Source organism: Eptatretus burgeri, chromosome 17 (genome assembly GCF_056783735.1).
Source record: "Eptatretus burgeri isolate ZD-2024b chromosome 17, Ebu_testis_v1, whole genome shotgun sequence".
NCBI lineage: Eukaryota > Metazoa > Chordata > Myxini > Myxiniformes > Myxinidae > Eptatretus > Eptatretus burgeri.
Window position 1 is genome coordinate 57564767 of NC_140977.1, and position 124017 is coordinate 57688783.

The window sequence follows — 124017 nt, forward strand, 5'->3', positions numbered from 1 at the left end:
GAGGGCACTATGGTCTCAGGTGAAGGCACTATGGTCTCAGGTGAGGGCACTATGGTCTCAGGTGAAGGCACTATGGTCTCAGGTGAGGGCACTATGGTTTCAGGTGAGGGCACTATGGTTTCAGGTGAGGGCACTATGGTCTCAGGTGAAGGCACTATGGTCTCAGGTGAGGGCACTATGGTCTCAGGTGAAGGCACTATGGTCTCAGGTGAGGGCACTATGGTCTCAGGTGAAGGCACTACGGTCTCAGGTGAAGGCACTACGGTCTCAGGTGAGGGCACTATGGTCTGAGGTGAGGGCACTATTGTGTCAGGTGAGGGCAGTATTGTGTATCAATCAGTTGCACAAATTGGAGGACAATCAAAATTAAATAAAAAGTGAATGACAGAGGGTATAACCCGAATACAAGGTGTGGAGTGTGTGGTATACCAGGTGGTCCAAAAGTCCTACCCCATAGGGTACTGCTAGAAAATACTGTATATGTGTATATATAATTAATTAATTCCAGGTTTTCTGATTTGTTTTAGGCTTGACAGGAGTCCTACAAGGCACAAGTTTTTTTTTTTTAAATGACGGAACCAGAACATGTAGCAGTGTACACTCCTCAAGAAAAAGTGGAATTAGTTATCCTACATGTTCAGGACCTCAGCCAGGAGGTAGCAGTAGAGTTTCTGATTGTGGGGGAGAAAAGCAAGGAGTCCAGTTTGGAAATTTCCTTTAAATACACATTGTCCATTATATTGACATGTCATCATTTGTCACTGAAAGTGACAAAAAACAAATAATTAAACCCAAAAACGAATTATTTTAATCATAGAATCTCCTTTTATGTTATCTGATGGGGCAGGACTTTTGGACCACCCTGTATAAAGAGCCCGTACAGGACTTTTGGACCACCCTGTAAAAAGGGTCTTTTCAAGAATTTTGGACTAGCCTGTACATCGAGCCCATACATGACTTATGGACCACCCTGTAAAAAGAGTCTTTTCAGGACTTTTGGACCACCCTGGACATAGAGCCCATACAGGACTTTTGGACCACGCTGTAAAAAGAGTCTTTTCAGGACTTTTGGACCACCCTGGACAAAGAGCCCCTACACGACTTTTGGACCACCTTGTATAAAGAGCCCCCTACAGGACTTTTGGACCACCGTGTATAAAGAGTCTTTTCAGGACTTTAGGACCACCCTGGACATAGAGCCCATACAGGACTTTTGGACCACATTTTGCTGCATAACTTTGGTCTATCCATCTCTTTCCTTGCAGAATGGATCAGTCCTTAGGTAAACCTGCATTGTTTATATCAGGTATGTATTTTGCCAATCTGCATGTTGCCTGTTTGCATGTTCTACCAAAAGCTATCATTTATCAACTTGTTTCCTGGAGGCTCAGGTGATGTTTTCATGTGGATTTATCCCTACATTGACAGGTTGTTGAGATTGGTCACCTTATAAAACCACACAATTAAGGATTGTGGATATCATGAATGTGAAAATGCTCCTCACTCTTTGCTTGCTCTTCCTGGCAGACAAGGGGAAGGATCGTGGGCGCTATTCGTTGGGTGCTCGCCTCATCAGGGTTGAGGAGAAGGTAATTGACTGCATGAAATGATTGACGTCTTGGGCCAAAGTAGGAATTTAATTATTTGCTAATTTGACGTTCACAGATTTCTTCACAATTATAAAGCTTTTGTTTGTCATGGATTGCAGTGTGGGTGTTGATTTACGTAAACGTGCATGGCCGTTGCACACTGTCCTTTGGATGGAGGATTTGATAGTGATCCGTGTCAATGTCTCTCTGTTGTGTCTATTATTCTGTCTCGCTCTCGGTCCCTTTCTTTGAACCTCCCTATCTCTCTAGGTCTCACGGCTGGATGAAAAACTGGATGTCATTATGTCTGTTCTGGAGACGTTAAAATCAGAAAAAGCAATTCCAGCCACATCCAGAACGTCAGCACCAAACACCAAATATCTATGATATCCAATAAACTTTACCCAGCACAAAGTGGCGAGTACACAATACAAGATTCATACAACTCTTGGCTTCCATTGTTCATTTCTCAATTGACATTATTATCCACCTATTGAGATGTAAATTTTCATAGCACCTTGATTAATACCAACCGTCAGTAAAGGTTACCCCAAAAGCAATGCCTCTTCCTGAATTTCCCAGTGACTTATCTGGAGACACCAAGATTGGTTTGATAAAACAAGATTTGTAGAAGCCACATCTGGAGGAGGTAGCTGCAGGCTACTCCTCCGATTGGATTGGTCAGTCTAAAGATCAACCTCGACGATCGGTCATGGGATTTCATATTTGATCCGAAATTCCACACAAGAGCTTGACTCACTCCCAACAGGAAACAAGTGGTACTTCGGATAATTCTTACAAGCCAACCACCACGCCACCACCATCGGTGTTTCTGCACCAACAGTGACCCGATCTCAGCCAGGCCATCAGACGAGTTGCACACCAGGACAAACTCATCATCCTTGGTGATTTCAACGCCCGTGTTTGTGTTGAGTCCATAGTTAGACATAGACCATATCTGGAGGCCACCGTCCGTGTCTTGCCACCTTGAATCCATCATTGGCTGTGAAGCATTACATGCTTGTCATGGCCAATCGTGGGCTTGCATTGTTTCATTCATTTAAATGATGGTGACATTTTTTTCATGCAAGGCAAGGTATGCAAAGCGAAAAAATTGATAATGATCAGATTTTCCTTTTAAAAATTTATATTTATTTAATTCTCTATATGAATGAGTCTCGTGGAAAAGCTCGGTGACAGAGGATTTGAACTGATAGTAGGATAGTGGGGCATATCTTGAACACAATAAGCAGGTGGAATGAACAAACGAAACAAGAAGACGTCGTGCATAGCACAATACTTGTGAAATCCACAAAACAAATTTGATCTCAAAAATAATTGGAGGTTGAATTCAATGACAGAATACAGAGGAGACAGTGGAAGACAGAAAGACCACTGACCTGCCTGCAGTGAGAGTGTTGACTCAAAGACTCGGCTTCATCGCGGGAATTACCAATGATCTTAAATGCCTTGGTTTCCACTGCGTGAAGCCGAGAAAGGAGAGAGGCAGGAGCACCAGCCCAGAGGGGAGAGCAGTACTCCATAAGACTGTAGATGAAAGCTTTGGATGTGGTCAGGAGCACAGGTGTGCCAAATAAGAATTTTGCACAACAGAGGATGCCCAGACGGCTTTTAGGCCAGCTTGGAAATGTGGCTTTCCCAGGGAAGATCATGGCAGATAGTGACACCCAAAAGCTTGAATTAAGGGACTTCTTCAAGAGGATTGGTGAGAAAGTAGATGGGGGGTGGGGGGAGGGGCTTACACACGGTCCTTTCGGAGAGACAAAGTGAGAGTGTGAGATTTGTCAGGATTGAAAGACATGTTCCACATGTTGGACCAGTTTGTTATTTTATCCAGATCTGCAGGGAGTGAAGAGCCTGCTGCTTGCCGGTCTGAGGGATGACAGATGGTACGGCAGAGGGTGGAGTCATCAGCAAAGAGATAAAGAGGATTTCCCAGAGAGTCAGAGAGATCATTGATGAAAACCAGAACAAGAACAGGGCCCAGAACGCTGCCTTGAGGAACTCCAGTCTGGACAGGAAGAGAGGATGAGAGAATTTCATTAAGACCCACACGGTGACTGTGACAGGAGAGGAAGTTTGTGAGCCATGAGTGGAGATGGCCTTAAATACCATAGGAAGAGAGTTTGGTGAGCAGGGCAGGATGCCAGACCATGTCAAAAGCACGTGATATGTCCAGGGATACGGCTCTGATCTCATGTCTGGCATTGAGGACCTCCATCCATTGCTTGGAAAGCAGAAGCAGAAGTAGGAAAGCATAAAGCAGAAGAAAACAGAAGTCCAGGGTCGAGTAACCTGGTCTGAATCCAAATTGATGATCAGAAATCAAGCCATTGGAGAAGAGGAAGGATTTAATGTCTAAAGTGATGATGGATTCCATAACCTTGCTGATGATTGGGAGAAGGCTGATTGGTCTGTAGTTGCAGGGATCTGCTTTTGCACCTTTTTATGCAGGACAGTGATGTTTGCTGATTTTCAAGCAGCTGGCAGATGACCTTGAGTAAATGAGAGGGTGAATAGAACAGCGAGAGGGTGAGCAAGAGCAGCAGAGCAGGTTTTTAGGACATGTGGGCTGATGCCGTCTGGACCGGTTGCAAAATCTGAGTCGAGGTTTGTCAGCAAACTTTTCACTTTGTCAGGAGAAAAGGACACAGACTCCAGGAACAACTTAGTGTGACTGGGTAAGGTGGGTACACAAAGCGACGGGTTTGGGGCACACGATTTAGAAGCAAACACGGCGTTTAGGCATTCAGCGTTATCACGTGCAGTGCTAGCTGTGCATCCATTTGAGGTAAGGGAGGGATGGAGGGGGAACATACACCAGAAACAGATTTAACCAGATGCCACCATGATGTGGAAGAGGGAGACAGGTTTGACATTTCAGACTTGAGCTTAGAAAGATGTTTTCTGGCTCTCCTGAGGGTAGGCACACATTTGTTCTGAGCTTTAAGGAAGGAACTGAGACTGCCTTCAGTTCGATTAGCCTTCCATGAGGGGAAAGTAAGTTGTTTCAGGACAACTGCCTCGCCACAAGCTTCATTGTACCATGGGCGGAAGGAAGGATAGGACAACTAAAGACTAGAGGGGATAAGTCTGTGCATGAGGGAGAGCAAGTTTCTATGAAAGAATTCCCAGGATGAGTTGATGTTGGAGAAAGTCGAGATGGGAGACCAGTCTTGAAGTTTGATGGCTGCTTGAAGACCCTGTCATTTGGCCTGAGTGAAATGCCAGACTCAACGGGACTGAGTTGGTTCTCTGATAACAGCCAGAGAGATGTCCACTTTGACAAGCATGTGGTCAGATGAATCCATTGGAGTAGAGGAAGAACAGCATATTTTTTCTGGTTAATTTGGCAAAATCAGATGCAGAAGAGATGGAGTACCATTGGTTGAGGTCCGGGTTGAGAAATTGACAGATTGTGTCAGTGCCAATGAGTCGCAGAAGTCTTTTGCTGAAGTGCCATGACAGGTGGGAGAGGTACCCACACCTTGCTAACTGGCATGATGACAATTGAAGTCACCACATATGAGGAAGAAAGAGTTGGGATGAGAGGATAGAAGTTGGTCCATGTTTTTGGCGAGCGAGATGTAGATTGAGCCATCACTGTTGGTTGGACGGCACAACACACACATAAACATGACGTGGATGGGAAGCCGTAGCCAGAGGTATTCCCCAGGGTGTGGGGAGTGAGGGCAGTGCACGGAGAGTGAGGAATTGAGTCTGATGAAGAGAGCAACTCCTCCACGAGGACGAGGCTCAGGTCTGTCATACCGGAGGAGGGAGTAACCAGGGAGAGATACTTGGGAGTCAGAGACGTCTTGAAGGAGGAAAATTTATGTTAGGCAGATTATGTCTGGTTTGTCAGTGGTAACCTGCATGGAAAGATATGCCAGGTTAGAGCGAAGGCCCCAGATGTTTGAGGTCCACACTGTTAATGAAGGGGGAGGGGAATAGGCTGTGGGTGTATGGGGAGGGAAGGGGGGGGAGGAGGCGAGGATGAGGGAGGAGGAGGGGTGGGGGAGGTCGGGAGAGTTGTTGACAGTGTGTGGGAGATTGCAGAAGAGCTTGTGGAGAGGGTCAGATGAGGAAGAGAAAAGGCTCCATGGTGATGGGATGAGGCACAGTAGGGAGTAATAAGAGGGGGTAGAGGGAATGTGAAGATTGGACGAGTTGGAAGGATGACATGGAAGAGAGAGGGTGGTGAAAGAGTGGTGGGATTATGATGAGAAAAAACTGAAGGTAATAAAAAGGAAATACAATAACATGATCGTGCGCACAAAGGAAAGGGTAGGCCTCAAGGAAGCCTGGGATGAAAAGTCCGCCAAATACTCAACCAATTAGCACAATTTTCAAACAAAACCAAACTACGAGCACACAGTAAACACGGAGACAACAAAATAACAGCAAAAACATGACCGGGAAACTTATCTTTGAGAAGGTCGGCATAGACCCCGAGGGACACCACCGGAACTCAAGAACCAGAACCGGAAGTCGACTTTGGTTTCCATTTCAAGAACATGTCGCTTCTCTTTTTCTGTTTTTTTTTTCAATCCTTTTATCTATATCTGCAAGAGGGAAGGAAGCAAAGTTCCATTTGCCACCGGTTAATCCGCATCATACGTCTTGTTCAAGGAAGTTTGTGCTTTTTAACTCTGATCCCACAGTGAAAACTTCCACAAACATTACGTGACGATCAGCGTCGTCCGTTGGCAGTTGGCACAGTTCCTTGAGTTGCAAGGAAACGGTTCAGTGTTATTTTCCTCAGTCGTTTCACTGGTGGCTGCCATTTTTAAACTAATGCCTCGCTGCTGCCATCTTTCAGTATATGGATGAAGTAGCGGAGAAGAGGCGGGAAAGTTTCATTGGTCGCACTAACACCCTATTTACGAAACGTAAGGAAAGAATCGTTGCTTTTGGGATAACCTTCATTGCATTGCTTTAGTTGTTTTTGTGAGAGTGAAGTGGAATGTTATCTCAGGTTGCATATCGTATTTGTTCGACTTCCTCGATATCTTCCAAAGGTCTCGGTGGATTCAAATTGTCCATCGGAGAACGGCCCACAATGGTGCTTTCCTCGAGTGTTGAAAGCCAATGATCTGGTTCAGGTAAATGTGATTGTGCTGTGTGTAATATAGACACAGCAAGTGAATTATATCTAAAACTCACATCAGTTTGAGGCTCAAGTCGATTACTGGAGGACCTGTCGTGGTCTCGGTGGTGAGGAGGCCATCCGAGAGCTGTTCGGGTTACATGAGAGTACTACGCTGGATCAGAAGTCCTGAATCAGTCAGCAAGGTGCTTGTTATGCATTGTGGGTCAATGTAAAACTCATGGTATGTCTCGTGATTACTTGCCAGGAGACGAGTGTATATGGATCGGAATAACCATGACACACCCGTAGTGGTGCGTGCAAGTGCTGCTCTACTGACCCTTTTAACCCACTCCTCCGAATGAAAATGAGTGTGTTCCTATTTTCTACAACCAGGGACCCATTACATAAACGTGACCCTTACCCCCATCCTCTACGTCTCCATGTGAGGTGGTGAAAGCGTTATACAAGGTGCATATTGTGAAATGACAGATATTTATTCTTATGTTTTACTTCTACAATTAAGCAAAAAGGTGATACCTGTGCTGTGCTGCTTGCCGTTCACTAAAAACATGCATTGTTCCATTTACCTATCAATTGTTTGTAAACTACCTGTGGCCACTTAGGGAACACAGAAATATCAACATAGTACGTTCACCTCCCAACAATGGCCAGGGAGTGTAACTTCTGTTGTCGGACCACTCACCCGCTGCACAGGTCGTTACAGCTGATCTGCAATTGCTTCGGGATTAAAAAAAAAGTCTGTGTAAATCGTGGCAATGTTCAGTGTGACTGTGTGGGATAGCATTCTTTTCTTTTTTTTGTTTGACCTTTTTAAATAAAGATGAAAATAAGTGAGATTTTGTAATAAACCCCATCGGAAGGTCTTGGGGAGGGTGATGCCATCGCCGAAGCAGACTGAATGGCTGATGATGCCATATAGGGGGTGGTATTGCTGTGTTTTTATTGGACTAATCGGAGTGATGGTTGGTGTGATTTATTTGACCAACCGTGTGTGGTGGGTGGGGTAAATGCTGTCCAATAACAGTTCCCTGGTTTGGTATAAAAGAGAGGCTCTCGGAGAGTCGTCGTTCTGTTGTGGGGATTGAATGCTGTAGTTTATATCAAGTTGAGATCTGAACTGTGGGGTTATTTTCTCTGCATTTGATCTGTAATGAGGTGTTGTTTGAACTTGTTAATAAATTCCTTTTGTTTCAAGGCAATTGGTTCTCAAAGTAGTTACCCCACGTGCAATGTGCAAACTGGGGTGAAGCAATTGCTTCACTCTGTCCGTCTATCTGTCTGTGTTTACACACGTCAGTCTATGATCAAGGAACAACTGAATTAGGGGACCAAGCCATTCTCGCTGGTACCCTTTTGATTTTCTTCGGATTATTATTTTTCAGGGACCAAGCCAGCCCGCCTGGTATGTTATTGATTTTCTACGGATTATTATTCTTGTTTTTCCTCCCCCATTTTTACCTGTGACGTTTTGCAGGTCAACAAGAGCTCCACATGGTTGTTGTTGGTGTGGTTCTCGTTAGGGGGTCAATTTTTGAAATGTGCACCCATTAGTTGTACAGCTGCTGGACCCCGCTCACATTTGTCGCTTGGCTCCACTAACCATGGCACCCAAATAAAATTATATGGCCACCATCTTGGTTTTCTTGGGTCAAATGCTACTCACGATGAGGGTCCCCAGAAAAAAAAAATCGAATCAATGTTGGAAAAAAATGATCTCAGATCTCAGAAAAAATGGTTTAATCAAGCATGTCAGCCCGCACACATGGTACGTACCTCTCCAAACAAATAGCGTTACGGAATTTTTGAACAGTCCCTTCTGGGGGTTAAATATAATCCGTGGCCGTGTGACGAATCGGCTCGTTCTGATATCACTGTGGCGGAGGTTGACATGGATGAGAGGTGTCGGGTTAATCTTTTAATCGCGCATTGAATGTATGTTTTCCCAATCGCCCCGTTACTGGATTAATGAAGATAATGAAGAAAATGTCACAGGTTGTCATTGTTTTTTCTCTATTATTCGCTTTTAATTTTCTATGTCTCAGCGAACGCTTGTACGATTGACACAAAACTTTCAAAATAGAAGCGACTCCCCATGGAGAATTTTTTTAAATGACAATTATGACATCATACATCATATGGTATGGCAGCCATATTGTATGGAAAAAAAACACCACTTTGGCCATCTTCTTCAAAACTGCTCAACAATCTTTTTTTTTAATTTGGCACGTCATCAACTCCCAATATGGAATGAAGTTTGATCATGATGATGTCATCAGTGAAGTGGTATGCCAGCATTAATTGGTTGAATGGACATCCTCATCCAAAAAAAAATGAAAATTATTGAGGGTGATCGACAAAGAAATTTGTTGGGAGAATTAAATTTACTAGTAAGGGCCCGTAGGTGCAAAAAGAAAAAAAATTAATTGATAATTGTCACGTTAATTGTGACGTCATAGCACCGTGTCATGTCATTGGTTGAAAAATAAATGGTCATAACTTGGGAACCACTAGTCCGATTAATATCAAACTTTGAAAAGGCACATCCTCGGGTCCCCAGCAATATACCTAACATGAGGTGTTGGACATGTTGGGTGTGCGACAAGGACGAATTGATTCGATTTTGGTGAAGATCCGAATCCAGATCGGCATACGACAATTATTTAATATTTAAAGTGATTATGCACCACTGAGAGATAGGGCCAAAAACGATATAGTATTGTATAGGATGATATTTCAAACATGTAATGGGCCCAATATGTTCTCGTGGATTAGGCATTACGTGGAGGAGGTACGTACTCTACCGAGTACCCTTCTATTTATCTCTTTGCTCGTCACTCCACCCTCTGCTGTACCATCTGCTGTCATCCCTCAGACCGTCAAGTAGCAGCTTCTTCACTCTGCGGATCAGGATAAAATCACAAACTGGTCCAACACGTGGAACATGTCTTTCAATCCGGACAAATCTCGCACTCTCACTATGTCTCTCAGAAAGGACTATATGGAACCCCCCCCCACCCCATCTACTTTCTCAACAATACTCTTGAAGGAGTCCTTTCATTCAAGCTTCTGGGTCTCACTATGGGGGGTGTTTATGTGTGTGTGTGTGTGTGTGTGTGTGTGTGTGTGTGTGTGTGTGTGTGTGTGTGTGTGTGTGTGTGTGTGTGTATGTGTATGTGTATGTGTGTGTGCAGTAATTGGTCTATATTCTGATTTGTGTCTTCTTCCATCTCCTGTCCAGCCTCCCCCCCCCCCTACTCTGTCTGTGCTCTGTTCCCCCCCACTCTGTCTGTGCTCTGTCCCCCCCACTCTGTCTGTGCTCTGTCCCCCCCCCACTCTGTCTGTGCTCTGTCCTCCCCCACTCTGTCTGTGCTCTGTCCCCCCCACTCTGTCCCCCCCACTCTGTCTGTGCTCTGTCCCCCCTACTCTGTCTGTGCTCTGTCCCCCCCACTCTGTCTGTGCTCTGTCCCCCCCACTCATGTCCCCCCCCCTATCTTGTCTGTGCTGCTCTGATACCCCCCCTATCTGTCTGTGCTCTGTCCCCCTCACTCTGATCTGTTGCTCTGTCCCCCCACTCTGTCTGTGCTCTCTGTCCCCCCCCCACTCTGTTTGTGCTCTGTCCCCCCCACTCTGTCTGTGCTCTGTCCCCCCACTCTGTCTGTGCTCTGTCCCCCCCACTCTGTCTGTGCTCTGTCCCCCCCACTCTGTCTGTGCTCTGTCCCCCCACTCTGTCTGTGTTCTGTCCCCCCCCCCACACTCTGTCTGTGTTCTGTCCCCCCACTCTGTCTGTGCTCTGTCCCCCCCACACTCTGTCTGTGTTCTGTCCCCCCCACTCTGTCTGTGCTCTGTCCCCCCACTCTGTTTTGTTCTGTTCCCCATATTTCCGCAAGGCATTCAAGGTCTGCCAACAACCACCTTCTGGTGAAACTGTCAAAATCACGAATCTCTTCTCACCTTCACCTTTACATTCCTCTTTTTCCCGCCTCACGAACAAACTCCCACACTCTCTTCAATCCCATTCTTCCCTCTAAACCTTCAAAACATCTGTTCACCACCACCACCTCTTATCATCCCCCATCCAAATGCAAGATCTTTTCTACCCCCGTTAATCCACCCCAAACCCACCTCCTTCATATTCCTTGCTTTCCTTCCTGAAAGTCCCTGTGGTGTCCATCTTGTTTACCCTTTTTTCTTCACCCCATCCCTCTCCGTTCCACGGACACACACACACACACACACACACACACACACACACACACACACACACACACACACACACACACACACACACACACACACACACACACACACACACACACACACACACACACGGACAGACAGGGTGAGATATATCAGTCGTTGATGATAATGTATGCATACGTGGGTGCACCGGGGGCTTGGTTTATCAGAGTCATGTGACCCGCCCATGTCCTCGGGGGGCGTGGTTTATCAGAGTCATGTGACCCGCCCATGACCTCGGGGGGCGTGGTTTATCAGAGTCATGTGACCCGCCCATGTCCTCGGGGGGCGTGGTTTATCAGAGTCATGTGACCCGCCCATGTCCTTGGGGGGCGTGGTTTATCAGAGTCATGTGACCCGCCCATGTCCTCGGGGGGCGTGGTTTATCAGAGTCATGTGACCCGCCCATGTCCTCGGGGGGCGTGGTTTATCAGAGTCATGTGACCCGCCCATGTCCTCGGGGGGCGTGGTTTATCAGTCATGTGACCCGCCCATGTCCTCGGGGGGCGTGGTTTATCAGAGTCATGTGACCCGCCCATGTCCTCGGGGGGCGTGGTTTATCAGAGTCATGTGACCCGCCCATGTCCTCGGGGGGCGTGGTTTATCAGAGTCATGTGACCCGCCCATGTCCTCGGGGGGCGTGGTTTATCAGAGTCATGTGACCCGCCCATGTCCTCCGGGGGCGTGGTTTAACAGAGTCATGTGACCCGCCCATTTCCTGACGCGATGTTGTGACGTGTTGTTCTCGTGTCGAGATTAAACCTGTTGTTCCCACTTCAGAGCCTTCGTCCGTCCATTGAGTACATTACACAGGGAGAGGCATTGCAATCGTCAGGCCGAACAGTTTACTCTTTGTATCCACTCGAATATGCCGGATCTGGATCAGAACCTGAAGTAAAATCGAATCGGCTTCTTCTTCTTCCACCCCAAGCTGTCCATGTCCACCAAATTTCGTCCGAATCCGTCCTCAACTTTTTCAGATATCCTGCTCACAGACAAACAGACAGGAGTGAAAACCACTTCGCTGGTGGACGTGTTTAAATACAAGGAGAGTAAGTTTCCTTTCACATTTTATCCCAACCGATCATTTGGTACCGAAACGATTTTAATGTGCAGCGATTATAAGCCATGATGGAGTAAGCGACGGCGCTTGAAGCATTTTCGTGAATCTTTTTTTAGCTTTCCTATTCCGAGAATGTGTTTCACGATTTATTTAACCTTCGTGTTTGGTGAACAGAGTCCCTTCAAGTTCAATAAAAACGTTGGTCCAACTGGAAAAGAAGAAGAAGAAGAAAAAGAAGAAGAAGAAGAAGAAGAAGAAGAAGAAGAAGAAGAAGAAGAAGAAGAAGAAGAAGAAGAAGAAGAAGAAGAAGAAGAAGAAGAATCTCCTCCAGTTGGTCCAACTGGAGGAGAAGAAGAAGAAGATATTTACGTTTCGCAGCCATCATGTTCGCTTGGATCGGGCGCGGTAAGTTGTGACCGGGAGAGACGTACGAGAGAAGGTTTCATTCAAACGGGACTTTCGCCGACAATCGTGGAGTGGAGTTTTTAAACCATGAGACGCATGTTGTTGAGGTGATGTGACCGACTCTGTACGTCCCTTCTGTGACCCCCAGCGGTGCGAAGGACCCCGAGCGCTTCCCGCCTCGTGTCCACCGCTACCGAGAAACAACGTGAGGCACGCGGGAGTGTACGGGGAGAGGGAGGTGGCTGTGAGGTTCAGCACGGCCGTGGTTTGGGTTTTGGGGGTTTGGGTTTGTGTTTAAGGGATGGAACTATACTGGTGTTGGGAGGAAGGTTGATTGTCGATGTATTAGGGTGGGGGGGGGGTAACTCTGGTTGGTGTGTGTGTGAGGGGGGAGGGGAGAGGGAGAGGGAGAGGATGGTTGACACTGTGGTTGTACATGGTCCATGGTCGAGAGGGTTGTGTCGAGATTTGTTGGGGCTCACTATTGTACAGGGTGGTGAAATGAGAGCGAGAGAAGAACCTTCAGAGTTTAGGCTTTATTCCATTTGATTGGAGCCGCTTCTACGGGCACACCGGGGAATACAGGTTCAGCTAGGACTACATAAGCAGTAACGTATACATGTGCAATTAATCATCGCAGAATAAATTCGCGTAAGCACGGAGTTCGATATAATCTCCATTCTCACCAGTCAATGAGCACCTTCAGTTAACGAGCATCAAGTGAACAGCCGATGTAAATGGCAATGCCCCGGGGACAATCACCCCGCACCGCGGAGACCTCCCCTTATACGTGAGACGCACAACATGTGATCCCGCGTCATGTCCCTCAATTCACCTCAATTCACCACAGGTGGGGCATTTATATCTGACGGTTTATTATCCTGATAACTTTTTATGTTTCCGGGTTGCCCACCCGCCCGTCCGTCCATCCGGATTTTCGTTTACGCGATAACTCAAGAAGCAAATTGTATAATTTCATCAAACTTGGTAAAAAGGTAAAGTTAGACAGGACAATTAAGTGATTAGATTTTGGGCCAGATATGATAAAGGTCAAAGGGTCAAATATGTCAATACTCAAGTGTTTGTGCGGTACAGCGGAGGCATACCCATCGACTGCGCGCAGTCGAATTGCTCTAGTTTGTTTCTAAACAAAATAAAACTAGAGGGGGAGCACTCGGTAGAGTGCAAAACCTCCGCCGCCAATACTGCTGGGTCACTCAAGTGAACCTTATATCTTATTCATTAAATATGATGTCAACAGTGCTGACAGTGTTATAGTTCTTTTCTCCAACATTTTTTTTTGGGGGGGGGGGAGGTGTTGGAAATCACTTAAAACATGTAAAAATACAAAAGAAAAACAAAAAAAATCGAAATTTTGTTGAAAAAAAAAAAGTTGCAAAAATTTTTTTCTCTAACAATTTTTTTTTGGAGGGGGGGGGGGTTGGAAATCACTTAAAACATATAGGAATGCAAAAAAATGTTTTTTTCTCTTACAATTTTTTTGGGGGGGGGGCGACCAAGTCCAAAATTTAATGGCATGGTCCTTGGACCATACCTAACCCCCCCACCAAGTTTCGTCGAAATCAGTCAAGAGTTTTTCCGTAATACTGTTCACAAACGAACAAACAAACAAACAAACAAACAGAAAGGGGTGAAAACGGTAACCTCCATCCATCTTCGAAGATGGCGGAGGTTAACAAGAGTAATTCGACTGCACGCAGTCGACGGGTATGCCTCCGCTCTCCCGCACAAACACTTGAGTATTGACATATTTGACCCTTGACCTTTATCACATCTGGCCCAAAATCGAATCGCTTAATTTCCCCGTCTAACTTTACCTTTTTACCAAGCTTGATGAAATTATGTCCAATATTTCTTGAGTTAGGGGATAAACAGTAAAATTTCAGAGTTTGACCTTGACCTTTCACCTTTATCACATCTGGCCCAAAATCAAATCACTTAATTTCCCCGTCTTGCTTTACCTTTTTACCAAGCTTGATGAAATTCTGTCCAATATTTAAGTTAGGGCATAAACAGTAAAATTTCAGTTTGACTTTGACCTTTATCACATCTGGCCCAAAATCAAATCACTTGATTTCCCCGTCTTACTTTACCTTTTTACCAAGCTTGATGACATTCTGTCCAATATTTATTGAGTTAGGGTGTGAACAGTAAAATTTCAGAGTTTGACCTTTGACCCTTGACCTTTATGACATCTGGCCCAAAATCGAATCACTTAATTTCCCCGTCTTACTTTACCTTTTTACGAAGCTTGATGAAATTCTGTCCAATATTTCTTGAGTTAGGGTGTGAACATTAAAATTTCAGTTTGACCTTCACCTTTGACCCTTGACCTTTATCACATCTGGCCCAAAATCGAATCGCTTAATTTCCCCGTCTTGCTTTACCTTTTTACCAAGCTTGATGAAATTCTGTCCAATATTTCTTGAGTTAGGGCGTAAACAGTAAAATTTCAGTTTGACCTTGACCTTTGACCTTTATCACATCTGGCCCAAAGTCTAATCACTTAATTGCCGTGTCTTACTTTACCTTTTTACCAAGGTTGATGAAATTCTGTCCAATATTTCTTGAGTTAGGGTGTGAACAGTAAAATTTCAGAGTTTGACCTTGACCCTTGACCTTGACCTTTATCATATCTGGCCCAAAATCTAATCACTTAATTGCCCCTTCTTACTTTACCTTTTTACCAAGTTTGATGAAATTCTACAATTTGCTTCTTGAGTTATCGCGTAAACGAAAATCCGGACGGATGGACGGGCTGGCGGACAACCCGGAAACATAATGCCTCCGGCACCCTTGGTGCGGAAGCATAATAAAATTTCTACACAACACAGGCACATACTTCAAGTTTTTAAAATCAATTTTGATTCTTTATTTCTTAAAAATTACATCAGACAAATGGGCCCCTTTCGAATTCGTCCATTCACGACGGTGAATCATCATTGTTCATTACCGCAAGCAATGTCTCTTGATCAATGGAGCGGATGGTTACAGTGATGTTTGCCTTCAATTCATCGATCGATGTTGGATGTTCCTTATAAACTTTGCCCTTCAGAAATCCCCATAGGAAGAAATCTGGTGGAGTTAAATCTGCCAAATCAAAGTGTCCCTCATCTGTCATGATGACCTTGTTTGTGAAATTGACATGCTCATTGCATTTATAATTTTTTTTTTTTTAAATGCTCATTGCATAATTTAAAGTACTTCATCATTAAAAACTTTCAAATATCTGTAAAACAAAGAAAACAATAATTAGTTATGCCGAGACTGCTTCCGGCTAGAAAGATTTCAAATGTGTCAGATATAAATGCCCCACCCTGTACAAGGGTGGTTACTTTGGATGGTCTCAGTAGGTGGTGAAGAGGTTTAAACATTTTGATGAGATGTTTCATGACACCCTATCTGTTAAAGTTAACGTCCCATTAGGTTAAAAAGTTTGTTACCGTGCCAAATTGTGAACCAGTATTGTGATTTTGACCAAACTTGGTATGTATATATGTATTTTATGGTTCAATGAGCATTCCCTTTCCATTTTGGTGTTTTTCCTGTCTCCCATCGTAGCGGCTGTTCGTGGCCCGTCTGCACTGGACTGTGGACGCCTTTCACAGTTTGGCGAGTACATCGGTGCGGTGCTGCCGCGCTTTGTGCAGCATGTGGGGTTAACCCATGCTGGGGAGCTCGAGGTCTGCGTGCACCCCTCTGGCATTATTCCCACGTTGTTCTTCCTCCAAAACCACTCGAATTGCCAGTTTCATTCACTCATAGACATCACGGCTGTGGATGTGCCCACCCGCGCTTACCGCTTTGAGGTATGTTAACAAAGGAGTTGAAGGTGGGGGAACGAGTGGTTGAGTTTCATTATCCTGCACCCAGCCAAGTACTACCTTTCCACCAAGTTTGATGGCGTGAGGGTGGTCCGAGTAATGTTCACCGTGCACTTCATCTGCCGCCTTGATTGATAAACACTTCGGCATGACTAGACAATTTTGCTTTAGTTTTCCCAGGGAACAAGTGGTGTGATTTTGATGCTAATTTAGGTGATGTTATGTACACTCATCGTGATGCGGCAAATTCTTAACTTTCACTCTAAGCAGCACTTTTTTATTGGTGATCACCGATACATAAATAAAAGGTCATTGTTGAAGGGTTCGCCTCATGCTGTGCATGTCTTGAAGGGGTTAATAAAAATAGGACCGTCTGTCCTGAAGCTCACCTGGATCAGGAGCAACAGTCACTCAAACTACCCTGCCGACCCCCTTGGACCCTGAATTTTTTTTATGCTTTGAACGAACTTTGGTACATCACGGGTGATTAAGGTCGTGGTGAAGTTTTATTGAAACTGTAGTTTGGAGAAGAGAGAAAATACCGATATTTTTTTTTTTAAGGGGTCAACCAACCCCCCCTCCCCCACACCGGTTGACCTCCGTAATGAGCGTAGATTTTGATGTGGTTGATGAACTTTGGTCCAACATAGGTGATGAATTTTGTGGTCAAGTTTCATCTAAATTGTGTGTGTAGTTTCGGAGGAGACGACAAATACCTATTTTTGGGGGTCAAACCCACCACCGCCCTTTCCCCCTCCGTAGATGCCATTAATGAGCACAGATTTTGATGCGGTTGGTACATTACGGGTGACGAAAGTTGTCATCGTTTCATCGAACTCATGTATGTGTAGTTTTGGAGAAGAACAAATACCTATTTGGAGGAGGAGAGGGGGTGTCAAAAAACGACCTCGTAAACTCACTGGATCGGAGATTTTGATGCCGTTTGTTGGGCATCAGATATGAAGATCATCAATATTAATACACCTTCATTAGGCATTGGATATGAAGCTTGCTGCCAAGTTTCATCAAAATTGTGGTTTGTTCAAGTGATAATGACAAGTGTTTACTCGCTCACCTACGGACGCTGCTTAAAGTCGCTGACTAAAGTCCAGGTGAGCTTATAATACGGTTTGACTTTTTCTTCGTTTTTCTGTCACAGCTCGTGTACAACATCCTGTCTCTGAGGTACAACACCCGGCTCAGAGTGAAGTCATACACAGATGAGTTGACCCCGGTGGATTCGCTGAACTCTGTGTACCGTGCAGCAAATTGGTACGAGAGGGAGGTACGGATTTGTCCAAGGACTTTGTCTCCTCAAACCCAACTCTATGCCCTTTTTATTTATTTTGTTTTGTTTGTTTGTTTGTTTGTTTGTTTGTTTGTTTGTTTGTTTATTTATTTATTTATTTATTTATTTATTTAATTAATTAATTAATTAATTAATCAATCAATTAATTAATTAATTCATTCATTCCTAACGTGTTCCCAGTTTTTTGTTGTTTATTATTGTTTTTTAAATCTGTGAATGCACTCCTTATCTACCCTCCCATGTGTGAGTTGGTGTAATTTTCTACCATTTGGTAATCTCAAACATTTGGTTATGAACATAGCACTTGCCATGTTGATTCATCTTGCAGTAGACTTGAAGGTTCACTTTAAAATTATCTTTCAACAGATATGGGACATGTTTGGTGTATTCTTTGCAAATCACCCCGATCTTCGTCGTATCCTCACTGACTATGGGTTTGAGGGACATCCCTTTCGTAAGGACTTCCCACTGTCTGGCTATGTTGAGGTACTACGTCTTGGGCTGTCGCTTGTGTGAGAGCCAAAGGAAAAAGTTGCTCGAAGCAGTGAATGGTTGAAAGGACTGTTTGAGGGTTAAGGATCGATTCTTATGGGAATTGTATTTTTTTGTTGTTGGAAAGATTCCAGTTAACTGGCAAGGCACGGTGCATTGAAGAGTGTGGCGTGTCTGTCGAATTGGGGACCATTACCATGCAGGGAGTGTTACTACAGCTTTAATGCTCAGTCGATTCAACTTGGGAAAAGTTTATAATCATGTAAAGTTTATGTAGAACCACTTTCTCACCCCCCCTCACCCCACTCATTTCCGTAGGTGCGTTATGATGACGAAATGAAGCGAGTTGTGGCTGAACCTCTGGAACTAACTCAAGAATTCCGCAAATTCGACCTTCAGAGCCCCTGGGAAACCTTCCCACGACACCGCCTCCCTCATGCAGATCGGGCTGCAGAAAACGAGCGAGAAGAGGGGGGAAAGGTGTGAGTGAAGGTGGCTATTCGGCGGGATTGTGCGATACCAAGTGGGGATGGTATTGTTTCAGAGGGGGACGGACAAATGTGTGACTCGTCTTCCCTTTATGGTGAAAACGTTAGCATGTAACATCATTTCCATCAATGATGCGCAGTGTACAGGTTCAATTGTTTGCAGTTAAACTGCCATTAAACTATTCCATTGAGTGTGTGGTGTATCTTGGCCTTGGTTGATTTGTACGGCGAGTTGTGGTACTATTGAAAAAAATAGGGATATCCTTCCGTAGAATTCTTCAATTGTTACAAAAGGTCGAGGAGAACTTGCGTGCCAATGCGATTATGTAGTGGCGTCGTTTTCATGTTATAATCTATATATTAATACTGAAGGACCAATTTTGTGCTCCTAGCGGTCGTGTCACGTTTTTCTCCCTACGGTGACCTGGACTGACAAACTTCGTACCTGTAAGAGTGCATCGCACATAGTGGCAATAGTCAACTTTCAACTCTGAAACAATAAACACTTTTCGTTTTACATTCGTTTACATGGCGACATGTGACATCACCACTGAGAGGCGTCAGGACGTCATGACATCATCGGTCATTCGCTGACGTCATCATGTCTGTCGTCGACAGACCGTTACCACTGAGCGGTGTAATTCCACTCCTCGAAAATAGCGTCTGCAATGTAAAACCCTCTTCTGCACATGCTGACTACCTCAGAATGTGAATTTGACACAAAAAATGTAACAAACATTGTATCTTCTTTATATTAATACTGAAGGACCAATTTTGTGCTCCTCCTAGCGGTCGCGTCACGTTTTTCTCGGTACTGTGACCTGTGTGCTGTATCACGTGATTGGGTTTTCGTATATCATGACTTGCCCGCTAGGGGTGGCAGGACTGAAAAACTTCGTACCTGTAAGAGTGCATCGCACAGAGTGGCAATAGTCAACTTTCAACTCTGAAGCATCGATATATTAATACTGAAGGACCAATTTTTTGCTCCTCCTAGCAGCCACGGCACGTTTTTCTCGGTACTGTGACCTGAGAAGTTTTGGCACGGTGTACGTCAAAGTAGTTATGTGCACAAATCAGGGGACTTCTTCACAAGGAGTAGTGTACAAGGACATTTTGTAGGCCTCATTAGGTAAGGCCATGGAGTACATCGACTGGGATCCGGCTCTTACAAGAGCCGCCACTGGTTGTTATATTTGGCTCATGGAACGGAATCCGTCTATGACGAGGTTTCGGCTTGTATGTAAATATTCTCGAACTCAGGTTGATCGGGGGTTTTCCGGAACCAGGTGAAACCGGAAGAGAGACGAGCGGGTTGACTCGGATTCTGAATGCCTCGGACGTCAGTAGAGGATAAATGGGGTTTCTGAGGCAGCCATTCAAATGAATGGGGGGTGGGGGGGAAGGGAAAAACTTTCTGCCTCAAGCCCCAAAAGCCCAAAATAGGAGACTGATTTTTTTTCTCCCCCTCCCATACAAGCAAATGTAAAATTGAGTGATTTTCTCCCCCTCCCATACAAGCAAATGTAAAATAGGAGACTGCTTGTATGGGAGGAAAGGGGATAGGTGGGGAGAAAATCAAATTTAATATTGAGACTTACTGATTAAAGCACTTCTTCCATTTCATATTTTCATTCCACTCAGAGCGAACCAAGGAATATTGTCCATGTTCTACTTTAGGGAATAACTTAATTTTGTCCTATTACATTCATCACCATCGAGTATATTCACAAAGATTACTTGGAACTTTGTTCTTGGTTTAAATGTCTTTGTTGAGCAGAAATGAAATGATAAACTTCTCTTAATGGTCTTATTTGACCACCTCCTGAGCCACATATCATTTTGAGATTGTAGTAAATTATTTTTCCATTGTTCAATTGATAACCATCAAAGTTTTCAGTCCATTCAAGGATATTAATTTTTTTTTCTTTACATCCTCTAACTTATTTGTAATTAAATTTATCCGCTTATTTGTTTTATATACTTTTACCCTGGTTATTTCTTCAATAAGACTTATTTGATATTTCTCACATTCTTTATGTTTCCCATTTAAATAAGAAGGCTGATTACATCTCCACTGTTTGGTTTGGTTATTGCTTGGTTCTATCATTTATGAATTGGTAAAAAGACGGCGGTATTAAAAGTATTTTTTTATTTATTAATTAAAATTCCCAACCCAATATCTTAACACTTGTACTTATAACCATAAGGGACACAATTGATTCCATTCTCCAAAATATATCTTTTATCATCAAAAGCTCCTAATGCATTCTTATTTATCTCTTCTGTTTATTATTGATGTTTATAACTTCTTATTGTATTCATTTTTCTGTACTCTTCCTTCTTTAAGGTTAAACAGTTGTAATAATGTTTAAAGTTTATTGTTTCCTTGATTATGTTTTTATTTATTCCCTTTAGCTTCTTATCACACCTTTCAATGTTATTATCAATAATATACGTAAAAGCATAAGACTTTCATCTCAATCCTATAAATTCACTTATGGCCTTCCCACCCAATTCATCTTTAAACTTACCAATAACCTTTTTATTCTTTGATGAAAACAACACATCACCTGACATAATTACTTGTATCATATATATATATATATATATATATATATATATATATATATATATATATATATATATATATATATATATATATATATATATATATATATATATATCTATATATATATATATATATATATATATATATATATATATATATATATATATATATATATATATATATATATATATATATATATATATATATATCAAGATTATCAATCATATCCTCATATACATCACTTGTCTTAATTTCTAATATCAAACTATCTGTATCCATATACAGCAATGACACATTATCCTTATACTTTGATTTTAAATTATTATAGTAATAGTCAAACATGAAGACTGACAAGTCAAGAATTGATGTTCCGATATAAATAGGTTTATCCATTTCAATACTCTCTTTTTCAAATGAATAGCACAAAAGTTCTCTGAAAACACCTCCGCTCGTTCAAAACTTGGTCTATTAATTAATTTTGAAGCCTGTTTCCAAGATGTAGCAAATCTTATGTTTTGTCTATTCCTAACATTTTCCATAGTCTTTCCAAATACAGCATTATTCATGAATTTATAAAAGTCCTCAAAATCTGTTTTTGCTTTTGTTCTCCTTTTTGTATTAAAATCGATATACTGTACTTCTCTAACCAATGACTATTTAAATTTCAAAACCGGATGAATTTTCCTCACTCTCAACCCAGCAGATAAATATTCTCAAGTTCCTTTGATGCAAAACATAACTTTCTCTATGATTTAATGTAGTAAGTATTTTTTCTGGAGATTTCCTTTTTATATTGAATGACTGTTGGTAATCACTTAACCATCCTTTTCTTGGACTTTATCAGGGGTATAAGGTAGGTCTTTATGTTTGTGATTAAGTTCTTCTGGATATTTTAAATCAACCTCAAAATAATATCCAACTTCAGCTTCATACAATTATTTTTGAGAGGAGACAACAATGTCTTGTAAAACTTTTTCATATTTTTCTTTAACCCATTTAAGTTTTCCATAAGGTAAGGATTGAGACATAGCCCACCCATTCAAATTGTTAGCATCATTATACATCAGGTAAGAGTTGTCCTCATTCTTATTATAATCAGGAAGATATTTGTTATTTGCTTTAGCATATCGCTTGGAACATACTTGAGATATTCCTCCTCTTTTAGCCTTCTCTATCATTAAAAGCATATCTATATCACTGATTAATTCCAAATTTTGTTTTGTCATTTTTAACATCGCACTCCAAGCCAAACCCAGGGCTGTGTAATGGTGAACGGGGACTACTCCATAATTTTTTTTTTTATGACAGACTTCTAAAAGTTTCAAACACATCAGCCAATAGCAATACATCAGTTTAAAGATACAAATCATGATATTCTCCAAGATTCTTTATATTAAACTTCTCCCAAACCTTTTTATCTTGTGTATAATCTCTTTTGGAAATATGAGTTTTATCTAACTTACCATAGAAACATTCCCTTGAAGGAAGTTGTGTTTCTTTAAACTTCTCAAATGAATCCATATAGTCGTATGGATATATTCCCTTTTGTGATAAGAGATCAATCTCTTCTTGATTTGAGAAATGTGATTTAAGATTCGGACACACACACACACACACACACACACACACACACACACACACACACACACACACACACACACACACACACACACACACACACACACACACACACACACACACACACACACACACACACACACACACACACACACTGTGATATAGATAGGTAAGTTTTTAATATTTGATGCTAAGTTAGACAATGGACTTGCCATAAACTTGTATGTGTCAAGAAATCTGATATGGGTTATGGGGGTTGTATGAATCGTTTTTGTGAATGATGTATTTTTGATCTGTGTTCGGAATGGCAGAAATATCTCCAGATGTCTTTGAAAGTTCATTTTTAAGAGATGTGTGTCATAGTGAGCGTTGTTGTGAAGAAAGACAGGAATAAAGTTTGGGGGCTTGTAATTAAGATTACAACGGGAATGAGCTGGACCTCTATATTTACCAGTAAGATGACAGTGATCCCTAACCTTGACCTCTCCCTCAATTTTCTCCTCACAAATATGACAGATACTGTTCTTTCTAAATTCCTTTTTCTCTCCCTTTGTTAATGACATTGGTTTATAGGTTTTATCTATTATTTCTCATCGTCTCACAAACTCCTCTGAGGCATCTTCTCCTCTATAAAGTTCTAACTTGTTGTATTCATCACCAACAGATGATTTGATATAATAACAGAAACCACAAGGAGTATGTTTTTGATATTTATTTGTGTATGATTTATTTGGATTTTGAGAAACAGTATCTATCTTTTCAAGGATAATTTCAAAATCGGCATATATCACAAACTGATGTTTTATAGATTTGTTAAACTCTTTGAATGATATGTTTGAACCTGCTTTTGGAAAATTGATTAGAATATTTCGAATGATGATTTAATCATTCTTTTGTATGAAAAGAGTTGAGACATCTCTTCCAAGGATACGTTTTACATTTTCTCTTAAAGTTGTGATTTGGTTAATCTTGATAAATTTTTGATGAAAGCAGAATGTGATTTTTTTTTTTCCTTTGAAGTGAAGTAGAGAAGGTCAATGTGTGTTTCATCATTTTTATAGTTGTTTGAAATTTTTAATATCTGAACTTTGTTTGTATCCCTTAATCCATATACATTAATAGATAGATTATTCATTTTCTCAAATTTAGGAAAATCTCTCAATGACATTGGAAACTTTAAATCTTTAACATTTAATATATTCTCGTATTTCTTATAATGTTCAACCCTTTCAGGATTCCATTGTGGAGGATGTAAGTGAGCAAGAACAGACCAAAGAAAACATTTATTATCTTTGTTTTGAATATTAACTACCGCTTTCTTAAGTTTTATCTCTCTTGGTAAATCAATATTAGAAGAAGCTTGAAGAGGATCTGACTTTCAGATGTGTATATCTAAAAAGATTATTTTTCTAATAGCAAATCCACTACCTACTACAGTGTTAACATCTTGTTCTTGTCTCTGGAGTTCGTCGTAAACATCACATCTTACAAAATGCTGAAATGAGATAGAGTGAGGGTTTGTCCTCATTTATGGAGTAGTTTCATCACCTTCTATTACCATATTCAATTTTACTCCCATATAAAACTTAACTTTTCATTTCACTTAATGTGTTTTTAATTATCGTTTCAATACTTTGTTTAACCATATCAATAGCTTCAATGATTGAAGATGATCCAGGGTCTTGAAAGCGAAACGATCTTATTTTTATATGTCCATTAAATGCCCCATCAGTGTTTTCAATGGAGAATTTAGTGGCACCTTCCCTTTCTTCATTGTTCTTGTGTTTGCGTGATTGAAGGTGTTTATTATTACCTTCGCAAACTTTGTTGCGAAGGTTATGTTTTGATCGCTGTGTATTTATTTATTTATTTGTGAATGTGTGTTTGTTTGTTTGTTATTCGCATAACTCCAAAAGTATTGAACTGAATCGCAGCAAATTTGGTGGGATGATTGGATATTATCCGAGGACCATTTGATTTGATTTTGGGAGCGATCGGGTCAAAGGTCAAGGTCATGAAAAGGTCAAAATCGTCTTTTTACCATAGCGCGGTCAATTTGTATCCAATTTGCCTGCAACTAATGCCAAAATGTTCAGAATTCAATGCCCCATCTTTTGATATGTGACATGACACTGACGTAATAACCCTTATTAGCGGTTGGGAGTCAAAGGTCAGGGGGGGTCACGACATTGCAAAATGTGCGGTTTTAGTCATAACACGGTCAATTCTTATCCGATTTGCATGAAACCAACACCAAAATGTTGACTTCTGTTCCCCACACTGTAATACGAATTACAAAATTGAGAGTACAACGGTCAAGGTCAAGGTCAAGGTCATGAAAAGGTGAAAATCGTCATTTTGCCATAGTGCGGTCGATTTTTATCCAATTTGCATGCAACCAATGCCAAAATGTGAATTCAATGCCCAATCTTGTGATATACGATATGACACAGGAAATTTAATGTTTTTAAGCCATCATAACACATATGAGATGGCAGATGTGGTATGGGATTAAATACCCTCAGAATCAACGGTTTCTGGGGGGGGGGCAAAATGTAGCGTTGGCGAAGGTATGCGCTCTACTGAGTGCCCATTATAGTTTTTTTTTAATAATTATCACCTATTACAATATTTTGTTTCTTGGTTAAGTGGAGATATTTGTCTGAAAAGATTGAATGTGTGTTTGTTGGTTTGAAGGTTTTTTTTTTTTTATAACATTTATATTCATGATTACAAACATTGCAGTCTGTTGTATTCACCATATTTATATAACAAAACTTTGCTTGAAATAAAATTTTCTTGATGAAAATTTTGTTTAATTCATAGGTGAATCTGTGCTTAAAACCATTTTATCCTCCAACTTTTTTCGCTTCATAAGTACAATGAATCAAGACACAAAAGACAAGTTTCAATCAATCTTCATTTGTAAAAGATACTGATTAATATGTCGAGGATGTAGAATTGAATAAAGATAAATATAACAACTATTGGATAAAAACAATAATGGTGAATAATACGAGTTCTTCAATTTCCTTCAGTGGAAGGGCTTTTAGTACATCTTGAAGAACATCAATTAAAGTAGCTCTAACAAAAGTTTCTCCTTTCCTTCTGGCAATGTATTCAAAACTAGAAAAAGCAATGAAACAAGAAAAAGTATCAAAAAAGAAAAACCATATGGATGAAGATTTATAAAGAAAGGATAAGAGCATCTGTAATATGCAAGGAGAAATTTGTATTTTTTTTTCAACAACCCTAAAGATGTAAATCCTGATGAAATAAAGAATGTTAATATATCAGGTGAAATGACATTTCATTCAATAGTAGTTATGGATCATTTTAAAACTAACTTTAATATAAAAAAATATCGTAGTTGAATCTGTAAATGAAAAAAAAGTGTATAGATATAGATGGTAATGTTTTTTTTTTTTCTACTAATTAAATATGAGTCATTATTCAACTGAAGATTTTGAAGATTATGAGAGTGATGATAGTATCTCTGTTGGAACAGAAGACAGTAATGATACTGAGAGTTTGTGTTCAAACGATAGTTATGAAAGTAGTTTTGTAGATGATTGTGAAAGTACTGAAGATGAATTTTATTTGAAGTAAAGTTTTACTTTATAAATATGAATAGTATACTAGATCTTGTGCCCCTTGAATTCCCTGATTCTCCATATGACAAATTTGAGAATTGTCCTGCATGTGATAGAGTGGGATTAAACACAGTCAAAAGCCTAGAAACGCTGTATATTCTGTGATTATCTTCTAATTAATGATTATAAAAAATATAAAAAGGAAGATGATTCTTTTCGATTTACACCAAACATTAATTTTTATAAACAGCTGCATGTGACGGGTGGAAAAGAATTGGCTCGGTAATTTAGAAAACACGTTGATATGGCAAACATCTCAGAAATCTGGCGTTATCAAATATATTTTGCTTTGAAACTCACAAAGAGAAACGTATAACCTTTGTAAAGCAAATCCGATAACCAAATGCTTTAGAAACAGGTGTGAGAACAAAGGAAAACCCGACAGAACCTCCAGAAGATACAGGATGAAACTTTGCCACCACGGCACCCGTAACAGGCATGGCATGTCCACACACCCGTGGAGAGTCCATGCAGATCCAAATCTACCCATATGTACCACATCCATGTGTGCTGTATACGTACCTCTACCTTGTAGTCAATGTTGACTGTACATCCCGATCAGGCCACGAACTGTTCCGCGATCAACTGACACGAACTGTTCCGCGATCAACTGACACGAACTGTACAGCTTAGTAAGTGGATAAGTGGCTTAAGCACTCAAGCAAACACTCCCGCGGAATGCCAAGCTTGGCAAGCGATTATCAATTGCCGTCGATACAACTCTGCACCCGGAAACACCCATGTAATGTCCGAATTGGATAAATCAACACTTTTCAGGAGTCGGAACTGCTGATTCTTTCAAATCTGGAGCTTACATTTTGTAATTGTGGTTAGTTTAAGAGATTCTCTCGGTTATTCATATGCGCAAATGAAATAAAGCCACGAACGCTGGCGTCTCCAAGCGTTTATAAGACTTGCACTATACCCAGCGATTCGTTAGCTATGATGAACAGGCATTTGATAATATGAGTGAGGAAAAAAAAAAAACTTTACGTTAAGATATCATTGCAACCTGTTCCAAGTCTTTATGGTTGAGCAGGCCAAAAAACATGGCAGCTTCAGACCCAAGCGAGGTTATCCAGGAAACGAGTGAAGACCCCAAACAGCGAGGTGGCCGAGGATCATGAAGGATATAATTAAATAAGTCCATTAATTATCTTCAAAAGGGGTGTTTTAATTAACCCAAACACTCAATTTTCACTAGTACACTTCCTTAGAGTTATCTTAATATGCATGAAAAGTTTCAGGCTGCAAGGTTTTATGATTTTGGAAAAATGGAGGACACACACGCACACACAAACACACCCTTTTATTAGTATAGATAGCTCAGGTTTGCTTCCCCCTGCATCAACTGAATCAGGTCAGGTATGGGAGCATGCGCCAGAGCAGTGTGTCACTGCATCCACTTTCCGCCGGTACTCCAAGGGTCTCCGTCTGGCCATCCCCCAGGCAGATGACTGGCCCATCCCCATCTCCTTGAGATGCCGATCAACCTGCTGCAACCACGAGGCACGTGTTCTGCCCATTGGCCTCCTCCATTCATGAGGCTCTCTCGCTGAGAGAATCTGGTGAGCAGGATCAGCATCAGGAAAATGAGCCACATGTCCATACAGCCGCAGTCGATGCTCACGGACTATGTAGGTAACAAATCTCATTTGAGTCTCTTTCAGCAACCGCTCGGTGGACCCAAAGTCCGACCAGCAACAACCAAGGATTCTCCGAAGACACCTGGTACCAAAGGAATTAAGTCTCCGTCTCAGATCCTTGGTCAGAGTCGAAGTCTCACATCCATAGAGAAAGACTGGAAGCACCAAGGACCTGAAGACTCGGACTTTCATCCTCCCGCACAGGCACTGGCAGCGCCACACCCCATGATCCAGTGAATCCATGACTCCCAGGTCCGAGCGAGATGTCTGTTGACCTCTGACTCACAGCCAGCAGAGACATGAATATCACTGCCAAGGTACGTGAATCTCTCCATGACCTCAACATCCTCACCACAAACAGGCACAGACAGGACAGCAGCATCCAAGATGTCAGTGAAAGCCTGGATCTTAGTTTTGACCCAGGAATCCCGTAATCCCAGCAGCTCCCACTCCTCATTCAGAACCTCGAAGGCCCCCAAAAGAATATCTAAAGTCTCCGCAAAGATGACTGCATCATCTGCAAAATCAAGGTCAGAAATCTTGACATTCCCAAACGATGCACCGTAGTTTGATCTCTCCGATATCCTCCCCAGAATCCAGTCCATACAAGTGCTGAAAAGTGTGGGGGCCAGTACACACCCCTGACGAACTCCAGTAAAAACTGGAAATAAATCAGAGATGGTACCACCACATCTCACAGTACTCTCAGTACCAGAGTAGACTTCAGACATCAGATCGATCAGTTTTGATGGTACCCCCCGAAGACCAATAATCCTCCAGAGGGCATCCCGATTCACTGAATCAAATGCTTTACAGAGATCAACATAGGCTGCAAGCAGCCCCTGCCAAAACTGTCGTCTGTGTTCGGTGAGGACCCGAAGAGCAAGGATACGGTCAATCGTTGACCTCTTTGGTGTAAAGCCTGACTGCTCTGGACGCTGGTGCTCAAGCAGATGGAGGCGAACCCTATCAAGAATGATCAGAGCAAAGACCTTGCCCGGCACTGACAGCATCGTCACCCCTCGGTAGTTGTTGCAGTCTTGGCAATCACCCTTCCCTTTCCAGAGAGGGACAACAAGGGCCCTCTTCCAGTCAGTTGGGATGATGCCTGCGTTCCAGGCAGAGCACAAAACTGCATGCAACGACACGAGTGCAGCATTTCCACCAGCCTTGAGAAGTTCGGCATGGATGCCACAGATCCCTGGAGCTTTACCCCATTTCAACCAGTTCACCTCAGCCTGTTTTTCCACAAGCGAAGGTGGACCACAGTTGATTGGAGGGTCAGCAACAGGGATTGAAACACCCCTGACGTCAAACTCGACAGCTGGTGGATCAGCCTGGTACAACCGCTCAAAGTAACCGGCCCAGCAGGCCTTCACTTAGGACTCCTCTTTCAAGAGCCTACCACTCTCTGCTCTTACTGCAGTCCACCGAAGGATGGGCTTGGATGAACGCAATGCGCGAATTCCCCTGTAAGCAGGACGAGAATCACTTGACCACAGGTGATGCTCTACCCCTCACAGATTCCTTGCACATCGGCCACCCTTAGTGCACATACAGTTTTACGCCTCAGCTCCCGAAACAGCTCAGCTCTGCCATTCAGCCTGGCCCTGCGACTTTGTTCAATGGTATCCAGTGTCCCTTGAGAGACAAAATTCTTCTTTGCCCTATGGCGAGTTCTAAGACATCCACCGGCAACATCAAGGACGGTGGTCTTGACGGCACTGCACAACTCTTCATGACCCTCCAAATCACCCAGACCCCCCAAATCCCCACTCAGCTTGTTCGCAAATTCCTCAGCTGCCCTCTTATCCTTGAGCTTGCCAACATCCCACCTCAGCTGGGATGGTACCATTCTCCTGGATTTAAGGTGCAACTTCAGAGTTGCTACAAGTGGGTGGTCAGTATTGAGGAACTGAGCACTCTAGTGGACCCTGCAGTTCTGGATCATCCTCCAGTGACCATCGACATGGTCTATCTCCTTTGACACACCGCCATCGTTGGAATACCAAGTCCAGCGATGAGCTTGTGGGCGCTGAAACCATGAACCAGCCCCCCTCAGTCCATGACTTCTTGCAAAGTCAAGGAACTTAGTGCTATTCTGGTTCATAGTTCCTGACCCATGGGGACCAACACACGTCTCATAACCATCCCTATCAGTTCCAGTCGATTGCATTGAAATCCGCCAAGACTAGAAGTGTATCTCGTCTTGGGCACTGATGAACCACAGACTCGAGCGTGGCGCAGAATGCATCCTTCACGGTGAGATCACTCGCCTCAGTCGGAGCATAAACAGAGACCAGGGAAATGACACCTGAGGAGTGACGAATCCTTAGTCTCATAATACGCTCGTTCACCGGTGTTACCTCAATTATCATTGGAGTCAGCTTATTGGACACAACTAAAGCAACTCCTTGTGAAATCCATCACAACCATCTGAAAAGTGTTTTACAGTGGCCGGAGTGCAAATCCTGACACCAACCTCCTAATAAAAAAAGTAACCCAACTGCAGGAGGACGTCCGCAGACACAGTTGGGCACTAGATATGGATGGCTGTTGGCTCACAAGGAGCTCCTCCGTCCTTTGACAGGTTTTGTACTTCATCCTGCCCGGTGTCCATATCCAAACACCCTCCTAACCAGAAAACCTGGTGGGGGAGATGGTTTCCTTGCCAACAACCCAACGATGGATCAGGTTAGTGCAGGTTTACATGATACCTGCAGAAAGTCACAGATCTAATCTGACCTGACCTGACAATAGCTGAATCACGTGATGTATCGTAAGTCTGTGTGCTCCTTGCGATGTGGCACACAAAAGGTTTCCTAATTAGCCTTGACAGGAAGTCATGAATGTTTTGGGTATCGTTTTACCAAAAAAACAGCATGTTATTAGTGGGTTATTAAGCTCTCATCAGTGGATATTGTCATGGTGGTGAAAGCGATTGCCATTTCCGAATCAAAATTGACCGATGGATGTATTTTGGTGTGTACCGCCCACGGATGACCTCGTTGTTCTCCACAAATGCTAGTTTATGACAATGGAGCGGTTTACTGTGAGATGCCAGGTGGACGTCTTACCAAGGTTATCTCTACTCCCTTTACCGGTCCCCTATCCACTGCTATGTATATTCAGGTATGCTTGGTGTACACCATAATGGTACTTCTTGTCGACATGTCTTCAGCATTCAAGGAATGTTTACACACTTCGGCAGGAGACTTTCAATTGAAACCCTTTCTGTCATTCCAACAGCTGTGTGGCCAAACGTCACAAGTCGTGGATGTGCAGAGTACCAAGAACGATAAATCAAAGTAGTATTTGAAGAAGCCTTTAAAGGTACACTTGAGGTTTCCAAATGATAACGAAGGCTGGCTCTGGCACAGCTGAGCGAGCTCAACTCTGAGAAGTTTGAGATCTTGTTGATAGAGGAAGGTTCATGTATGAGGAGTCTCTCTCGAGTTTTGGTGCTTTACCTGTACCCATATTAACGGCTGTTCATTTCCAGTGACAACTTGCGCAGTTTGGTGAATCCATCAGTGGTTGTGCTATCGTTCAAACACTGTGCTCCAAAACGCCACGTTGAGATGAAAATCATTGCTTGCGTAAAAGCTGAAGCATCGGGCTTTGTCTCGCCTGTCACGGACATTATCAACCACTGTGACCACACGGTGTTGCATTTTTATTCGCACGGCTAATCATGGCGTGCAGGTAGGATACAACAATAACATGGACGAGCATGAAGCAGTTACAGGCATATTCAGTGGCTGATTGATTGGAAAGCTCAACAATGTAGTAAATATGTACATCACTATTAATATTGTACAATAGATTAAAAAATATATTTTGCTCACAAATATCATGAGGTGACACAACGATGAATGTGAAATGGAATATTCTCACAATTGAATCGTCAAATAATACATCTTCTATCGTAAGTCACCGATGATCATTTCATCTCCCCCATTATGGAGGATCCCCGTGTGATGGCACGCGAGTTCTCGGACGTGAAACTCGCCATCATGAATGCCATGTCATCAATTTGTGATGGTGTCCTGTGTCGGATCGATACTTTGGCCCGCTCTATGCAATATCTGCATCTCTCAATCTTTGTGCTACAATTCCTGAAAGACAAAGGAATGATGTGGTGTGTAATTATATATATATATATATATATATATATATATATATATATATATATATATATATATATATATATATATATATATATATATATATATATATATATATATATATATATATATATATATATATATATATATATATATATATATATATATATATATATATATATATATATATATATATATATATATATATATATATATATATATATATATATATATATATGGCATATTTACCTAACAAGAAAATTATTATGTACATAAGATTAATGAGAAAACGTTTAGATACAAGAAAGAAACGAGCGGAACAATTATCGTGACGATGCTCCATCTGCCGTACCGTGCGTCACGAGCCGCAGACAATGGAGACACCTGGTGGTGCGGTCAAAAGGGGGCAGAAGTGGCGAGGAGGGGAATGAGAGTGATGCGTGAAATCGTGGGACACGAATTGGTGCTTCCAGCCGGTCGTTATAGATTCCTCCAGGCAGTCAGCCGGCACGACCTACTCCCATCCCTTACGTCATCACCTCCCTTCCTTCCAGAGCCATAAGTACGTCGAGCAAATCACCTGTACGGTTTGACGAATGAAAACGTTCAAACCGAGGTACAAAGTTCAGACGACAGGTAGCTGAGAGGTCAGGTCGGCCTCAATAATATCTGGTAGTATCTTGGGATATAAAAATGGCAGTGGATGTGATGATTAAAACAAAGGGCAGATACCTCTGCTTGGCATACCTGTCAAAATAATATATTCTTACAGGATCACCTAAGCATGTTCCCATTGCTTCAGTCTATTGAACTCCCACAGTGCAATCCTCAGCAATGGTACACTGGGTCTGATGACCCTTAAACATTGCCCAATGATTCCTCCAACAGGAAGCAAAAGGTACAATGCACATTATTATTAAATTTTCTTGTGTAATCTATTTCTTTATTTCCTTTTCTTTAACAATCCTACATCTCTCGAGTGTTCGTAACATTGTGTCTAATTGTCCCTTACTCCCTTTCTTTTCAATTGGTTTCCAGTACAAGTGACCGGGCTTGGTGTTCGTGATAACTATGTGGATGTTTTTAAATGCCACTTTACATCCGGCTGAAGGAGAGATCGGATTGCATGGAAGCACTTGAAATATGGACCTGAGGAACGATCTTCATCCCACTAGCATTTGAAGGGTACACCTTTCGGCAGGTGATACAGGTAATCCGTTCGACCTGTGCGATTCTCTGAATGGTGTAAAAGAAATGGAGCGTTGGAGCAGACGAGGCAGTAAAAGCTGGAGTTGTCGAGACTTGCGTTCACACCGACAGATAATGCCATGATGGCTGTATGGGCATAATTATGGATGATGTATATGTTGGATGTTCAGATGATTGATTAAGAATATATATCTTTTTGGCAAAGATTTTTTTTTATTATTAATTAGAACTTTGTCAATATCTTTCTCTTCTGTTGACACTTCACATGACTGTTCAGTTCCTTGGACTTGATCTTAATTTAATTGTTCCAAACAAGCTCAGAATGAACATAATTTGAGAAGGAAAATGAACATCCCGGAAGTTCATCGTCGCTGAAATTGTTGAGCCGTTGCTGCCATGCTCTGATTTTGGGAGTTCTCGGTGGCCTCAATTTTGTGGTGCGACCCAGTGTTTGTGGCACAAAGACCATCACATTGAACACAATCAGCCATGGTGAGTGGTGTTTGTATCACCATCATGTCGAGAAGCCAAAATGTTCTGTACGAGCACACGGGTGTGCCGTGCCACCTTGCAGCGTGCCGTGCGCAGTTCGCTTCTGTGGTTGGTAACTTCCTCCAGAAACTTGGCTCAATACCTCCAGAAAAATCGAACTCGAGTTTCCAACACCATTGATTGAAGGAAGGTAAAGGTGTATCAGCAACCACCTGCACAATGATACAGATCTCGAATCGTTGGATATTATTGTACAAAATTGTTTGAATGTCATTCTGTCTGCAGGCACACCTCAAGTAGTGCAAAGATTATAAAAATAATCACTTTTTGTTCAGTGCATTGTGAAGTGCGATAATAAAGGAGGAACTCAGTTTTATGGCGTCGACAATGATGATGCAATAGGTTTAACAAAGTGACATGAAGGATACCAGCCTTCAACGCCCCGTAGCAAAGTTTCTATAATGGCATCTCAGCAACCTCTTGAATGTCCTTTTGAAGGCGGCATTGCAGAGAGCGTAGCATGCGGGATTTATGGTGCTGTTGATGTAGCAAAGCCAGTAGCCTGCCGTCCACACTCCACCGGGTACACAGCCGTGACACAGGGCATTTACAAGCACGGCTACGTTGTAAGGAGTCCACGTGATGATGAATGCCAGCAGAATGGCCAAGATTGTCCGCGTCACTTTTCTCTCTCGTGCGGCCACCGCTCGACGCCGTCGTTGGGCCTGTCGTGCCACCGAAGCGAAGCGACAGGCCGCCGTCATTTTCTGTCTGTAACCTGCTTCACGTGCCTCAGCCACACTGACGACTTCCACGGATGTTCTTACGGTCGTCTTTGTTGTAGCGTTTGTTACGATGCCAGCTTCACCCAGGTTTGTGCTTTCTTCTATCACCGGTCGAGTTACAATTCGAATTCTTGCCCATCGAGATGTTGCCGATGCCCGATTGGTCACCGATATTCCTGGGTGCAACTCCAGAGGCTTGATTTTGCCCTCGTGAGATGAGCTCTGACACTTTTCTGCACTTAAAAATGGGCTTTCACTCTCTTTGTTTCTTTCCATTATTTGTTCTTCTTTCTCTTCGTCATCTTTCTGTTCTTTCGTGTTTCCATGTGCTTTGTTCTCTTTATTTTCGACTTCAGTCTTAACGCTCAATGTGGCCAACGCCAGGTCAGCAACTGACTTGCCGAGTGAAGCTTGTTTAAAGTCTTTATCGTCAGAGGTGCTCTCTGCTTCAGATACCAAATCGACTGCCGACTGGGTTAAATGGGTCTTATTCAAGGCAGAAGGTTTATTCTTTCTATTTATTAATGAGGTCTTTATGGATAGGGACTCGTTTAATGAACCTTGAACTAGGCCTAACTTGTTGCAAAATGAATCGTTCACGAGATCCTTTTTTTCGATCATAGCTTGTTCAGATATGGTAAGCCCCAGCAATGCCTGTACGAAACCCGCGCCAGCGAGTGGAGCCGGAATAAAGCTTGTGTAGCACGATTCCTCTGGATCCATCTTCGTGATCGGGGCTGTGGAAGCCTGCGAAATGCTGCCGGCACGACTGTTCTCGGCACACACTGTTTCATAACTTTCCATTTGTTTGGCAGGCGACGGTAGTTCCTTTATGGAGTCTTTTTCGCCCAGAGAGATCTCGCTCGCGGCATGCCCTCTTACGGTTGGTGGTGTTAACGCCATTCGCAGCCGACAGTGCGCAGCTCTGGCTTGTTGCCAGACCAGGGAGAGAGTTCTGGCAAGGCATGAGACAAACGATGCAAAGCAATGTGGTCCAAAGCTGATGGCGGGGCTTGACGGGGAAGTCGCCGGTAATGTCCCGAGACCAGGCCTCATCACACGGCAGCGACTTGCATGTGACACTCTTATGTAAAGAAACGTCATTGTTATAACCGGTAGATAAAAGGCAATGATAGCTGTTCCAAAAGCTGCAGCGGTGTTGGAGAGAAACTGGATGTGGCACTGACCATTTGGGAGGGAGCGAACACCAGATGTCGATGGCCACAGCAAGATGGCTGGCGCCCAAAGTGCCAGTGAGAGCAACCATGCGGAGGCAATCATTATGCCGGCTGTACTAAGAGATCGACGCACTGGGTACGTCAGGGGTTTGGTGACGCAGAAGTAGCGATCAAAGCTGATGAGAAGAAGGTTCATAACGGAAGCATTGCTGACAACATAGTCGAGCGCGAGCCACAAGTCACAGAGGAGTGGACCCAGGAGCCAGCGGCCAGCCAACACGTATAATGTGTAAAGGTTCATGGAGAAGGCTCCAATGATGAGGTCAGCACAGGCCAGACTAAATAGAAAGGCATTGTTCACCGTTTGTAGTTGCCGGTTCACCTTGATTGAGAGCATCACCAAAACATTGCCCAAGATCGTCACCAAACTGAGAACAATAGAGAACGTTGCTATGGCAACAACCTCGAAGAGGCTGTAACTTTCCACAATCAGCGGTGCTGTTTTGTTTGTCCCCTCGGTGCTTCTGTTGTCCCAGGTACCATGTTCTGTTGAGTTCATGATGCTCATCGAATATGGTGGTGCTGGTGGTGGTGGTGGTGAGGCAGTTGAGTTCACCGGATCTCTAGAAGAATGAAGCACAATGGTGTAAAGGAAAGTAAAGGTCATTGAAGGTAAAAATGTGAGTTCGAGTATAAAGAGCTTCAAGGCAGAATGTGTATACAGGAATCTCTCATACCCTGAAATCTAACAACTACTTTGGCTTGATTACTCGGACACGTAGCGGTTAAACTGGAGGGAGACGCAAATGGCCAGGAATCGATTTCTCATCAGTCAATTGGTATCTTCCGTTTCGTGAAAAAAAATTATTATTATTTTTTGCTTCTGCTCGAGTCTTTCCCCTTGACGCAAATCTCACTTTCTACGTCTATCTCCATCTCTCAGAATAAATTTGTGATAAATCGCGGCTAAAGATACACTCAATTGGGTCCTAATTGCTATTTTAACAGTAAAGTGGCCATTTCGAACATGACCTATACAGTTCACAACTTGCCTTGCTTACAACGGAACACAAACTTGCAGGTTGTGAACCTTTTCCAGATTGGTACAAGAAAACCTGTAAGAAACTAAAACGTTCATCAGCACACAAACCTTCAAACGAATTGTAATTGGAGGGGTAAATGAGATAGCGAGAACTCGGCAGTGATCGAGTAGCTCGATAGACCTACAGTGTAGAGTTGTGTGGCTTTGCTGCTGCCATTATGCAATAGAAATGATTTGAAATACTAAAGACAACTCTATCCATACCGGCTAACTCGGCAAGACAAGGCATACTGATAAAGCACACTACCGGCAACCTATTCCAGCTGTCGTGGGCCATACTGCTGATCCAAGCTAAGACAAACTTCTTCCATTGTTGTGCATTTACTGCCAAATGTTGGATTGGTCACTCCTAGAGGGTGGACTCTGTGATCCGCGATATGGATCCACTCGGAAAACATGCAGATAGATTGTCTATCCTCCTTGAAAGAGCAACTCAAACCTGGTGGTTTGGTTCGATCTCCACCGTGCAGACGGCAGAAGATTCACAGAAAAGACCATTTGTTGATTCGATGTTGGGGACCAGGCCCAGTGCTCTTCCTCCTCAAGCCAGAGTGCAGAGCCATAATTTTGGGCAAGTTGTTGCCTCCCTATTTCCAATTTCGAAAATTAATTATCACCTCGTGGCCACGGCCCGGTCCGTGACTTTCATCAGGTGAAGTATGACCTGCAATCTTTCTCGGACTTGCGCATCTTTGAAGATCACACTCCGTTGATTAAGTGCACATCACTTGCTTGCTCGACTGCTGGTGGACCATCCTGATTGAGTGATCGTTGCCTTTGCAAGGCCAGGCTTGTGATCACGGTGGATTTATTGTCCTCAATACTTTCTCTTCAATTACAAAATGATCTTTTCAATGGTCGATCAAAATCTGTTGAACAAAATTCTAATGGAGAGATGATGTTCCACTGTGAGAAATTATCTCCAAGCTTTGTATCCCATAAGGCAACATCAATGAGTCACTGCTGGCTTCATGTCTTGATGAGATTAATTATCCTCCACTCTCCCACCACCCACCCTCCCACCCACCCATTCTCACCGCCGTGGTATCATTAGCCGTTGATCTTAATGGCTTTGTCTGAACGACAAGCAACAGAATGCAACCAAATTGGAACATAAAAAGGTTCTCATTTGCACCCACTCACTGGCTGTCCATGTCGTCGTCGCCCTGGCTTCAACACTCGCATCTTCCTTATGCCTTGTCCATGTTCCACTTTGAGGTCGACAAACATTCCGATACCTTTCACTGTGACACAATTTGTTCAGCAAGCTACGAGCATTTTTCTCTTGTCGCACAAACTGTGTCCCTTCCAAATTTGCCAATAGTCTCAGGAACCGGGGAACGTGTGACATTGTAACGACTCCATTAAAATAGGATTCTCACCACCTTCCATCCCACAATACCACAGCGCAATGGGTCCTACTGGCATTGATGTCTTCAAACCTCAGACTTTGCTTCCCAAAGTACTCAAGAACCCAGGACCTTTGCTTTCCAAAGGATACGTAAACCTTCATTGCCACAGTCACCCGGATCGACGGATTTTACATCAATTGTCGGATAAATACACATTGTACGAAGACAACGCAACAGGTGAAAGTGGTACCGTTAAGGTACGTTTCTACCCCACGAGAGACGAATGCAGACACTGACAGATATAAGCCTCAAATATGTTTTATCCTCATTACATCTACTCGTGTTAATTCTGATATTTTCTGATTTGAACACCAAGAAGAGAAAGGATAAAGGTGATTGAATGAGAGATTATATTGACAAGTATGGAATAACGAAGAGATGAAGCAGATCCCTTACCTGATCCCGATTTATCTTCCTTTTCCTCGCTGTCCCTCACTGAGCACCGCTTTGGCCACTCTCTTATTCCACCTCCTTGCAACCCCTCCCCCCTTCTTGCCCCTCCCCTGCGGCCCCTCCCCTCAATATCTCTCCCTCTTTTAAAGGGTTGAAATCTCGATGATGAAGAGAGCCCAGCTGATGATCCAGATGGTCGTTAAATGTGTCAGTTACTCAGTCAGTTATCCCAGTCCGATGTGATTATATTGGATTATTGGGATAAAAGCAAGTGTGATGCGAGTTTTATTTGTCTGTGTAGTACAAGCTAAAGGAGTTCTTATTCTTTAGATCTTTCCACCTTTACACCTCTCTACCTCTCGCTTCACCACGTCTATCTCTCTACAATCTCCACTTTTACTAGAGTTGCATTAAACTAGAGAAAACTGTGTGTACCGGAGCTGCCTCTTCATAAACCCAATGCTGTAATATTAATAATAATAATAATAATAATAATAATAATAATATATATAAATAATAGCCTTGTAATAAATAAATAGCGTTGTCCCACTTCTCCGATTATGACCCTTCCTGGTCTATAATAACCACAGCTGTTGAATCAAGATCTTCCGGTGAACATCCATAATGGGATAAGTCAATGTGCTTTCACTCATCGATCATTACCATCACTAACTGGAAGTGTTCGTTAACGTATCACTAAAATATTGGGTTTACCTTCAGCTAGCTTGGTGACGACCTGTGCAAATAGCTTTCTTATTTAATAATTTAAATTACACACTGATAGTGGTGCAGACCAATCCTATAATGTGGACGAGTCAGATATATATATATATATATATATATATATATATATATATATATATATATATATATATATATATATATATATATATATATATATATATATATATAAATAATTGAAACATCTGGAGTGTGACGAGCACTCCCCCGATCTCCATTGGACAAAGTCCTACACCAAAGAATCACCTCCAACCCAAAGGCCTCACCTGGTGATTCTGTCAAACAGACAAAGATTACATGGTCAACATCAGTTAAACGTCAAACGGAGCCGCCCCTGTCCAATGGAGATCGGGGGAATGCTCGTCACACTCCAGATGTTTTGATTTACCCGCTGATCACATCACGTGCCTCCTGGTTGAATGGTTTGCATTAGCGGGAACATTCGTTTGGGTGGCAGACGGACGGTTGTTCTTTGCGGATTATGTGGTTTTACCATGCGAGACATAATCCGCAGCGAAAACCGATACATAGCACGATATATCAAAAAGTTGTGGACGGATTCACACAAAACTTTGTGGACATGTTTGGTATATATATATATATATATATATATATATATATATATATATATATATATATATATATATATATATATATATATATATATATATATATATATATATATATATGACAAGGCAGAATTAATTTGATTTTGATGAAGATCAGAATACAGATATGAGAATTTAAAAAAGTTATTCCTCGCATTGTGAAATGGGGCCAAAAACAATATACAGCACGATATCTCAAAAAGTTGTGGATGGATTATGACAAAACGTGGTGAATCTCTCTATCGAGTGCAACCTGTGGCTGCTGGTTGCATCATTGGTTGGGACGCAGTTATGCCGCTGATGCAGTGTCCCCCTTACCAGTACACTGGTACTCATTTTGCCGACCTCGGAAGGATGACAGGCTGAGTGAACCTCCTGGTGTATTTTTTTTTAATTCAGCGGCCAACGGGGCTTGAACACAGGACCCTAGGAACCCAAGCTGCCACCCTAACTACTAAGCCAACACCAGGCTTAACGTGGTGAATGAGTTGGTCAGATGACAAGAACAAGCTGATTCGATGTTGGTTCAGGTCAGCAGATCCAGCCTATCAGTGGGATACAAAACGTGAACTGTTCAGCCTGGTGGAGGAATGCTCTTTCCCGAGTCTGCCATTCCAGTTATTTTTACAACACATTGCTTTTTTTGTTTAACATATTGTGGATTATATTAGACTTTTATTACTCCCTTCCCCACCCCCCAATCCTGTTACCCAGGATACAAGCACATTCTTCATGCTCAATGTCTGATCACTACATGTATAATTTGCTCTGAAAAAGCCGCTACCACTGACAGAATGTAATTTTCCTATGACGTCACAGCCATTCTATTAAAAGCTATTCAGTGCAAATGCTCAAAAACATTGCATGAACAATAACTGCTACATTTTGTGATCCTTCTCTTTGTTTACACCGTCCACGACTGCGTTGTACCTTATTTGCTCAACGTGCATGAAATGTAATCAAGAATCTGGTGTCCAACCATGGACAGGCATGTCCATCTACAGTCGATTCAAAACCGCAGCAAACAGTACACACCACGCTTAGTTCTTGTCATTACGTGTCGTCGAGTATCCTCTTAAAATGGAGAGGACTTTTACACCAGTCCCAAGACGTGGGGACTTGATAAATTCAACTCTGTCTTCTCCTGCCTCCTTTATGGTCTTGCATTGTCCCTCATCCCACCCCATCCCCCCAGCTTTCTGCAGGGCACACACGGTCCACCATGTCACCTTCTGGTGAAACTACATAAATCCTGCCTGTGGAAACAACTTCTACATTCTCTTCCATCCCATTCTTCCCTCCAGGTCTTCAACACAGCTGTTTACCACCATCGCATATTGTCCCGAATGTAAAACCATGATCCATTTTATCCCCGTTAACCCCCCTCCAAATCCCTCCATAAATTTTCCAATTTTCCCTCCTCATGCTTTCCTTCTGTAATCATCTTGTCCACACCATGCATCCTCTCCTGCCCCCCATTCCTCCCCATACCCATTGCTTGTCCAAATCTGCCTCTGTCTTGGCCTTCAACACCGCTGTTGGTGTTTCCGCTCTCTCTCTCTCTTCCTCTCTCCACTGTTCCTTTTTGTCTTGTTGTATCCTGATCTGTTCAGTGTATTAGTACGAGCTCTTCCACGAGCCGAGACTATGCACAGTATACAAAAAAATTTAAAACAATCTTGTATGTGCAGCAAGTGTACAGGTTGAGGATATATAGAGGATTCGGCTCGTAGAAGAGCTAGAAGACAAAGCATGTAGAAGTTGAACAAAAAACCCCCCCCAAAAAACCAAAGGGGTGAAGGTGAACAGTTTGATAAAGGATGTGTGGACAACATTCAAGCGAGTACACAAAGCTGCAGACAAAGAAGGCAAAGGTAGTGAGAATAAAACAAGGGATAGGTGTAAGTGAGCCAACATGAGATGGTAATGGGCATCTTGAAGGATGAGAGTGAAGGCCACAAATGAAATTGCCACCTCAAATCTACCCTCGGAGAGGAGAGAGAAGGCGGTCGAGTGAAAGCTCTGCCCCGCCTCGCTTCTGCTTCAGCGACAGGTCCAAATGGCCTGTGCTCCGAAATCCTGCTCTGCTGCTGTCGTTTCTCCCGTCTACTCCATTCAGCCTGTTTTCCATGGTCTGCTTTCCCCATCTGCTTGGAATTCTACAAACTTAGCTCCCGTCGACAAGAAGGGTGCAAAAACATATCATATCAATGACAGGCCACGAAGCCTACCTCCAATTAAAATATTCATCGAACCCATCATTGTTGCTGATGTCTTTCCTGTTTTCAAACAACCTGATCTCCGACCATAGTTTTGGATTCCGTCCCAGTCACTCAACTCCGGACTTGCTTCTGCTTCTCTCTCAGCAATGCTTGGAGGATCTCAATCTCAAACGAAAGGTCAAGACCATCTCCTCCCTGGACAAATCTCGGGAATTCGACACTGACACGCTGCTTTGCTTGCCAAGCTCTCTGCCTGCGGTGAACAAAACCATCTTCATTCTTGCATTTCATACTTCCTCCACTCAAGTAGTCAATGTGTTGCTATCGATGAAACCTTCTACTCACCTCTCCCAGTGGAGGCTGGAGTGCCACAAAAAAGTCTTGGTCCCAGTCTGGTTAATCCATTTACAAAAACTACCTCCCTGATACACTCTGTCACTCCTGAAGGATCATCTAATGAACCTGCCAATACATTTACATAAATGAAAAACACAAATGCAGGTGAGCGACCCGAGACAATGGGGAAGCACGGTTCGTTATTGCTTACAATGTGAAAGCATACCCTGCTATAGATAATATCCACAACATCAAAACACACCTGGGCCACAAATGGGCCTCGCTGACCGGGTCTTCAGTCCGTCCTCAGGATCATCCCGTTTCGGCCCTTCAACCTCGATACGGTTAGCTAAGGTGGGTCAGCAGGGGCCCATATGCCTCCACATACAGCAAGTACACTTATCAAGTATCAAGTACTTACAGCAAGTAGGGTATCCCTACCCCCAGTCAGCGAGAACACAAGTTACAACAACAACAACAACAACAACAACAACAACAGCTTCCACAGCACCAAAAATATCTACTGGGCAACCAACCAATCCCCGAACCTGACAACATGTACCACTCAACAACAAAACACGTGCAGAAAAGTGCGCGCGCGCACACACACTCCCCCTCCCCCTGCAATAACTGCACAGCAAACCCTCCCACCTAATTTCTCAATAACCCTCTCAAAGAAGTTCATTCACTCAAACTCTTGGCTCTGTCTCTCAGCCATGATTTTTCTTAGGAAAACCACATTTCAAAGTTGGCTTCCAAAGCCAGTTAACAACTGGCTATCCTGCCTAATCCTTCCTTGGCACACATGAACTCCTGTCCACCTACAAGGCTTCAATCTGCAGCTTGATGGAATACTGCTCTCCCCTCTGGGTTGGCTCCCCTGCCTCACACCTTGTTCAACTCAATGCTGTGAAAAGCAAGGCCTTAAAGATCATACGAACTCCCACAATAAAGTCGAGTCGATAGGCCTATCACTGTAACGTCAACTCGGTCCTGTGACTTTCAAATCACAGACACGTCGGTGGTCTTTGGCTTCTTCCTCCTGCTTTCCGGTCTTTAACCCTCCGTCTTCTCCATGCTTTGATCCACCACAAGTATCTGCAAGGCGCACACAGTCCACCAGCAACCCCCTTCTCGTGAAACTCAAAATCTAGAATTACTGCTTACCCCCCACTCATTCGTTCCTCTGTTTTTGTTTTTTTTTCATGTGTTGGAACCAACTTTCACATTCTCTACAATCTCATGCATTCTTCCCTTCAGGTCTTCAAGAAAGCCTTTTCACCACCGTCTCAGATCATCCCCCATCCAAAACCATGATATTTTTCTTCAGCCGTTAAACCACCTCTCCCCTCCAAATTTTGCTTCTCGATCCATTGTGTCCACCCCTTGTGTTGTCCCCGACTCCTCATCGTTTCCTGCATCCCTTGTTTGTCCGTGTCCATCTATTTTCTCCCTCGGCCCTGCTGTTGGCATTTCCCCCCATTCTCTTTCTGCTGTTCCTTTTGCGATGATGCGTTCTGTTCTGTGCTCTCACTCTTCCACAAACCTTGACTGTCGACATAAAAAAAAAAATCCTGTTGCCGTCGCATCGCGGACACGTCATTTGCCTGTATTTTACCACTTCTCTGGTCCAGCTCCCTCGGCTCTCTCAGCCCTCTGACTCTTCCCAGCAACTTCAGGAGCATGCATTCTTTCAGTAACCCTATCCTGGTTACACTTCTGTCTGCAACTCAACTCTTTTGTTCCCCTTTTCTCCCGTTTGTGGACCTGCCATCCTTAGGCTGTTCTATTCAACTTTTTCATCCAGGACTTCAAGTAGGGAGTGCACCACCGTCTCGCGTCATCCTCACTCACAACCTTCGCTATCCTAACCCTCTGACTTATAGGTTTACTGTGTTTCCTTCCGTTTTCCTGTTTGTTTATCCCCTTGCCCATGTCACTTCACCTCCCCCCCCAATTACCTTGCTCTTGCATGAGCCTCAATGTGCAAAGAGAAAAAACAATTTTTAAATGAGGTGAGCAGAACTTTTTGGGCTGTGGAAGTGTGGTGGGAGGGAGGAGGTTGTGCAAGCTGTTAGGGTTTCCAATTGAATACGAAACCCAGCGCAGTTGGGGGAGGGTTGGGGTAATGGAAGCCTGGAAAAATTGGTGTTTCATCGAGCCATTCCACAGCATTGTCCGACCGGAAACACAACAAGAGATGGAGTCTATGATTGTCATTGTCAAACAACCCCACAACCAGCATCCTTACCCACGACTGGTCCACTTTATCCATACGTGTAAACATCATCCCTTTGATCGTCTGTGGTAACGTCTCAAGGAGATCTCCCTGTTCACATCTTCGTTTCACTTTGTTCACAAATGTAAACGGTTTATCCTCGATGACGTACCTTGAGCAAAACTTCGCCGACAACTCGCCGGTACAGAAAGAAAAATTCACGACTTGCATTCAATCGGCCATTAGTAGAGCTTAAGCAAAACGCATTCAAAAATAGTTCACTTTTAATTGTGCATCACAAACAAATTTGTTTAAAATAATCACAATTTGCAATCACCATGAGCAGTCTCTGTGGGGTGTGTGAAACGCACACGTAAGTTGGTTCGTCATTTGGCAATGCAGAGCCAGCCGCTCATTCGGTGAGGTCTAGTATCCCCCCCCCCCCTGCAATTGTTGGCAAACCCAACCTTCATAACTACGGTCCATTCGGGCCAAGGTGCATAATCCCAGGACGAACTGCACGAGATTTGAAAAGAAATAACTCTGAAGTCAACTGACAGCACGAGGCACGGATTCTTTGATCCACAAGTCTTTACCGCTTGGAGGCAAATCTGCTCGTCTGTCAGTCTTAAAAGAGGATCGCAAAACCTCATCTTCTGTGGAGCATGCAAAGCCTCGAGGACACTTATGTTGACAGAACTGAACAACGGCACATCAGGAAGGATTTAAAAACTGTGACAAACAAAAGTAAAACCCACATAAATCGGTGCAAAACATTGCAAAATCAGGCTTTCACAAATAAATTTTTAAAAACCCTTTTAAAAACAGTGTCCCTTGAAAGTGCACATCGAGAGTTCATCTTGATAATTACCCATTGTCCCAGAGTGGTCTCATCGCTGTATCAAAAGATACGATGCTTAAAAAATTAAAAAAAAATAACGTAGCAATGCGACACACGAGCAATGACTCGTGTCCCTGAGTAGGCCTACCCCATGTGTGAACTTGAGAACTTCAGAAAAATCGATGAGGACTTCACGACTGAGTAGGTAAAAGTTCAGTTAACAAAGCAGACCAGGTGTTGCTCACTTTGGGCTGTCCAACCATTTATATTCTCGAGCAGGAGAAGAGGGCGCTCTCACCCATCCCGCCACGCTCTAAAGGAAAGACTGTCGTATCTTATTGGGGATATTCAAAATGTGGACCAAGAGGTCCAGGACATTAGCGGAGGGAGTTTGTTGTGCAAGCTCAATAATTCTGAAGAACGTCTCCGATGACGGACACGTTGTAAATGCAACCAAATTAACCGAGTTTAAAAAAGAAAAGAAAACGATAATACCACTTAAACCGGTTATACATACTGCATTGTTAACTCCAAGAGTGGCCTCGTCTCTCAGGGTCAGAAGGTGGTGGAAAGTTCGAATTTGCTCTGCAAGTTTTCACAACTCTTACGTATGTGGGGGTTTTGGCTTAAAGAAGCTCTCAGCTCCTCGTCTGTGGGTTCCTTAACCGCATGACTGCAAGAAGACAAAGGTGTGCAATGGGTTGAGGTGCATGGGAAAGGAAGAAAAAAAAATCCGGAAATAATAAAGTAATAAACGACCAGTTTGGCAAACAGTGATGCAAAGTCGACGGTGAAAATGCCAAGACTTCTTGCTCAAACAACCCAATGACAGAAGCATCGTCTCTCACCGGAACATGCCTTCAAAGGTGAACAGGTGATTCTCTTCTTGCAGTTGGGAAGACGGGGAACTATTAAGAAGATCGTACTTGCCGATAAAACTCTGAAAGGAAAGGAGGAAGAGGAGCCTTACAGAGTTGTAGTCCATGAGATCTTTCCAACATTCAACAGGAGGAGCCATTATCATGGTGCCTTGAGGGCGATACGTTGTAATCGGACAGCACCTTCGACGGCAGCAGTCCACAGTGGAGGGATAATAATTCGGATAAAGTTTCAACAAATGTACAATAGTACAAGTATTCGTGATAAGCACATAATCTACCTCAATGATGAAGACAATGAAGAGGTTGACACAGACGACAGAAGAGATAAACCACCAGCTCACAAAATACACCTCGCTCCATCTGCACATCAACACACGATCAGGTAATTGGCGGCAAGTAAGCATGTCAGCATAGATGAGCAAGCAGAGGAAGCACAAACGGCGGCACAGTGTGGGAATCTGAGTGTTTTGTATCAAATACAGGAACAAGGAAACCTGCAATACACTTCAAACAGACCAATGATGGTCCTCTAAAAGACAACAACGGCAATGCTCTATCTAGTATAGACAGCATTAAAGACAGATAGGTAGGACATTATCAAGACTTTTTGAATAGACTAGCACTCAAGTGAAGAATATAGACTTTGATCAAATTTCGAAAATGGAAGACATCAAACGGCTGAGATGCTTCACACATTTCAAAAGCTGATGGACAAAGCGGCAGTGGAGGACCGAACAGCACTGGGATTACTGAAAGCCAGAGGAGAATCAGATGTCGAAACTCTGCTACTGCTCTACAACCTGATATGAAACACCGAAAGGACACCCGAAGAGTGGAGGAAAGGGACGGTAGTAGTGTCCCAAGAAAGGAGACCTCCAGAACTGTAACTAAAGGGGAATTGCACTGTCCGTGCCGGGGAAAGTTTGTTTGATAAGGCGGCGGAGGCATCGTTATCTCCGAAGGTGGGTGGAGGTTATGTTTTCAGTCCTGTCTTTTTTATTAATTCTGTATACATTGTCGAGGCTCATCAAAGAGATAACACACAGAACGTTTAACAAAGGGAGCAGGAGACAAGAGGGGTGAAGAGAGCGAAGCACAAAACAGTGGGGAACAGAGACGTGAGGACATCTGTGGAAGGGAGAGGGATGGGGGTGGGGTACATGGGGGTATACAAGATGGACACTACAGGGACTTTTAGGTAGGAAAACAGGGAATTTGAAAGAGGTGGGTTTGGGGTGGATTAACGGGGGTAGAAAAGATTAAGGATTTGGATGTTGGAAGATAAGAGTTGGTGGTGAATGGCTGTTTTAAAGATCTGGAGGGAGGAATGTGATTGAAGAGAGTGTGGGAGTTTGTTCCAGAGGTGGGAAAAAAGAGTGAAGGTGAGCAGTGATTCTTTATTTTGGTAATTTTACCAGAAGGGGGTTGTTGGTAGACCTTGAGCACCCTGCAGAAATATGGGGGGGGGGGAGATCACACACAGAGCGGTGGGGGGGGGAGGCCAGAGAGGAGACAGGAGAAGACAAAGACCACCGACCTGCCTGCGGTAAGAGAGTGAGAGACCCAAAGACTCAGCCTCATCGTGGGAGATACCAATGATCCTAAATGCCTTAGTTTCCACAGCGTGAAGCTGAGAAAGGTGAGAGGTGGGAGTACCAGCCCAGAGGGGATAGCAGTACTCCATTATACTGCAGATGAAAGCTTTGTATGTCGTCAGGAGCTCAGGTGGGCCAAGGGAAGACTTTGCAAGATGGAGGATTTGCAGTCGGCGACTGGCTTTGGAGGCCAGCTTGGAAATGTGGCTTTCCCAGGAAAGATCATGGCAGATAGTGAGACACAAAAGATTGAATGGAGGGACTTCTTCCAGAGGATAGTTGAAAAAGTAGATGGGGGGGGGCTTCCAGACGGTTTTTTCAGAGAGACATCGTGAGAGTGTGAGAATTGTCAGGATTGAAAGACATGTTCCACGTGTTGGACCAGCTTGTGATTTTATCCAGATCTGCAGAGCGTGGAGAAGCTGCTGCTTGCCAATCTGAGGGATGACAGCTGGTATGGCAGATGTTGGAGTTATCAGCAAAGAGTGCGAAACTTTTTGTCTGTTTGTCTGTGAGCAGGACATCTCGAAGTTATGGACAGATTCGGATGAAATTTGGTGGGCAGGTTTGGTGTGTGACAAAGACAAATCGATTACATTTTGGTGAAGATGTGGATCTGGATGAGATTTTTTTTTTCCCAGTGATTCTTCACCATTAAGAAATAGGGCCAAACACGATATATAGGACGATATCTGAAAAATGTGGATGAGGTGGGTTGGTGACAAGAACAAGCGAATTCGAATTTTGTTCATGTCTGGATACAGATTCGGCCTCACAGTGGAACACAAAATGTAAACTGTTCAGCCAAGGGCGGCCGCACATACAACGGTAGGGGGCACGCGGCAGTGTAGAGCAGGAGGTTGGGGGGAGGCTGTGCTTAGAGCAGCAAGCGGTGCGCGTCGGTGGCCATGCGTAGAGCTTGACCAAGTTGTGTGGCAGAAGCTACACCACATGGTTTCAGGTTATTCTGTTGTGTTTTTTTTAATTTTTTTTCCTGTTTGATCCATTCTCCATAGTATCTTATGGATGCAGCAATTATTTAGGCTGCCATTTGTCCTTTTCTCTTTCCAGACAAGAATGTGTTTAAGTTATGACTGTGCGGTGATCATTCTTTCCAAAGCTACCATGGACAGAAGAAAGAGATCAAGCAAGTCACACCATCACATTATTCCACCCCTTTCAGGCTCAGCCAAATTTTTTCCGAGTCATTGTTTGTCGTGGACAGAGTATATATATATATATATATATATATATATATATATATATATATATATATATATATATATATATATATATATATATATATATATATATATATATTGCTTTTGTGATTATAGTTCTCTCTTTCCATTCTTCCATTTTGAGAAATACAGGTCGATGGCTGTTAATCAGCCATAAATTAGTTTGTTTTGTTTGACGTGAGACCAGCACAGGAATGTTTCATTCAAAAACACTGTCAGGATCCTGCCTGTTTGGTCTCCCAATTTAGGCAACAATCTTCTGATATTCACGAGGACGCCTCGGAGTGAGTTGTTCTCACAATTTGTATCGGAACTGGCACCACCTGTAAGGTAGAACCAAAGGGATAGACATCATCAACTCCTGCTTGAAGGTCATTAACGAGTCAGCTGTCTTGTTTGGATATAGGTTCACGAAAAAATAAGTGACCACTATATTCGTTATTGGTGTCTGTCTGTCTGTTGGGTAGTCGATCTAGTCGAAATTTTTTTTTTTTGAAATTTGTTCTACCCTTATTATCACTTTTTTTCCGTCAAAATGTTTGTTTGTCTGTCTGTCTGTCTGTCTGTCTGTCTGTCTGTCTGTCTGTCTGTCCCTCTGTTAGGTCCAGTGCTCTGTTAATACAATGGCGATTTCGATGAAACTTGGTTGGTAGGTTCATACCATGGCCTAGTAGTGTGTAAATGAGAACCGTTGCTATGGACACCACCGTTGCCTAGCAACAGGACTTTGAAATTTTTGAAAAATCATAAAAAATTTATTTTTTCGAAAATCAAAAATCGGGCCACGAGCGACTGTGGGCAGTACATCCAGCCATATTGTCAAAAATTTCCAGCCGGATCGTATGAAAACTGTCGGAAAAGATAGACTTTGAATGAACCCTGGTCGAAAACAATAAAAAAACGAAGTTCGTTATATCTCAGAGACTGTGAGTCAGATATACATGAAACTGGTATAGTAGGTTCATGGTATGTCCTAGTTATGTGTGAGAAAGAACCATTTCCAAGCAACGGCCGGAAAACCTCTAAATGTGGGGGTATTTTAACGAAAAAAAACAATCTGCAGCATTATTAATGCCATTAACCCTTGAAGCTAGAATCATGAATTTTCTTGTGCTTAATCCTCAGGTCATTCCCCATTGAACGGGCCCATCGTGTCAGGTTCTATTGGGAAGTCGACTACCCATGTCCACCTACCGGCTTGTCTGTCTGTCTGTCCCGAGCATAGCTCCGTGGGTTTTGATCCGATCCTGATAAAATTTTGGTGGGAGGTTTATATCATGATCTAGTTGTGTTTTCCTGAGAATGGGTGTGGTGCGCCAATTATGGGCGGAGCCACGCCCAAAAAACGTGTTTTTAGAGGGTAGCCGATTTCAATTTGCATCTTCTCCGAGGGGGTTGGTCGAATATGGCAGGAGTTTCGGTATTTGGTTAGCCTAATGGCACCTGCATAGCCCCGCGGAACTCGATTTTTCATTTTTGTCCCAAGGTGAAGGTCACAAGGTCACAAACTCAGGAAATTGCGAATTTTGACATAAAAAATCAGACAACCGCCCAAACTTTGAGAGCTCGGATGACAATATTTTTTTGCATAATCTTGAGGTCATTTCCCACCTAAAGTCAGGTCAGGTCAGGTATGGGAGCATGTGCCAGAACAGCACGTCGCTGCGTCCACTTTCCGCCGGTACTCCAGGGGCCTCCGTCGGGCCATCCCCCAGGCAGATGCCAGGCCCATCCCCATCTCCTTGAGATGATGGTCAACCTGTTGCAACCATGAGGCACGTGGTCGACCCACTGGCCTCCTCCACTCATGAGACTCCCTCGCTGAGAGAATCTGGTGAGCAGGATCAGAGTCAGGAAAACGAGCCACATGTCCATACAGCCACAACTGACGCTCACGGACTATGCAGGTAACAAATCTCATCCGAGTCTCTCTCAGCAACCGCTCGTTGGACACAAAATCCGACCAGCGATAGCCAAGGATTCTCCGAAGAGACCTGGTACCAAAGGAATTAAGTCTCCGTCTCAGATCCTTGGTCAGAGTCTAAGTCTCGCACCCATAGAGCAAGACTGGAAGTACCAAGGACCTGAAGACTCAGACTTTCGTCCTCCCGCACAGGTACCGGCAGCGCCACACCCCATGATCCAGTGAATCCATGACTCCCCAGGCCCGACCCAGATGTCTATTGACCTCTGACTCGCAGCCAGCAGAGACATGAATATCACTGCCAAGGTAAGTGAATCTCTCCACGACCTCAACATCCTCACCACAAACAGACACAGACAGGACAGCAGCATCCAAGATGTCACCGAAAGCCTGGATCTTAGTTTTGACCCTAGAAACCCGTAATCCCAACGGCTCCGATTCCTCATTCAGCACCTCGAGGGCCAAGAGGATGTCTAAAGTCTCCGCAAAGATGACTGCATCATCTGCAAAGTCAAGGTCCGAGATCTTGACATTCCCGAATGACGCACTGCAACTTGATCTCTCCGACATCCTCCCTAGAATCCAGTCCATACAAGTGCTGAAAAGTGTGGGGGAAAGTACACATCCCTGACGAACTCCAGTAACAACTGGAAATAAGTCAGAGATGGTACCACCACACTTCACAGCACTCTCAGTACCAGAGTAGAGTTCAGACATCAGATCGATCAGTTTTGGTGGCACCCCACGAAGACCAAGAATCCTCCAGAGGACATCCCGATTCACTGAATCGAACGCTTTACAGAGATCAACATAGGCTGCAAGCAGCCCCTGCCGAAACTCTCGTCTGCGTTCGGTGAGGACACAAAGTGCAAGGATACGGTCAATCGTTGTCCTCTTTGGTGTAAAGCCTGACTGCTCTGGACGCTGGTGCTCAAGCAGATGGTGGCGAACCCCATCGAGAATTATCCGAGCAAAGACCTTGCCCGGCACTGAGAGCAGCGTCACCCCTCGGTAGTTGTTGCAGTCTTGGCGATCACCCTTCCCTTTCCAGAGAGGGACAACAAGGGCCCTCTTCCAGTCAGTTGGGATGATGCCTGTGTTCCAGGCAGAGCACAAAACTGCATGCAACGACACGAGTGCAGCATTTCCACCAGCCTTGAGAAGTTCGGCATGGATGCCACAGATCCCTGGAGCTTTGCCCCGTTTCAACTGGTTCACCGCAGCCCGTGTTTCCACAAGCGTAGGTGGACCACAGTTGATTCGAGGGTCAGCAACAGGGATTGTAACACCCTTGACGTCCAACTCGACAGTTGGGGAATCAGCCTGGTACAACCGCTCAAAGTAACCGGCCCAGCGGGCCTTCACTTCATACTCCTCTGTCAAGAGCCTACCACTCTCTGCTCGAACTGTAGTGCTCCGAGGGATGGGCTTGGATGAACGTAATGCGCGAATTCCCCTGTAAGCGGGACGAGAATCACCTGTCCACAGGTGATGCTCTACCCCCTCACAGATTCCTCGCACATAGGCCTCCTTGTACACCCTCAGTGCACGTACAGTTTTACGCCTCAGCTCCCTGAACAGCTCAGCTCTGCCATTCAGCCTGGCCCTGCAACTCTGGTCAATGGTATCCAGTGTCCCTTGAGAGACAAAATTCTTCTTTGCCCTGCGGTGAGCTCCAAGGCATCCACCGGCAACATCAAGGACGGTGGTCTTGAAGGCGCTCCACAACTCTTCAGGACCCCCCAAAGCACCCAGACCCCCAAGTGTCCACTCAGCCTGTTCGCAAACTCCTCAGCTACTCTCTCATCCCTGAGCTTGGCAACATCCAGCCTAGGCTGGGATGGTACCATTCTCCAGGATTTAAGGTGCAGCTTTAGAGTTGCTACAACAAGCCTGTGGTCAGTATTGAGGAACTGAGCACTCCGGTAGACCCTGCAGTTCTGGATCATCCTCCAACGACCGTCAATGAGGACATGGTCAATCTCCTTTGCCACACCGCCAGCGTTGGAATACCAAGTCCAGCGATGAGCTTGTGGGCGCTGAAACCATGAACCAGCCACCCTAAGTCCATGACTTCTTGCGAAGTCAAGGAACTTAGTGCCATTCTGGTTCATAGTTCCTGACCCATGGGGACCAACACACACCTCATAACCATCCCTATCAGTTCCAGTCGATGCATTGAAATCCCCCAAGACTAGAAGTGTATCTCGTCTGGGGCACTGATCAACCACAGACTCGAGTGTGGCGTAGAATGTGTCCTTCACGGTGAGATCACTCGCCTCAGTCGGAGCATAAACAGAGACCAGGGAAATGACACCTAAGGAGTGACGAATCCTTAATCTCATAATACGCTCGTTGACCGGTGTTACCTCAATTATCATTGGGGTCAGCTTATTGGACACAGCTACAGCAACTCCTTGGGTATGGTAACCATCAGAGCGACCAGACCAATAGTAGGTGTAACCACCCACCATTATCTCGCCGCAATCCGGTCTCCGAACCTCAGAGAGAGCTGCAATCCCGATGTCCAAACGCTTGAGCTCAGATGATAACAGAGACAGGTGATCATCCTCTCTTAGGGATAGGACATTCCAGGCACCCACCCGAAGGGACCGCCTCAGGTTAACCCAAGGAGACCGCCGTCTGGTGGACGACACCTCAGCACCACTCCGACACACTCTCCCGCAATCTGACCCAGGGATGTTACCCCGTGGTTTCCCTCCTATCAAAGATTGGGGGTCCCGAAGGCTTTGCCCCAATCCCGTCATCCGGTGAGCTGCCCTGCGAAGGGAAGCTGCACAGGAGGTACTCCCACGGAGTGGGAGTCTTGAAACCTAAAGTCTTGAGACCATTTTGCTCTATCTCGAACACCTTGCCCGTGGCGCCCCCTTCAAGTTTGTTTTTACACTGATTTCATCAAAGTATGGATAATCCGAGGAGTGCAAAATGCCATATAGCCTAAATGACGTTATATTGTTCCTGGAATGTTCCAGAGGAAGTTTTGCACCAAAGGTCATAATCCTTGATCTTTGACCTTTAAAGTTCACAAAGGTCAAATTTTGAAAGTTGTGGGAATCGAACCGGGTTTTCGACCTTCTTCGACGAACTAACTCCAATAAGCTATAGCACGTATCCTGTTTCCTTATTTTAATGTCCACAACATTGTTTTGTGACCTGAAAAGGTTATGCAAAGGTCAAATTTTGAAAGTTGTTGAACGAAACCGGGTTTTCGACATTTTGCAGCGAATAACCTGTCACCCGTACCACATCATGTTGATCATTTTTATAACTTCGCCAAAAATTATCACATTGACTCATCCTTGACTTCTGAAACAATCTACATCATCAAATACCGCTCGTGAATCATCGTCGTCTTCAGACTTGTTTACTTTAAACTGAAAATCCAAAAGTGACCCAGTAATTCTCTCTAGCTCAGTTTCCAGAAATTTAGAGGACCACTTGGCCAGCGCACAATCCTGTGACGCTTGTTCCTATCCTCTGGACAGTTTTCATCTTTCGATACATTGCCTACGTGTGGGACAAGGTGGTGGGTAGGAAAGGGAGGCGAATGGTCGTGAGACACAATACTTGGAAACGTGGCGAGAGTATGCTTCCATGAACACGTGCCAGTTATTCACCATCATGATACTCCACAAGGTCACCAACGCTCCCTGTGCACACAGACACACGTTTGGATTGAAACAAATATCAATCAACGATTTAAAAACTGCAAAACGAATTTACTCTGCACTCTTGTTTCAAGGATAAGCAGAAGGTATTAATTTTATATAAAGTAATGGAACTGTTATCAGACTGGTATGATTGTAGGAGTAAACAGAGGTTAGTAAAGGAAATAACAGGGTAAGCCAAAACAGAATACGAGAGATATATGGCCTCGAAGAATATTAAACATAATAACTAGAAGCATGCTTTATAACTGCGAGCAGTTATGGCCGGATACCAAGCCACCCCACTTTGATCAGTCACTTGACCCATGACGTCATCTTTATTAAATTGGATTCAGAATGGGTCGTCCACGGCATCTTTCGCATTGATCGGATAAGGTTTTCTTTGTCCAATGTGGTTGCGAGACCATGTGACCAACGATAATGAAATTTTCAAACAATGTTCCTCATACCTAGTCAATCTTATTAAAAATATATATTTGTCTGAAACCACTTTACCTATCCATGCGATACTTTACAAATATGATCCACTTCCCTTGGTGCATATATTTTGATAACAATGATGTCATCAGTGATGTGGTGTGGCAGCCACATTGGGTTTATTTTTTGGTATACCTTGTCGAGGCTCGTATGAGAGCTTACATACAACACACAGCAAGGGGGGCGTGAGACAAGAAGGGCGGAGTGGGAAGGACAAAACAGTGGGGAACAGAGACATTAGGAGATCGGTGGAAGGGAGAGGGATGGGGCGGGGAACACGGGGTATACAAGATGGACATTACAGGGACTTTCAGGAAGGAAAGCAGGGAATTTGAAGGAGGTGGGTTTGGGGTGGATTAACGGGCGTAGAACCGATCGAGGATTTGGATAGAAAATAAAATTTCTCTGAACCGCTAAAGCTACATCGATGCGTTACTTGACAGTAATGATTCACTCACCTTGCTGCGTATATTGTGATACGTTTCCATCAATCAGTAAAACAGTTTCAGAGAAGAAGGTTTTTAAAGGATCAAACTAATGTGGCTGCCCGACCACGTGACCGATGACATCATAAATTTACACTCCGCCTCTTATTGGGCAGGGGGTTACGTTTCTGAAGGTATTTTTTTGTTGATCGGATAAGGTTCGTTTTTCTATCCAATTTGGCTGCCATACCACATGAATTTATGACGTCACTATTTTCACACTGTATGCAGCAATGGTATTGGATGATATTTGTAACGTTTCATATCGATAGGTTATGCAGTTTCAGAGAAATCATTTTTTGAATATCTTCCTTCAATCCAGTATGGCTGCCACACCATATGACCGGTGAAGTTTTAGTGATCAAGCTTTAATCACCATTCGGAGATGATGACAACGTTTTGTGTCAATCACTTGGGCAGTTTGACAGATGTCTTGTTTAAATGGTTAAGTGTTGGTGCCTGGTGTTGGCTTAATGGTTCGGGTGGTGGGCTTTGGATCTGTGCGTCCTGAGTTCAAATCCCACTCAGCAGTTGAATTAATACCAGGTGGGGTTGACTCGGCCTGTCATCCTTCCGAGGTCGGCAAAATGAGTGCCACCATTGCTGGTATACTGTGTCGGAGTGGCGACCCGTCCAAGATTGTGCCCAATAGCTAATGAGACTGCTTAGGCAGCACCAACGCTCCGCACAGAGTATGGTCCCAATCTCCTCCTCGTGTAAAGGGGAATGACACTTACTTTTTGTTCATTCCTCACCCTAGAATCTCATTCATTCCTCCCCCCACCATAAAAATATTATTTATTATTATAATAATAATATATTTATTAACTGAGTTTCATTAGAAATATTTGTTTCATGTTTGTATTACATACTTTTAAACAGAATGTAAGGCTGAGGTTTAATCTTCTAACACCGCTCACACAAGTATATGCTTTGGGATGTGTAAGTGCATGCGCGTGACACACACACACACACACACACACACACACACACACACGAACATAAGTCTGAAATATATTTTATGTTATCTTTCCCATGTGTACATGTGTGTTGTAGTTGTGAATGAACATCATCTCACTCCGAATGAGTTGAAGTTATACGACCAGTATCCCAGCTGCTCAAATGTTCCACATTTATATCCATTTATTGAGCTGCGGACAAAGTACGTAAAAAGAAAATCAGATTAATGAATAATCAACATTTCATTGTAATTACAATGATGGGGACATATTTATAACATCTGCACTGAGAGGGAGGGGAGGGGTGAAAAATGATGTTGGGAATTGGGGTGAGGTGTGGGTATACGGGGGGGGGGGGTTAGGGTTGTTGATCACACACACACACACACACACACACACACACACACACACACACACACACACACACACACACACACACACACACACACACACACACACACACACACACACACACACACACACACACACACACACACCTCCACCAGAACCTTGACCTCAAAGCTCACCTGTTGGTGAAGTTTCTTACTGGTGGTCCCTTGATCTTCCCCGTGAAACACATAATTCCTAGAATAGCAAAGAAGTAGAACGCCACCTGTTGGGGGCAGGAACCCGGTTCGGTAACCAAGCAGGACGACTGATGGAGGGAGCTTCCAATTAACGACAACAAACTAAACTATCAGTCACAGAAAAATACAATTTGATTAAACAATCAGTCATGAAAAACAAATTGATCAACAATCAAAGCAAACAACCAAACAGGTTCCACTATGGTACAAGAGACGATTAGTAAATGTATGGCCTGAAGGCCCTGTCACACCTTGACAATTTAGCCAGCATATGAAAAATTTGTCTAAAACACTGGCACACGTCGAATACGTTATGGGTAAGTTTTGTATACGTTAAGAGCATGCTGGCATACATCGTAGTACGCTGGCATACATCGTAGTACGCCGAGGTCGTCGACAAATTTTAACATGCTTGAAATTTATCGACGTATGCCAGTGTATGACTCACATGTTCTGCATACGCTGGCCATAAATTGTAGGCACGTTACGCGATCGTTGACACACGTTACTTGTAAGTTACTCATAAGTCGAAACACGTCGAGGTAATGTTTAGCGTCAGTGTTCCAGACTCCCTGTTTTTATTTTTTTTATTTTTATTTTTTTTCTTCGGCATGACGGTGATGTTAACACTTCGATTTCTAGTGCGGTTATAATATAATATAATTAATAGGCTGCCGCTCAACGATTTAAATCATAACCGCACTAGAAATCGAAGTGTCAACATCACCGTCATGCCGAAGAAAAAAAAAACCAAAAAAAAAAAACCAGGGAGTCTGGAACACTGATGCTAAACATTACCTCGACGTGTTTCGACTTATGAGTGACTTACAAGTAACGTTAGTCATATGCTGGCATACGTCGAAAAATTTTCAACATGCTGAAAATTTGTCGACGTACTCGGCGTACTACGACGCATGCCAGCGTGCTTCAGCGTGCTATTAACGTATACAAAACTTACCCATAACGTATTCGACGTGTGCCAGTATATTCGGCAAATTTTTCATACGTCGGCATACGCTGGCGAAAACGTCAAGGTGTGACAGCGGCTTCACACTTCAATGTCGAGTGCGGTTATGATTTGAATCGTCGAGCCGCAGCCTTTTAATAGACTATGCCACGTGATCGTCGGCGATACGCTGCCGCGCTATGCATAAGTTAGACTATCGTTGGGCATAGGTTGTGAACGCCGACAACACGCTCAGCATTCGTTGATAAAAGTTATCTATATGTTATCGAAACGTTCTGTGTACGTTACTAATATGTTATGCATATGTCCAAAACTGGAAAAAAAACATCAATAGTTCAGCGTACACAAGCGTTTTACATACATTTTGATACCTTGCCATACGCTGGCTAAAACATCAAGGTGTGACAGGGCATTGAACAAGACTTTAGACTTAACCGGGTGTTTTGACAACAATTAGCTTTTCCACTTTTAATGATAATTATCTTTATTTGAATAAAATAAAAAATTAATCTCATTTTGTTCAAGGCCACAGACTTGATGATCAACACTTGCCCATATACACGGGAGAACCTGTTGAGGCTCACCATCAGGATTCCAGCAAAAGCTCGTAGGTTCTTCACCATGATTCCTAATGTGGAGACCACCAAAGCCATGCCCTGTGAAAATGACAGGAATGTTGTATGACCCATGGTTGCACCACCTTTGTAGGCCAATTAAATCCACATACAGTCAATGCAAATGTCAGTGGAAGAAATAGAATAACTAGTCTCGCTGGTGAAAGCTGCTGTTGATCTGCGACGGGAACAGATCGAAAAAATTGGTGAAATAAACGGAGCGTTCCCCAAAGTATGCTAACGGCCGTGGGAAGCAAAAAGGTGACGTTTCGGGCTGTCGCCCTTCATGGAGCAAAAGAGCGCTGTCTCAGTGCAGGAAGAAATTAAATCCTTGTGTTGTTTCTCACATGTATGCTGCATATATATATATATATATATATATATATATATATATATATATATATATATATATATATATATATATATATATATATATATATATATATATATATATTATGTGCACGTCACATGTATGCTGCATATATATATATATATATATATATATATATAGTATGTGCACGTCACATGTATGCTGCATAGATATAGTATGTGTACGTCACATGTATGTTGTGTGTGTGTATATATATATATATATATATATATATATATATATATATATATTATGTGCACGTCACATGTATGCTGCATATATATATATATATATATATATATATATATATATATATATATATATAGTATGTGCACGTCACATGTATTCTATATATATATATATATATATATATATATATATATATATATATATATATATATATATATATATATATAGTATGTGCACGTCACATGTATGCTGCATATATAGCACATGCACGTCACATGTATGCTATATATATATATATATATATATATATATATATATATATATATATATATATATATATATATATATATATCGTATGTGCAAGTCACATGCATGCTGTATATATAGTATGTGCACGTCACATGAATGCTGTATATATAGTATGTGCACGTCACATGTATGCTGTATATTTAGTATGGGCACGTCATGTATGCTGCACACATAGCACTTTCACACTGAGCATATCGGAGATGCACATCAATGCTGTAGATAGAATGTGCACATCACATGTAACATACAAGTACAACATCCTCTATATTTGAGATCTCTGTCATATCCTCCATAATTGAGATATTCCTTAGTAGAATATTGTAAACCAGCGAGTGTGTATGCTGCCAGTGTTGTGCACTGTATGAGTTTGTGCGTGCATCTGTGAAAGTACATGATTGCACACAAAACCGATTTACCTGGGTGTGAAGAATGATGCGAAGGAGGCGGGCGATGATGACCAGATTTACGAGTCGAATAAATTGCCAGAGCAACATTGAAGACGTTGCAGATGTCCCGATCCTGCAATCAAGCACACACTGGATTCTTATTATTCACCCCACTTCGACCCCTTACACACACACACACACACACACACACACACACACAGTATTCATACCTTAACAGGCCTGCAATCTCGGATTTCTGAAATAAAAATAAATAATGTTTTATATATATATATATATATATATATATATATATATATATATATATATATATATATATATATATATATATATATATATATATATATATATATCTTCTTCTTCTTTCGGCTGCTCCTGTGAGGGGTCGCCACAGCGGATCATCCGTATGATCCGCATAGTGATGTGGCACATGTTTTACGCCGGATGCCCTTCCTGACGCAACCCTGGTCACCTCTTACGACACAGGGATATGGTACACCTATTTTAACCGGGGTATACACCGGCCCAGTACACTGGTACTCATTTCGCCGACCTCGGAAGGATGACAGGCTGAGTCAACCCCCTGGTGTTTTTCGACTTGGTATATACATACACATATTCAGTGGCCCAACGGGGCTTGAACTCAGGACTTTTTGGGTCCCAAGCCGCTGCCCTAACCACTGCGCCAACACCAGGCGCGCGTGTGTATGTGTATATGTGTATATGTGTGTATGTGTGTATGTGTGTATGTGTGTATGTGTGTGTGTGTGTGTGTGTGTGTGTGTGTGCGTGTGTGCGTGTGTGCGTGCGTGCGTGCATGCGTGCGTGCGTGCGTGTGTGATGAGAAAAATGAACAGGATCGACCAAACATAAATATATGTGGAAAAATTACAGGCCCAGACCAGGAGTCAAACCCAGATCTCTGGCAAACCATACCAGTGCTCTGCCATCTGAGCTATCTGGGCAACCCAATTCTTCCACATACAAGTGCCACTCTCTTTCCCCCACTGCTTCAGGGACACTCACTGCCAACAATAGGAGCAGCTAGGGCCTGTTCTCGAGAGGGTCTGCCCCTGCAGGGGGGGGGGACACATCCATGTATGCCATTAAACACCACAGGGGGACGTCATAATATAATGAGAAAAATGAACAGGACAGAGCCATCAAAAATTAAAGGCCCAGCAGACCCTCTCAAGAGCAGACCAAGATTGGCAGTGAGTGTCCTGGAAGCAGTGGGGGAAAGAGAGTGGCACATGTGGAAGAATTGCGTTGCTCAGCCGGTGGGTTGCCCAGATAGCTCAGATGGCAGAGCACTGGTATGTTTGCCAGAGGACCTGGGTTTGACTCCTGGTCTGGGCCTGTAATTAGATAGATAGATAGATATATATATATATATATAGATATTATATATATATATATATATATATATATATATATATATCTGAGCCTGGTGTTGGCACAGTCGTTAGGGCAGCGGTTTGGGATCCAAAAGGTCCTGAGTTCAAGCCCCGTTGGGCCACTGAATTAATACACCAGGGGGTTGACTCAGCCTGTCATCCTGCCGAGGTCGGCGAAGTTAGTACCAGTGTACTGGGCTGGTGTATACCCCGGTTAAAATAGGTGTACCTGATCCCTACGTTGTAAGAGGCGACCAGGGTTGCGTCAGGAAGGGCATCCGGCGTAAAACATGTGCCAAATCACTATGCGGATAATAAGGATGATCTGCTGTGGCGACCCTTAACGGGAGCAGCCGAAAGAAGAAGAAGAAGAAATATATATATATATATATATATATATATATATATATATATATATATATATATATATATATATATATATATATATATATATGTGTGTTTATAAATAATAATATATATGTACATACATGTACATATACAGAAGAACATATAAACATATCTAGATATATATATATATATATATATATATATATATATATATATATATATATATATATATATATATATATATATATATATATATATACTGTATGTGTTTATATACACACACACACACACACACACACACACACACACACACACACACACACACACACACACACACACACACACACACACACACACACACACACACACACACACACACACACACACACACACACACACACACACACACACACACACACACGAGCGATACCCGTGCACATGCACGGGATAGCAGTACAACATAGCTCGTAGCAGACGACAGACCATACACGAGGATTGACAAAAATACGCATTGTGCAAAATGCAAGTGGTACTATGGAACGCCAAGACTTCCCAAACATTGTCGGCATGTCCGCTAAGTGCCACAGCAATTTCATAGGGATCGTGTGACGGCGAGCCGAGTTTTTAGTGTGCAAGCTTGGTATTATAATAGAGATATATATATATATATATATATATATATATATATATATATATATATATATATATATATATAAATATATATATTCTTCTTCTTCTTTCGGCTGCTCCCGTTAGGGGTCGCCACAGCGGATCATCAGTCTCCATTTCGCTCTATCCTCCACATCTTCTATTGACACTCCAACCACCCGCATGTCCATCCTCACCGCATCCATGAACCTCTTCTTTGGCCTTCCTCTTCTCCTCCTACCTGGCGGCTCCATCCTCAGCATCCTTCTCCCGATATACTCCGCTTCCCTCCTATGCACATGTTCAAACCATCTCAATCTCGCCTCTCTGACTGTCTCCAACCCGTCCTACCAGCGCTGTCCCTCTAATATACTCATTCCTTATCCTGTCCATCCTCGTCACTCCCAACAAGAATCGCAGCATCTTTAACTCTGCCACCTCCAGCTCCGCTTCCTGTCTTTTTGTCAGTGCCACTGCCTCCAAACCATACAACATAGCTGGTCTCACTACAGTCTTATATACTTTCCCCTTTACTCTTGCAGCTACCTTTCTGTCACAAATCACTCCTGCAACTCTTCTCCACCCACTCCATCCTGCCTGCACTCTCTTTTTCACTTCTCTATCACACTTTCCGTTACTTTGGACAGTTGATCCCAAATATTTAAACCCATCCACCTTCCCCACCTCACAATACCACTATATATATATATATATATATATATATATATATATATATATATATATATATATATATATATATATATATATATATATATATATATATATATATATATATATATATATATATATATATATATATATATATATATACAGTTCAGCCCAAAATTATTCATACCCTCACCAAATTTGGAGTATTTTGAATCATGTTATTTGAGGAATGAGTTTCTTCTGGCTTAAGTTACATAAGAATGTGACAAACAGCTGAGAGAATCACTGTAAGAGACGTTTCAAGAAATACATTGTTTCTGGGATATTTTATTGATAGATTTACAAAAAAATGTCATGTCCAGAATTATTCATACCCTTGCTTAGATCAGTTCAAAGTCACATTCAGTAATCAATGAAAAGCCTCTGTTTGTGATTGCAGCCTCCAAACGGTTTTTATACTTGCTCACAAGGTGTTTGCATGTCTCTGCAGGGATTTTGGCCCACTCCTCCTTCGCGAAGGTCTCCAGGTCTTTGAGGTTGGAAAGCTTCCTTGCCATCACTCCAGTCTTGAGCTCCCTCCACGGATTCTCGATTGGGTTGAGGGCCGGACTTTGGCTTGGCCACGCTAGAACGTCTACATCATTATCCCGGAACCATTTCTTGACTGACTTGGCTGTGTGTTTTGGATCGTTGTCCCAGCTGATACGTCCAATGCTCCCCGAGGTGAAGTTTCTCTGCGGACTGTTTGATGTTTTTTTCTCAAGGATCTTGATGTACTGCTCCTTTTTCATGATGCCATCCACTTTGACGAGATTGCTGGGCCCACTGGCTGAGAAACATCCCCAAAGCATTATGCTCCCGCCTCCATGCTTGACAGTCGGGACTGTGTTCTTCGGGTTGTATGCTTCACCTTTCTTTCGCCAAACGAAAGCAACATCTCTGGCCCGAAAAGCTCCATTTTCGTCTCATCCGACCACAGAACTGAGGACCAAAAGCTTGGATCTTTGTCCAGGTGAGCTTTTGCAAAGGCTACATGAGCCTTTCTGTGCCTGGGATAGAGGAGTGGAGTCTTTCTTGGTCGGCGTCCATGGAGACCCCCCTTGTGCAATGTCCGCTGGAGTGTCTGCCTTGATATCTTGGTTCCAGACTCGCCAAGGTTGTTCAGGAGAGCCTTAATAGTGATCCGTGGATTGTTGTTGGCCTCTCGCCATACTTTTATTGCCAGATGAGGCGACACCTTTGGCTTCCGACCACGTCCTTTAATGTTTTTTTTTAGTGTGGAACGCCTTGTACTTCCTAATTATGCTTTGTATGGTGGCAACTGGCACTCGGAACTGCTTCGAAATAGCTTTGTAGCCTTTCCCCTCCTTGTGAGCATTCACAATGCACAACCGAAGGTCCTCACTGACTTCTTTCTTCTTCGCCATGCTGACAATGACCCGAGAATGATTGCATCAGCTCCCCTTAATTTATAGTCGAAAAGCAGAGTGTTGTTCGATAACATTCCTCACTGTACTGTGACGTCCACGGGACTTGAACAGTCCCGCTAATGTAGAATGAGCCGAAACGATGGAGGCGGTTTATTTATTTATAACCCAAAGATGGCGGTTTTAATCGCTCTACCGCAAACGGGACGAGGAAGGTGGCACGAGTCGCTTTTCACTAAGTTGATAACGTTTATTTCTCTAACCAGAAATAACAAGACTCGGCAAGAAGAGGGATCTGGGGCGATTCGACGGGATGGTGGTGTGGGTTCGGGCGTGGGGAAAACACAGACAATTCCAATGAATATACAAATCTCAAACCCTCTAAGGCGCCAGGTACACACACACACACACACACACACACACACACACACACACACACACACACACACACACACACACACACACACACACACACACACACACACACACACACACACACACACACAAAACGTAGCTGGTCCTGGTGGTCAGGCTGGCCCGTGGTGCGGACGCAACAGTCCCTGGATTGGCGCCGGATGAGCTGGCATTGCGCTCGTCAGGGGCAGGAGACACCGTGGTACTGTCGACCTCCTGGTGTCGGCCCAAGTCCGCTCACAGCCGCCAGGGAACCAGGTCTGGCGCCAAGTTGCGAGCAGGAGAGGGAGGCAGGTCCGCCCGCCATTCGACCCCGTACTCAGAGCCAGTAGAACCGCAGAGCCAACCGAGGTGAGGCACGAGGCTCAGCAAGGCCACGAGACACGATGAAAGCAGGGCCGAATCAGCGCAACAACACAGCACGCTCCCAGCACAACAGCCTCCACCAAAACGGTTTTTCTGTCCCGATCTTCTTCTTCCTCGCCCTTTTCCCCAAACAGAGCCTTTTTATCCTCGAGTCCTCGTCACTTCCAATCGAGCCGTTTTATTGGCCCACCGCCGTCGCCTTCCGCCAATCGTGATCATGGGGCGGAGCCATCCGCAGCACTGTCCTGTGACGTCACGGCAAGCCTCCAGGGAATACTAAAAGGGGTTTACGCAGACACACTTACCCTATCCTGTATCCCTATCTAATTACGTGACAATTATCATTTCCCCCTTGAAGAAATGGACATTTACTAGACAACTTATCACCACTGAATTGCTACTTATTACATCGAGATCCTGGTACACTCAACAGCATGGCATACCTAATTAAACATCCTAATTACCCTTTGAATGCATGCCCCCCCCCTCAAACGTAACAGTACATTCAATAGACCACATTTGTAATGCATTCAGATTGTATGCACACATCTTGGAATAATTGCATTACATTATAAAGAATCTTAGGAATATCAAAAGCATGTGCATCATCGCAAACGTTGGCCTCAATTCTGAGACTTGGGATGGGGTATGAATAATTTTGGGCAGGCATAAAAACAGAAATCTTAACATTTTGATTGTTATGCTAATAATGTTGAGCCAAAATATGTGGATTTGAACATGCCAACAAAATGTCCTTGGGTGAAGTGAAAGTTCCTCCACTCCAGCTTGTCAGTATGAGATAAATACAAAACTCTGATTTTTCATTGGGTATGAATAATTTTGGGCTTATATATATATATATATATATATATATATATATATATATATATATATATATATATATATATATATATATATATATATATATATATATATATTGTAACGAATCTGGCAGCCATGAGCACACAACAGACAGGTCCCCAGAGCTCAGTTATTTCGTTAAGTATATGTGTATAGTTAGAATCCATTGCCTGTGTCTAATGGGTAATTAAATGTTTGTGCGCTGCAGAGTTATTTTGATAGTCAGGGTTTTCTTTTACATCATTGCTTCCACAACAACAACACCTTCGCCTCGCTCCATCCTGATGCCATAACGCTCACGGTTGGCGGAGTTCAATGAAAGACTTGGCGTCTCTCTCGACCAATCAAGGAGATGCGAGCGAGTTTGCCGTCGTTCGGCCAATGGGAGCCAACGCAGGAAAATATTACTCATCTTCCTATTTCAGGGGCGGTCTGTCGTGACGCTCGCCACTCACTCCCCCCCCCCCCCCGGTCCAATCAGCGGACTTGGCGCCCCCTTTGGCCAATCACAGGGGCAACGAGCTGATTGCGCGCCAAAACCGTCCAGTAAGGGGGGGCGGGTTACGAGAGGGAGTCCCCTCCCCCCTGGATGGGGAGTGAATAATTGATCGGCACCATCTGACTGCCTGCAGTTGGGGTTTGCTGGCGAGATAGTCTTGGATCGTCTCGCCTTGCCTGCTGGCGCTCGCTGCCTTGTCTGCCCTCGCGCTGGTTGGTGTCCGTCCTTCATCCTCCTTCCCTGGTGCTTGGAGTGGCATCGTTGTTGCGGGTTTGAGCACCACCGCGCCAGAACGTCGAAGACTGCACGAGGCGGACAGGTCCAAGCTAGCTCTGGTCTCCAGCTCACCTTTCCTCGAGCTGGAAGCCTTCAATAACGACCCGACGGGGTCCATTTCTGGGTATCTGTGTGTGCATGTGTGTATCCGTAGGCCCCATCTATAAGTAGAATTGTTAAGTGCTTTTTGTTGTACATTATTTGCCTTGCTTATTCGGATAACTCTTCCCTTACATGCTCCCCTCGACCCCCGACTATTGTTGATAAATTCCCCTCTTGTTGAATGTCCCAGCTCGTCCTTGTCCTTTCTATCATTGGTTTGCCATGCTGCAAACAGGAATTAGGAGGCCTCATTGCTGCCGTAATCGTGCAATCGGCCCGGCAGGATTCTGGTACTCTCCGCTCGGGGTACGACTCGGATCCGGCTCGGTAATGGCCCGGATCGCGTAGATCCTGCCGAGGGTGAATTTTCCCGGTAGTTTGGACGACGTGGGTGTTTAGGTATATTGAAATTGGCAATTGACCCTATCCCATGTGGTCGACCTATTGGCTATCTTTGGTCCGATCAGGGACCCATGACCTTTCGGATTTATCTGAAAGGTATGACCTAAATTCCGGGTGTTCGGTGGAGCCGACTCTACTGCTCCAACTCGTGGTCGTGCTCGCCACCGAGACCCGGCCCCACAACAATATGTGTTTATAAATATATGTATATATATATATATATATATATATATATATATATATATATATATATATATATATATATATATATATATATATGCATAAATATATACTGAAACGCAAAAGAAACTTACCACTTGTTTGAAATGTAATAAAATTGTAACAGTTCAAAATAAAACAAACCAACAATTGCTAATTGAAACATTGGCATTTTATTGATGACATGTCAAGTTTTTGACCAAGATACACCATCTCATAAGTTTGTTCAACAGTACAGAACAGCACAGGGTGCAATGTCAGTCCCCTTTCAATAGCGTGTGGCCACCATTGTTTTGGATACAGGCAGTGCATCGTCGGCGCATACTGCCTACCAGTCTTTGGATGGATTGCTGCTGGATTCTGTCCCACTCAGTCCTCAATTTCTGAAGCCATCTGACTTAGGACCATCTGCCTGACCTGCCTTGCAGTGGTGACTCTTGGCCTCCCTGATCGAGGTCTATCATCTGCAGAGTTGTGGAGGGTGTCTGTCCACCAGGGCTGATATCATCTGGTGTGAACAGCCAAGGCGACATGCCACCTCACGGTAGCTCAATCCGCCTTGCAGTATGCCCAAGGCACACTGCCGTTGATCCCTTGACAATTGTGGCATGTTGATTGAAATGCCCATTTTGGACTGGCCTTTTTAAAGCCAATATCTCACGTGCAGCTCAGTAAAATCATCCTTTACCCCTTGGCTAATCACTGACAGTCAAAACGGCTGTTAAACAGCTGTGCTATGAAGTGACCATTGAAAGTTCAAGTGACCATCCATGACAGTTTTGTCTGACAGAGGACACTATTGTCCACAAATAAGTTCACACATTTACTACACGCAGTGTTATTGTTGATATTTGAGGTTTTAAAAGGTGGTACGTTTCTTTTGCGTTTCAGTATATATATATATATATATATATATATATATATATATATATATATATATATATATATATATATATATATATATATATATATATATATATATATATATATTCTTCTTCTTCTTCTTTTGGCTACTCCCGTTGGGGGTCACGTCAGCGGATCATCCGTTATGATCCACATTGTGATTTGGCTTAGTTTTTATGCCGGATGCCCTTCCTGACGCAACCCTGGTCGCCTCTTACAACACAGGGATATGGTACACCTATTCTAACCAGGGCATACACCCGGCCCAGTACACTGGTACTCACTTCGCCGACCTTGGAAGGATGACAGGCTGAGTCAACCTCCTGGTGTGCATCAAGTCAAGCGGCCAACGGGGCTTGAACTCAGGACCTTTTGGATCTCAAGCCACAACCCTAACCACTATGCCAACACCAGGATATATATATATATATATATATATATATATATATATATATATATATATATATATATATATATATATATATATATATATATATATATATATATATATATATATATATATATATATATATATATATATATATATATATATATATATATATCCGGGCGTAGTGGCGTGCGCCTGTAATCCGGCTACTCGGAGGCTTGGGTTGGAGGATCGCTCGAGGACGGGAGCTCTGCTCTGCACTGGGCCGTGCTATGAGAGGGTGTAGGGCAGCCCGGAATCATGGCGAAACCCAATCCTTATCCCTGTGTCATAAGAAGTGACCAGGGTTGCGTCAGGAAGGGCATCTGGTGTAAAATCTATGCCAAATCAGTACGAGGATCATAAGGGATGATCTGCTGTGGCGACCCCTAACGGGAGCAGCCGAAAGAAGAACAACAACAAATATATGTGTGTGTGTTTATATATATATATATATATATATATATATATATATATATATATATATATATATATATATATATATATGTGTGTATCTGAACCTACCACTTGGATAAAGTGGAAAAAAACACCAAAACAACAATCATATCGTTCAATCGCACCGGATTCTTTCAAATCACAAGCATCGTTTGCAATGACTACAAGTGATGTCCAGCGATGCACGATGTCAAAGTGAAGACCGGAACAATTCCAAACTGGGCACGGTATCTTTTAGTATGATGGTTGATGTACTGACCAGCCAGGGTGTGGAAATCCGTATGTGGCCAAACAGGAGATTTCCAAAACCTGTTGAGACAAAAGAAAATGAGGATTCGGTTGTGAGTTTGAGTGTTCCTTATGATTATGGCAATTGGGATAAGTGATTATTATTGTTTTTAGTATTCGCTGTCCTGACTCCATGTTTTGGGTGATGTATTGGATATTGTGCAAGTTTGTAGTCATGTTACTAGTGAATTCACACATAATTGTATTGGATTTATTTGTATTTGGAAGCACGTGTTCAAAGACCTTGTTGTTTTGGCAAGTTGAGCGGAACATTTTTTTTCTTACGTTGCGATTTGATTAGCTGGTGATCTATGCAGGTAAACAAGGATAGATAGTGAAAAGATGGTTGGAAAGTAAGTCAACCAGGGAACAAGGATTAAAAAAAAGGAAAATTATAAATGATGTGATGAAAGTTTGATATTGGCAGGTGTCGGGGACAGTGGAGACAGAGGGTAGTCTTCACTGGAGGAAGTGTGTGGAAATAGCTTACCTGGAATATTGTTAGACAGTCATGGCCAAAATATTGGCACCCTTGCATTGTTTTCAAATAACTCACAATTTTCTCAAAAAATAAGTTGAAATTGACAAGAGCATTTTGTCTCCACAATTCTATATTCCACTGTTAATATGAAAGAACCTTTGTTTTTGATTCAGAACTTAATATATCCTACTAAATCAGAAAATAAAAAATAAATGGCATTGATAGAATTATTTACACCCTCGACTTGGTATTTGGTATCTCAGCCTTTGGACAAAGGAACTACAGTCGAGCACTTCCTATAGCCATGAATGAGCTTCCCACACCTCTCTACTGGCAGTTTGACCCACTCTTCTTGTGCAAACTGCTCCAGTTCTCCCAGATTTGAAGGGTGCCTTCTCCCAACTGCTGTTTTCAGATCTTCTGACAGGTGTTCAATGGGATTTACATCTGGAACAGTCGAGCATTTTGTCTTGAACCATTCCTGGGTGCTTTTTGAAGTGTGTTTGTGGTCATTGTCCTGCTGCAAGACCCATGACCTTCGACACAGACCCAGCTTTATGAAACTGGATTGAAAAATGTGCTCCAAAATGCCTTGGTAATCTCCTGATTTCATGATACCATGCACACAGAGGTCAGGTCAGGTCAGGTATTGGAGCATGCCTCAGAGCAGTGTGTCACTGCATCCACTTTCCGCCATCCCCATCTCCTCGAGATGCAGATCAACCGGATGCAACCAGAAGACGCGTGATCGGCCCGTTGGCCTCCGCCACTCACGAATTTCCCTCGCTGAGAGAATCTGGTGAGCAGGATCAGCATCAGAAAAATGAGCCACATGTCCATACAGCTGCAGCTGATGCTCACGGACTATGCAGGTAACAAATCTTATTTCAGTCTCTCTCAGCAACCGCTCATTGGACACAAAGTCCGACCAGTGATAGCCAAGGATTCTCCGTAGAAACCTGGTACCAAAGGAATTAATCTCAGTCTCAGATCCCTGGTCAGAGTCCAAGTCTCACATCTGTAGAACAAGACTTGAAGCACTAAGAACCTGAAGACTCAGACTTTCGGCCTCCTGCATATGTACCGGCAGCGCCACACCCCATGATCCAGTGAATCCATGACTCCCCAGGCCCGACCCAGACGTCTATTGATCTCAGGCTCACAGCCAGCAGAGACATGAATCTCTCCGTGACCTCAACATCCTCACCACAAATAGGTACAGACAAGATAGCAGCATCCAAGATTTCATCGAAAGCCTGGATTTTAGTTTTGACCCAAGAAACCTGTAATCCCAGCGACTCTGACTCCTCATTCAGCACCTCGAGGGACCCCAAAAGGATATCTCGAGTTTCCGCAAAGATGACTGCATCATCTGTGAAATCAAGGTGAGAGATCTTGACATTGCCAAACGATGCACCGCAACTTGATCTCTCCGACAGATCCTTGATCTGAACTTGATCCCCCAGAATCCAGTCCATACATGCGCTGAAAAGTGTGGGGGCCAGTAAACACCCCTGAGGAACTCCAGGAACTACTGGAAATAAGTCGGAGATGGAACCATCACATCTCACAGCACTGTCTCTGATTTAAGCTGCACCTCAGAGTTGCAACCTCTGAGGTTGCACCCTGCAGAGGGCCTGTGGTCGGTATTGAGAAACTGAGCACACTGGTAGACCCTGCAGTTCTGGATCATCCTTCAGCGGCCATGGAATACCAAGTCCAGCGATGAGCCTGTGGGCGCTGAAACCATGAACCAGCTACCCTAAGTCCATGACTTCTTCCAAAGTCAAGGAACTTGGTGCTATTCTGGTTCACAGTTCCAGACCCATGGGGACCAACACATGTCTCATAACCCCATCCATATCAATTCCATTTGATGCATTGAAATCCCCCAAGACTAGAAGAGTATCTTGCCTGGGGCACTGATCAACCATAGACTCGAGCGTGGCGTAGAATGTGTCCTTCACAGTGAGATCACTCGTCTCAGTCGGAGCATAAACAGAGACCAGGGAAATGACACCCAAGGAGTGACGAATCCTTTGTCTCATAATACGCTCGTTGAACGGTGTTACCTCAATTATCATTGGGGTCAGCTTATTGGACACAGCTGCAGTAACTCCTTGGGCAGTGTAACCATCAGAGCGACCAGACCAATAGTAGGTGTAACCACCCACCATGATCTCACCGCAATCTGGTCTCCGAACCTCAGAGAGTGCTGCAACACCGATGTCCAAACGCTTGAGGTCAGATGATAACAGAGACAGGTGATCATCCTCTCTTTGGGATAGGACATTCCAGGCACCAACCCCAAGGGACCGCCTCAGCTCAGGTTAACCCAAGGAGACCGCCGTCTGGTGGAGAACACCTCAGCACCACCACGAACACACTACCATAATCTGACCGTGGAAGGTTACCCCTTGGTTTTCCTCCTATCATCAAAGAGTGGGGGGTCCCCCGAAGGCTTTGTCCCATTCCCGTCATCTGGTGAGCTGCCCTGCAGAGGGCAGCTGCACAGGAGATACTCCCACGGAGTGGGTTTTCAATTTTCTTTGTGGTTTTCTTGTATTTTGCAGAGTGAAGGCTTTTGGGGTGGCCGGAAGGTAAATCCTGCCACCACCTCCTTCAAAAAAGTAACTCAACTGCAGGAGGATGTCTGCAGCCATAGTTGCGCACAGTGCCAGAGGCAGCACAGCAACCCCAAAGCATCACTGAACCTCCTCCACGTTTGACTATCGGGAAGGTGTTTGTTTTTGTATACCTTCTCGAGGCTCGTATGAGAGCTAAAACACAATGCACAGCAAGGGGGGCAAGAGACAAGAGGGCTGGGAGTGGGTAGGACAAAACAGTGGGGAACAGAGACATTCGTGGATCTGTGGAAGGGAGAGGGATGGGGCGGGGAACATGGGGAATAAAAGATGGACATTACAGGGACTTTCAGGAAGGAAAGCAGGGAATTTGAAGGAAGTGGGTTTGGGGTGGATTAACGGGGGTAGAAAAGATCGAGGATTTGGATGGGGGGCGATAAGAGGTGGTGGTGAACAGCTGTTTTGAAGGCCTGGAGGAAAAAATGGGATTGAACAGAGTGAGGAAGTTTATTCCAAAGGCGAGGAAAAAGAGGAATGAAAGGAATGAAAGTGTTCTTTTCTTTGAAGGCTTCATTTTGTTTTCTGTAAACATGGAGATGATGTGCTTCACCAAAAAGCTCTAATTTGGTCTCATCTGTTGACAGGTCATTCTCCCAGAAGGATTTTGTCTTGTTGCAGTGCGTTTTGGCAAACCCCAGTCGGGTTTTATTTTGTCTCCCCCTCTCTCTCAGCAGTGGGGGCTCCTGGGTCTCCTACCATAGAACCCCCTTTCATCGAGTTGGTGACGGATGGTGCAAGTTGAAACTGTCGTACCTTGTGTTTGAAGGTCAGCTTGAATCTGTTTGGCAGTTGATCGAGGTGCTTTCTCCACCATTCGAACAATCCTTCCTTGCAATCTTCAATCAAGTTTTCTCTTGCGGCCACGTCCAGGGAGGTTGGCTGCAGTGCCGTGGGCCTTAAACTTCCTGATAGCATGGCATACGGTGGACACAGGAACATCAAGGTCTCTGGAGATGGGCTTGTAGCCTTGAGATTGTCCATGCTTGGCTACAATCTTGTGTCTGACCTACTCAGACAATTCTCTGCTTTTCTTTCTTTTCTCCATCTTCATTGCGGTACAAACAGTGACATAAAACAGCAGAATGACTCTTTTTCTTCATTCGAACTGGTTGAATGAGTGATTTTATATTGCAGGCACCTGCCACTCACCACAGGTGAGTTCATTTCCAAAGTAAAGGAGAATCACCTGCTTGAAATCTAATTATTTCTAAAAGGTGCCAATAATATTGTCCGGGCCATTTTCGGATCTCTTTGTGGAATAAGCTAACATTTAATAATTTCTTTCAGCTTTTTTTCTGTTTTGTTCCACTGCATACCAAAGAAATACATTTGTGGATACCAAAAGATCTGTTAATTTCAACAATTTTCTGGAATAAATGGTGCATTATTTGAAAAAAAAAAAAAAGGTGCAAGGGTGCCAATATTTTTGGCCACGACTAGATTTGTTGATGGTTTTATATTTGTATTCACCAGGAGATGAAAAGAAGGAATACCAGACTCGGTTGTGAAATGGTTAGTGTCCACTCTGAGTCTGGGAGTTCGGTGGTTCAAACCCTGTCTGAGTCATACCAAAGACTTTAAAAATGGTACATGCTGCTTCCTTGCTTGACGTTCAGAATTTAAAATGTTAGACCACAGACAAACAAAAAACAAACAATGAAAAGCAATGGCAAACCACCCTGTATAACCCTTGCCAATGAACTGCTTTGGCAGCACCGATGCTCTGTATAGAGTATGGGACATCAAATCAAAAAAAAAAAACATAAGGAAGGAATTAAAGTGAGGGTGGTGAGTAATGGGGCAGAGATGATGGAGACATGGTGAGTGGGTCTGGGAAACATTGGTAGGTGGGAAACTGGTAGACCCAAAAGTATTGGAGCTTGAGATGCAGGATCAAAATAAAATCAGACTACAACAAAGTCGATGGTGCAACATCGCAAATCCCCATTTTTCCCACCAAAAGCAAAGTTGACAAAAAGTTCCACCAGGAATGACTCAATATCAAATTTTGTGTTAAATTTTTTTTTCCCATTTTTACCCTTGTGATCCCAAGTTCCAACCTGCTTCAGCATAAACCAGAGATTAAATCAAAAGAATTTTTTTTACATATTTCATGCATCCCCCAATGTTGATTGCATGTAGAAAGTTTCATTAAAAATGTGTTAAAATGTGCATCTAATTTCATTTCTGGGTATTTGACCTTTTGACAGCACCCCAGGCAGTGGGGATAAAAAGTTGTGATTACACATGGCATGAAGGTGCAAGAGTAGTATAACTACCATCTTTGGCGAATTTCTGCACAACAAACTGTTTCGGAGGAGATAGCGTGACGGATCAGCAGACAGACAGACCGAGCTGATTACAATATACCTTCGTTTTTGTCTAAAAGCATGGGAAAATGAGCAGGAAAGAATATGTGGGAATTACTGCTCAATTCGAAGAACAATTGACAGAAACCGAGAACACAAAATTGGAGGCAGCACACAAATCTGGAACGATAACTTCCTTTTTGGAATCAAATCATGAGGACCAAAAGAAGCAACCACAATGATGAAAACGGAAATGGGTCATCAGGAAAACGGAAAGGGAGCATCAAGGAAACGGAAAAGGATCATCAGGGAAACGGAAATGGATCATCAGGGAAACGGAAATGGATCATCAGGGAAACGGAAATGGATCATCAGGGAAACGGAAATGGATCATCAGGGAAACGGAAATGGATCATCAGGGAAACGGAAATGGATCATCAGGAAAACGGAAATGGATCATCAGGAAAACGGAAATGGATCATCAGGAAAACGGAAATGGATCATCAGGAAAACGGAAATGGATCATCAGGGAAACGGAAATGGATCATCAGGGAAACGGAAATGGATCATCAGGGAAACGGAAATGGATCATCAGGGAAACGGAAATGGATCATCAGGGAAACGGAAATGGATCATCAGGGAAACGGAAATGGATCATCAGGGAAACGGAAATGGATCATCAGGGAAACGGAAATGGATCATCAGGGAAATGGATCATCAGGAAAACGGAAATGGATCATCAGGAAAACGGAAATGGATCATCAGGAAAACGGAAATGGATCATCAGGAAAACGGAAATGGATCATCAGGAAAACGGAAATGGATCATCAGGAAAACGGAAATGGATCATCAGGAAAACGGAAATGGATCATCAGGGAAACGAAAATGGATCATCAGGGAAACGGAAATGGATCATCAGGGAAACGGAAATGGATCATCAGGGAAACGGAAATGGATCATCAGGAAAACGGAAATGGATCATCAGGAAAACGGAAATGGATCATCAGGAAAACGGAAATGGATCATCAGGAAAACGGAAATGGATCATCAGGGAAACGGAAATGGATCATCAGGGAAACGGAAATGGATCATCAGGGAAACGGAAATGGATCATCAGGGAAACGGAAATGGATCATCAGGGAAACGGAAATGGATCATCAGGGAAACGGAAATGGATCATCAGGGAAACGGAAATGGATCATCAGGGAAACGGAAATGGATCATCAGGGAAACGGGTTATCACTAAAACGGAAACAGATCAGGAAAATGGATTATCATGAAAACAGAAAGGGATCATCAGAAAAAGGAACAACAGGAAAACGGATCATCAGGAAAACGGATCATCAGAAAAAGGGAAATGGAAAAGGATTATCAGGAAAACGGAAATTGATCATCAGGGAAATGGAAAAGGATTATCAGGGAAATGGGTTATCACTAAAATGGAAACAGATCATCAGGAAAATGGATTATCATGAAAACGGAAACGGATTATCAGAAAAAGGGAAACGGATTATCAGGAAAACACAAACATGTTTGATTTTTACCCTGGCCAGAGGAGAGGGTATTGCATTTTGGGTCTTTGTTCGTTTGTTTGTCTGTCTGCACATTTTGTGCCAATGTCAGCCACGAACGCCACTGCCAGTAGTACACGTTATCTGTTTTCAACGGAATACCTTGATAAAGTATGTGCAATTAGAAGGCGAGTACGTCTATAAAATACGTACTATGAAGAACGCGAGTAAAAATACATCTACCTCAGTAAAATACGTATGTAGGTCTATAAAATACATACGATTGGAACGTGAATCAAAACAATAAAACTGAAAAGGTGTTTATCTGATGTATGAACATAGATTTCCCAGGCAAAAATGCTGCAGTTAGACCTATAGTGCAAGAGAGTGCTACTCTCATATACTATAGTTGGTAACAGGTCCTACAACAGTAGTCTGCAAAGAATAACTACAGGAAAGGAATGATAATTTTTCCTGGGTTACGTCAGCAATGCATTGTCGACACACCACATAAACACAAACATACCAGCACACAAAACCACACAAACACAAACCAAATCCTGGCAAGGGTCTGCAATCTCCGATTGTTCGTTATCCACAAGCTTTTTGAAAAAGATAGAGGGGTATTGTAATCGGCTCCGTCCGTCCGTCACGCTATCTCATCCTAAACGGTTGTGCAGGAATTCATCACACTTGCTACTTATGATCAACACATGACAAGAAGGTGCAAGAGCAGGATCATTTTTGGCCCAGCCTCCTGGGGTGGGGTCAGGAGGTCAAATACCAAAAAATGTAATTATGGACACGTTTTTAAATGAATCTTTGTATGTGCAATCAACATTGGGACACACATGAAATATGCAACGATATTTTCGATTTGACCCCCAGGGGGTCAATCATGGTGGACAGGGTATGGTGGACATAGGGTCACATGGGTCAAAACAGGGAAAAACAGGGAAAAAATTTTAAACAAATTTTGACAAAGAGTCTATCCTGGTGGAACTTTGTCATCTTTCACCTTTGCTTTAGGTGGGAAGCGTGGGGAGTTGCGATGGCGCGACATTGACCTCGCTCTGGTTTGGGATTGCAATGTTGCCGGACAGGTTGCCTTCTGGCAAAACAGTCACCTGAGGATGCTGGCAATCAATAACTCACTTACTCTAAGTGAAGGACACCGTGGGATCGTTAACGTCAACTAATGCTTATGGATGAGAACCCTAGTTTAACGTCCATCTGAGGGACAGTGCACACCTTCGACACACCGGAATGAGTCGATCGAGAGCTGAGTCAGGATTCCAACTGAGAGAGAAGACAGTTGAGGGGTGAGTGTGTATATGCCTCTCGGCTATCCAGCCAACTCTGATTTGAAGAAACCTGCCCTCAAGTTAAGCACTAATGCAGGTAGTTCTATAGACGGCTGTCATAAGAGGTGCAGCGAGTGGTACCACTAGATATTGATAAACAAAACTTGGATTTTCATATTAAAAGATGTGAAGATCAATCATTTCAAGAATAAAAGGAAAGGCTTCTGAGCTCAGAATTTAACTTGGAATTGGTTGAAATTTTCTGTTACTCTGGAGACATGTTCAAAGCATCAGGAGGAGCAGAATTAGCCGTTTGATGAAGAATAAAGTCAGTTTGGAATAAGTTGGGACAATTACGTTGCATCATGATGCACATAATCATTCCATGAAGTGTAAAGGTTTAGAGTTTATAAAGCGCTTGTATCAGACCCGTATTGATGCAAGGAAGTGAAACGCCGGCGATGCGGATCGAAGATGTAAAAATAATGGCAAGAAAGGAGATGAGAATGATACAAAGGATGAATGGATCACCTCTGAAAGAAAGAATTCTGAGCTCAGATGTAAGGAAGAGATTACAAATCAACACTTAGGAAGAGAAGATCTGGTTGGTTGGGTCATGTCCAAAGAAGATCAGAAGATGAAGCTGCAAAGAAAGCAATAAAGCTCGTAGTAGAAGAAAGAAAGCTGAGAGGACGTAATAAAAAGATAGGGGTTGAAAATCTCATGATATGGAATGCTCGGGTTTGCACGAAACTGACGCGATGGATAGATCCGTATGGGGGAATGTTATCATTCCACTAACCCACTGAAAAAATAAAAATAAAAAAATAAAAAGAAGGAAATCTGTTACACACAATGGTTGTTGTTACTGTTATGTTTTATCAGACGGAGATGAGCAGTGGAAGATGTGAAGGAACACACACCAACAGCAACAGAGTGAAGGATCCATCAAAAATGTTTCTGCCCGTGTGACAATAGCCCAACGGACCGAGGGCCACAAGCTTGAGGAACAACTCCAGCATGTAGCACAGCGTGAAGGTGAAATGCATCACCTGTGGAATTGATGCAGGACAAACAGGACACTCGACGCCACACAACGTGACTCACGAACAACTACTTGCAGAACCAAGATAATAGCCAGGGAACAGAAACGAGGACTCACCCCTAACAGGAAGTCATCTCTTCTCTGAGGTATCTGTGAGGAAAATCGTCCGAGTTCCACCTGCAATTTGGGGAAAATTTAATAAAGGTGTCGTCCAACCATGGAAATGAAATGACAGAGTTAGCGAGAAAGACCTGGGACTTCGCACATTGGAAAAATCCAAATGTAATGATGTACAAGCACCAGATAAAAAAAAATAAAATAAAAACAAATAAAAAAAAAAAAACTTGAAATTATCACATGGACAACCTAACAGGATATTAAATAATTTAACGAGAAGGATCACACGGTGAACGTAATTTTAATACAGTACCGCATGCTACAATTTTCCCCAACTTCTTTTACATCATTTTTATAATGCAAGATGTGAATGCAAACACTGTGACTATTATAGCGGTAAACAAATAGTCATTGGTCAATAGCGTTACGTAACGCCCCCAGAAACACCCCCCCCCACTCCCAAACTCACGCTTCATAAATTTTGGACGTACATCCCCGACCCCCTCGGAGTGCTTTACCTAATTTTTTTTTTTTAATGCTTTCAGTTGACTGTACATTTACTTTACGTACAACAAATAAACTTTACACAAAAGTTGATGGGGAACTTTCAAAGAGGACATGTAAATTGAGCAGACGACTTTCACCAAGTGGTGGTGCAGTTTTAATCCCGAGTGAAGAACATTTTACTCAGTTGTGGAAGACGGAACAAAAGAGGCATGTGGGCCGCATCGTGAGTAACAAAGCCGATGGACATCAGATGATGTCGAACAAAATTAGCACAGGAACGGCTTTAGGGAGGCGCGTACCGTGCGTGCTGACTGGCTTGATGAAAACCTTACGGTAATTGGGCCCCTCATCGTGATTTAACACTCAAGTGAAACAAAGCCAATGGAAGTCTGACGCAACAAACCCGGGCAGATATAATCAGCAGAACCCTACAGGCCTGATGTCTTCGGCCAACCAGAAAACCAAGATGGCAGCCATATTATGTCATCTGGGTTCCATTGGTGGGTGGAGTTAAGCAACTGTTCAACCAATGGGTGCACATTTCAAAAATCGACCCCCCCCCAACAACATCCACAAAAACAACAACCACGCAGAGCTCTTGTAGACCTGCGACACGTCGCAGGTAAGAAGGGAAACTGAGAAAACCTTAACAATTCATTGGGTGAAGTATGGACAACCGACACATAAACTGAAGGCACCACATGCTTTTGTTCTCCATGCGATGTCACATTACCGTCATCCATATGACATTTGCGAGGACGATGAAGTTTCCCAAGTTATCGAAGTATCTGTGCGTGACAGCTTTCTGCAGTTGCTGCAACCAGCGTGTTTGATATTGTGGCAGAACCAGTTCCTGGGAAGTAACACTGAAGGTCACAACTCAAGCTTGAGGAGGAAAGACCACAGTTAACAGAAAGCCATGCCATTTGAGCTGTTACAATTGAAACCAATCACAGCATTGTCACTTCAAGCAACATAGACGTACAAAGGGATGTCGTATCACCTGCGAGAACACCGAAGTTGTCCTGTGGAGATGTCGATCGATGTTGTCAAAAATGGAATGAAACTGTGAAACGTAGAGGATTGCAGAACGCTTTGCTACCACATCCTGCAAATAAGTAACAGCTGCAATGAGGAAGTACAAAACCGGTTTTCTAGGCAAGTCATAAAAATGGTGAGCGCGGTGCGTGAATGAGGAATGAGAACAATGGGCAGGCATGCTAGGAGTCAATAGGTGAGTGATGAGCAGGTGAATGTTGAAGGGAATGGCAATGAAGGTATAAGTGTGAGGTGTGCAGCACAAAAGTCCTTCACACCTGGTGTATACTGGGAGCAAAGGTGCACACAGTTTGTGAACACAATGTTATGTAATGGGCCACACCCATCCACTGAGCTGCTATTCTTCCCCCACTACCTTATAATGTGGACTACCAAATTTATGGTCACATTCTAACATGACCAATCTGTCCATACAGGTTACTGCAGCAGCTCTGAACATTATTTAATTAAAAAAACCACGTTCCTCTCACAGGATGTCTCCAATTCCTTCGTCTCTCCCTGTCGATTCTCTCTTCCATTTTGACAGGTCCTTTCCCTATCCTGGTGGTGATGTATCCATCAATATCAAGAACTCAATGCCTCACTATCCATTGTCTGCACTAGTCGCCCCCCTGCCCCCCCCACCCCCGAGCTTACTGGAATACATTTGGCCAGGCATACCTTTCCGCAATCACCAAATGTTTGTCTGTGTGGCCCTGATGTACCGAATGCTGTGGAGAGGCAGTTGCAGTCAAGCATCTTACTTTCTCAACATGGAAAACGAACCTGACTGAGGGTAGCCTTAGTTGATTCCATAACACTCGCAACAAGTGTGTGTCCATTCATAGGCAAGACAGAAAACTCTTCAACCAGTCTCCTTCAACAAAGTCATGGTGGCATCTTGTCAATCCATCTGTGACCGAGGCTCCCACCACTGCCGATGTCAATACTTTCCTCTTTTCCAACAGCCCAAACCCTGACCATCATTTTGGATTCTGCCACAATTACTCAACTATGAACATGCCGCTGCTCTTCTCTCAGCAATGATTTGAGGCTCCAAATCTCAAACATGTCAGGACCATGTCCTTGGACATACGTCGAGCATTTCACACTTTGACATTCTGCTCGGCTTGCCAATCTTGCCACCTTCGGCACAAAAGGCCTGCTTCATACGTTCAGCACCTCGAGGTGCTGAATGAGGAGTCGGAGCCGCTGGGATTACGGGTTTCTTGGGTCAAAACTTAGATCCAGGTTTTCGGTGACATCTTGGATGCTGCTGTCCTGTCTGTGTCTGTTTGTGGTGAGGATGTTGAGGTCGTGAAAAGATTCACTTACCTTGGCAGTGATATTCATGTCTCTGCTGGCTGTGAGTCAGAGGTTAATAGACGTCTGGGTCGGGCCTGGGGAGTCATGGATTCACTGGATAATGGGATGGGGCACTGCCGGTACCTGTGCGGGAGGACGAAAGTCCAAGTCTTCAAGTCCTTGGTGCTTCCAGTCTTGCTCTATGGATGTGAGACTTGGACTCTGACCAAAGACCTGAGATGGAGACTTAATTCCTTTGGTACCAGGTCTCTTCGGAGAATCCTTGGCTATCGCTGGTCGGACTTTGTGTCCAACGAGCGGTTGCTGAGAGAGATTCAAATGAGATTTGTTACCTGCATAGTCCGTGAGTGTCAGCTGCGGCTGTATGGACATGTGGCTCGTTTTCCTGACGCTGATCCTGCTCACCAGATTCTCTCAGTGAGGGAGTCTCGTGAGTGGAGAAGGCCAATGGGCCGACCACGTGCCTCGTGGTTGCAGCAGGTTGATCGGCAACTCAAGGAGATGGGGATGGGCCTGGCATCTGCCTGGGGGATGGCCAGACGGATGCCCCTGGAGTGCGGGCGGAAGGTGGACGCAGCGACGCGCTGCTCTGGCTCATGCTCCCATACCTGACCATATGTGGCTTTCTGACTTCCTCCACTCACACAGAACATTGGAATACTCTCCTCTCTGAGTGGAGGCTGGAGTGTCTCAAGGTAGTCTTGGATATACTGTCATCTTGTTCCTCATCCTACTATTAATTTTCAATTAGTCACTGGATTTGACACCAATACAATTTTTTATGACGTTCTCTAAGCATCAAAAAGCAACATACAGTACATCAAAGAGTTTCAAATGGAGCACCTCTCAGCCATTTGAGCATTTAAATTGCATCCGATGTGGGGAAAAAAAAAAACAATGCGAATTGTTGCTCCCAGCTTGCCGGCTCGATGAGAGAAGACGCCATTTGCATTTTTGCCGCCCCTATCCCCACCCTGTTTAGAATTCCATGCATCATGTCATGCAAAGTTCTTCCTTGGCAAATCTCAGCTCTTAACCACATACGAAGCTTTCATCCGCAGCTTGATGGAGTACTGCTCTCCCCTCTGGGCTGATGCTCCTGCCTCACACGTCCCTCGGCTTCACGCTGTGGAAAACAAGGCATTTAGGATCATTGGTATCTCCCACGATGAAGCTGAGTCTTTGGGACTCTCACTGCAGAGAGGTCAGTGGTCTTATTTTTTCTGCCGCCTCCTCTCCGGCATTGCACCCCCTGCTCTGTCTGTGCTCTGTCCCCCTAATATTTCTGCAGGGCACCCAAGGTCTGCCAGCAACCCCCTTCTGGCGAAACTGCCAAAACCAAGAATCACTGCTCACCTTCACTCTTTGATTCCTCTTTTTCCCTGCCTTTGGAACAAACTCCCACACTCTCTTTAATCCCACTCTTCCCTCCAGGTCTTCAAAAACGGCTGTTCACCACAATCTCTTATCTTCCCCCATCCAAAACCATGATCTTTTATGCCCCCGTTAATCCACGCCAAATGCACATCCTTCAAATTCCCTGCATTCCTTCCTGAAAGTCCCTGTGGTGTCCATCTCGTTGACCCTGTGCCACCCACCCCTTCCCTCTCTCTCCTCCAGAGATCTCCTGATGTCCCAGTTCCCCACTGTTGTTGTGCTTCCCTCTCTCGCCCCCTCGTATCCTGCTCTCTTTGTTATACATTCTGTGTTAGCTCTTATACAAGCCTCGACATTGTACAAAACTAGAAGGGCACTCTTCAACGTCGTCAGATATGCCTCTGCTCACATTATTACATCATTATACATACTTGTACCAAGTTTGATTTAAATCCCTGAACCCATATTCAAAATATTAAATAATTCTGGCTACCAGACCTTGCATCCGATCAGGTTGAAATTTAAAACATATATCTCCAATGACTACTACCAGAAAGCCTGGTGTTGGCGCAGTGGTTAGGGCAGCGGCTTGGGATCCAAAAGGTCCTGAGTTCAAACCCCGTTGGGCCACTGAATTAATACACCAGGGGGTTGACTCAGCTTGTCATCCTTCCGAGGTCGGCGAAGTGAGTACCAGTGTACTGGGCCGGTGTATACCCCGGTTAAATAGGTGTACCATATCCCTGTGTCGTAAGAGGCGACCAGGGTTGCGTCAGGAAGGGCATCCGGCGTAAAACATGTGCCAAATCACTATGCGGATCATACGGATGATCCGTTGTGGCGACCCCTAACGGGAGCAGCCGAAGGAAGAAGAAGAAGATCTCCAATGACTACTCAATCATTATTGTGAAGTTTCACGTCGATTGATGAAAACGGTTCAAGAGAAATAACTTTTTAAAGATTTTCGTTCAAACCAATATGGCTGCCACACCATGTGACCTAGTAATTATTTGTGAACACACTGGTATCCTCAAGGATTGGGGAACATGTGGTTGAAGTTTCCCCTCGATCTGTCAAGCCATTCTGGAGAAGAAGCTATGTAATAGTTTATTCTTCAAAAAAAAATCATGGCTGCCAAACCATGTGACCTATGAAGTCATAGGTTGAGAACTTTTTCTTCCTCAGTCAGTGATAGGTGACCACATCTGTAAAGTTTTGCCTCAATTTGTCCAGCCATTTCAGAGAAAAAGATTTTTGAAGGTTTTTATGTTTAAAAAAAAAACAAAAAAAAAATAAAAAAAAAACATATGGCTGCTGAACCACATGACCGATGAAATCACCAATTTCTTCCCCCATACAATTCAGCCCTAGATTACCCTAAAAAAAATCTCATATTGATTGGATAAAGCATTCGATGTATGCAAACTTGTTCCCCATGAGGAGTACTTGACATGTGCCAAGTTTCAATTTTTTCTATGGAGCAGTTTCGGAGATACATACAGTATGTCCAAAGTTTTTTCGGTATTTTTCCAGTATAGCTGCCAGATCACGTGACCAATGACGTCATAATTATCATGCATCAATCGGAAAAGTGGTTGCAGAGAAACCAGAAAATTAGCATGAACGGACGTACAACCCAAAAACTTTATGCAGCTCGACGACGGAAGACTTCATCAGTGGGGAAATAAAAACAAAAGGCATTACTAATTGAGGTTTCAGTACCCAGCGATGTTGGCCAAAACAACACAGAAATCAAGAAAATGACCAAACACCAAGATCACAAAAATGAAGTGAAAATATCCTGGAAGTTGAAGAGATCCAAAACTGGACCAGTGAATAATTGGAGCAATGGGAATGATGAAGAAGAACCTGACAGAGATCTTAAAAACCATCCCTGGGAATATTGCTACAAATGTACTACAGTTGGAAGCTATCCGGGAATCGGTGAAGAACCTCAAGAGAGTCCTCGGAACCAAAACTAGAACAAAACCTCACACCTTGGTCCATGATTCGTGACCGCCCTTCCCCAAATGGAGGTGGATACTTCGAGACCTGGGAGGACTCTGTTCCACCTTCTGAAACCCACATATGGAGATAACAACCAATAACACACACGCCACTGTCCACTTGTTGCCATGTTCACCCTCAGTCACATCACTCTGTATTAACAAGAGTTGTTCCATGGGAAACTGTTGAGCAGGCGATATGAATAATTACCTGAATGAGGGCATTGCGGTGGGTAGCAGACAGGCTGAGGAACTCAATCACGGTTTCGACAACAGTTGCTCGAACTCCAGGACTAGAGATTGAGAGGTGAGAGAGACAGAGGGGAGCACTAAAGTTGAGCGTGAATGAGTGAGACAGAAATTTGGTGGAGAGAGACGGACTTACTCGATACGTTCCTCAGGGGTGATACCGCAGAGGACATTGTATGCAGCTCGAACTCCCTGACACCTGCGGTTGATCGAGGTACGGATGGAGTCCTGTTGAGAAAGGAAGTTGCGGCATTCAGATCGTCCACTTTTTTGAGCACGCAATAGACACAGAAACATCAAGTGATGGACAATAAACAGGAAAATAACATTACAACTACGTTTATTTTTGAAGTCCAACATACCTTGAGATATCCACGAAACTGATTGTAAATAATTGCCGTGAGGAGATTCATCAACAAGTATGTTCCTAAACAAAGAGAAATCGGAGAAGAAAAAAAAAACAAAACCCTTTTTCTAGAGTTTCTAAAGACAAAGACATTAGAGACAATGAACAAACAACTTATCATGACGGCGTGTTCAGAAAAGGCCTTTATAAAATGAGATTGATGAAACGGCACATCCTTCAGGGACCGCGCTTTCACACGCTCACAACAACATCATAGAAGCATGCTTGGTTACCAATAAGGTTGAAAATGATGAAGAAGAGGATGTAGAAGTGGTTGCGGCTGTACGCAGGCATCGACACTGCAAAGTACACCAAATAAATAACTTGAGGATCAGAGAAAGTTTCATTTAATCACAAAGTGGTTAACAGGAGTTATTATTCATCGATGTATCCTGTTTTTGAGGAGTAACATTTTGTTGATAAAGTAGTCGTTGGACCAAAATGGCGGGAGTGGATTAATGATAAGGATGTGCTTGTGAGACTTGGATGATGGTGCAATGACGTCATCATTGATCAGACAAAGAACACTTTCTGAAAGCTGTCAAGCAACAATGTTCGGAGGAAGGATCAGCGTCATTGGTTTGTGACTGACCATCTGGATTGTTGGCAGTTGTGAGAAGAACCAGCAGAGAGAGGAAAGATTGAGGCAGGGTTTCGAAGTAATTTTTCCACACATAATCATCATCATCCTGCAAGCACAACCACAACGGTAGCATTTCAAAACATGCCTCTTAGCACTACCTTCAGCTGTCCGTTCATTAATGCTTGAAGTTTTGTGTGAACACCATCATCACAAGGGTACTTCCCCCTCCCTCCCCCCCTTGTCACAAGCTGTGGTTCAACAGACCAACAACTTGCCAGGTTTGTGCTTCTAAACGGCTCACCCAAATGTACTGCACCTCTTCCATTGGTTCAACAATGGCTGCTTTCGGCAACCTCAGGGCCAATAATATTGTATTATTACCCTGCACACGTGATGCGAACAGCAGGATTAAGCAATTGGTTCACTGTCTGTCTATCCGTTTGTCTGTCGGTCTGTCTACAGACGTCAGTTTATGATCGAGCAACAACTTACTTTCAATTGAATGTTATATTTTGAACACGAATCGGAAAACAAAGCTGCAGTTCATACAAGTACGTTTGTGGGGTAGATAGAGGAATTTCATAGGAAAGATATGATTGTATGGAGTAGCTTGGTCCGTAGACATGTAGGAAACATCTTGATGTAAATTAAGTAGGGAAACTGTGAGCTTAAGTGTTAGGTGTCACCACACAGGGGGTGGTGCTGTGTTAATTTGGTAGGGTTTAAGGATAATTTCTCCCAGTATGTAATTGCCCCCTGTGACCTTTTCCTATGTTTTTGTATTTCAAGAACGGCGATAAAAAGGGACCACATCCTTAAAACAACAACAACCAAGCTGCATGTCCAAGCAGGCGAAAAGCCCCGCCCCTCCAGGGGTGACTGCTGGTGAACCACACCCCAGGAGTGGAGGATTGATAGGCGTGACATCAGAATGGAAGAGTTAGTTAGGTGAGGAAGAGAATCTCGGGTTGTGCGACAAGAAGGCAGCCGACGAGAGGTTCGGCAGTGGAGACACAAAGAGGGAGCGGGAAGAGAGGTCATGTGAGGTATGCGCTTGGAGGCGGTCTCATTCTCTGGCTTCCCCTCGACACGGTGAAGAAGGTTGCACGATTCTCGTGTTCGTGCTGAGGCGAACTGGCTCGCATGGTGGAGCAAGACGCTGGCCACTGACTGTTGGCTGGGTTGTGTGAGACGAGCCTCAAAGCCTCGTGTTGTGTCACCGGGGAGGAGGATGGTGACATTCGGTGGAGGAATAGAGTCAGTGAGTGCGATTGACGAAAGAAGTTGCATGGTGGTTTCTGAGCCCTGGTGTTGAGTATTGCCGCCCGAATTTCCTCCTGTACGGCATTTTGTGCGCTTAGACACACACTTGTTCCGATCTTTATGGGATGAACTGAGATTACCCTCAATTCGATTTGCTTTCCATGAGGAAAAGGCAAGTTGTTTCAGGACAACTGCCTCACCACAAGTTTCAGTGTACCATGGGTAGGAGGAAGGGTAGGCCAATTGAAGAAGAGGGGATAAATCTGTGCACGAGAGAGAGCAAGTTTCTTTGAAAGAATTCCCAGGATGAGTTTATGTCGGAGGAAGTAGAGATGGGAGACCAGTCTAGAAGTTTGATGGCTGCTTGGAGACCCTGCCAATCAGCCCGAGTGAAATGCCAGACTCGACGGCGCTGAAGTGGTTCTCTAATAACAGCCAGGGAGATGTCTACTTTGACAAGCACGTGGTCAGAAGAAACGATTGGAGCGGAGGAAGAACAGCAGATATTTTCAGGGAAATTGATCAAAATCAGATCCAGAAGAGAATCAGATCCAAAAGATTGGCTGAGATCCGTGTCGGGAAGTTGACCGATTGAGTCACAGAAGTCTTTTGCTGAAGTGCCATGGCAGGTAAAGGAGGTACCCACACCCAACCAACTGGCCTGATGGCAATTTAAGTCACCACATATGAGGAAGAGAGAGTTGGGATGAGGATAGAAGTTGGTCCATGTTTTTAGAGAGCGAGGTGTAAATGGAGTCATCACTGTTTGGTGGACAGTATAACACAAACATATACATGAGGTAGGAATTGCGGGGAAGCCGTAGCCAGAGGTATTCCTAGGGGTGTGTGGGAGTGAGTGCAGTGCATGGAGAGTGAGGAATAGTCTTTGATGAAGAGAGCAACTCCGCCACCAGGACGAGGCTTAAGTCTGTCATACCTGAGGAGGCAGTAACCAGGGAGAGATCCTAGGGAGTCAGAGATGTCTTGAAGGAGGAAAGTTTCTGTTAAGCAGATTATGTCTGGTTTGTCAGTGGCAACCTTTATGGAAAGATCTGTCAGGTTTGAGCGAAGGCCCCGGATGTCAGAGGTCCACATTGTTAAGGATTATGGAGGGGAGGAAGCTTTGGGTACAGAGGTTGGGAGTTGGAGAATAAGACAAAGGAGGAGGGGGAAGGTAAGGAGAGTTGTTCAAAGAGTTTTTTTTTTTTGTATACCTTGTCGAGGCTCGTGTGAGAGCGAACACACAACGCACATCAAGGGGGGCATGAGACAGGAGGGGAGGGAGTGGGAAGGACAAAACAGTGGGGAACAGAGACACAAGGAGATCTGTGGAAAGGAGAGGGATGGGACGGGGAACATGGGGAATAGAAGATGGACGTTACAGGGACTTTCAGGAAGTAAAGCAGGGAATTTGAAGGAGGTGGGCTTGGGTGGATTATCGGGGGAAGAAAAGATCGAGGATTTGGATGGGGGGTAAGAGGTGGTGGTGAACAGCTGTTTTGAAGGCCTGGAGGGAAGAATGGGAATGAATAGAGTGAGGGAGTTTATTCCAAAGGCGGGGAAAAAAAAGAGGAATGAAAGAGTGAAGGTGAGCAGTGATTCGTGATTTTGGTAGTTTTACTAGAAGGGGATTGTTGCCGGACCTTGAGCGCCCTGCGGAAATGTGGTGGGGACAAATCGCAGAGAGAGCGGGGGGGGCAAGGCTGGAGAGGAGACGGTAGAAGACAGAAAGACCACCGACCAACCTGCGGTGATTGAGTGAGAGGCCCAAAGACTCAGCCTCATTGCGGGAGATGCCAATGACCCGAAATGCCTTGATTTCTACAGCGTGAAGCCGAGAGTGGTGGGAGGCAGGAGCACCAGCCCAGAGGGGAGAGCAGTACTCCATCAGGCTGCGGCCAAAAGCTTTGTAAGTGGTCAGGAGCTCAGGTGGGCCAAGGAAGGACTTTGAACGACGGAGGATTCCCAGTCAGCGACTAGCTTTGGAGGCGAGGTTTGAAATGTGGCTTTCCCAGGAAAGGTCATGGCAGATAGTGAGACCCAGAAGCTTGAAAGAAAGGACTTCTTCCAGAGGATTGTTGAGTAAGTGGATGGGTGGGGGGGGGGGTTCTAAACGGTCCTTTCGAAGAGACATAGTGAGTGTGAGATTTGTCTGTATTGAAAGACATGTTCCACGTTCTACGTGAAAGACAAAGACAAAGAAAGGCAAAGACATCTCCAGTTTATGATTTTATCCACATCAGCAGTGAGCGAAGAAGTTGCTGCTTGCCGGTCTGAGGGATGACAGATGGTACGGCAGAGGGTGGAGTCATCAGCAAAGAGATATTGAGGATTTTCCAGAGAGTCGGAGAGATCATTGATGAAAACCAGAAAAAGAACAGGGCCCAGAACACTACCTTGAGGAACTCCAGCCTGGACAGGAATGGGGGATGAAAGAACTCTATTTAGGGCCACACTGTGACTGTGCCAGGAGAGGAAGTCTGTGAGCCATGAGTGGAGATGGCCTTGGATACCATAGGAAGAGAGTTTGGTGAGCAGGGCAGGGGGCCAGACTGTATCTAAAGCACGTGATATGTCCAGGGATACGGCTCGGATTTCCTGTCTGGCATTGAGGACCTCCATCCATTGTTGGGAGAGCAAATGCATCATATCCAGGGTAGAGTGACCTGGTCTGAAACCAAATTGATGATCAGAAATCAAGCCATTGGAGAAGAGGAAGGATTTGATGTCTGAAGGGATGATGGATTCCATAACCTTGCTGATGATTGGGAGAAGGCTGATTGGTCTGTAGTTATAGGGATCTGTTTTTGCACCTTTTTTATGCAGGGCAGTGATGTTAGCAGATTTCCAAGCAGATGGCAGATGGCCTTGAGCAAATGAGAGGGTGAATAGAACAGAAAGAGGGTGAGCAAGAGCAGAAGAGCAGGCTTTGAGGACACGTGGGCTGATGCCGTCTGGACCGGTTGCAGAATCAGAGTCGAGGTTTGACAGCAAGCTCTCCACCTTGTCAGAAGAAAAGGACACAGAGTCCAGGGACAGTTGGGTGCAACTGGGTAAGGTGGGTAGAGAAAGTGATGTGTTTTGGACACAATATTTAGCTGCAAACACCGAGTTTAGGTATTCAGCTTTTTCACGTGCGGTATCAGTAGTGCTGCTATTTGAGGTAAGGGAGGGGATGGAGGGGGAAAATACACCAGAAACTGATTTGATTAAACGCCACCAGGATTTTGAGGAGGGAGAGAGGTTTGAGAGTTCAGACTTGAGATGAGAAAGATGTTTTCTGGCTCTCCTGAGGGTAGATACACACTTGTTCCGAGCTTTGTGGAAGGAACTGAGATTGCCCTCAGTTGGGTTTGCTTTCCATGAGGCAAAGGTAAGTTGTTTCAGGACAACTGCTTCACCACAAGCTTCAGTGAACCATGGGCGGGAAGAAGGGTAGGACAACTGAACACGAGAGGGGATAAATCTGTGCATGAGGGAGAGCAAGTTTCTTTGAAAGAATTCCCAGGATGAGTTGATGTTTGAGAAAGTAGTGATAGGAGACCAGTCTGTAAGTTTGATGGCTGCTTGGAGACCCTGCCAGTCGGCTTGAGTGAAATGCCAGACTCGACGGCGGTGAGGTGGTTCTCTGATCATAGCCAGAGAGATGTCCACTTTGACAAGGACGTGGTCAGAAGAATCGATTGGAGCGGAGGAAGAGCAGCAGATATTGTCAGGGAAATTTGTCAAAATCAGATCCAGATCCAGTGTGGGTGATTGCAGAAGAGCTAGGTAAGATGGCCACATGAGGTGGAGAAAAGGCTCTGTGCTGCTGGGTTGAGGCACAGTGGGGAGTAATGAGAGGGGGTAGAAGGCAGTTGAGGATTGGAGGAGGTGGAGTGATGAGATGGAGGAGAGAGGGCAGGGGAAGGAGGCAGCTTTGTGGATTTGAGGGGGGGACTTTGAAGGGGGCGGGCAACTTTGAGAACGGGGAGTGAGGGGGTGATTGGAAGAATAAGGGTGAGTGGGGAGAGTTGAGGGAGGTGATTGGAAGAATAAGGGTGAGTGCGGAGAGTTGAGAGAGAATGGTGAGGAGGGGGCAGGGCGGGCGAGTTTTTGAGAAAGGTTATAGGGAAGCTTGGAGGGAGAAGACTATGATGGCTGCTTTGAGAGGGAGGGGAGAGAGGGGTGAATTGGTACTAAAGTTGGGAAAAACAGGACGATTGATGGAACAGGAACATGCATTTGAAAGTGGGGTTTTAAATTTTTTTTAGTCAGAGATGCGATTAAAGACATTTCTTGAAGGATGCAATGAAGGTGAATTAAGAGAATGGAGAGAAGAAACGTAACAGATGGATTTTTTATACATGAGATGAAGTTAAGGACAAATTGAGAGCAAAAGTAATGAATTATGATACAGTAACGAGAACCACACGTGTGAAAGAGGAAGTTGAGGCATTAGACAAGACCGTTTTTATGATGATGATGATTATTATTATTATTTTTGATAAAGATTGCGTAGGATTAGGTAAAGGAAAGGTTGAAGTAAAATAGTGGAGGTGTATGGTGAATTTGGATCGGCAAATGCAGAGGGAAATTGATGGGTCGATGAAAATTCAAAGGAAGAGGAAGGGGTAGAGAAACACATGGTTTTGGGAGGTGTACAGTTCGAAAGGATAGAAGGAATTTTTTAATGGATTTTTGAAGATCAGGTAAGATTAGGGAAGATTAGGGAATGGAAGGTTGTAGAAAGAAATCGTGAAGGTAATGGTGAGGTGAAAGTGGATCGGCTCAAATAGAAGGAAGATGAAATGACGGCAGGAGGAGAAAGAAGAGTCGGTACTCCTGGATACGTGGGGAAGAGGTATGGAGGGAGAAAGGGTTTTTGTGTTTTTTTGTTTTATATTTTAAACTTTAAGACAAGAGACAGAGGGTGTCGTTGGGAGGGATAGAAGGGGGGCGGTGGGAAAAGTGGAGAAAATAGGACTTGATGGTAATGGGGAGAAAATACTAATATAAACCATCGTGCACCTAGACTAGAAAGCCGGGTAGGCCTCAAGGAAACCCGATAAGACAAGATCGACGAAAACTCACAAAATAGCACAAATTTTGAAACAAAACCGAACTAGAAACACACAGTAAACATGTAGGTCACAAAATAAACAGTCAAAACACGACAAATAACGACGGGAAACTTAACTTTAAGAAAGTCGGCAGAGACCCCTGAGAGAACTAGCCGTTGCCTCAAAATCCGGAACCGGAAGTCAAATTTATTTTATTTTACATTGATCCAAAGACTCATGGACAAGCTTGGTTATAAATCACATGGCGGACAAGGACATCAACCCTCGTCCTCACGACAACCGAATCTGATTCTTACCAACTGGAATCTTTTTGGACCCCAGAAAGGATTTGCTTGCAACTCTGTTCAGCAAGGTGGGATCTTGAAACATCATGTATATTTTTTATCGGTACATATAGGTAAAATATGAGACATCTTAGAACTAATAGAGAAATAACACATCAAAATGTAGGCCCGGTGTCTAAAAAAGACCCCCTGTTGGTACAATGAGGTTTAAGAGACATCAGTGGACTTTTACATGAATCACAAACTGATGAGTTGACAATAATGGACTAATCCAAAGGACAATGGACTATCCCAAACATATGGTGGATGGGCTTTGCACCCAGTGAACTGGTGTAATTAGTCATCGTTTTGGATGGGAACACCAACAGGCCAATAAGCCCTTAAACATACTGTATTTGCGGTGGTGTTGGATGATGGTACCTTTCCTTTTTGGAAGAACAAGATTGCCAGCATTGTAAAGAAGTAAAGATGGAAAGACAGCAGCGCCATCACCCTGAGAATGACAAACTTCCATTGGTTTCATACACGAGATTGTCCGCACTGCATCGCAAGCACCTCCGCACCTCATTACTCCCCCAACCTCATCTTCACAAGCGTCCTCTCCCCACCCCAGGTCAGCTCACTTCTAATTGTCCTCTGACCTGTAGGAAACTTGTTTTTTTAACATATATAAATCCCACCCCCCCCACCACCACCACCACCACCACCCTTCCCCCAAACCTATGACCCCTCCCCCGAGCCAAGATGCAAATTAATGAATAAACCTTTTGTTTCCTGCAAGTCATTGAGCTGAACCTATTTTACAGGAGTTGTACAACATTCTTGCTGAATGGCGAGACAAGAACAACTCGTGAAAATACAAGTAAAGACACATCAATGGTGCCTGCTATATTGTTTTCAGGTACAGTGAGCCATACAAACTTTCCAAACCTGTCAATTCACTTCCCTCTTTAAGGCCCTTTACCTCAGTATCTCAGGGATGGTGTAGCCGATGCATTTCAGAATCTTTTTCATATGTGAGGAGTTCTCGAGCAAGAAGAAGGGACGAAGGATTCGGCGAAGACGAAGCGGCTGGCCCACAATAGTACACAGAATAATGAGCACAACAGCAGTGGATAAAACGTGCAGGTAATGATGAGGTGGAACATGTGTGCATCAAAAGGAAGTGCTTTTGCAGGTGCGGTACACGGTCGTCAAACCGACAAACGTACGTCTCACCTCTTTGCAGACGTACGAGATGGAGATGCCCCAGTCAATGACAGAGAATATAATGCAGAAAAGGTACACCTGTAACCAGTGGGAACGAGCTACGCCGTCAATTTCCACCAAGGTGACCTGCAGGCAATCATTCGATCATTGCTAAACCCTCATCCTTTCGGACCACAACCAAATCCCAAACAGGATCATTTTACATGGTCATGACACAGAATGGTATAAAGATACCCTACAGTGAGGATTTGTCTGCCTTGTCGGACAGTATTACAGGAATAAACAATCAGGTTGGCAAGGTAGATGCAATAATTGGAGATAAACCTTGAGAGCAAGGTTTAGGAGGAAGACCAGCAGACAAATGGCTTCACACGTCTCCAGGGCACCGCATGGTATCTCAAAGGTCATCATGGTTGGCTTTTCGATGAAGGCAAGAAAGAGGAGTACCACAGTGGCGCCTTTCAGTGACCTGGCGCAAAACAAAGGAGCATGTACCCGATGAAATGAGTCTCATGAAGGATCCCCGGCCAAAGACAAAGTAAATAGTTGAGATAGTGGACAGGGTAAAAAGAGGTTGTTGTCTAAAATGCAAACACGTCAATGGGATAAAATGAGTAAAACTTGCTTCGTTCAACTCGTCATGTCACAACCGACGTTTCTTGAAATGGAACATCTACGAGTACACTGTCTGCCGTACGAAGAATCAAACACGTGATCGGCGACGATGCGATTTACTTATGTGACATCATGGGACACAGATGAGGTGAAAACATCTGAAGGAGATAAATGTTGAATCACTATGACCTAATCACATGATGCTGTGGTTTTGTTTTGTAGACGAAGTCGAGGCTCGTGGAGGAGCTCGACCATATAACGAATCAGTATAAGGGGTGGGGGGGGGGGCACACCAACAATGGGGTTGAGGGTTTGTGGTTGTCTTGGCGATATGATAGGCAATGGTGTCATGGCATAAATAAGAACGTTCCTGTTCAAATGGCCCAGTGAACAGGAGCATTATCGGTAATAAACAAGGCTCCTGGACCATGTTGTGGAAGAGTAGGCAACATATGTTGCTGTAAGATTTCATTCATACATCAAACTGCCGTCAGATCGCCATGGACATGGATCAAGTTGGTGCGTAAGGTTTCAACAAAACCATCCCACATCATGACACCTCCACGTCCAGAATTTGCGGCTTCCTAGACACATACTGGGGCATATCGCTCATTGCGTCTTCGGTCGGCCCATGCGTGGCCATCATGCCTTTCAAGGAAAAACCTGGATTTGTCACTGACCAGAACACTTGTCATTTCCCCCATATCCATCTGACTTGCTGATTTGACCCCTGCTAATGCGCTTCAATATGTCACGGTGCAAATATTGAATCAGAGATCCCTCCATCATGGAGATACCCAAACACGGTGTTGATACTTATCCTGTGAGGTCCAGGGAGGGCGTTTCTAGTACTCTGAATAATTTTAAAATGATTGCGTAGATGTATCGTTCCAAAGTCCTGAGCGGGAGTCGTTATCCTGAGACGTCTGTTTCTTGACATATCTCTTGTTGATCCAGTGGCTTGACAACGTTTTCTGAAGTCATAAACAGTTTCTCTACTCACGTTAAAGAGCCTTGCAACATGGCTAATGGAAGACCCTGCTGAAGGTGTCCAATTATTTAATTATTCCCATTTTATGACAGACCTGGCATTGTTGTAGATTGTTAAATAATGCTATCAGGGTGTTCTTGGATCCACACGCTGGTGTCTGAGAAAGACTGTTTCAAATTTGCTCAGAATGCTTCACATCACCTCCAAAAACCTCAAGGTGCACGAGCTGAACATGCTGAACGATTACATGCGGAAACTCACGATCATGTGTTCTGCACATCCCTCGTGCCAAAATGTGACTTGAAATGAACGCTGGAACAATCCCTCAACAATTACATAATCAATTCGACATGTTTGAGATTTTTTTAAATGCCGTAGTATGTATTACATACATCATTGACTCTTGATGAAGGTTCCCAATTGCTGTCACAACCAATTTCCTCCTGCACCATGACCTGTACCACATGCGCACACAACCACAGAGAATTTGCACTAGCCTCGGCACCACCTTGTGTTGTCATGACAATGGTACGTGGAGTACCAGCCCTGCTGATCACAAACCTGCCTCTGAAACGTCTTGCACTTGACAGGGTCATAAGAAAAATTGTTATTTTGGGAAACGTATTGAGTAAACGGTCTTAAGGACATGCAACTCCACCTTGATCCTTGTCTGCACCTCCTCACTTGTTAAAATTAGTAATTTGTGATGTGCTTCGAGCAATGAATGGGTTAATGAAATGCCAATCAAAACGCAATGCTTGGTGCAATTGTTCTGCAGCTACATGCCGATGATGATCAAAATATTAATGAGACAATACCATTGGAAAGCCTTTGAGTAGTAGAAATGATGAATTCTCAACGCCGTCTCATCTGTACGATGTGAGATGGAACGGTACTAAGGAAGGAGTGAAAAAAGGGGGGGGGAGGTTAATTTTAGTGGGACAGCAGGGTGAAGAAAAGGCAAAAATCAATGACACATAATGGAAGACAGATATCAGGTTAAGGGAATTGGGATTTAAGGGAGGGGGGGTGATGTGGGATTAATTTTGTTCAACTTGTGCTCTAAGGAGAGGTACAGCTCCCCCCCCCCAAACTCATTCTGTAGGTTGAATCCCTGGCCTTCCATGTATAGAGTGTACCTTGAACCTTGATGTACAAGAAAAAACAAGAAGTCCTGTATCAGTACAACTGTCTTCCCCTTATTACCCCTCATACCACATGATACCATAAATACGTACAAGCCTGGTATTGGCTTGAACTTTAAGGTGGCTGGCTTAAGATATTTGGTTCTTGTATTTGAGCCCCTGTCGTTCAGTTAGCTAACACCAGGCGGGTTGACTTAGCCTCTCATCCTTCCGAGGTTGGTAAAATGAGTACCAGCTGACAGAAACCAGGGGCACTGCATCAGCGCACAGCCACACTGCCAGCAATGATGCAACCAGCAACCACAGGCTGCATACTAAATAATAATAAACACTCATCATCCGGCTTCATTCCTTCGTACATCATGCAGGACGTACAAACAAGCTGAACCCACTTTGCAAATTTCCTTTTAGAGCACAATAAGGATGTACTAACTAACTAACTAACGAACACTCCACACTGTTCTACCTCTACCCACAGTGTGATGATCTCAGACCTCTCGTTGATCAAAAGCAAACAAGTCTTTTACACAGATCAAAAACCTTTCTACATTTTGTTCCTCATAATTTCATTCCCGACTCCGTCACGTCCGGCCTTTCTCCAGATTAATTCCTTATAGTGCAGCAGATAACTGCAAAAATACTTTGGTTTGTGATGCAAGCATGGAATTTGGCACAAATACTCTTTGAGGTCCACTTTTTTCAAAAAAGGCGCTGGCCACGCAAAATTCCAAGATGGCGACCATTTTTCAAGATGGCCGCCATATGCACAGAAAATTCCTCTTCTGCAGCTAAATATTTGAAACAAAACACAACATTAAGGGTGTAAACCAAAGTTTTTTTTGTGTCTAAGATTTTAGCATGATTATGATTATTCTTTGTAATGTAACACCTCACAGCATGGTTGTAACAAAGATGGCATCCAAGATGTCTGCCGCAAAACCAAAACAATGCTCATATTTCAGGAAATAACAGACATACTAAATTTTTGGATCTATACCTAGGTTTTTGGGATCAACTAATTAGGAGGACATGGTTTTAGATTCTAGTTCCCATGCATACTGCTGAAACAAAGATGGGAGTCCAAGATGGCTGCCACAATAGCGATAAACCATTGTTCACGAACTAGCATTTGGAACAAAATCAAGATTTAAATTTTTTTTTAAGGTTTACTAACTTGACAGATATGGACAGAAAAATTCTTCCCATTTTGCAAAGGGAAAAAAAAAAATCAACCATGGACAGTTAGTCATCATAGGAGATGCTGAGGCCATGCTCATGCAGCATTTCTACCAGGCTTCTCTTACTGAGAAGAAAAAAATAAATAAATAAATAAACACCCCCTCCACTCAAACAGGTGAAAAGCTGTTAGACCTCACACCTGCAACTGCAACTGCAGCTCAGACAATAGAGTTGTGCAGCTCAGACCAAGTCTGTAGCACTTTTACCTCCCATGACAACCTGATTTACAGCTGCATTTGGTCAATTGTTGGCAACTTTGAGAAATGGGAGAGTTGGATGTCCAGAAGACCTGCCATTCTTCACCAAACCACTGCTATCCCCAGTCAGCAGGGCTCTCTGCTTCTGGCTGACATTGGGTTGCCTGGGCTCACACACAACCAGCCTGGTAGGCAGCACATCTAGTGTGTTGGAGCAGAGCTGCTCTGGTTGGTGGAATGGCCTCGTAAGGCCTCTGCTTTCTGGCAAGCATGTCAAACCTGGCCTCGTCCACAGTGGCAGCAGTGCTGGACCTGTCGTACATTAGTATGACAAACTTCTCCAGTATCTCTAGGTCACCATCTTCCACTGTGAGAGGGTACTGACTCAGTTTGGAGAAGACAGGAGAGGCCTCTGGACAAATGTCCCATGTCTGCCAGGCAGTTTTCTTGCCCTTGTTGTGGAAGGCTGACACAGTGTCACAACCTGTGAAGGCATGAAAGATTAATATGCCTTTGACCTTCTCCTGGCCCACATAGTGACACAGGTCATGTACACTGATCCAGCACCAGCTCTGACCTTGTCCAAATGCTATCCACAACTGCTCTAGCCCCAAACTCTGAAGAGTGGGGGAAGGCACCAAGTGCAATGACAACAATATCTGTGTCATTAGCCTTGATCATGATAGCTTTGCTCCCATGCTCTGCAGCATATTTGGCATGCACAAAGATGCGGCTGTCAGCTTCCTTGTGAGAACACTTGTCCAGTCCCTGAAAACCAGTTTCATGAGTGCCGAGGACAGCAGGTCCCTTTGTGACAATGACAAAGTTTGGTGCAGACATTTGGACAACCTTGTCTGCAAGGAATTGAAACAACTCCATCTTGTTGTCACTGTGCCTGAAGAAGTTCCGCCAATTTGACGGAATGGTGTTCTTGTTTGTCACCTTGCGTCTTCCTCCCTGTCCACGTTTGGACCTGGTCTCGGCTTTGAGGCTGGACGGGTTGTACAGAAAGACGAGATGTGTCATCTTGTACTTGTTGCTGTAGGTCTGCATCACCGGCAGAAAGTCCAGAGTTGCATAGCTCTAAAAGGTCTTTCCTCTCTTTGGTGGCAAGGCATGGACCAAAGCTGACCCATCTACAATCAGGACATCTGCCTCGGGTTCTTGGTCTGTTGGTACAACATGAGTCTCAAGGATAGATGTCAGCTGAGACTTCTGGCAACTGTACAGCCTTCCACCCTCGCTTAGTACAGCTGGGAATGCCTGGTTGTCATGCTGGAAGAACTCCTGCAGATCACACTCTCTGCTCTGACAGGAGATGAACAGCTTTGAGAACAGCTGGCAATCCTCCTAAAGAAGCTTCTGCTTTGACGGTTTAGCAGAAGCAGAATCTCGCCTGAAAAAGTCAGCTTTGTTCTTCCTGATCGGCTCATAGAAAGAGGCTGGGTTTTTCTCCAAAGCCTGTGAAACCTCCTGAAATTTTGTCTGACCTCTCTCTCCAAGTGTGACTGCAGAAGTTCTGCTGAGTTGGGGTGAGCAATGTCTTTCGTGTCACGTGAGTACAGGTCTTGACTCTCTTCCTGGAAAGGATTGACATCACTATTATAATTATGCTAATCTTTCCTCCACCCTCTAAAATGCAATCTGACAAAATAAGTAATAATTCTAATGAAATACATTATCTTTATTACCTATTTGCCAACTTATAGTACTTAGTATTTCTATGTTTATTCATTGATGAGATATTTTTAAGTTTTACAGTGGCCATCTTGGATGCCATCTTTGTTGTGACAGGTAATTTTGCAATATATGACAAACAAGTGAACATTTATGCAATAAATCAGAAATAAAAGTATTTTACCACTAAATTTTGTGAAATGATAAATGATTATTACCTGCTTGATTTTTTTCTGGAGATACGGCTTAGCAACCATCTTGAAAATGGCAGCCATTTTAATTTTCAGCAGGAGCAATATTTTTGCATAAAGAGTGATCCTTGGAGACTAGAGATCATTTATGTTAAATTTCATGCTTGCATCATAAGATATTCTGATGAAAATAAGAAAATATCTTCAGCACAGTTCCTGAAATATCAGGATTTATAGATTTCATGGTGGCCATCTTGGACGCCATCTTTGCTTTGACCATTTGATTATGTACTGGAGCCCAGACAACATTCCTATTAGATTCTTTGACCCCTAAAACCTAGGTATACGCTCAAAATATTGTCTTTCATCCAAATACTTGCTTTAGGAATAATACTTTTCAATTTGGATAGCGGCCATCTTGGAAAATGGTCGCCATCTTGATTTTTTTCGTGGCCAGCGCCATTTTTTAACACAGTAGACCAAAGAGAGTATTTGTGCCAAATTTCATGATTGCATCACAAACCGAAGTATTCTAGGGGTATTTTGCAGTTATCTGCTGCACTATTACAACACAGCTCGGAAGGATTTACTTAGCTGGGGGTCTGGCTTCCCCCAAGGCTTTCTGCCCTCACTTTCACCCAAACACTATCTGTTTATCAACACCAAATATGTTTTTTTCTATGAATGTCCGACATCCCGCATTTCCCTTCACATCATGCCCCTCATTTATTTTGTATATGGAGTCAAGGCTCATGGAAGAGCTAGAACACTGAACGGATCAGGATGTAACATAACAAAAGTAACAGTAAAGGGGGGGGGGGGACACCAACACCAGAGTTGAAGGACAAAATAGAGGGAGACGTAAACAAACAATGTGTGTGGGGAGGAATGAGGGTAGTGGAGGATGCACGGAGTGGACAGGATGGATAAAGAAGGGAACCCTCATGAAGGAAAAGCTGGAAATCTGGAAGGAGGTGGACGGGAGGAGAATACATCATGATTTTGGATCGGGGACGATCTGAGATGGTGGCGAGCAGCTGTCTTGAAGACGTGGAGGGAAGAATGAGATTGAAGCGAATGTGGATGTTGTTTCCGCAAGTGAGGAAAAAAAAAAGAGTAACGAATGAGTGGAGCTGAGCAGTGATTCTGGATTTCGGTACTTTCACCAGGAGGGGGTTGATGTTGGACCGCGTGAGCCCTGCAGAAACCTAGGGGTGGGGGTGGGGGAGGGGGGGACAAAGCACGGAAAGAATGGAGAGAGAGACAGAGAGAGTGCAAGACCAGAAAGGACGCAGTAGAAAACAGAGAGACCACCAACCTGTCTGTGATGATGACGTGATAGACCCATTGACTCAGCTTTATCATGGGAGATTCCAATGATCTTGAAGGCCTTGGTTTCCACGGCATCAATCTCCCCTAAAATGGGAAGTCTCTCATTGCAGATGAACTTCCGCACAACCTGTCATTCAGGATAATGCTACTGGGGTTCTTACCAGGGTATAAGGGTGGGTGGGTGGATGGTGGTGGTCGTTATTTAGCCCCAGACAGTTCTCTATAACAGGCCCACGACATGGGGACAGCTGATCAATTTCTCAAGAGAGACTCAGAGATCCCCCACATCCAAGCCTTCATGAAGCCAGCCAGGGCCATGAGACAGAGACAGAGACAGAGACAGAGACAGAGACAGAGACAGAGGAGGTAGGCTGATCCTTGGGGACTGTTTGGCACTCTGACCGTGACCATGCTACCATGATGGATCCGGGCAGCAGGGATGAGTGGGTAAGATTTAACCACCCAATTTGTGTTGGGGGGTACAACCACCATGAAGCAACCTTGATAGTTGCGGAAAGGGTGGTTTTGTGATTGCATGGTACAGGAGGGAAACTGACTTTTAGAACAAGTGATATATTTCTCAATTTTCCACAGTGTCCTCTCTGTCCTCTTACCTGTTCATTTCTTGCTTACTTTGTCCAACTGGAGCCCCATTGTTCCCATTGCCACGACTTTATTACATTGTCACCTCACACTTCCACAGGCCTCGATCTTAGATAGAGAGTATGAACTAAACAAGAAAGTACACACCTGTATTGCATCATCCAGAAAAACAACAGCTGTCTGTAAGCACAGAGGATCTGAGGAAGAAGGATAAAGACAGTCGGTCAATCAAAGACAGACACTTGACTGTATCCAATGGTACATTGCTATTTGTAGAGAACACCAAGACTTATGGTAATGTGCATCCCAATGATGCGACTGTATGAAAGTTTTCCATGTTGTACCATGGTCATGACATCACGCTGTTCACTTACTCCTTCAACCTTTATGCAGGAAACACAACCAACCCTCCTCAACATTATGTATTCCCAGCAATGTCTCCTCCAGATCCTAATTGATCAAACTCCCAATGCATGCTTGCACTCAGCACAACCTCCTTAAAAACAATCCTCCTTTACCTTGTGTTTGGTGGTGCATTTGTGTTTGGGCAAGTCCAACAGCTCTATTTAACAAATGGACATTCTTAAGGTCGTAAGGAACCTCACTCATAACATTTCAAGCTGTTACGCCCGTCACCGAAGGTGGATGGAGATTACGTTTTCACCGCTGTGTTTGTGACTTACAAAATCGAAGACGCACAATTTACAGTACCTTTAGAAAGTTGAGAATTCACACCCCTCGACTTTCATCACATTGTGTTGCGTTACAGCCTGAATTTCAAATGGATTAAATTAAAAAATTCGTCACCGATCCACACAAAATACCCCATCATGACAAAGCGGAAACATGTTTTTCGAAATTTTTATAAACTAATAACAAATTTACATAAGTGTTCAACCCCCCGAGTGAATACTTTGTCGAAGCACCTTTGAGAGCGATTGCAGCTTCGAGTCTTCTTGGGTATGTCTGTATCAGCTTTACACACCTGGATTTGGGGATTTTCTCCCATTCCTCCTTGCAGATTCGCTCAAGCTCTGTCAAGTTGGATGGGGAGCCCAAGGAGACTCCAACAACTCGCTAACCGAGTGTATCCAGAGGCACAATGTGGTTTCCGAGCAGGTAGATCCACTGTGGATGTGATCGTCTCCCTTCGTCAGCCTCAAGAGAAGGGCAGGGAACAGAACACACTGCTCTACCTCGCTTTCGTGGATCTCACAAAAGTTTTGACACTGTTGGCAGAATGGGTTTCGACAAGGTGTTAGAACGGATTGGCTGTCCCCCAAGCTTCTAAGTCTCATCCATTCCTTTCATGACAACATGCATGGCACAATACAGTTTGATGGTACCACTTCAGAAAGCTTCGAGATCAATAACAGAGTGAAGCAGGGCTGTGTCCTGGATCCAACGCAGTTTGGTATTTTGTTCTCGGTACTTCTGAGGTACTCTTTCCTTGCAGACATGGAAGGAATCTACCTTCACACCAGGACAGATGGCAAGCTGTATAACCTGTCAAGATTAAGAGCAAAGAGAAAAGAGCGACGCGTCCTCATCAGAGAACTTCTCCATGCCGATGACGCTGCACTTGTCACCCGCATCGAAGACTGGCTCCAGAAGCTAATAGATCGCCTCTCCCATGCATGCACGATGTTCTCTCTCGCCGTCGGTGTCAAGAAAACCGTCATGTTGGGACAAGATGTCACAACCCAGCCCCTGATTGCACTAAACAATACTCTGCTGGAAGTCGCCAGCAAATTCAGTTATCACTGGTCGATAGTGACGAACAACTCGTCTCTCGACGATGATGAACTGAACGTATGCATCGGGAAAGCAGCGATCACCTTTGGTCGTCTAACAAAGAGGGCATGGAGGAACAACAATCTGACCCTCAGAACCAAGATGCTGATCTGCAAGGTGTGCATCATAAGCACCCTACTACACGGCTGTGAAACATGGACGACTTATAGCTGCCAAGATCGGAGACTGAACAATGCCCAGCTTCGCCCTCTACGACGCATCCTTGGCATCACGTGGAAGGACAGATGCACAAATGCAGATGTCCTCTCCCAGGCAAACCTGCCAAGCATCCCTGCACTCATCAAGTAAAGATTACTTCAATGGCTTGGGCATGTGCACAGGATGGAAGGTGGACGTATCCCAAAGGACGCCCTATATGGGGAGATAGCCGGGGCCAAAAGACCAAAAGGGCGCCTGAAGGTGAGGTGGAAAGATTTTTTTTTTAATGGAAATCACCCCAAACAAGGCGTAAAGGTACTCTTGGTAAGGATGTTTGTAAGCAGGATATGAAAGCCCGACACATCAAGTTTGACATGTGAAAGACTGTCGCCAACTCCAGAGACACATGGCGATATCAATTATGGGCTGGGATGAGCCATCACAATGACCGGTGGCTGTAGCAGCTGCACGACAGACGCTGTCGCCGCAAACATCATCATCCCACAACGACAGGAGACAACAACCACACCAACCAGTTCAGATGTGGCACCTGTGGTAGACTATGTCGCTCCCAAATCGGCCTATACAGTCACCAACAGAAGTGTAATACATGACTGACCTCACCAAGAAGAGCTGCATATCTACCACCTTGCACAGATGAACGGTTGCCATTGCTAATTAGAGACAATATAAAAATACCTATTTTACATTGGTATATTCGACATGTCGACCTTGAGAGCCCTTACATCCTTTAGACCCCTTAGAAGCCAAAGACCCTTTCAAACCCTCTAAGACCCTTAATAACCCTAAGGCCCTGGAAGACCCTTTAGACCCCGAAGATGCCTTAAGACCCTTTAGAATTTAGGCCCCGAGTACTCTTAAGATCTTGAAGGCCCTGTAGACCCCCATTAGTCCCATAAGACCCCGTTAGACCTTCTGTCTGAGGGCCTTCTGCAATAACACTTGAGGGTCACCAGTCAGAATCAAAAGACCCCCCCCCCCGTTGATAAACCATCTCAGATCCAGGCAAAAATAGCATTCTTTTCCTGTAGTAATTCTCTGCAGACTACTGTAGTAGGACCTGTGACCAACTATAGTATATGAGAGTACGGCTCTCGTATACTGTAGTTCTAACTGTAGCATTTTTGCCAGGGGTACCAAGGGTACAAAATTGAATTAATTAATTATTTATTTTATGTTTTTTTTTTTTCAGGTTCTGCTCATCTCGGTTAGTGGCATCGGGAAAAGTCCCCAAATGGAAGAGAAAAAAACGGTATCCATGACAACAATTCCACCCATTATGATCAAATGGGATTTGTTTTTTTTGTAATATTATTGCCAAAGCTCAGGAATTTTTCCAAGATATCACATAAACATATTTGTACACATGTGTAGTTTATGTGTATAAAATCTGGTCAAAATAAGTCAAAGGTCAAGGTCAATGCCATCCAAAACATGTAAAACACCTTTTAGGCGGTTATTAACAAAATATGTTCTGCACACCATTCCATCATGTAAAAACACTTGATCGGTCAAATTTTCCAAAGTGCTGTTTCCATGGCAACTATTGTTTATTTCGATTTCGCAAGTGTCATGCTATGCACGACATCTTTCTTGTTTGTTCGTCTGTGAGCAATGATACCTCAAAAGCTTACGGACGGATTCGGACAAAGCATGGTGGATATGTTCGGTGTGTGACGAGGACAAAATGGATTCGATTTCGGTGAAGATCTGAATGCGGATCCGGATATGAGCGTTATTTAACCGATTTTTCATCATTAATTAGAGGTGGGGCCAAAAACGATATGTAGCACAATATCTCAAAAGGTTGTGGACGCATTCGGACGAAACTTGGTGGACGAGTTGGGTTGGTGACAAAAACGAGCCGATTAGATTTTGGTTGAAGGTACGGATACAGATCCGTGGGATACAAAATGTAAACCGTTCAGCCTGGCAGAGGTATGCGCTCGATCCAGTGCCATTCTACTTTGTCATGAGAACTTGTTCAAAGTTTGATTCGATTTTATTTAACATACATCAGGAACATCGGAAACACGACGCGCGTCGACAGCCAGGTTTAACGTCCAACCATGACGGTGACAATGGCAGCAACTCACCTGACATGTAACTTGCGCGGCTCTTGTTTTCCTTTTCTTCATTTGCATAAAACTCTTCACGGAACGCAGGGTTATCTTTTCCCTCACAGTCTTCTGCACCAATTGTAAATGTCGGACGTTTATGTCCATTCCCACAGTCGTTCACGTCCTGCGTTGCCTTTCCCATCTGTTGGCTGCATTCATCCATCGCAAATCCCTCACAACTTTTCTCATCAATCTCTGAAAAAGACATTGTACTCCTCCTGTCTGTCGATTCCCCGAGTGACATACAACGCCTGTTTTTGCAATCCGCAAATGACACTCTCCACCCATCTTTGCAACCTCTTTCCTCTTGCTTCACGTCAACGTTTCCTGACATCTCTATTTTGCCATCACTGCTCCGTCTTCTCTTTCGCCATTGCTTTTTTTCTTTGATGATCAAACCCTGTGTCGGCTGCGACGATCTCCCCTGATCCTGTTCCGGCCCCTCGCAGACTCCCCCATAATTGGCTGGCACAGTTCTGGCATCATCAGGAGCATCTGGGGGTAACAGGTGACTCCATTCATCTCCCATCAAATCTGCATAACAAATGACAGAACAAGTGATGATGATACAATCATGATGCCAACAACAACTCTTTTCAAAAAAATGGCAGTCTGGTTAGGGTTATAGTCTGAGCCCTTGCCTCAAGATCGTGTGACCATCCTTAAAATGCATGCACTTCATGAAAATAGCTGTTGGTCCGTTATGTGTTCGCTATTCAAGTCATACCATACATGTAATTAATAAGGTTCTCAACGGGATAGACTGAATTAAATCCATTCTAATTATAACAAGTTGCTGGCAACTTTCAAGGCTTCCGAGCAGTAGAATGTCGAGGTGAAGAGAGTAAAGAGACATGTTCAAATGTAAAGTTTTTCAAGTGGTGCTGGCCGCCTATTTACCTCTCCTCCGCAAACTTGAACCTTCCTGGCGGTTCGATGAAGTACAAAGAACTTTGACCAAGAAGAAGGCCATTTTACCCATCATGCATGCACTGCATCAACAACACTAAATGTAATCTGACAGGTTCATTGACGTTACCCCATCCATCCATCGGGACCATACTCTGTGCAGAGCGTTGGTGCTGGTTAAGCAGTCTCCTTGGCTATCGGGTACAAACCTGGACAGGTCGCCACTCCGACACAGAATACCAGCAAGCTGGCACTCATTTTACCGACCTCGGGAGGATGACAGGCAGAGTCAACCCCACCTGGTATTAATTCAACAGCTGAGTGGGGTTTGAACTCAGGGTCATTGGATCCCAAGCTCACCATCAAAACCACTGAGCCAACACCAGGCTTATAAGTTACCCCATTCCCAAGTTATTGCAATTTCCCCTCCCCCCTTTTTGTTTGGTAGTTGTCGGTTGATTTGTTCTTTTTCTGTTTCAACCACACTTCCCCCTTCCTCTTCTTGCTGTGGTTCAGCTAGTTCACCTCCTTTTAATCTCATTCTCACTTCTACTCTGTCGTTGGTGTTTCTCCCTTTCCAAATGCCTCCATCATGTACTGTATACAAAAACACAAGGTTTGATTCCCCTGGGGGAGGGGGGGGGGGAATTGACCCCATTTCTGGCTTCCTGGTCATCATCTCTGTTGACAGATGCTAACATGATAACAAATCGAAGACATCTACATTGGCTCCAAAACCAAAGTATGCGGTGAAATGAAGCATCCCAAACGAACGCACTGAATGGGTCTTCGACCGAAGGTCAGGGCTCGTGATGAGACAAAAACCCACAGAAGAATGAAATTCTCGTTTAAACCAATCAACTGTTTCTGCTGCCACCAACTGGCCCCTTGAGTGTCACAGGCCATTTCGGGGAAACATTTCTCCATTTATTTTGCTGTTCCCTTCATTATCTTAAACATCTCCATCCAAGCTCCTCGTAATCACCTCCTTTATAATGTATAGAGACCTGTCACCTTGATCCACTGCTCATAGCTGAGTCGAGCGAGGTCCGGAACCAATCTAATTGTTTAATGCTGAACCCACTCTCTGGCAGCTCTATCCTTTTAGATTGTTATTTCCCATCCCCAACACCTTACACTTGCTCAGGTTAAACTCCATATGCCAATCTTTTGCCTCATCTATGCAAATATCAACACTTTCCTGAATCTGATCACCACCCCCTCTGATATCCACCTTACCTCCAAGCTTTGTGTCATCTGCAAATTTGGAAAGCCTACTATTCACCCCATTATCCAAATCGTTGATGTAAATAATGAATAGTAATGGTCCAAGTACTGATCCCTGAGGTACCCCGCAACTTACATCCTCCCAGCAAACGTCCTTCCACTCACAGCCACTGTTTACTTCCTACCACTAAACCAGTTTCCAATCCAATTAGCTACCTGACCAGCCACTCCACAAGCCCTCACCTTTGCGAACAACCTCCGACGTGGTACCTTATCAAATGCCTTTTTTAAATCTAGATATACTATGTCTACTGCCTTTCCCTCATCCACCCAATCAGAAACTGCTTCATCGAACTCGAATGCTCTTAGATTACCGAGCTGTTCCTTCACTTCCTCCACTTCAACCTGGATTTTGTGCAAAAACCCTTCTTCACCTCCTTGATAGATACTCTCAGCTATTGGCAATTCTCCTTAGCCTGGTGTTAGCTTAGTGGCTAGGGTGACAGGCTTAGGATCTTAGAGTCCTGAGTTCAAACCCCATTAGCAGCTGAATTAACACCAGATGGGGTCGACAGCCTGTCATCCTTCTGAGGTCAGGGGGCACAGCATCAGTGGCACAGCCGTGCTTCCAAGAAATGATAGCTACCCGACAACCAAGCTGCCATACGCAAGAACAGATTGTCAATTCTGCTGACTGTTCTTGTGTAAAAGTTGAAGCAAAATACCTGTTTAATAAGCCTGCCATCTCACTTTCATCACTAACCACTCTCCCAGTGCGATTCCTCAATGGGCCCACACTGGTCCTAACCTGTTCTTTCCCCCTGATATACTTAAAGAAAGCCTTGCTATTATGCATAATATTCTTAGCCACGTCCTTCTCATGCTCTCTTTTGTCTTGTCGAGTTATTTTATCAACTTGCCTCCGTTTACAAGTCATACTTCAGGGGTTTTGGAGATATCTTGTCAAAAGGTCACAAACCCACGATGACCATCAAGCCTGTTGACCAATCAGGTTCATTGAAATGACCATGAAGGACAAGATCTGAAAACTTTGAACAACCCTGTGAAGTTTGTGAGGGTGGGATATCTGAGAAAAGAATCATTTAAAATCACAACAAGAACAAGAACTTATCGGTTTATGGCTCGGAAGTTCCCGACCGGCTCGCAGATTGGAAATTTTCATTTTAAACTACAAAATGGACTTTGACATTTGACTTGAGTGACACGTTTGTCGGCTCTTTAAAACGATTGTGGAGGACGTTTGTCGTCATCTAGAATAGGAAACATGCTTTCCCTATAAAATAAAATAAAATAAAATAAAAATCACAAAAGCTACACAACTACAGGTGGAGGTTTGAACTCGAGCTCTGATCCGCTGCCATTCCAGGTTCTGTCTATCGAGGTGAAAAATGGAAAAAAAAAACTCCAAAACATGACACAAGCAGTTCTCAAAACCACAAAGAAACCACAGTGGTGAACGTATGGCTTCGGGTAAACCTTTCAGAGCTTATCATCACGGTTCAGACTCGTGTTATCGGTTAGGTACCATCATGCAATCCAATGGAAAGGGAACAAGATGCAACTTCACACACATGGACCGGCAACAGTGATCTAAATTTGTCCATATCTTGCGTGGATAGTGGTAGTAGTAGTAGTATACACTGGTACTCATTTTTGCCGACCTCGGAAGGATGACAAGCTGAGTCAACCCCACCTGGTGTTAATTCAGCAGCCAACAAGGGCTCAAACTCAGTACCCTAAGATTCCAAGTCAACCCCCAACTACGAAGCCAACGACACACAGTTCGACAAAACGATAACAAGGCAATCAACACTCCATCAATCTCTTTGGTGATTTGACAAATTCAACGTATCTTTCCATCCTGGACAATATCGCTGTCCAACCTTATCACTTCAGAATGATCATCAAACGAGCCCACCTATACATTTCCAAGCACAGCCGAGAGAAGACGTTAAATTACATGAACTTCTAGGTCTCATCGTAAACCATGACCTCCCCTGTGCTGCCTGGGCAGCAAATCTGACCTCCAAAGCCAGGCACGGTGAAAGAATCCTTGATCATTCCAGGTCATCCTTCAAAGAGCAGAACTATTCACTGTCCATGGCTCGATCGAGTACAGCTCTGTACTGTGGGCTGGTGCTTAGGTATCACGTCTGTCTCTCCTGAATGATGTGCAACATAAAGTTCTCAAAACTATTTGAATCTTCAGCGATGAGGACAAAACACAAGACGTGTTTCTCTCACATGGCGGACAGGTCGATTGGTAATCTCTCTGGTTTAGCTCCTTCTGATCACTAATCCCTTGACTTTACCTATCAACTCGAGGGTGTATCAAGTGTGGAAGTTTGCATCACGTGTGGAAGTTTGCACCACGTGTGGAAGTTTGCACCAAGTGTGGAAGTTTGCACCAAGTGTGGAAGTTTGCACCAAGTGTGGAAGTTTGCACCAAGTGTGGAAGTTTGCACCAAGTGTGGAAGTTTGCACCAAGTGTGGAAGTTTGCACCAAGTGTGGAAGTTTGCACCACGTGTGGAAGTTTGCACCACGTGTGGAAGTTTGCACCACGTGTGGAAGTTTGCACCACGTGTGGAAGTTTGCACCAAGTGTGGAAGTTTGCACCAAGTGTGGAAGTTTGCACCAAGTGTGGAAGTTTGCACCAAGTGTGGAAGTTTGCACCACGTGTGGAAGTTTGCACCACGTGTGGAAGTTTGCACCACGTGTGGAAGTTTGCACCACGTGTGGAAGTTTGCACCACGTGTGGAAGTTTGCACCACGTGTGGAAGTTTGCACCACGTGTGGAAGTTTGCACCACGTGTGGAAGTTTGCACCACGTGTGGAAGTTTGCACCACGTGTGGAAGTTTGCACCACGTGTGGAAGTTTGCACCAAGTGTGGAAGTTTGCACCAAGTGTGGAAGTTTGCACCAAGTGTGGAAGTTTGCACCAAGTGTGGAAGTTTGCACCAAGTGTGGAAGTTTGCACCAAGTGTGGAAGTTTGCACCAAGTGTGGAAGTTTGCACCAAGTGTGGAAGTTTGCACCAAGTGTGGAAGTTTGCACCAAGTGTGGAAGTTTGCACCAAGTGTGGAAGTTTGCACCAAGTGTGGAAGTTTGCACCAAGTGTGGAAGTTTGCACCAAGTGTGGAAGTTTGCACCACGTGTGGAAGTTTGCACCACGTGTGGAAGTTTGCACCAAGTGTGGAAGTTTGCACCAAGTGTGGAAGTTTGCACCAAGTGTGGAAGTTTGCACCAAGTGTGGAAGTTTGCACCAAGTGTGGAAGTTTGCACCACGTGTGGAAGTTTGCACCAAGTGTGGAAGTTTGCACCAAGTGTGGAAGTTTGCACCAAGTGTGGAAGTTTGCACCAAGTGTGGAAGTTTGCACCACGTGTGGAAGTTTGCACCACGTGTGGAAGTTTGCACCAAGTGTGGAAGTTTGCACCAAGTGTGGAAGTTTGCACCAAGTGTGGAAGTTTGCACCAAGTGTGGAAGTTTGCACCACGTGTGGAAGTTTGCACCAAGTGTGGAAGTTTGCACCAAGTGTGGAAGTTTGCACCAAGTGTGGAAGTTTGCACCACGTGTGGAAGTTTGCACCAAGTGTGGAAGTTTGCACCAAGTGTGGAAGTTTGCACCAAGTGTGGAAGTTTGCACCAAGTGTGGAAGTTTGCACCAAGTGTGGAAGTTTGCACCAAGTGTGGAAGTTTGCACCAAGTGTGGAAGTTTGCACCAAGTGTGGAAGTTTGCACCACGTGTGGAAGTTTGCACCAAGTGTGGAAGTTTGCACCACGTGTGGAAGTTTGCACCAAGTGTGGAAGTTTGCACCACGTGTGGAAGTTTGCACCACGTGTGGAAGTTTGCACCACGTGTGGAAGTTTGCACCAAGTGTGGAAGTTTGCACCAAGTGTGGAAGTTTGCACCACGTGTGGAAGTTTGCACCAAGTGTGGAAGTTTGCACCAAGTGTGGAAGTTTGCACCAAGTGTGGAAGTTTGCACCACGTGTGGAAGTTTGCACCACGTGTGGAAGTTTGCACCACGTGTGGAAGTTTGCACCACGTGTGGAAGTTTGCACCAAGTGTGGAAGTTTGCACCAAGTGTGGAAGTTTGCACCAAGTGTGGAAGTTTGCACCAAGTGTGGAAGTTTGCACCAAGTGTGGAAGTTTGCACCAAGTGTGGAAGTTTGCACCAAGTGTGGAAGTTTGCACCAAGTGTGGAAGTTTGCACCAAGTGTGGAAGTTTGCACCACGTGTGGAAGTTTGCACCAAGTGTGGAAGTTTGCACCAAGTGTGGAAGTTTGCACCAAGTGTGGAAGTTTGCACCAAGTGTGGAAGTTTGCACCACGTGTGGAAGTTTGCACCAAGTGTGGAAGTTTGCACCAAGTGTGGAAGTTTGCACCAAGTGTGGAAGTTTGCACCAAGTGTGGAAGTTTGCATCACGTGTGGAAGTTTGCACCAAGTGTGGAAGTTTGCACCAAGTGTGGAAGTTTGCACCAAGTGTGGAAGTTTGCACCACGTGTGGAAGTTTGCACCAAGTGTGGAAGTTTGCACCAAGTGTGGAAGTTTGCACCAAGTGTGGAAGTTTGCTAAGAGATGAGATGGTCCGCACGCCAAGAACTGTCAGCAAACAAGGAATTATCTGTCATAAACTAATGTTAGTACACCAGCCAACATGTATTTTTTTTAAACTTTGGGGTGCATTTTTTGTTAATAGCAGGCATCCATGCTAGGTCAATCAGTCATAGGGTCGGGAAGAAAATGTGGGTGGACGCCACCCTCGATTTTGACCTTGAAGGTCATTTTCAAGGTCAAATAAGGTCAAATTTTGTGTGTTTTACATTGTGCATTAATTGACATCAATTTTGCTCGCTCCATCCATATAAACTATTTTTAATATCAAAAACATGTATTTAGGGTGTTTAATTAACAAGTGAATTTTATTTTTTACCCATATGTGTATGGCGTCGTGAAACACCGAAATGTGATTTTCTCGAAATGTGTTTATTCTGCATGTTAAAGTAATTTGCACACCGAATCTTTTGGTTTAAACCTTCATACACGTTCAATAAACTACTTTGTCACTGTAAAATGCCAAACAATTATTTTGCTTGCAATGGCCACTTGTTTTATTTGTCCTTAAACATTTTATAGCCCCCTCTTGTGGCAGATTTGTTCAAAGAAATTCCAACATGGCGGTTTGGTGCTGTGACCATGCTTTATCAGGCAGTGTACATAATTGACGCAAACTGCACATCAAAAGTGAGTAACTTTGATAAAAAAATAGACATGTGTTGGTTAGAGAGATATATATATATACAACAATTATCTGGGCCCATTAAGGAAACGGGACCAGGGCATTTACACGTCTTTTTGACGGTTGGTATACACTGTGTACGGGGAGTCTTTATTTGGTCTAAGTTTGAGCCTGGCAATTCCACATTTAGATTCGAGTTAAACCATATTGTTAATCGGTAAACAACTATTCAGAGGACATACTAAAATTGCGTTTGGAATGACGGAATGCCGTAAAACGGACCATCATACCACATTTGGGTCAAATTGCACATGTATTGCCCCGTACCGTTGATGCAGTACTATGTACAAAGAAACGTTTTTGTGGCTGATTGAGGGAACTGTCGGGTTTCATGACACACTCAGGAAGCACCACTCAAAAACCTTCGCCGATTTGTATAAGGCAAATGTATGTACTAAACAGAATGTACAGAAAACAATCAAAGCTGACAGAAAGCTACTGCAGCGATTGCTCAATGCTGTCACCGCCGGGCGACCACTGGAAATGGCGACCATTCTCAAGCATGAACTCTCTCCAATCCCACTGTCTCTGGCCAAGGTTGGAGGGAAGATTAACTCTGCTTCAAAGTCGGAGCTGATTAACATATTGATGGCAGGACTACAAGTACCTCCTGAAGTTCCAGAAGCTGACAAGAAGACATGTGCGATTATACATGGTCACGCCCTCATCCAAGCTCTCGGAAAGCCTGTTGGGTGTCAGACATTTGGTGAATATGCTGATGCGTTTGTAAAAACTGTAACACGTCACTTTGGACAGCACACAATGAGAGTTGATGTAGTATTTGATCGCTACATCGGGGAAAGCTCCATCAAGGCAGTGACTCGCTCAAAGCGACTGGGGAAAAAAAAAAAGATACCAATCCGCAAGCTCATCGATGGGCCCAATGTCCCACTCCCACAGGTTTGGGTCCAGTTCATTGCCTTGGATGTGAACAAAGCTGATCTTGCCAATTTCTTAGCCGAGGAAATCATAAAGAAAGGTAAAGACCTGCCCGGGCGATTTGAGCTTGTAACCGGAGGCGGATTTACAGATGTTAGTGATGCAAGGTCAACAAGGAGAGATGACCCCAGGCTTCACGGAAACCATGAAGAGGCTGATACCAGGCTGATACTCTCTTCGTGTGAGGCAGTTAACGCAGGATACCAAAGAGTGCTCGTAATCTGCAGAGACACAGATGTCATGATACTTCTGATACACTTTGTATCAACAAGAATATCCGAAGTGTGGATGTTGTCTGGAACACCAAAGAATCGGAAATGTTACCCACTACATGCAGTATCTTACACAACCTGTGAGGGAAAACCTACTCAACTTCCATGCGCTAACAGGTTGTGACACAGCATCTTATTTCAGTGGCCATGCAAAGAAGTCATGCTGGAAAGCATTTGAAAGCCAACCACTTCTTGTCAAGGGGATCGGTCGTGATGGAGAGTTTGCACCTATTGAACAGTTTGTGTGTCACCTGTATGGGACACCTGACCAACAAACCGTCAACCATGCCAGGCTCCAACTCTTTGGAAAGGCTAAGAAGGGACGAGAGATGTTACCACCGACGACGGATCAATAGCGAACGCAGTGAGCTTCATACTTAACGCGTGCACGTGAGAGAATAGGAAACAACAACAACAACAACAACAACAGCAACACAATACCCCTGGCTATTTCGAATCCGTGTCGTTAGCTATGACCTTTTGCTTCCGGTTGTTGTTAAACTTGTGCGGTGTATAAACACGATTGGGTTTTATTTATATCTTGTGAATATTACTTAACGCGTGCACATGAGAGAATAGGAAACAACAAAAACACAATACCCTGGCAATTGTGAATCCGTGTCGTTGGCTATGACCATTTTGCTTCCGGTTTTTTTTTTTGTTTCCGGTTTTTGTCATGGGGAATGATGCATGCCGGGAGATCATGACCGGAAGTGTTTATTTATTTATTCAATTATTTTTTTTCCCAAAGTTCATTTTATACTTCCGAAAGTGATTTTTTTTCATGACAGGAAGTGTTTATTTAGTATTTAACATCACCGGGAGTGATTTTGAAACTCTTTCCTGAACTTTTAATTTATTTTATTCTTGACCAGAAGTGATCGTTTATTTATTTATTTATTTATTCAATTATTTTTTCCCCCAAAGTTAATTTTAATAAAGATTTCTCCCGCATCATCAAAAAATATTTTTTAATCGTGATTTACATTATTTGATCGGTGATCCCGAATTCAGGCCGAAGTAACCGGAAATTGCGTCAAAATCAGCTGTGCGGCGCTTACACGTACCACGGTATAGTTAGCAAGTATACAGTTGTGAACAAGTTTTATGTAAAGTCAGAAGCGAATGTAAGAAGAATTCTACGTTCGCTTCTAGGCTTTGCCTATTCCATATTATTTTAAACACATTGTAATCTCTATATCTATAAAACTGAGGATGTGTGTGTGTGTGTGTGTGTGTGTGTGTGTGTGTGTGTGTGTGTGTGTGTGTGTGTGTGTGTGTGTGTGTGTGTGTGTGTGTGTGTGTGTGTGTGTGTGTGTGTGTGTGTGTGTGTGTGTGTGTGTGTGTGTGTGTGTGTGTGTGTGTGTGTGTGTTTTTATGGCCGTTATGAATTTCCACAAACTCCAACCGATTCCATTCAAATTCGGTACGATTATGGCTTTTGGTCCAACTTAGGTCATGGGCTATAAATTTTTTTCCATAACACTTCCGATATTTGAAAAAAAAAAAAATCGATAAATTGATATCCCTTATGGGATTTTCCATTCAAATCCACTCAATTTTAAGGCCTACGGGGGACGCAAATTTCCACTTTGCCCCGAGCACCGTTTTACCTCCGCTACGCCACTGCCGAAAAATCCCTGATTGCAGAACAAATGGATAATTAATTTCATTCTTGCACTTCCCACTCAACTCCCCAAATAAGCTTAAACGCGATTTCTTTCTAATCTGCTCGCCCTCCCTAGCTTTTCTGCTGCATACACTGCATTTGTGTATTGTACATTTGGTGCATGCGAGAAATTTAAGGTGTTAATCAACGTTAAGATGACGAAATCGATCCAGTGCATGTAGTTCACGCCGTGCACGCGTGCAAGCTTTTTGTGCTGACCTCATTGCGCGTGTCCTATTGGTTGCTCAAGGTCATTGTCCTTTGCTTTACTTTTGCACCGACCACTCACGTGTGGTTTGGGATGCAACTCATTTGTCATTGGTCGGGCTATGCCAAGGAAAAACTTGTCACATTTTCTCCTGTTCCGCTATTTTCCGGTCACATCTTTAGTGCTGTGGACGACCGATTATCCTTTTTTCCTGTGATTGTGCTTCTGCTGTTTCCCGTTCTGAGGAACAATCCTGAGCTCGGCTGATTTTCAAACGCCGTTCGGTTACACTGACATTACACTTCCTATCCGTGAGTTATTACTTTTGCGTTCAACCACTCCCCCTTTTTTTACATATTGTTTTTTCGATATAAACCCCAACTAACAAATTTACCCGTCCAAGTTGTACTCGACCCTACAATTTTTTTTGTTCCAAAAACCGTAGTTCTTTTCAATCTCGGTTTACCTTTTTCGATAATGCCGCCGAAAAAGAGGGTTTGTCTTGGGCGTCGGTCAGTGTTAGCCACGACTCGAAGGGTTTCTAGGGCAAACGAGTCGATCGAGGAAACTACCGCCTGACTTTCACAGAATGCCCTGCGCGCAGCGGAAATCAGGGCTTCGGAGGGTGATGAACAGCGGGTGGTTCGGCTTTCCAGGAACGCTTCTGGAACAGCTCTTTCTAAGTCTACTGAGACTCCACAAGAGCGACGCGCAAGGTTAGATGGTAATAGTCAATGGCGGGACAACAACGGCTGCTTAGCTTGCAACGCATGCTGCATGAGAAAAATAATTACGTTCAGAGTTTTAAGTGTGCCTTAGAGTCAGCCCCATCCCCTACTTTTTCCGTTGTCATTGACGCGGATAAGAGGCCTGCGGGGGAGCACGCCCGCCGATACAATGCCCTTTCATATAACGAGGTCGCCATACTCCTCCATGGGGACCAGCGTAAAAAGCAGGACATTGTTTCACAGTCGCGATAGCCGTCTTCAACGAATCAATGAAACGCACCGGTCATATGACGCCCTACAATATCCGCATCCGCGCTTTCGCCCAAGGTTAGGACTCGACGTCTCAGCACTAACATGCGAGCTCACCTGCATGGAGACGGCGCGTCTGCGTCGTTCGCACAGGCTCTCCTTACGCTTGGCGACGGCACTATGCCAAACGACGACCGCGGCTTCGTTTCATTAGACTCCCTTTGCAGCGTTGTTGCTACTGCTTCTGATCTTATGGATTCAGTTTTCCCGCAACTTCCCCTTAAATATTCGGACATGGAGTGGCTAAGTCAGAGGGCCATTCTGGCCCCAAAAAAAATAGCGTTGTGAACAACGTAAACGATCAGCTACTCCAGCTCATTCCTGGAGAGGCCTACGTTTACAAGTCTATTGACAGGACTATCGATCCAGAAGACGCAGCAATCTATCCTATTGAGCTGTTAAATTCGCTCGAGCCTCCCGGATTGCCCCCCCCCCCAAACCTTGAAGTTCAAAGTTGGTGCTCCTATTATCCTGCTCCGCAATTTGGTTCCTCCAAAGCAGTGTAATGGGACATGCTTAGTCATCAAGGCATTAACACCACGTCTCATTGAAGTCATGATAACTACAGGCTGCGGCCGATGTGAAGTACTCCTTAAACGTTCTAAAAACCTAACTCATCTTTTGCGTGTTACTTCCCCCTTTTATCCGCCTGTCAATACATCATTTCACCCTAAGTTTTCTATGGTACCATACAGGTGTCCGGATCGAAGAGTCTTTACGCGGTTTAGGGCCGTCAATTATGAGGGAGTAAGCGTTTAACTGTTTAGTGGTGGAGCTACGCTTAGGCCAAAAAAAAAAAATGTTGCATTGGCGTAACGGGTCACTGAAAAATAGGGTAGGTCGGTCGGGATCTTTTTTTTTTTTATTTTTTTTTTCCTAATAAATTCCAAAATTTTTGGATAATAAATCCAAAAATTTAATAAATCCTAATAAATCCCTCCCAAAATCTCCCCCGGCTCGAGTACCACCCTTTTTGTCGGCGGGTTCTGTCCGAAACACTTCCGGGTTTTTGCGATCGCGATCAACAAGATACTTGAAATCGATAGCAAAAAAAACAAAAAAAACGTAGGGTCGGCGGAATTTTTAGGGTCGGGCGGGTTACGCCAATGCAACATTTTTTTTTGGCCTTACTGTGGCTTTCAGCAGCTATTCAGGAAATTTGCAAGAAATCCCGAGCAACGCCGGGCTTTACTGCTAGTGATGGATAAATGGCGAAACCGTTTCGCCCTTTTTCAGATCAAAAAAGTTTGCCGTTTCGCATCATACATGTAGGGCCGTACATCAAGGCATATAATACACAATGTTGCATGTTGCAGAGACTGTGTACTTCAGCAATAGTATAACTATCTTTTTTGCAAATATAAACATTAAATGAGCTTTCAACGGGGAAAAGTCCAGGATAAAATGACCTTTCAGGTCAAAATAAGTGGTTGCATCCACCAACATTAAATACTTCCCCACACGATGACTATAATTGATCTGGCATGGATGCCTGTTATAAACAATTCACCATAAAAATCAGATGTTGGCTGGTGTACTAGAACAAAATCTGACTGCCACAAGAGGGGGCTATACAGTATTAATTAAAGATAAAGCGAGTGGCCATCGCAAAAAAAAGTTTGTTTAGGATTTTACAGTGACAAATTTAGTATACCGAATGTGTGTGATAGTTTAAACCAAAAAAAGATTGGGTGTGAAAATTACTTTAACATGCAAAATAAACACATTTCGAGAAAAAAAAAAAGAAATCACATTTTTGTGTTTCAGAATGCCATAAACATATATGTGTAAAAACCTTAAAATTCACTTGTTAAACAGGCTAAATGCATGTTTTTGAAAATATAAATAGTTTCTCTGGATAGAGGAGGCAAAGTTGATGCCAATTCATGCACAATGTAAAAAAAAAACACAAAATTTGACCTATTTGACTTTGAAAATGACCTTTAAGATCAAAATCGAGGGTGGCATCCACCGACATTTTCTTCCCCACCCTATGACTCATTGATCTAGCATGGATGCCTGCTATTAACAAAAAAAAAAATCCACTAGAAATCGTTTTCTACAGGACTTTTCCATGTTTGGCTGGTGTACAACTTCAAGCTGTTTGTGCCTCTTTTGCCTGAACACAATGCCAAACACGTTCGCGTATTCAGTATCAATGAAACAAATGGATTAAAATCAATTTCTTCAACTTCACATCCAACTTACCTGTGGCCTGCTCCGCTTTGAAGGCGAAATTCTTGTGGTCGGTTGTTTTGTCGTTTGATGATTAAATCTTCGTTCCGCCTTGTTGTTTGTTTGCCTTCTCAGACGTACCAGTATCTATATACTACACTCGGATGATTACCTGTGGAGAGCGTACGTACCAGACTGACGTGATATTGATAGAGAAAACATCTGATCTGATCTGATTTGCACACAAATGTACAGACGATATATAGGGAGCTTCACATTATTTTTTTTTTTAATGACGTAGTCTGTCAAACACCACCCCACGTACAAGGAACCAAAGCTCGAGCTTGTTGAACCTGTTGAACCTGTGTGGAAGCATTGAGCGGTGTATAAGTACCGAGCTTCTAGTGCTCTTTTACAAATACCGTACATCACCGTTTATTATTGTAATCGTGATACAGATCCCCTAATCAACGAATGAGAATTGTTTTCGTTAGTCGATTTTACACACTGTGAGAGGAATTAAAAAAAAAAATACCCGATGAAGCGAACGACGCATTTTGCCATTACACCGCCTATGTTTAAAGGGTTAGTTTTACATCGTGACGAAGATCTTCGGGAACTGTGAAACATTTATATGAAATCTACGCGAAGAATGTTACTTGGAATGTTGGTAGAACGAGGAATGAATAAACACAGACGGCACATCAACACTTTTTACCATGAAACCCTCACATGGGACGACATCAGCATCGTGACTCACGAGTCACACAGGTGTCAGGAATCCAATCACCAATCCACATGGGACGTCATTGTTCATTCAAGGTCATCCATATGATATCTGTGGCTTCATTGGGTTTCTGTTTCCTTGATGAATGAAGTTATATCATGAATGTTTCAAATGACAGATTTTTTTTCTTTTCTGCTATCTCCGAAATACTGAATTGAAATGGGGGATTACCGGTGCACAATGACTTACTGATTCTGGAGATGAGTTTGATTTAAGGGAGGTAAATGTGTGCTCCGAGATGCAGCGCCACCCACCGGCACCCAAAGGTGAGAGGTGTGCTCCGAGATGCAGCGCCCCTGCTGGCACACAATTGTGGGGAGGTGCGTTCCGAGATGCAGCCCCCACTGCTGGCACACGAGGATGAGGAGGTATACTCTGAGATGCCGCTCCCCCTGCTGTCACCCAAAGGTGGGAGGTATGCTCCGAGATGCAGCGCCCGCTGCTGGCACACGAGGATGAAGAGGTATGCTCTGAGATGCCGCTCCCCCTGCTGTCACTCAGGAGTGGGAGATATGCTCCGAGATGCAGCGCCTCTTGCTGGCACCAAAGGATGGGGCGGGGTGGGGGGGGGTTCAGGATTGGATTTCTCAAGAAGAAAATAGAATAATCTAAGACAAGGATACGGAGTCGTCAAGCATGATACATCAGAGGTCCTAACTTGGTGAAGCATGGTGTCATCTCGAGGCCTGGCTCATCAAGGTCGTTCGTGTCACTGAAGAATGATGATGTGTATGAGGCAGTTACGAGAAAGTTCCTTTGCAACTGAACCATTGCGATTGATCTAACCTTCACTCTCACTCCATATTAACCCCAAGGCAAAATCCCCCAATGCCAACTGACCCGAACCATCCAATACCTTTATCCTACAACCCCAGAGCTGAACTCCATAACCCTAAATCTCTAACCTTGTGGTTGCCCAATGATTGGCAGTTTCTTTGGAAGAGCTTCCCTGAAGCTTGTCAAGAAGGTTTAACCATTTCATGCAAATGGCAAATTCGTTATGGTATTCCATTGGGGTTTAGGGTGGACTTATGGCATTCCACTGGGGTTTAGGGTGGACTTATGGCATTCCATTAGGGGTTTAGGGTTGAGTTATGGCATTCCACTGGGGTTTAGGGTGAAGTTATGGTATTCCACTGGGGTTTAGGGTGGACTTATGGCATTCCACTGGAGTTTAGAGTGGAGTTATGGCATTCTATTGGGGTTTCGGGTCGAGTTATGGCATTCCACTGGAGTTTAGGGTCAAGTTATGGCATTCCATTGGGGTTTAGGGTGGAGTTATGGCATTCCATTGGGGTTTAAGGTGGAGTTATGGTATTCCATGGGGGTTTAGGGTGGACTTATGGTATTCCATGGGGGTTTCGGGTCGAGTTATGGTATTCCACTGGAGTTTAGGGTCGAGTTATGGCATTCCATGGGGGTTTAGGGTCGAGTTATGGCATTCCATGGGGGTTTAGGGTGGAGTTATGGCATTCCATTGGGGTTTAGGGTGGAGTTATGGCATTCCATTGGGGTTTAGGGTGGAGTTATGGTATTCCATGGGGGTTTAGGGTGGACTTATGGTATTCCATGGGGGTTTCGGGTCGAGTTATGGTATTCCACTGGAGTTTAGGGTCGAGTTATGGCATTCCATGGGGGTTTAGGGTCGAGTTATGGCATTCCATGGGGGTTTAGGGTGGAGTTATGGCATTCCATTGGGGTTTAGGGTGGAGTTATGGTATCCCATGGGGGTTTAGGGTGGACTTATGGTATTCCATGGGGGTTTCGGGTCGAGTTATGGTATTCCACTGGAGTTTAGGATGGAGGTATGGTATTCCGTTGGGGTTTAGGGTGTCTCCCAGTCCTGTCTGCCATCCCACCCCCTGATGTTTGCCAGAAGGAAAGAACGCTGAGAGAGTTTGATCGCGTCAACACCAACCTGGAGTTTCCAATCCGTGAAGACCTGCAGAAAGTAGCAAATATGAGACTCGGGTCACGCAAAGCTTTCTGGGGATCCGTAAATATTTTTGGTGATCTGCGGTCTAACATGAAAGAAAGTGGGACAATCTCTGGGCAGACAACAACATTGCGAACAATGCAGGGACTAACATGAAGGAAAGTGGGACAATCTCTGGACAGACAACAACATTGCGAACAATGCAGGGACAAACATGAAGGACAAGTGGGACAATCTCTGGACAGACAACAACATTGCTAACAATCCAGGGACTAACATGAAGAACAAGTGGGACAATCTCTGGGCAGACAACAACATTGCGAACAATGCAGGGACTAACATGAAGGACAAGTGGGACAATCTCTGGGCAGACAACAACATTGCGAACAATCCAGGGACTAACATGAAGGACAAGTGGGACAATCTCTGGGCAGACAACAACATTGCGAACAATCCAGGGACTAACATGAAGAACAAGTGGGACAATCTCTGGGCAGACAACAACATTGCGAACAATCCAGGGACTAACATGAAGGACAAGTGGGACAATCTCTGGACAGACAACAACATTGCTAACAATCCAGGGACTAACATGAAGAACAAGTGGGACAATCTCTGGACAGACAACAACATTGCTAACAATCCAGGGACTAACATGAAGAAC

The 124017-nt window shown here is 43.9% G+C and overlaps 4 protein-coding genes and 1 pseudogene across 13 annotated transcripts in view; 3 read left to right on the forward strand and 2 right to left on the reverse strand.

The window, feature by feature from the left end:
* KCNQ1 (potassium voltage-gated channel subfamily Q member 1) overlaps positions 1-7917 on the forward strand; it is a 51651-nt gene extending 43734 nt beyond the window's left edge. For all 5 annotated transcript variants that reach the window (XM_085860716.1, XM_085860718.1, XM_085860719.1 and 2 more), the window contains 3 exons: positions 1266-1306; positions 1528-1589; positions 1860-7917. In XM_085860716.1, the coding sequence (XP_085716842.1) occupies positions 1266-1306; positions 1528-1589; positions 1860-1976 (220 nt within the window). In that variant the 3' untranslated portion in view covers positions 1977-7917. The remainder of the gene's footprint in view (positions 1-1265; positions 1307-1527; positions 1590-1859) is intronic.
* Positions 7918-11763: 3846 nt separating this feature from the next.
* NDUFS3 (NADH:ubiquinone oxidoreductase core subunit S3) lies at positions 11764-18753 on the forward strand. Of its 3 annotated transcripts, XM_085860915.1 has the most exons (6): positions 12283-12427; positions 12576-12632; positions 16010-16257; positions 17432-17557; positions 17948-18067; positions 18392-18753. In XM_085860915.1, exons 1-6 carry the CDS (start codon positions 12406-12408, stop codon positions 18557-18559), a joined length of 741 nt encoding a protein of 246 aa, XP_085717041.1. In that variant the 5' UTR covers positions 12283-12405; the 3' UTR covers positions 18560-18753. The 3 variants fall into 3 exon arrangements, with proteins under 3 accessions (XP_085717040.1, XP_085717041.1, XP_085717042.1); XM_085860914.1 differs by lacking the exons at positions 12283-12427; positions 12576-12632 and adding an exon at positions 11764-12011; XM_085860916.1 differs by lacking the exon at positions 12576-12632 and having other exon boundaries at positions 12295-12427.
* Positions 18754-32344: 13591 nt separating this feature from the next.
* On the reverse strand, positions 32345-38802 carry LOC147010215 (muscarinic acetylcholine receptor M4-like). The gene is made up of 2 exons (XM_085863404.1): positions 38712-38802; positions 32345-36424 (listed from the first exon to the last, which is right to left on the reverse strand). Exon 2 carries the CDS (start codon positions 36367-36369, stop codon positions 34273-34275), a length of 2097 nt encoding a protein of 698 aa, XP_085719530.1. The 5' UTR covers positions 36370-36424; positions 38712-38802; the 3' UTR covers positions 32345-34272.
* Positions 38803-45099: 6297 nt separating this feature from the next.
* Positions 45100-120939, reverse strand: TPCN2 (two pore segment channel 2). Of its 4 annotated transcripts, none has more exons than XM_085863046.1 (26): positions 120664-120937; positions 106851-107369; positions 102928-102977; positions 97215-97291; positions 95115-95259; positions 94800-94916; positions 94546-94652; positions 94002-94074; positions 86981-87077; positions 86622-86687; positions 86345-86409; positions 86119-86210; positions 85945-86026; positions 80990-81094; positions 80720-80839; positions 79480-79539; positions 79241-79369; positions 70039-70088; positions 60378-60480; positions 59064-59135; positions 57453-57538; positions 57045-57117; positions 54904-54986; positions 46834-46915; positions 46523-46614; positions 45100-46347 (listed from the first exon to the last, which is right to left on the reverse strand). In XM_085863046.1, the coding sequence occupies exons 2-26, from the start codon at positions 107206-107208 to the stop codon at positions 46230-46232; spliced, it is 2502 nt and encodes an 833-aa protein (XP_085719172.1). In that variant the 5' UTR covers positions 107209-107369; positions 120664-120937; the 3' UTR covers positions 45100-46229. The 4 variants fall into 4 exon arrangements, with proteins under 4 accessions (XP_085719172.1, XP_085719170.1, XP_085719174.1 ...); XM_085863044.1 differs by having other exon boundaries at positions 106851-107408; positions 120664-120936; XM_085863048.1 differs by lacking the exon at positions 106851-107369 and having other exon boundaries at positions 120664-120939.
* Positions 69459-69604, forward strand: LOC147010217 (signal recognition particle RNA; annotated as a pseudogene).
* Positions 120940-124017: the final 3078 nt, after the last annotated feature.

Excerpts from the sequence above, each read along its gene's own strand:
- NDUFS3 (XM_085860914.1), top strand. The coding sequence starts at position 11,897 with ATGTCCACCAAATTTCGTCCGAATCCGTCCTCAACTTTTTCAGATATC. Across the intron at positions 12,012-16,009 it reads CGTGTTTAAATACAAGGAGA|CGGCTGTTCGTGGCCCGTCT; the intron begins GTAAGTTTCCTT and ends CTCCCATCGTAG. Across the intron at positions 18,068-18,391 it reads CACTGTCTGGCTATGTTGAG|GTGCGTTATGATGACGAAAT; the intron begins GTACTACGTCTT and ends TCATTTCCGTAG.
- LOC147010215 (XM_085863404.1), bottom strand. The coding sequence starts at position 36,369 with ATGAGCATCATGAACTCAACAGAACATGGTACCTGGGACAACAGAAGC.
- TPCN2 (XM_085863044.1), bottom strand. The coding sequence starts at position 107,403 with ATGGGAGATGAATGGAGTCACCTGTTACCCCCAGATGCTCCTGATGAT. Across the intron at positions 86,688-86,980 it reads AACTGCCAACAATCCAGATG|TGTCGATGCCTGCGTACAGC; the intron begins GTCAGTCACAAA and ends TGTACTTTGCAG. Across the intron at positions 59,136-60,377 it reads GCATCATTCTTCACACCCAG|GGCATGGCTTTGGTGGTCTC; the intron begins GTAAATCGGTTT and ends TCATTTTCACAG.